This window comes from Rattus norvegicus, chromosome 7 (genome assembly GCF_036323735.1).
Source record: "Rattus norvegicus strain BN/NHsdMcwi chromosome 7, GRCr8, whole genome shotgun sequence".
Taxonomy (NCBI): Eukaryota; Metazoa; Chordata; class Mammalia; order Rodentia; family Muridae; genus Rattus; species Rattus norvegicus.
The window spans coordinates 111,844,403-111,948,319 of NC_086025.1; the positions used below are offsets into that span (position 1 = coordinate 111,844,403).

At 51.8% G+C, this 103,917-nt stretch overlaps 3 protein-coding genes and 2 long non-coding RNA genes across 27 annotated transcripts; 3 read left to right on the forward strand and 2 right to left on the reverse strand.

Moving 5' to 3' along the window:
• Positions 1–7,564: 7,564 nt before the first annotated feature.
• Positions 7,565–13,603, forward strand: LOC120093822 (uncharacterized). 5 transcript variants are annotated; one of them, XR_005487551.2, is made up of 4 exons: positions 7,565–7,623; positions 7,797–7,882; positions 8,506–8,916; positions 10,484–13,603. It is a non-coding gene; the product is annotated as an uncharacterized LOC120093822 (long non-coding RNA). The 5 variants fall into 5 exon arrangements; XR_005487549.2 differs by having other exon boundaries at positions 7,797–8,916; XR_005487552.2 differs by lacking the exon at positions 7,797–7,882.
• Positions 13,604–15,153: 1,550 nt separating this feature from the next.
• On the forward strand, positions 15,154–47,467 carry Kctd17 (potassium channel tetramerization domain containing 17). 17 transcript variants are annotated; one of them, NM_001395732.1, is made up of 9 exons: positions 15,154–15,411; positions 16,508–16,616; positions 19,686–19,777; positions 20,608–20,703; positions 22,236–22,361; positions 23,540–23,633; positions 23,797–23,871; positions 24,223–24,310; positions 25,126–25,927. In NM_001395732.1, exons 1-9 carry the CDS (start codon positions 15,202–15,204, stop codon positions 25,193–25,195), a joined length of 960 nt encoding a protein of 319 aa, NP_001382661.1. In that variant the 5' UTR covers positions 15,154–15,201; the 3' UTR covers positions 25,196–25,927. The 17 variants fall into 17 exon arrangements, with proteins under 17 accessions (NP_001382661.1, NP_001128001.1, XP_038934879.1 ...); NM_001134529.1 differs by lacking the exon at positions 23,797–23,871 and having other exon boundaries at positions 23,540–23,602; XM_039078951.1 differs by lacking the exon at positions 23,797–23,871 and having other exon boundaries at positions 15,159–15,411; positions 25,126–25,917.
• Tmprss6 (transmembrane serine protease 6) lies at positions 27,102–57,725 on the reverse strand. 3 transcript variants are annotated; one of them, NM_001130556.1, is made up of 19 exons: positions 57,513–57,714; positions 53,240–53,474; positions 48,393–48,526; positions 47,634–47,701; positions 46,935–47,113; positions 46,647–46,688; positions 41,736–41,940; positions 40,995–41,131; positions 39,714–39,826; positions 39,404–39,513; positions 33,699–33,844; positions 33,280–33,378; positions 32,293–32,406; positions 31,450–31,566; positions 31,032–31,200; positions 29,663–29,934; positions 27,994–28,130; positions 27,752–27,788; positions 27,103–27,585 (listed from the first exon to the last, which is right to left on the reverse strand). In NM_001130556.1, the coding sequence occupies exons 2-19, from the start codon at positions 53,472–53,474 to the stop codon at positions 27,581–27,583; spliced, it is 2,319 nt and encodes a 772-aa protein (NP_001124028.1). In that variant the 5' UTR covers positions 57,513–57,714; the 3' UTR covers positions 27,103–27,580. The 3 variants fall into 3 exon arrangements, with proteins under 3 accessions (XP_006242058.1, XP_006242057.1, NP_001124028.1); XM_006241996.5 differs by having other exon boundaries at positions 27,102–27,788; positions 53,240–53,439; positions 57,513–57,725; XM_006241995.5 differs by having other exon boundaries at positions 27,102–27,788; positions 57,513–57,723.
• LOC120093823 (uncharacterized) lies at positions 55,733–80,864 on the forward strand. The gene is made up of 7 exons (XR_005487558.2): positions 55,733–57,926; positions 63,800–64,255; positions 64,437–69,066; positions 70,781–71,053; positions 77,117–77,282; positions 77,517–77,634; positions 80,437–80,864. It is a non-coding gene; the product is annotated as an uncharacterized LOC120093823 (long non-coding RNA).
• Positions 69,426–84,135, reverse strand: Il2rb (interleukin 2 receptor subunit beta). Its single transcript, NM_013195.2, has 10 exons — positions 84,058–84,135; positions 80,858–80,978; positions 80,046–80,160; positions 79,464–79,545; positions 77,458–77,563; positions 75,372–75,520; positions 74,671–74,836; positions 73,853–73,970; positions 72,880–72,964; positions 69,426–71,034 (listed from the first exon to the last, which is right to left on the reverse strand). Exons 2-10 carry the CDS (start codon positions 80,943–80,945, stop codon positions 70,327–70,329), a joined length of 1,617 nt encoding a protein of 538 aa, NP_037327.2. The 5' UTR covers positions 80,946–80,978; positions 84,058–84,135; the 3' UTR covers positions 69,426–70,326.
• Positions 84,136–103,917: the final 19,782 nt, after the last annotated feature.

Below are 103,917 nucleotides of genomic sequence, written 5' to 3' on the forward strand. Positions count from 1 at the left end.
ACTCGTGCTAGAAAATTAGAGAAAAAAAAAAATTTTTTTTAATGGAGTCAGTGGGATGACTCAGACGGTGAAGGTTTGCCACACAACCTGATGACTCCTGACTTTAATCCCTGGGACTCAGGAGGTGAAAAGAGAGCAAAACCTCCAGTAGTCCTCTGACCTCCGCACAGATGCTGTGGCACACACAGACGCAGACACAGGCACATGCACACGCACACGTGCGCGCACACACACACACACACACACACACACACAGAGCAATATAGAATAATAAAAATATGATAATGAACTCACTGTCTGGGTGAGCTCAGGGCTTTCAGTCTTTCTGCTCCAGAGAATCAGCCTACCTATTGTCCTAGAATAGGGGCTCCATGCACTGCTGTCTGTATTTAACCTGCAGGGGTGAACACAGGAATCTAGAAAGTTCTTGATCTGCCAGGACCTGGGTCACCCTTCCCTGACTTTTTTTTTTTTGTCCCATTCTAGAAGTGCATGGAATTGAACCCAGGGCCTCATACTTATACCATATCACCATCTTTTCCCCAAATGCCCTCCCAGAGGCATGGGATAGCACCACGTCGGTTGTTACTGGGGCCTTGGAAGTGGCATTGCTTATTTTTATCTTCTGGGAATAAACCGGAACAAGACAGTACCTAACCATGGTGTGCTTCCAGCAAAGCAAGGATCCAGGCCCAGTGTCCTACTCTGAGCTTCCTCTCCCTCTTACAACCATGGGAGAGGGAGGAGCCAACAGCATGGCTTCTAGCCACCACCACCAAGAGCTCTGTTAAAAGCCCCTGTCTCCTGGAGGCCCTGTCTTCATGCTGTATAAAGGGGAAAGCCAGGTTGCTTCAGAAGAGAGGAGGTAAACAGGAACCTAGGTCAGAGCCATGGCAGATGCTCCCTCCTTGGTCTAGGACTTCTTAGTCTTGCACCGCCAGCTTTAAGCTGGACAACTCTGCTCTGAGGACATCCTGTATCCATGGGACACTCAGCAGTGCTTTAGGATCTGCCCACTGGATGTCAACTGACTAAAACACTCCAAGGAGGAAATGCTGCCCCACAAGCAAAAGACATTTGACATCAGCAGGCAGGAACAGCATAGCTGGAGACACCGTCAGTCCCTCAGCTGATGTGAAGTCTCCAAGTTTCACATCGAGTTCCTGACTGAGTTCCCTTCTTTCCGGGCTCAGGAAAGCCTTGTTTTGTCTCCCTGGAGGTGTCTGTTCTGGGAGAGACATGACCCTTATGCTTGTCCTCCTGACAGGGGCTGCCTGGCCAACTACTGGCCTGAAGCAGAGACTCCCCAGGCTTTGGTTTCTGCTTTTAAGTTGGCCTCATTCCTTAAGCACTAGGAGACGAAAACTGACATAATCTACAGAGACACTTCAGATTGATGCTAGACACGGTGAACATCAACTACTAGTGTCTGGGTTGTTGTTTTCACTTTTTATTTACTTGCTTTGTATTTTTTTTTACATTTTTACACAATCCCCGTGTGTGTGTTTGTGTGTGTGTGTGTGTGTGTGTGTGTGTGTGTGTGTGTGTGTGTCCTCAGAAATGCTCATGTAATATTAGAAGGCAACTTTTGGGACTCAGTGCTCGCTTTCCCAGTCCTGGGGATTGAACTCATGTCACCCAACTTGGCCGCAAGCTCTTTTTTTCCACAGAGCCATCTTGCCAGCCCCAACAGTGTTAATTTTAGGATATTTTTAGTAGTTAGGCATGTTAAGTTTTCTCTGGCATTGGGAGAGAGAAAATAATGAATACAAGAATTATGTCCTGGCTTCAAGAGTTTCCAAACCAAGGGAAGAACCCAAAACTTTCTGTTGCTTTCCAGACAGTAAAGAGCGCCGTGAAACGATCTGCTGTGTTTATGAGAGGAAGAAACCAAAACAAGCTCAGAGAGGCGGAGAGATTTGCCTAAGTGCGTACAGCTAACCTGAAGGGAGCCTAATTGGAGACTAAACCTGCAGTGCAGGGGTCTCTCGGGGCCTGAGTCTCTTCAGAGCACCATGCCTGCAGTGTTTCTGTTTTTGTTTTTCATGTCTAGAGATCAAGAGAACAGAAACGTGTGCACTACATGCACGGAATATGGCAGAGAGCTTCTGCGGCTCCCAGGAAGGCTTGAGTGGTGGGTTTTCAACCAGAAACTCTGGACCCCGGCCCAAACTCCAGCAAGGAAACCGTGGCTGGCCCAGCTGAGGTTTTCTGTCCTAGGAACGTCTGTGGCAATTGAAGCAGATACTGAGAAAAACCTGAACTTAGCTGGTGTTTTCCAGGGCCACCTCTGAGCTCTGCCCTGCCTATGACGGAGGGCCACCCTCAGCTCTGCCATGCTTGAGACTGAACCCCTAGAATAATTGACTGCCTACCTCAGGGCCCTCCTCAGGCTACATGCTCCCTTCCCGCCCCCACTCTGTGGGAGCCAGGGAGGAACTTGCAACACCAGCACTGACCAGAGTTTTGTCTACTTGACAAATATTTGCCGAGCACCCCCACCACACTGAATCCTTTCCCAGCCCGCTCTAACCAGCTGCATCAGAATGTTCCAATTCTCTGGACCATTGCCACTAAGGGTCATGGTCCAAAGCACCCGCTGACCAGAGAGCTGACCCATGGATCACTGCCTTGGGCCAGGCACTGTTGGCCTTGCCCAGAAGCTGCCTTCCTGGACCTCAGCCTTTCTTCTGAGAAATGGAAGCAAGAAGGCACAGAGGAGCCTTGGCACCTCTGGAAGCAGCTTAGCCAGTGAGTACAGGGGAGGGTGGAGTCACCAAGGGAAAGGATCAAGCTGTCCAGGTAACTAGAAGCTTTGTTCTTTTAAGCATCAAAATTTTCAGCCAGCAAGTGGTTTAATCCTAGAACTCAGGAGGCAGAGGCATTTTAGACCAGTCTGGTCTATAGAGTAAGATCCAGAACAATCAGGGCCACACAGAAACCCTGTCGATAGATAGGTAGATAGGTAGATAGATAGGTAGATAGGTAGGTAGATAGATAGATAGATAGATAGATAGATAGATAGATAGATAGATAGACGGACGGATAGATGGATGGATGATGGATAGATGATAGACAGACAGACAATAAAATAAGCAGTTTCTAAAATATTAATTACTGGTCAAGCTTGGTGATACATGCCTGTCATTTCCAGTGGCTGAAGCAGGAGAATGGTGATTTTCAGGCCAGCCAAGGACAAACAAATTAAAATCTGAAAGACAGAAGAAAAGCTATTCCTTTCTTTTCTTTTCAGGTAATAGCACTTGGAGTTCTACAGTATACTAAGAATGAGAGTTACCTGAACAATAAATCAGTCCTCTATAAAATTGACCTATGCAAATCAATATTCTATAGACATTCAAATGATAGAGAACAGCAGGGAGAGAAAACCTGAGTTTTAATGATGATTAACTTATTAACTGGTACTAGGGTATGGTGGTGTGCTGGGTGTGGTGGGTGTGGTGGGTGTGGAGGACTTGGTAAACTGCAGTCCCAGTACTTAGGAAGCTGAGGCAGGAAGACAGAGTTTGAAGCCAGCGTGGGCTACATAGCAAGACCTTGTTTTACTTATATTTTTATGATTGAAAATTTAATTTTTGTGTACGTATGCCACATATATGCAGGAGCTCCTCTGAGGACAGAAGGGGTTGTTGGATCCCATGAGCTGGGGCTAGAAAGTGAACTGGGGTCCTCTGGAAGAGTAGTGAGTACTCCTAAGTTCTAAGCTGTCTCTAGCCCCAGACAGACAGACAGTCGGAAAGATGCCAGTTAGATCGCTCATCAAGTTAAAAAATACTTTCTGTATAAGCCTGACCCCCCTACAATATTAATTAATTAATAATAATAATAATAATAATAAATATAAATAATAATAAACATGTTTAAAAGGAAAGGAAGATCAGAACAGGAAGTAAACAAAGCCTATCAAAACTTCAACATGAAGTCTAAGACAAAGCGTTAAGTGAAAAACAGAAAGTGGTAAAGACCTTGCACACTGCAGTCGCCTACTGTACAAGAAAACCAGTACAGAAAGGACTTACTCATTCCTGTAAAATGTCACGCCAAAGAATAACTCAGAAAGGAACAAGGTTGACCACCAGTGGGGATACGAGGAGACATCAGGACTGACGGCGTGCAGGGGGAGGCACTTCCCTATTTTGCTGCTTGTAATTTTTTTTTTACATGCAAACCAAAGCAAACCAAAAATAATCAATCAATCAATAAACCATGATAAAGAGAACAGAACACAGCACTATCAACAGCAAGCTAATACAGCTGTAATTCAGATAGAGACCACCAATGGGACCCAAGGAGAAGGAGCCTTCTGTTCTCTTAGCACTTCAGCCCATCTAGGCAATATTTGATGTGCTATGTGGCTGTTAGGACTGTATGTCTTCTGACGAAAGGCAAAACAAGCCAGGAACCAATATTTTCTTTGCTAGAGAGAGGAAACAAGGTGTGGGGAGGGAAGGGAGAATGAGCTCACCATGTTGGGTCAGAGTTAGAAGTGTCAAGGTTCTGAGGGGAAGGAGAGAGAAATGTATACAAGCACATATGTGTGCATGCATGCATCCAAGTGTGGGTGTGTGCGTGGGTCTATGTGCAACCACATGTGAGACCAGCTACACGTATCTCCCTAACTCTCGCACTGTTCACTAAGAGCCCACGGCGGGCAATGACCTCAGTGTGGTGAACCTGCCCAGGCATGCGCTTAAACTGTGTTATCCGTGCAAAGACCCTGGTTGCTGCCTGGTTCCTGCTGAGCAGGAAGAAAGGATAGTGAACACTTATGCACTTACCATTTTGGTGGTGCTGGTGCTGGTGCGTCTACTTGGTGTGCTGAGGATGGAACTTTGAGCCCAGAGGAGGAGAGGGCTGTTATGTGAGGATACCAAGCTCTAGTTTTAGAAAGGGAAAAAGTTCTGGGATGGGCAGTGCTAATAGTGTTAAAGATAAGAAGGATGGGGATAGTGGGGATGGTGGGGATGGGGAGGACTGTGGTAATGGTGGAGATGGTAGTGGTGATGATGAAAGTAGGGTTTGTGGGGCTGGAGAGATGGCTCAGCGGTTAAGAGCACCCGACTGCTCTTCCAGAGGTCATGAATTCAATTCCCAGCAACCACATGGTGGCTCACAACCATCTGTAAAGAGATCCGATGCCCTCTTCTGGTGTATCTGAAGACAGCTACAGTGTACTCATATATAATAAATAAATAAATAAATCTTTAAAAAAAAAAAAAAAGAAAGGGTTTGTGAGGATGGTAGGGATATGGGGATGGAGGGGGTCTGGGGATGTGGAGATGGTGGTGATGTGGGAATGGTGGGAATGTGGGGATGTGGGGATGGTGGGGGTGTGAAGATAGTGAGGATGTGGGGGTGGTGGGGGTGTGGGGAATGTGGGGGTGTGGGGGTGGTGAGGGTGTGGGGATGGTGGGGGTGTGGGGAATGTGGGGGTGTAGGGGTGGTGGGGGTGTGGGGGTGGTGGGGGTGTGGGGGTGTGAGGATGGTGAGGGTGTGGGGATGGTGGGGGTGGTGGGGGTGTGGGGGTGGTGGGGGTGTGGGGGTGTGAGGATGGTGAGGGTGTGAGGATGGTGGGGGTGTGGGGGTGGTGGGGGTGTGGGGAATGTGGGGGTGTGGGGGTGGTGGGGGTGTGGGGGTGGTGGGGGTGTGGGGGTCGTGGGGGTGTAGGGATGTGGGGGTGTGGGGGTCGTGGGGATGGTGGGGGTGTGGGGTGGAGATGATTGTGATGGGGATCTTGGCAGAGATAGCAATGGTGGTGATGGTAGAATAATGACGTCATTAGGTAGGGATGATGTCAGAGATATGACTTGAGGCCACTGAACATTGGTCTAAAAAAATCTCTTATCATTTAGTTTCATGTTTTGTGTATTTTATAATCTTAAAAAGATTAAGTGTTAATTCATTTAATTTCCTCTTTTCCTTTCTTTCTTTTGGTGTGTTTGTTTGTTCTTTAGAGAGGGTCTCACCCAGCTGGGCTGATACATGACTTTTAGTTTCTGGTTCTACTGCCTCAACCTTCCAAGTGCTGCCTGATGCTGGCTAGAGACGGACTCTGGGGCTTCGTGTGCGATAGGCAAGCACTCTACCAACTGATTCACATGTCCATGTCCAGACTTATTAAAGACAAAAAGACACAGAAACCGTGAAGATGTCTCCATTAATCAAATCTTAGTTTGAGCATAAACGTAACAATAGTGACGTATTACAACCCAAAGAGTAAAGACCCTAATAGTCTGTATCGATACTACTTAATGTCTGTATTAATTAATAACCTGTATTCTATTAGTATTAATAGTCTGTGCTGATATTAATTAGTTTTAATTCAGAAAGCCAAGGGCAGCAATCCAATAGACGACAGACACCCAGTGAATACAGAAGCAGTGATGGAGTTACAAAATCAGAGCTTGGCCGTTGACACAGTTGATTATTTCACATGGGATTAATCAATGAATACTGAGATTCATGATGAGATAAATTAGCTGGAGGAGATGAGAACCAACATGTCCTCTCCTGTCTCCTCAACAGACGATTCATTCTGAAAGGAGCAGAGAGTGCATTGCTCAGAAACCTACGTTCACCACCTCGACAAGGATGGGGTGCCCAGAAGAACCGAGCCAACAACCCACGGCAAACCTCACTGTGAGGGAGAAGATCAGGCAGAGCCGCTGGGAAGGGGATGCTATACAGATCACCTTCAGGCTTCAAAACCACAAGACAGAGGAGCCACGGCAGAGAGGCTGAACGTGGTGGAAGACCTGTGCTTCGAGCATGCACAAGGCCGAGGCAAGAGGATCTTGAGTTCCAGGCTGGGCTGGGCTACATAGTAGAGGTGAAGACAGGCACAGAGCAGGGCGCTGACAGACCAAGTACAAGGTGTCTTGGCTGCAAAATTTTTTGGTTTGTTTTTTTTTTTTTTTATTTGTTTCAGTTTTACATGTTTTTTCTTTAGTCAGGACATTAGATGGAAGTTTGAGGAAATCTTTAGAGAGACTATAGTAGTATATCAGGCTCAGCCCCACCCCCTCCCAGGATCCTACACTGATCCCATACTGTGGTTACGGGGGCAAAACCCTGGTATTAGAGACCTTTGCTGGGTTTAGGATGGAGAAGCCATTAACTACAGCTTGTAAAACAAAACAAAACAAAAAACAAACAAACAAAAAAAAACTGTTTAGAGGGGCTGGAGAGACGGCTCAGTGGTTAGAGCACTGACTGCTCTTCCAGAGGTCCTGAGTTCAGTTCCCAGCAACCACATGGTGGCTCACAACCATCTGTAATGAGATCTGATGCCCTCTTCTGAAGACAGCTACAGTGTATTTATATATAATAGATGAATAAATATTTAAAAAAACTGTTTAGAAAGCAAGAAAAAGCAGAAATGAGGGTAGGGAGATAAACAGAGGTAATGACGCATCAGCATTTAGTGATGGGGGGGTATAATTTTTGTGACGTTTCTTTCAGCCTGAGGATAAAATGCTTTGATTTTTTTTTTTGATTTTGGTTTTTGTTGTTGTTTTGTTCTTGTTGTTGTTGTTGTTCACACAGCTCTTTTGATTCCATCTCCACTGAGGCTGCTAACTGGATCCACATCCTGAAAACAAGGTACAGAGACCATCTAAAGCTGTTCTCACAATACAAGTGGCTAAGGATTCAACTTGGGAGCCCAGCCCAGAAACAGACAGACAGAGGCCCAGAACATCTGGAGGACAGACAGTCTTTACAGGCTGTGGCTGTGGTCTGGGTGCACTTGAGTATGTTTCCCTCTCTCATCAAAGGGGCTTCCTGCAGACCTGGGCTGAGTACTGTGTCCTGGATACGACAGGCTCACAGAATGGGGGTTGGAGGAAGGTTGGAAAAGCCGGTAAGCCAAACAGGTCAGAAGAGATGCTTGGGGAGGGGGAAGGCGGGTGCAGACTGTCCACAGGCATTCCCGGAGCTAGCTAAGGAGGTGGTTGGAGGGATGGGTTCTCCAGAAGAGCTTTGTAAAACGAGGGCTCCGCTTTGGGTGATGCTCAATGGTTCTCAGCCTCCCAAATGCTGTGACCCTTTAATACAGTTCTTCATGTTGTGGTGACCCCCAACCATAAAATTATCTTTGTGGCTACTCCATGACTGTAATTTTGTTACTATAGGAATCGTAATGTAAATATCTGTGTTTTCCAATGGGCTTGGGCGACCCATGAGAAAGGGTTGTTAGACACCCCCTTGAGGGGTCACGACCCACAGGTTAAGAACCGCTGCTCTCCAGCGTTGTTCCTTGAGCAGTATCCAAGGACCAATCAGCTGGTGCCAGCTGCACTGTAAACCACTCCCAGTAGTGAGGGCTCTAAAGGACACCCCTCCACCACTACCCACACCTACTCACCAGAAAGCAAAACTAGCCGGCTTGAGTCACATGTTCTGGTCACAAGAAAGTCCTACCAGAAGAGGCTCTGGGCAAAGGAGGCCTTCTCTGCCCTTCCTTTCTTCTGCTTGAATCCTTAGCGGACAGCAGGAACTGACTCGGTAGAGGGAGGTCACAAGTGAGTCCAGGCCCAGGACAGAGCATGGCCTTCCCTCTGCACCCTTCCTTGACAACCACCAGCTGCTGCTACCTGCTGGACTGGGATGAAAGTGATCACCCACCATGTGTCTGGAGGGGGCGGCCAGAGCTGGGATTCAGAGGGATACACGCTGTGACATTGAGACAAACAAGCTGCCGGTCATAGATTAGGTCCATGAGTCCTGCTTCTGAAAAACCCCAACAACCTAGAACACAGCGGAACTGGAACAGGTGGAGTGTGCCTTCCTTATCCTCAGGACGGAGGAGGCTGATGAGCGCCCCCTGCTGGCTGAAGGGAGCAGCTCCCAGGCCTGGGCTGTCCCATTGGAGCCCAGCTGCTTCAGCTTTACCAGGTAGGTCTCTGAGAAGTGTGAGCAGACTTGTTTGCCTTCTTCCCTTCCTCCCTCCTTTCCATTCTTCCCTTTCTCTCCCTCCTCTTCCTCTCTCCCTTCTTCTTTCCTCCCTTCTTCCTTACCTCCTCCCCTGCCTCCTTTCTTTCTGTTTTGAAACAGGGTCTCTTTTCCTGGCTGTCCTGGAACTAGCTATATATAAACCAGGGTGGCCTTGAACTCATAGAGATCCTCTCACCTTTGCCTCCCGAGTGAGTGCTGGGATTAAAAGCATATGGCACCATACCTGACCTTAGACTGCCCTCTCACAACATAAGTGGAGTTATACAGGCTTGTCTTAGATTCAGGGACAGTAATGGACCCTTCATGTGAGCTCAGGGGAGGGTGGAGGACTCACCTAATTAATCAATCACCTATCTATCTATCTATCTATCTATCTATCTATCTATCTATCTATCTATCTATCTACCAAACTACTTAACAACCCAACCCAGTCTGACCTCAAACTTCTTATGCAGTCAGATTAACCATTAACTCCTGATCTTCCTGCCCTCACCTCCCAAGTTGTAGGATTACAGGTTTGTACCCCGACCCTGGTGTAGGCTTAGAGTTTTCAAAGCCTACTTTTCCTAAGGGTTCTCAAACATTTCAACCCTCCTTCTAGCTCACAGTCCAAAGGTAGGGGAGAAAAGATAGCAAATAGGGCAAGGGCATGTGGACCTGTTTAGAAGTAGTCCTTTGGGGCAATTCCGATCTCTGTCAGGGTATCAGCATAATATATCAGTATCAGTTCAGTAGTAACAGGGTAGCAAATACAAATCAGAAGCCATGGCGCAATCCAGCAGAAACTGCCAGGCTTCTGGCAGTCACAAGTCAGCTGGAGCAACCAGAACCAGCCAGGACACCAGGAGAAGTTCTCTGCCATGCCTCCCTCGACAAAGAGCAGGGAAGACTCAAGACCAACAAAGAGCTGCACAGCTATCTATGCAAGTTCCCCATCGCTGTCCTGCTCACACTCTCTCCAGACATCATGTGTCCTCCCTACAGGTCTAGCTTCAGCAAAGCCCATGAGTCTGCATCACATGACACAACCAGAAACTTCCACTTTACTCTGGACTTCCTCTGAAACCAAATCCCTGTTCCTGAGACAGGCTTGGTGAACATCTGCTAAAATTCTAGAACATTCTAGATTTAAAACAAAACAAAACATGGTGACAGAGTTGTTAGGAACATTCAGGCCTCTGAGTCTGTTCTCCCCACCCTCCCAGGATGTTGCTTTTACCCAGCCAGGCTCAGTACACTGTAGGGGTTCAGTGATGGGAGTCAACGTTCTCTACCTGTAAGGACACTGGGAAGTTGGAAACTGTAATAACACCATGGCTTATTGCCAAAAGTGTCAAGTGAGGTCTGACGAGTCTACAGACCTAGCGAACCAGGTATTATGGGTAGAGAATCATCGGGCAGGTTTGGACCCTGGACTTCTGAAGCTTGTTGCTCAGTAAGAACAGTTCTTGCGGCCAGGCGGCCACGCATGCGCTCTCTGACCCTCTCTATCCCATTCTCTCCTCAGGTAACATGAGGATAAGCAGCAGAGCCCGCCCCCAAGCGGGGGTGGAACTGAATGTGACATGAGGAGCCAAACAAGGACTTGAAGCTAACTGGGATGTTCTGACATTCTGAACTCGGAGGTGGGGAGAACGGAATGATTGACAGCTTCGTCACAGAGCTTCGAGCAGAGATGAAGCAGGACACTCAGAGGCTGGGTGCTGCTGAACGGAGAAGGCTCAAAACGGGACAGCCCACGAACAATGTGCTCAGATGAGAACCCAGGGTATTCTGAGTCCCTCTGATACAGTGACTTGAGGGTCACTGTAAGCAGTGTCAGCCACTCTGTCCTGGGGTGTTTAGAGGTGGCCTCTCTCCCTGCCTTCCCTTCTAACCCCAGCAGGGAGTGTGAGTCGGAAGATGGTTCACCTATGGTAGTGAAGCAAGCCTTAGGCTCAAGCACCAATCTTGATAGAATAGCCGGCTGGCTTCATGAAAGCCGGTAGTCCCTGGCCTCTGTGTAGGTGGCACAGTGAGCGCCCATCTCCAGTCCTTGCATTTTGACTCACTGCTTCCTCATAGCCACTGTCAGTCTCATCTTATAGATGGGGGAATAAGGTTCAGAGAGGGTAAATAACTTTTCCAAGGCCAGCCAGCGGGAAAGCTACAACACTGGACTGCTGGTTGGCATCCTTGTCTGGGAGACTCCACGCCCGCACTTCTCTCTGACCGCTCACTTTCAACTGAATCAAGACCTACGCCAAAGTATCCGACGGGCCTGCAGGGGGCAGTGGAGCCAGCTAGCATTTGAGAGTTGACAGTTTTTAGGCTTAGCCACGATCCTGGAAAATGTTGAAGAACATTGGGTGTTTCCCAATCATCTTCTGAAAAAGTACCCAAAATCCCAAGCAAATAAACAAACCACAAAGACATGCCAATGGGTGGTTACAGTTAGGCTGCCTGGATTCTGGGTTTTATCTAACCCTCTCAAAATCTACCTTCCCTAAGGCAAGCAAGCCCTCCTGGAAGACAAGGGCCACCTCTGACATCTTCCTCTCCAGGTTTGAGTCTTGGCATATAGTAAGTGAACCCAGTAACACATGAAAGTGTTTTGGAGAGGACTAAGGGCTTTTCCACAGTTGGGCAAATCTCCTAATAGGTCCTACTTTCCCACCCAAAAGGGGCCAGACCCAAGCCCAGACAGACATGGAAGGAATATTGTGGCAGCTGTCGGCTGTTTGGAGGCCTTGGATCTTGGTACTGGCTCTGGCTGTGACTGTCATTGGTGAGGAGGGTTCAAATGGCTTGTGGTTTGGATGTGACATGTTCCCTCCCCGGCTCATATGAAATAACTTGGTCCTCAGCTGTTGGCATTAATAGGGATGATTGGCATATAGGGCCACTAATTTTATCAATGGGTTAGCTCTCTAGTGAGTTCCAACCTGAGTGGGCTACTCAGAGGAAGGGCCTAGATGGAGGAAGTGGGTCACTGTGGGGTATGCCTCCAAACTGTAGAACTTGTTCCTGGTTTCTGTGTCGTCTCTGTTTCTGTCTCTGTCTCTGTGTCTCTGTCTCTGTCTCCTGTCTGTGTCTGTCTCCTCTCTCTCTGTGTCTCTCTCTGTCTCCTCTCTCTGTCTCTGTCTCTCTCTCTGTCTCCTTTCTCTCTGTCTCCTCTCTCTGTCTCTGTCTCACTCTGTCTCTCTCTGTCTCCTCTCTCTATCTTCTCTCTCTGTCTCTGCCATGCTTTGTCTCCTCTCTCTGTCTTCTTTCTCGGTCTCTGTCTTCTCTCTCTGTCTTTCTCTATCTCTGTCTTCTCTCTGTCTGTCTCCTCTCTCTCTTTCCCTCTCTCTCTGTCTTTGTCTTTCTCTGTCTCCTGTTTCTGTCTCTCTTCTCCCCTCTCTCCTCTCTTCCTCCTTTACTGCCAAGGCAAGCAGACCCTAGGTTTAATCCTCAATACTGCACTCCACTATATCCCTAAAAAGGGAAACTAAAAATCAACAGTCAATAAACCATGGGAACTGAGCCACACATGATAACTCGTTCTTATGCTTATATAGTACTTGTGCTCAGGTTATTTATCTCAGTAATGAAACAGTAACACAGAGGGAGAACTTTTAGGTGTCTGCCCAGGAGCTTTTCTGTCTGAGGTAGGGGTTCTGAAAAAGGAGAAAAATTTGAGGCAAGCCTTCCTCCTTATTCAACCACAAGGTCCTGGGCCAGCCTCCATCCGACACAGCCAGGACTGGAGCCAAACAATGCCCAGACCTGTGCTGAGCTCCGATTGGCCTGCTCTGCTTGGATCAGCTGGATTGTGTGGACTGTGGTCTCCTCACCTGTGGTGGGGCCTTAAGAAACCCCAGGATTGCCTTAGGAGTTGGGGACACCTTCCGAGTCAGTGAGACAAAGCTTTGAAGCTGGCTCCACTCTCTACTGTAGCCTCCCTCGTCCAGCTGCAGCACAGTCCCTGAGCCTCATTTTATTTACTGTGAGAAAGGCATGGAGATGTCCGATCCATATCCTAGAGTCCCAGAATGATGGCAGCCCATGTGAACCAGGAAAAGCTCTCAGAGAACTGTACCTGCTGCTCTGGTGACTGCCACCATCACCCTTGTCATGACGGAATACCAAGAGCATGGTCTTGAGAACACGGTGGTTAATGAACTTGTCTCTCTGATGGATGCTTTTGGTGTCTATGGCCAGGTACTTATAATAGGGCCCTGGCTGGAGGACACCATAGAAAATAAGTGTGGCCCAAAGGAAGAAGACCTGATCTCCATCCTTGCAAAGGATTTGATCCACTCACCTCTCCAGTGGTGGGTCAGCTTGACACAGTTTAGAATCGCCTGTGAAGAGAGCTAATGAAGAATTGTCTGAATTGGGTTGGCCTGTGGGCATGTCTGTAGGAGATTGTCTTGATTACATTAATTGATGTGGGAAGACCCAGCCCACTGTGGGAGGCACCATCCCCTAGGCTTGGGTCCAGGACTGTGTAAGAGTGGAGACAGTGAGCTGACTGCAAATGTACATTCATTCTCTCTCTGCTCTTGATTGTGGATGTGGCTAGCTGCCTCAAGGTCCTGCAACCTAGACTTTCCTGTAACAAAGGGCTATGGAATTATGAGCCAAATAAACCGTTTTCTTCCTACATTAGCTTTTGGCAGGATGTTAACATTACATCAACAGAAAGTGAAACTAGGCCATCCCTAAGGCAGGTCTTTTTGTACCTGCTGTGTTGTCCTAAAAGGAACAACTGTCCTCAGGAGTTCACTGAACAGTGAGGCGAGAACAGCAGTGACCATGTTCCCTCCAACAGGCTCCCCCCATTTTCCTTTCCCACTCATTCTCCCATCCCAGTAATCACCTTAAATGCCAACGCTAGAGTGACCATCTCCAAACCCCACCCCAAGCCCCCATTTCTCCTTTGCTGAGAGCCTTGGTGCCTCCCCAGTCCTACCACAAACCCCACACTCCCCACTCCCCACAAGGAGAGGCAACTGGGGGGTTCTCAAAAACCTGGGGGAGGGGGCTATTCTAAAACTCCCCTTCTCCCATCTTGCAGAGCAGACCCGTGCCAGCCAGTTGTCTCACCCCCAAACTTCAGTTCTAGCATATATGGGAGCCAAGTGGCACCAGGGCAACCAGTACCTAAACTTAACCTTCTGGATGTTCACGCCTTAAGCGGACTCCTCATCACCAAGACTGGTGTCCACAGCACTCTGGCTTCTGCCCCTCTGGACTTTGTTCTTGTCTTGATCTACCCCTCCCCTCTGTCCGTCCTTGCAGACCAGGGACCATCGGGACCTGCCCAACAAGCCCTATAAGCCAGGGTTGTCTTTACAATCCCTCATCCCCCTAAGCCTTGCCGTCCAGACTGACTCCAGCATTGGGAAGGAGTTGATATGTCTGCGTCTGCTTGCTCTTGGGTGTGGGCAACTGGAAGGTGCAGGGGGCTGGGTGGAGGAGGACTGAGCTTACTGTGGGAGCTCTGGCCTGATCCTTAACAACCCTGGGAAACGCACAGGAAACGGACTGGACTCTAGTATGGAATCCACCACACAGTCCCTTTACTTCTGTGACCACATCTGTGCCATTGTGTTTGTGATACCAATCCAGCAGGGCTTCGGGAAGCTTAAAGGGGTAATATGTATGTTCACACAGCTTCTGCCACACAGCCAGCAACCAACTACATGTCCTCAGAGAATTTAGGAGGAGGTAAAGACTTCATCCCTGTGATCTTTACCACACACAGGACAAAAAGAAACACTGCTGCTTTGGCTCAGTAGTTTAGCATACCAGAGGCCCAGGTTTCCAACTCCAGTAAAACACACGCACATGCGCATGCATGGGTATGCACACACGCACATGCTCATTCACACACAGGCACGTGTGCCTATTTTTAAAAGTAGGTTCAGGTAAATATAGGAATCTCTGGAGGAAGAAAGTTCTTCTCAGGACAGGTATTCCTCAGCTGCCCCACCACCACCACCACCACCACGGAGAACAATTGGGGGGAATAGCCAATTGAGGGAATCACTGTTTTTCCAGGGCCCCAGACTTCTGCAAACCAAGCAGTTTGGCCACAAGGAGATACCAAGTGATAGATCGCCAAGAAAGGTAATGTGGGGCGGGACATGCTGTCGGAGCAGCACCAGGACAAGCGCAGAGCATCCCAGCCCTGGCTCCAGACTACAGCTCCCGGCATGCCCCACACCTGGTACCCGCCCGCTGCGTGCGGAGGGAAGGATGCAGACACCGCGGCCGGCGATGAGGATGGAGGCCGGGGAGGCAGCGCCACCGGTGGGGGCGGGCGGCCGCTCTGGGGGCGGCTGGGGCAAGTGGGTGCGGCTGAATGTGGGGGGCACGGTGTTCCTGACCACCCGCCAGACGCTGTGCCGGGAGCAGAAGTCCTTCCTCAGCCGCCTGTGCCAAGGCGAAGAGCTGCAATCGGACAGGGTGAGCCTTGAGCCCGCTGACGGGAGGTGACCTGGCCCCGCTCTCCCTTCTGTCCCGCTTGCGCGTCCCTCGGCCTCTGGCTTTCCTAGGATTCTGAGGCGGGGAGCCGAGGCAGGAGGAGGGGGAGGAAACGGAGCCTAGAGGAATAGCTATGCCCATTGCCGTGGCAACGGGACAGCACAGGCCGCAGCCATTTGGAGCTGTGGAGCGCTGCCCTGGATCCCGGACGCTTCCTTACTAAGGAGCGCTGGGGAGGGACCGACAAAGCGGGCCTGCCTTACTGCCCTGGCTGACTCTTAAAGAAGTTGATGCGGCTGCTTCTCCCCGCCCTTGGGGTGTGGGCAGCTGAAGAGTGCAAGGAACTGGGTGGAGAAGGCCTAGGTGTCTTGGAGCTGAGCTTAATGTGGGGAAGAGCACTGGCTTTGAGATTCCACTTGTGGGCTCACCCTGCTGGGAGGAGGAGTGACCTGGGAAGAGAAGGGAACTTCCCTGCTCTGACTTTGGCCTCCTCATGTGCAAGGCCTCTGGAGTTAGCTTGTCAAAGTTCCCTGTCCCCCATTCTGTGGCCCTCTTACACTGTGTCCTTGGGTGAGTCCCCTGCTTCTTGATGTCTCAGTCTTCTGTGCTAGGTTGTACAGATGCCAGTCCCTGCAGGCTGCAAGTGTCCAATCAGAGTGTAGCTTTTTTGGACACTTGCAAACATCTAGTGGATAGTAGGGTTGCCTGGGGGGAACAGCCTCCAAGAGGGAAACTTTCCTAAGAGGGAAATTCACTGGGTCCTGTGCTGAGTGAGGTGGGGGTCACTCAGAAATCTGGTCACCCTCTATGCTCACATCTAATCCTCTGATAACAGGGTGGGGGGGCGGGATAAGGGAGGGTAGATGCTCCAGAGACCAGATGATTGGCTCAAGGTCACACAGCCCAGAAAAGGCAGAGGTAGAGTTTGCACCCAGATCCTTACTGCTCTATCTCTCTCCGCTTCCTCTCTTCTATAGTCATTTTCCAATCTGTAGTGACTTGAGCTTATATGGGGGAGGGGGCGCTGATTTGGGGAAGCTTGCACACCTCTCAGTGCCTGTGGTCCTCTCCTCCACAGGATGAGACCGGGGCCTACCTCATTGACCGTGACCCCACCTACTTCGGGCCCATATTGAACTTCCTCAGGCATGGCAAATTGGTGCTGGACAAGGACATGGCTGAGGAGGGTGAGTTGGTCCATTGCACTGGTCTGGGTCTCTCTACAGCCTACCAGAGCCTTCAGGGGAGGCCTAAAACTCCACTTGTAGCCAGGACAGCATCTATGTTTCTCCATTATTTTCTGCCTGTCCTAGAGTGGAGTCCCATTCTCCAGGTCTCTGCCACACTGACAGATCCCAGTGGTCACTGGGAAAATGATGTGGAAACAGGAAGTGGTCAAAAGGAACCAGCAAGGTCCCAAAACATCTGATGCCTTTGGGAATGAATGACCCCTCTCCTTGGCCTTCTGGCAAGCCAGGTGTGGCCTGTGACGCCACAGGAAGAGTTATGTCTCCTTTCTCTGCCTTATTCTGTGTCTCCCAAGCAGGGGCTTGCCATCAGCCAGTAGGTGAAATTTGTGATTCTAGAAGCTGGCAGCCTCTACGGCCCAGTGGCTTGTTGGGGAGGTGGGGTGCTATTCCTAGTAAAAGTTTGGCTTTTCCCAGACCTCTGAAGACTCATAGCCGGGCCCAGCTGTTGTGGAAGCAGAGTGGCGAATGGGTCAGAGCAGGGACTGCATTCATCCCCAAACCACCAGCTCTCCTCAGACTTGACTGAGCTCTGGATCAAGTCAGGCTGGCTCAGATATGTCAGTTTTCTTTGAGTCTCTTGGTGTCTACAAAAAAACAAAACAAAACAAAAAAAAACACATCATGACCCACATTCAGAAGAGATGGGTCCTGTGTACCTGTAGGTGTTTACACAGCCCTTGCTCTAGGCAATGGTCTTCTCTGGCTGACCCCAGTGGAGTACGGTGATCCGAAGGCTCCCCAAAGGACATCATGCTCAGAGCTTACTGTAGCCTACTGATAGCTGCCTTGCAGTCCAAGGGGAGCAGATCACGAGGGCGGGGCCTGTCAGGAGCAGGTCCCTCTGGGAGGTTCATACTCCAACTGCAGCATAGCCAATACCTGCCTACCGGTTCCAGCTCCTCAGAGCTCTGGTACTCTCATAGCCTCAGATGGGGTGGGGGAGTATCTGGAGAGACGGAGCTCAGGAAGAAGTGGTGTGGCAGTGTGTCTTAGTTCCGGTTTACTGCTGTGAACAGACACCATAACCAAGGCAATCTTACAAGGACATTTAATTGGAGCTGGCTTACAGGTTCAGAGGTTCAGTTCATTATCATCAAGGAGGGAGCATGGCAGAGTCCAGGCAGGCCTGGGGCAGGAGGAGCTGAGAGTTCTAGCTCTTTATCTGAAAGCTGCTAACAGAATACTGGCTTCCCAGGCAGCTAGGACAAGGGTATTAAAGCCCATGCCCACAAGGCCACACCTTTTCCAACAAGGCCACCTTTCCCAACAGTGCCACTCTGGGCCAAGCATATACAAACTATCACACAGTGGAAATGTTAGTTAACCTCTCTGGCTCTGTGAGGTGTAGAAAAAGTTGTGCCCAACTCAGTACACAGTGGGGAGGTAGAAGGAAGTTTCTCACAGCACAGAGCTGCCCAGCCTGGGGTGCACAACTTGCTGTTCTTCTCTGCCAGAGAGATTTCTACCACTCAGGCAGGGGTCCTTGCTGACTGTCCCTTGAGACAGGTATTAGTAGAGCTCTGATAGAGATCAGAATGCACCACCCCTCCTCCCCCAACCCTGTTTCAGCTGCTGCAAGGAAGTACCAGAGTCCAGGGGACTCTAACAATGGCCACCAATCCTGCCCCACTCTGTGGGCTGTGATTCAAGGTCAGTGTGCTAGCATGGGGGCTTCTGGCCTGACCCTTCCCACAGCTGCCAACTGTCCACTTATGTGCTCCACACAGGCCGGGAGTCATTGGTTGTCACTCTCTTCCGTCAGACCTCTCATTCTCTGGGCTTCCGTCCTCATGACCCTTCACTTCCCACAGGGCTGAGCCCCTCCATCATGCGGTAGTTAGGTTTCCAAGGCCAAGTTTTGAAAGGACATACATAGTCTGCGATGGTCCCTGACCCCAGAGAGCCCAGTATCCCCCTGCTCTGCAGAGATTTCCTGCAGTCTGGACTCCTCGGAGCTCTTCCCAGGTCATCATGGGAGGAGGGGTGGCTGGCTTGATCTCTCAGATCAGTCTATGACACACAGACAGTGACACCCACTTCCCTGTGTCCCAGGACCTCTGATGGAGCTTTACCCAGGATTCCCGACTGGTAGCTGGAGACGCACAAAAGCTTATTTACTTCTACTGAGGTCCCAGGCTCTGAAGGTGGATGTAGGTCTGGGGACAAGAATAGGGCCTGGAGACAGTAAAAATGTCAGGACTGCTCTGTGCCCCAGGGGTCCGGGAGGAAGCTGAGTTCCACCACAGGGAGAGGTCCTCTGATTCTCATCATCAAAGCTTTATTTCTGTGGCTTACAGACCATGTGACCTTGGACAGGCTGTTTCCTCTCTCATAGCCTCAGTTTCCCCAGTTGTTCAGTGGACATGAGGTAGTCACTTCTAGTTCTAACAAGTGTCATAAAGGACATGAGGCTCCTGGCACAGACCTGGCACTTAGCATGTGTTCAGTAAATGAGGGCACACAGTGGGTAGCCCCGGCCCTCCCTGTAGTATCCTAGGGCACAGACCCAGTGAGCTTTCTCTCTTGATGCCCCAAACGGCTCCAGGTTGTGAACTAGTGGGTATAACAAGTAGTCTGGGTCACATGCTCATCACAGCCAGGAAAACAGGCTTGGCTGAGGAGTCACATCTCAGTCTCTTACATGGGGACCAAAGGCAAAAAATGTACCTTTTGTTTGTTTGGGTCTCATGTAGCCCAGGCCGGCCTCAAACTCCTTGTGTAGCCAAGGGTGTCCTTCAACTTCTGATCCTCCTGCTTCTACCTCCCAAGTGCTAGGATTACAAGTGTTCAGCACACTCATGGATTGTGCAGGGCTGGGGATCAAACCCTGGGCTTTGTGAATGCTAGTCAGCCCCTCTGTCCACTGAGCAAGTCCCGGGACCTCTTTCTTCACCCTTGGACTCATGGACCCTATGTGCTCATGTGACCAGAGCAGGAAGTAGGTCTGGGAACAAGGAGAACAGGGCCTGGAGACAGTAAAGCTGACAGGACTGATCTGTGCCTCAGGGGTCCTGGAGGAAGCTGAGTTCTACAACATCGGTCCTCTGATTCGAATCATCAAAGACAGGATGGAGGAAAAAGACTACACAGTGACCCAGGTTTGGAGGGAGGAAGGCGGGCAGGTGGAGGGAGATGGGGGATGAAGGGAGGGGGAGGGGGAGGGACTAGAGGGAGGGGGAGAGAGATGAGGGGAGGAGCTAAAGGGAGAGGGAGAGGCTGATCAGCCTGACAAGAGGGGCCTTCCAGACTGCTCAGCACAGCCCCGGCTTGGATATACACTGCTAGGGTTCTACCGCTGCCTGGCTTCTGCTGTGTGTGACCCAGGGTTATTATGCCCTTGTTTTTCTCTATAGAAAGCAGAGATGATCAGAGTTGCCTAGCTACCTACCTTGCTGCTCACAGAGGGTATCAGCAGCACAGCTCCTTCCCCTATCCCCAGCCGCTCAGGATGAATAAATGTTGGCTTCATGGAGTTAGGCATCCCCCCCCCCAGTAGATATGCACAAATGGCTAGCATTTCAAAGCTCAGACCCCAGGCCTTTGGGGGACAGGGTGAGACATCACCTCCTAGCCACAGGGGCTAAAGAGTTGAGAGCCTGACTGTGCTGGTAACCCAGAACATCTCCCGTCTTCCATCTCAAATCACCCATATTCCACACATGGCTTTGCCGCCCTTGAACTGGTGACCCTAGGCAAGTCACTGAACCTCTGAGAGTCTCAGTATAAAATTGCATAGTTCGTGTGAAGGGTCTCTGAAGGAGCGAGTCCTGCACAGAAGCATCTGACACATAGTAGGTGTTCAGAGCATGGTTCCCTCCTTCCTATCTAATACTCCTTCCTGCCCTCCGTCTATGGTTATGTTGGGGAAGGAGCAGCTGAATGCCTGGTGCCCTTAGAAGTGCCCTCCATGTAAGCGTTTTACCCACAGGTGCCACCCAAGCACGTGTACCGAGTGCTGCAGTGCCAGGAGGAGGAACTCACACAGATGGTCTCCACTATGTCCGATGGCTGGCGCTTCGAGCAGGTGGGCTGAGTACAAGGGACACCCTAAGCCTGTCCTTCCTATAGCCTCCCCAAGCCCCATCATCTTCTGGAATGGGACCAAGCAAGACTATGAAAGTGCCTCCTGGGCATGGGTGATGGGTGGGCTGGGAAGGAGTGAGGCAGGGGACCCTTGCCACTGGGGATCTGCATAGCAGCCAGTCTTCAGGGACAGCTCAGGTGTTGGAGACCAGAACCACAGAGCTGAGGAGAACCCCTGTCATGCCCCAGGCCTGACTCCAGGGTGTCATGACACAGATGCACAGAGATAAGCATCTTTCTCTCCTGGAAGCCCCAGGTGGTGGCTGGTCCCATGTGTGACCAGCCGTGCCTCCAGGCCATATGTAGGTCACTGCGGGAGAGTCCTGTTATGAACCACACAGCCACTTTGCCTCTTGGGATTCTAGGAGTGCAGAACCCCAAAATGAACCCAAGTTCTAAACTGCCTTGAGAGTGAAGTTGAGCTAGCCCCTCATGTAGCTAGCCTACCGACTTCTTCCTGCATGGAAACAGGAGAAGGCTGGCCTTCCAGGAGAGCTATGAGGAGGGCCAACCAGCCAGCTGGGACCAGAGGACTCCCTCTCTTCCAGCCCTGCCCTCTGGTCAGTCCTGATACTTGAGCAATCCAGCTCCTCTCTCAGCCTCTGTAGCCTGGGATGTGAGCTCACAGTGCCACCTTTACAAGGGCCTTTGTGACTGTGAGAAGAGCCATCGGGAGAGTTTCTAGTTTGGGGCAAGACTCCATCAGTACCAGTGTCACACACAATATTGGAAGAGTCACGTCCACAGTCCAGACACGGAGTCAGGAAGGCGAGGTCACCCTCAGCTGCATAATGTGTTTGAGGCCCTGTCTCAAAAAACCTAGAAACGATGTACATGAATCTGTGGACTCCAGGGAGGAAGTGGAGGCTCCCAGGAGCCTGACCATGCCTCTTGCCAGCTCGGGTCCTCTGATGTTTTTTCTTTGCCTGCTGAGTTGTTCCCAAGAGCTCAGGACCCTTCACCTATTTTTGTCCGAAGGGCCATACAGGTATGGCTCTCAGGACTCCAGAACAAAGGAGGCCTTTGATCTGAGAACAGAGGGGTTGGGGGCGGCCCTGAGCAGTTGCTCTCTGAGGCTAGGCCAGCAGGTCAGGGGTCACCAGTCAGGGTCCTATAGCCTCAGGAGTTGGCTGCCACTTCTGGGGATGAAACTAATATTCCATAGGTTCTACTCTGCCAACCCGAGCCTGCAAACCTAGTCTTAAAGCTGCTGCAGCAACGTCAGAGCAAGGTGGACCTCACATGCTTCCAGAAGTGGCACCAGGTTGTAGAGTATAATAGGGGTGATGCTACTCTCTGTTTCCAGGTCAGGTCCAGCCATGCCTAGAGGGGCACTGGTGGGGACCAACGACCCTGCCTTCCTATGCTCTGTGCCTCTGGGAGACCAGGAACTTCCTGCACAGGCAGTGCCTGTGTCTCTCCTGCCCCCGACTCCACCCCTTATCTCTGTCCTCTGGGTGTGTCTCACTCTAGCTGGTGAACATCGGTTCCTCCTACAACTATGGGAGTGAGGACCAGGCCGAGTTCCTGTGTGTGGTGTCTAAGGAACTCCACAGCTCCCCCCACGGCCTGAGTTCGGAGTCCACTCGCAAGACCAAGGTGAGTCCCTGCCCCAAGTGAAGAAGGCACCCCTCCCCCATTCTGCTGCTTCCTCCTCCCTCCTGCCGCACCCACATAACACTCATGGTCATGGTCACAGCCAACGCCATCCATCCCATGCCACGACAGTCCAGTCAGCTCACACACACCCTTGGCCCAGGCTGGGGAGCAGTCAGGTAGGACCGTTGCAAGGCCCCAGACAGAGTGGGCTCAATGCCTCTTATTCATGAAGGAGGTATCATGAAGGGGCCACATGACTGTTGAGGCACGAGGTCGAGCACACTGAAGTAGGGGCCCAGGTGTGGCGTGCTGCTGTCTATGACTTCCAGCCAGTCTCTCTTTTCACATCTTTGCCGGATTCTCTGTGACGGGAGCAGTGGTCATGAGCTCTGGTGATTCCAGGCTGGAACGCCTGGGTTCCCATCTGCTGCTTTTATTTCCCAGGCACCGATGACCATCTGGTCATCTATCAGCCTAGGTCAGGATAGCTTACCCTTCCAGGCCTTTTGAGTAGCCTTCCTGAAGGGTGTCCGGAGAGCCCTGTGGGCTCTGGCCTAGACAGCAAATTTCCAAGAGCACAGTTGACAGGCAGCCTATGGGGAGGAATTGAGTAGGGTCCTGTCCTCTTGGGCCCTCTCAGTAGGCGTGATCCAGGTTGGGAAGGCAGAAGCTGTGCCCATGTGCTGAAGTCCTAAGACCTCTGGCTTCCTGTGTATTCATTACCCTTGCCACAACCCCCATGCCAGTGGCTGGCTTTACCCTGCAAGAGTGCAGGGTGCCCTGCTGCACTGACCCCCTGTGTCACCAACCTGGCCCAGGCTGCCAGACACTGTTGCTGGCATCTAGATCTGGCTGGTGACGGCCCTGGGACAACCTTGGCTTCCTGCTCTGGATCCATCCTTCCAAAGTAAGGCCTTCCCAGGAGCCCACGGGCTCCTCTTCTAGCCCTCCCCATAGCCGGGCTTTATAACGGCAGCCTGGCTGGGCTCTGAGCATCCCCTCTGGGCTAGGGAAGACCCACCAGCTGCTTTGGCTGTAGCCCTCTCTCTCCCAGAGGTCCCTTTCATCCTGCCTACCCCTCAGTCCTGAGGTCGGGGTCCCTGCGGACAGCCGCCCGCAGCCCCGCCCCCTCGTCAGTGTCTCCACTCTCTCTTCCCTGGTCGGCGGCGGGTGCACAGAGCACGGACGAGCAGCTGGAGGAGCAGCGGCGGCAGGAGGTGGAGGAGGTGGAGGTGGCCCAGGTGCAGGTGGAGGCGGATGCCCAGGAGAAAGGTGCAGCCCGCCCCCAAGAGGACGATTGCTAATGACAGCCCGGGCCTCCCGCCCTCTCCCTGCTGGAGCAGCTGCCGCCGGGAACTGCGGGGGCGGGCCACCAGGGTTAGCTCAGCGCCTGGCGCCTCGCCCATAACCATCCCTCTCTCACTTTCTCTTGCAGCCCTGTCATCTCAGGATCCCGCTAACCTTTTCTCCCTCCCACCACCGCCTCCTCCTCCTCCGCTTCCTGCTGGAGGTCCTGCTTCATCTTCATCCACCTCCTCTTCCTCCTGGATCTCATCTGCACCCTGCCTCTTCCCTCTCTGCCCCTGCCCAGGTTTCCTCTCCGCCTGCTCCCGTCTCCACCCTGGGGCTACCCTAGTCCCAGTCTCCCGTGCCCTCTCCCCAGGCCCCCTAGCCCTGCATCCCCAAGCATCCTGCCTGCCGCCTCCTTCTCCCCTTCCGGCCCCTCCTGCCTCCTGGCCTGGGGAGGAGGGGCGTGGCCGCATCTGCTCTATGTCCTCCAACCCAGCAGAGCACCTCTGAGGCTGGCCTTGGCCACAGGCCCTATTCTTCCCACTTGCCTCCTCACGTTTCCTCCTTGCAGGTCCCTGTCCGCACCCTCCCAGACCCAAGCCTGAGCTTGCTGTGAGAGCTCCTCGGCCCCGCGCCCGCCCCCAGAGCTGCCGCCCCTGGTTTGTAGCCTGGCAGAGCTGGAGGGAGGGGCGGAAGCAAGGAGGGTGCTCATATTTTGTCTTTGGACTTGAGCCGATCTTTTGGCTGATTCTCTCCACCCACTAAAGTCTCTCAACTTATCTGGTCCTTGGGGTGAGGCCCTGAGAACTGAAAGAGTCCAGAAGTGGAGACTCTCACACTCAGTCAGCACTGGAGCCAGGCTGGGGAGGGGAGGACTAGCCATGCGCCTCTGCCCCACCCCGCATGTCTAGAAGCTCGTGCAGCACTGCATGTGGGTACTGTGTCCCCCTAGTTCTGTGGAGTGGGTGGACAGGCCCTATGTGGTGTCCCTTGGCTGAGGAGTTGGCAAGAGCCTGCCAAGGAGTATAGTGTAGCAGAAAAAAAATCTGCTCTCTGGCTGATGGTAGCCTTCAGTCAGCCTTTCTCCTTGTGTGACCTTGGGCAAGTCACGGCCTCTCTCAGGGTCATAGTTGGATTCTAAGATGGGAGCAGACAGCTGCTTCCAGTGGCCTCTTTATGCCTGGGACAGCGGCGATCTGCCTCTCCCATCCCTGCCATCAGGCTGCCACCAGCAGCCTAAGACCTCAGCTTCTCCCCTCCTCGGTTCTGACTCCACCTCCTTTGGGCCTCAGCCCCACCCCTCCTCCAGAGCCAGCCTGGGACTCACTTGCCTTTTTCTCTCCCTCTCTCCCTCCCTCCCCCACTCTCCTCAACTTTACTGTCCTGGCATTACCCCATCCTCACCCCCCTCCCCCAACCCTGGATTTCTGACCCCTTTTCCTCTTCCTCTGTCCCTCCCCCTCTTATTTTCTAGCTATTACAAGCCAGAGGCACCCGGATGTGAGCCCCCAGATCACCTCCAGGGACTTGGGGTTCCGATCTGAAATCCTTTATTTTTGTACCACGGGGTGGGCCCCTGGCCCGAGGAGGAAGACTTGTCCTCCGCCTTGTCAATGCTGCCTGCATCTGCCGGGCTGAGACTCACTCCTGCCTCGGGGCCCGGGCCTGGGGCCCTCTGGGACCTTGGAAGGCCTGAGGTGGGCCCTGGGGTCTCCAGGCAGAGTCACCATGGCCAAACTGTGGCACTGCCCACCCATATCTCCCAGGCCCTTCTGTCCCCTCACCTGGGCCCCCTTGCTGCATGGCGGATACACTCCCTCCCAGCTCAGTCATAGCACCTCCTAGAGCCTCAGTCTCCATGGCACCACAGGGTCACCTCCTCCTCCCACCTACCTCACAGGGTTGTTGTGAGAATCAGAGAGGACCATGGGGTTCCTGGAAGCCCTAAGTGTGCTGGGGCTGCAATCATTACCTGCTGAGGGGAGGTACTCTCTAGCCCAGCCCCTGTATGGGACACTATGGCCTCAGATACTGGTGGGGGACAATGTGAGGACTTAGCCAGGCAGGAAGGAAAGTACAGACTTGACAGCACCTTGGCCACCCCTCCCCTCTGCCACTGTGTGTTTGCCAGCAGAGTATGGTGTCCAGGAACTTGGGATGGGGAAGGGGACAGGTGTAAAGGGCTGAGCTGCCCCACCCGGGATGGGGACATGTCTATCAGTTGTGTCCTGCCCACCATGAAATAAACCTGAATGAACAGGCTTGACCTGGCTGCCTCCCTTTTTCTCTTGACCACCTCTGGGAACAGGGCTTAAACTCTGGCAAGGTAGACCCACTCAAAGGAATGGGGTTCTCTCCTGAAGACCTCCCCTTTCCATTGTCTATTTCTTCCAGAGGAGGTCAGGATATGATTAGGTCCTGGGTCCAGGAATAAGAGTCGAGGGTACTTGCTCTGCCAATAGCCCTGCTGTGTCCTACACCCAGGGACACCCCTCCACTTCTTGCTCGAACACCTGGCCACCACACCCTCTTGCCCCATGCCTCCCCTTCTCTGTGAAGGTGGACTGTCAGCTTCTGACTGTTCCTACACTCAGCAGTGATACAGTAAGGTCAGGAGCCACTAGGGCACCCTCCTGCCAGCCCAAAGTGTGCAAACATCACCACGACCCTGAGGACATGACCACACAGCCCCTAAAGGCGAGCTCACTCTTCCAGGCAGTTTTTCAGGAACCACCTGGAGGCTCTTTAAGAGATGTGGTCCTCCCTCCTCACCTGTTTTAAGACTAATAAAGTCTAGGTAGTACCCTCAATTTTAGCAGAGCCCCCCGTGGCTAGGAATTCAGGGAGAGACTGCCATATGACCTTTTCATGACTTACCCACAGGTCCAGAATTTCCACTGCCTTCCGGATCCCTCTCCTTCCTAGCAGGATTCAGTGCCTACCACTACTTCCTGTCCAGCCTTTTCCCCAACCCCTAGTCCTTTCTGGTTCTAGAGCTCAGCGCACTTAACAGCGCTGCCTCCAAGGGGTGCCCACGTGTCCCAAATCTTCCAGCTCATCCCATTCCTTGCTCCAGCTGTGTCTCTGCCCCTCCTTGGACTTCAGATACCCCAACATGGTGCAGGTGCTGGTTGTAAAATGTGAGGCCCCTCTGCTCCCATAACCCCAATCAAATCCTCTGCTCATCCTTGGGTCTCACCTCTCTGCAGCCCCCCTGGGTTGCTCTTCCTTTTCCTGTGTTCTGGCTTTACTCAGCTCCCTGGTTCCTAGTGTGCCCTGATCTCTGGGGCTATATGCCCTCTGCCCTTTCCTCTCCTCCAGAAAGCCCTTATCTGCCCTTGAGTCCCAGCTCCTACTGCTCTCCACAATGGCCTCTGCGTGCATCACAAGGGGCTGAGCCAGCAACAGGTCTGTTCAGTGACAGGTATAAGATGTGTAGAGCCACTCAGATGCTTGGCCAACTGCTTTATTTCCGGAACAGACAGTGGGCCTCCAGTGAATGGCAGGGAGGGCCCTGTAGCAGGCAGAGCACAGCAGGCACCCGCAGCTGAGGCTGCCCCATGATTTGGCTTACGGTATGGCCCTACTTGGCAGTCTCAAGGGCTCTGACAGAGCCTTGATAGAGGCACCTTCTTTCTCGGATCCAGTTCCCCCTAGAGGCTTTTGCAAGGGGAAGGAATCTTACTTTCCCACAGACCTTGGAACCAGCATCATTGCCACCAGACCCCACCCCAAAACAGCAGTAGGAGGGGAGAGGGGAAAGGACTAGAATAAGAAAGGGTTGGAAGTGAAGCCGAGCTGAGGCTAGCCCCTGGAGGCATCCTAACCACCAGCTGACATCCTTCTCTGTACTGTCCCTGGGGTAGGCATGAGGGGACAGGCCTTAGCAGGGTCGCTCGCCCCAGAATACTTGTGCCCTGGCTGGGTGGTCACCCTGAACTTGGGCTGGAGGCAGGTCTAGCTCTATAGAACAGCGCCTCAGGTCAGCACCTGCTGGATCCAGTTGACCACACGTGTGACACGAGTGTAGACACCAAAGAAATTGGGTCGGCCACAACCCAGGCCCCAGCTAACCAACCCTGCCAGGAACCAGCGGCCACTGGGCTCCTTGCAAACCAGTGGGCCTCCAGAGTCGCCCTAAAACAGGAGAGAGATGATCGCCTCAGGGTGAGGGTCTCCTTGTGTGACCCCAGCCCCAAGGTCTCAGCATAGGAGCAGAGACAAAGACCTTCCACCCCAAGGGTCTGCTCTGTGCCTCTGTAATCTCTGAAGGCCTCAGGCTCCTCATCTGTAAAATGGGGGCAGTCATCCTCCCTCCAACCCACACCCCATAGGTAGTTACCTGGCAGGCATCTTTCTTGCCCTTGCGATAACCAGCACAGAGCATGCGTGGGGTCACCTGGTAACGGTAGGCCTCATTGCACAGGTCCTGAGGGATCAGTTGCACATCCACCTTCTGAAGGGTGCTGCTACCAGGACCTGCAGAAGCAAAACTGAGGGGATAGGAATCTGCCCACCACGTGGCTGTCCTGACCTCTCAGAAGACCTTCCCACTCTGCCCTGTCACTGCTGGCTGCTCTGTAGGGCTCATGGTGACACACCCACTGCCAACCCCCCAAAAAACCTGTTAGAGCATTCCCCTCCCTCATTCTCTCAAGGGTTTCCAGACTCAGCCATTCTCCCTCTGTTCTGTTGTGGCCCCTTGGGGATGCTCTCAAACACATGTGCAAGCTTCCCCCACCTCTTACCTCTCTAGTGGCCCCTCCGTCCAGCCCAGACCTTGTCCTGGGTCTTGTGGGATAGTATCTACCAGTCTAGCGCAGGGCCAGACATTGGGGTTTTGAAGCTTGAAGCCCCTTTGGTTCTGAGGTGCAGGTGGGGAAGACTCGTCACCCATGATTCCTGTGGTGGCCCTCAAGCCCCACCTGTCCTCAAGGCCTTCCCTAGCCACACCTGCCCAGGCTCCCCTTCTGCCTTTCCCACCATCGCCTGGTTCCCAGGCACCCCTTTGTCACCATTCCAGCCTCGCTGTAGACCCCTCCTCCTGACGCCTTCCTGGCTATGCTGGGTAGGTGCCTTCCCTAGGCTGTTTCCTGTTCCATGTCTGTGGTAGCTCACACCATGGTCTGTCTTTCCCAAGTGTTCTCCCCGTCCTCCTCCTTGTCTGCTTCAATGCTTGACACACAGTAGGTGCTTGTATGTGTGTTGCTGACTGAGCGACCAAGCGAGCATCTCTTTGCTTTGCCAACCCTCATCTTGGCCAGGTCACCTTTCTGAGCCCCAGAGTCTCCATCTTTAGGCTATCTCTTTTGAGGTCAGGGTGTGGCTAGGTAGTGGAACATTCATCTTGGCCCACAGGAGGTCCTCGTCCAAGCTCCAGCACCACAACACACCTGCCCTCCACTTCCAAGTGGTCAATCACCACATGCCAAAATTACCATCAAAACTGCAGATGCGCCTGCCTCTGCAGAACTGAGGGGTGGCCCCCAGAAAGGGCAGTGCCTGTCAGCTAAGGCCAGGAGTGGAGACTACCCTTTTCTAGCAGAAGCAGGAAACCCTGGACCCTATAGGGAGGCCAGTTCTAGATCTGAGTCCCTGTCCAGCTCTCTTGACTGGGCGGCTTCCAGTAACTAAGGGACTCACCCTCAGTTTTCTCATCAACAAAATGGGGCCACAGTACCCACCCCTAAGCTGAGTGGCTTATGTGATATATCTTCCCTTCAGTGCAGTCTGCTGTAATGGAGAGCCCTGTCAAACCCACCCTCAGGGTTCATGTCACCAAGCTGTGGCATCCCTGCCTGTTCTTGAGTCATATTTATGCTTCCTGCTTAAGTTCTTCAGAGCTGTCTAAGGCAAAGGAGTGCGGGACCTACAGTCCCTGTCACAGACTTCTCTCTCTTAAAGTCCACTTCCGTTGATCCTGAAGGTGGGGCCCCTGGTGGTGGGACCCTGACAGCCCTCTTCCAGGCCTGCACCCGAGATCCCAGATCCCACCACCTGCCCCAGCTCACCACCCTCTCGCTGGGCTCCCCAGCCTGTGATCCAGCAGTGCTGGCCTGGCTCAAAGAAGTGAGAGCGTGCGGGCAGGCAGACGGGGCGCACGGTGGCCGAGTACACCACAGGGTGGTCCAGCTGCAGCAGGGCCACGTCGTAGTCATGGCTGTCCTCCTCATGATACGGGTGCAGGAACAGGCGGCTCACCTTGAAGGACACCTCGCCCGGCCAGCGTGAATTCTGCCGCATCTTTCCCAGAAACACGGTCCACAGCCTCGGGGAGGCCATGCTGGGTGGGAGGCAGGGGAAGGGCATCATGGCTCAGCTGCTTAGTCTCCCATCCAGGGGCCCAGTTCCCATCTCCCTCTGCACTATCTCTCCCTTCTTCTCCCACACCCCCACCCCCTGGCTGACATACAGTGATGACTGAGCACCTGTCTGTGTTTTCGTGCCTGAGCTCTAGCCCCAGCCTCATCTCTCCCTAGCTAAGCCTGACCTTCTCTTCTAACTAGGGGACACATCCTCAGTTTTCTCATCAACAAGATGGGACCATAGTACCCACTCTGAGCTGAGTGGCTTATATGACATCATTCCCTTAGGGCAGTCTGAAGTAATGAAGAGCATCATCTGACCCCTCCTCCCCCTCAAGATTCATCTATGAGATGGGATCATTCTTTACGTCCATGTTCTGAGAAGACACCAGTGAGACACAAGAAGATCCCAGTGCCAGGCCTGAGACAGTGTTTCCCTGTAGCCCATTTTGCAAACTCAGAAGGTGGGGCTTGGGAGGGGCTTAGTGAAGAAATTATCAGAGAGCTAAGAAGAGTAGGTGGACAGAGTGTTCCTGGCCATGACAACAGGTCCCAGAAGCCAGTAGAGGGTGCAGAAGGTTGCAGGCTTCTGTGGGAGGGACCTGAGGGATTTGGGGCTCAGATCCGGATAGGACTGGAAAGGGATTCATATCACCAGGGAAAGAGGTTTGAGGGCCAGTGAGATGGCCCCTGAGAGCTTCCCTCTCCCCTCCCCATTATGGTTCAAATTATAGTAGGGGTAATGGCTTGTGACCAGCTTGGGCATTTGTCTCCTCCATTACCTCCCCGATGTCCAGCACAGCCCTTGGCATGTAGGAGGAGCACAGTCATCGGGTTAGTGGAGCAAATCAACAATAGTGCTCCCAAAGTAAAGCAAGGGGAGAACACAGAAGGCAGAACAGCCAGCGTAGCAACATACAGCATGTTCACGGCAGAACCAGACCAGATCCCATCTGTCTTGGCAGCCACTTGGGGACTCTCTCTACCCTTTCCTCTGTCTGAGTAGTTTGCACACGCTGTACCTCCCATGGCCTTCCCTATGCCCACCCCCAGGCCCTGTGGTGTCCCCTCTCACCTGTCCTCCTGGAAGCAGTGAGCGGCTGTTATGACCCAGCGGTCAGCGATGAGAGCCCCCCCACAGATGTGTCGACCCCGAATCTGGAGACTGGCCTGCCAGGGCCACTCACCCTCCGAGGACATGGCCCCGCCCACAATGCGGCTGGAGGGGCCCTGGAGGCCACAGTCTGGGGGTGGGAGGGGGTGGGGCAGGGCAGAGAAGGAGAGGGGAGGAAGAAAGGCTCGTAAGAAATGGAGAAGGAAAACACAGGAAAGTAGTGGAGAGGCAGGGTGGGGGAGATAGGCCCAGGAAAAGGTGATGGGACAGCTAAGCACAGAACAGACACATGGTGACATCCCACTCCTGCCTCCCTTGAGGGTTCCTGCCCCGCCCCCCAGGCCTGGCCTTCATGCAAGGCCCTGCCTACTAGGCTCACCACAGTGCTCCTCATCCGAGCCATCCCTGCAGTCTGCCTGCCCGTCACACTCGGGGTTGGGCTTCTTCACACAGCTCCGGTCCTCACACTGGAAAGTGAATGTCCCACAGGGCACTCCTGGGATGGAGGGGACCGGGCAGGCCACTGAAGGTGGGTCTCTGAGCAACCAGGGAGCCTTCCAAAGTGAGACCCAGAAAAAATGGCACCAGGAGAGGCCAGGAGACTAGGGAGGGCATCTGAGTCACACCAAAGGGTTTCCCAAGTCTCCCCTAGGGTCTCCTGACACCCCACATTCAGCCTGGCCTACTGATAGCAAGGTTGTGCTCCTTCTCTCAGACTAGAGCTGCTGCCTGGTCTAATGGAAGCACAGTTTTGGTTGCCAGGTCAGTGGATCAGTGTATGAGCAACTGATTGTGTGAAATAGAGGATGGGAAGGGTATGTCAGGAGCAAAGATGGAAGGGTGGATGATTAGTGAGTGGGTGGACGGACGGACGGATGTTAGGTAGCTGGGAAATAAATGGTTGGGTGGACGGACGGACGGATGTTAGATAACTAGGGAAATAAATGGTTGGGTGGATAGATAGATGAGTAGATGGTTGGTTGGCTGGATAGGTGGATGGATGGGTGGGTGGATGGGTGGGTGGGTGGATGGATGGATGGATGGATGGATGGATGGATGGATGGATGGATGGATGGACAGCCCTCCGAGCAGATAGCTGAGCATGCTGATGTATGCACAGTAGGCTGGTAGTATTTGGATAAGAAGACAGGGATCTTTGTAGCAGTAGGTGTTGCTGTGACCCCCTTTGATCTCCTTGGAGACCTCGGCAGGGTCTCTCTACCTTCTTGGCACTGCTCTTCGTCGCTACCATTGAGACAGTCGGGCTGCCGGTCACAGACTCTCGGCAGTGAGATGCACGTGCTGTCCTCTTGGCACTGGAACATGGCTCTGCAGACTGTGGGAGTAGAGGACAATGGTTGGAGGAGGGAACCAGGCTGGGCTTTACAGTGGCAGCAGTGCCCCCTGCATTACACGTGTCCACCATCACCCATCACAGTTCTATACACCGGTCTCACAGCAATCCTTGAAAGGCCCATTTCATTGATGGGTACAGCAGTGACTGATGGGCCTGAGGTCCCCAGAGATTCAGGGTCAAATATGAAATCTCTTCCCCTGATTCTCTCCTCAGACTGAGAATGGACAAGGCAGGTGGGGGGCATCACTGCCCAGATACCTTGATTCTCTGATCCTAGGTAATGACTCTAGGGGTCAGAAACCAGCATTTCCTGAGAGCCCTAGTCTGGGGACCAGTTTCTGCCTCAGGCTGGAGGGATGAGGCCCTCACCCAATTCAAGGAGAGTGATACAGGATTCCTACCCTGGACCCCAGTCCCCAAAAGCCTTAGCCCAGCAGTCATCCCTGCCTGGTCTGCGCTTGCGCTTGCTCTCTCTCTCTCTCTCTCTCTCTCTCTCTCTCTCTCTCTCTCTCTCTCTCTCGTTCTCTCCCCCTCCCACCCTCCCCCTCCCTCCTTCCCCCCCCCTTCTCGGTTATTTCCCAGAAGATAAATCAAGACAGACAGCTGGCACATTTGCTTATGAAGAAGGGTGAAATCTGGGCTGGGGGGGGGGGGTCACAGTGTGTCCCAGACACTTCCTCAGCGTGTGTGGCATGGGGGTTGGTTGGCTCTGGGGAGGCAACTTTTTCCCATTGCCATCCTGAGACAGTGCAGGAACCCTGGGTTCCTGGGTGCTCTCACAGGGAGGAACCACACGTGGGGTAGAATTAGTTCTGTGCAGAGAGAGAGGAGGGAAGGCATCAGGCTGCTTACCACAGTTCCTCTCATCCAGGCCGTTGGGGCAGTCCTTGATTCCGTCACAAGCAGGGACACACAATCCATTCACAGAGCAGAGGAACTCTCCAGGGCAGGCTGGGAGCCACAGGAGGCGGTGGACGAAGAAGGGTACAGTTAGGACACGTAGTATGAAATACTTGAGTTGTATCCTTACATGCACATGATTAGGTGCCCGTACAACAGCCCCTGGTGTCCATGACCCATGCACAGCTACATCCAGACAACACGCACACAAAGGGTACATGTAACTGCCTTCCCAGCACATAGAACTATATGCCATGTGCACACACGTGTACGAACACACACAGCACCCTCACTGTGGCCTAGCCTCATAAATATTTGTGCACATCTGGGGACTGCCAAGGGGCAGGGCACCCGCCCTCCACTGTACTCACGGTCTGATTGGTTGTACAAGCTGTAGTACACTTGCACACCCGGGCCTGTGAGGGAGATCTGGGAGGTGAAGTTGATGGTGATACCATCCGAGGCCACCACGGGGATCCTCTCAGCATATGGCTGCAGGGTACGGAAGCCACATAGCCTAGGAGTGACCAGGGATGGCTTAGACACATGGACTGGTTTCCCAGTCAAAAGAAGAAACAGCCTAGGTCCCTATGCACAGACAGGGTAAGGACCAGGCAGCCAGAAGCACCCACACTCTTATCTTTGCTTCTCTTTTGGGTGGCTGCTTAGCCCCAGAGTCATCTTCTGGAAAGGAGCTTGTTTATGTCACTTCCCTGTTCAAAAGCCTGCAGTGGCTCCCCATTGCCTGTGGGATAAAATTCAGTCCAGATTCTAACCCCAGTCAACCATAGGCTTTGAGAATCTGGCTAATTAAGAGCTTCCTCTGAGGAGGTCTCACTCTCCCTCCTTGTTCCATGAGGAAAAAGATCACTTCTGCCAACCTTCAATCTACAAAAAGCATCCATGTGTCTGCAGAGACGAGGACCTCAGCTGGCCAAATGTCTGGTAGACTCACCCTACACGAAACACAGTGGCCACCAAACAATATGGCAGGCACACTCAGCCCATGGGCGGAGATGACTGGGAAACTGCAAAGTGGAGCAAAAGTCTGGCCCCTCCAACCCAGTTCAGGGCAGGAGGAGCTCTGGAGATGTAGGCTTGCATCTGTAACCTACACCCATGAGTAGTTCTTAAAGCACAGTCCAGAGACCCCTGAGAGACTAAAAGTCGGCTCTGTGGTGACACTCTAATCCCGTTTGACCCTCCCTCCCCCCTCTCTCACAACTTTCCAGCTAGGTAACTGGTTGGTGCCCCATAACTGAGGGCAGATGGGTGTGTGAAGGTACCAGGCCTGCTCTATTAAGCCAGTTATTAAAGAATCTGCAAACGATTTGAAGGGTCCATATTTGTGTCACTAGACGTTGGGATGTCCCATTGTTTCAAGGCAAATTAAGGGGTCCTGAAAAGGAATTGTTTTTCTGAGCCCCAGAATCCCAACAGCCAAGCTGCTCGTCAAAGAAAGGATCGCCACCAGGGGGCGCACGGAGCAAACCTAGGTCTTTGTCCTCTTCATCTTTGTCCCCCACCCCCACCCCGCGCCCTTTTTCAAGCCAAGGAAACGTGGGCTCCCAGTGAATAAAAAGATAGAATCCTGTATTGTTATCCTCAGAGAACAGCCGCAGGAAGTGGGCAGGACATTTGGGAAATGTGATTTTTTTTAAATGTTATTTACATTAAAGCATGCATTTTAAAGAAATCACAGTAGTTTCCTCTTATGCGTGGGAGACATTCCCAGATCCCCGTGGACACCAGAAATCCCAGGCCGCGGCAAACACTATCTATACTACGCTCTGCTCATACACATCTGTTGACGTTAAGTCTCTCTTTTGTAAATTGGCTTCTAAAAGAAAGCGGTAGCTAATGAAACCGATTCACTTCTGGAATTTTCCACTTAACTATTTTCCGATCACAGATTACCATGAGAAACTGAGAGGGAACTGATGAAGTACACATTTCTGAACTAATCAGGTTTAACTCCTGACACAGGAATTTAACCCGCAAGTGCTGGTCTGTGTAAAAAGAAAAAAAAAGCCTTGGAGAGGAGAATGGAGGGGAGGGAGAGTCAGAGCCTAACCGCCCTTGACAGATGAGATTGCCACTAGGGGGCGCCCTGGAGCAAGCCCAGCCCCTTTCAAGCTAAGAGGAACCCTATTGATCCATGAGGGTGTTATTATAAATATATAAACTCGGGTTATGGTTACGATAAACTTATGGTTATCATGCATTGCCTTCCTAGGGAAGGGCCCCAAGAAGCATCCCAGAACAAAAGTAAGATTCGGGCATACAGCATATGTTCCCAGGTGTGGCCCTCCAAGTTTCTGACCCCTCCATTCCTCCTGTCCTCACCTCAGCAGCTAAGTGCTGGAGTCAGAAGGTGCTGGGGCACCATGTGGCCTGCCTTGCTCCCCCACTCCACCCTGAAAGTTTGGGGTGGGGGGGCGGAGTGGTCTCGGGCCTCATCCAGATGCACAGTGAGTACCTGTCAATCTGGCACATCAGGAGCTTCCCACAGAGGAGTTGGAGAGATGCTGGGTGGATGGGTGGATGGGCGGAAGCATGGGCGGGAGAAAAGGAGCAGGGAGGGGCCAGGCCTCAATTCAGACGTGGCTTTTTCTAAAGACAAGCTGAGGACAGAGGGCCTGCTCTGTAGTGGCTAGAATATTTGACGAGCACTGCAGAGCTGGGCTCCACTTAACTTTGCCACCAGACAAGTTCTGTGACTTCAGCAAACTTCAGGCCTCAGTAAGTGGTGGCCGCACTGTAGTCAGGAGAGAGCCATCCTCTGCCCCTACCTCCTTGCAGATATTTCAGAGGATCTGGAAAAATGGTTTGGGGCACAGCACCTGACACTGGGTGACTGCAGGTGGCACTAGTCTTCAGGGCCTTGGAGAAACAAAGACCATTTAGAGCCAGGCCAAGCTACAGGGGCGGCCATGGGCCTCTGGAGCCTGTAGCTCTGCCTTATCTCATGACTGGGAGTTAGCAGAAAGGGTCAGGCAGGTCACAGGAGAGTGACATCACGGGAGAGGAAATGTGGGCAGGTTCCTGGAAGGGGGGAAGCCAGCACTGCGGTAGCGCCCAGCAATGAGGTTCTGCGAAACCCAGCAGCAAGCAGCTAGATCTTAAAAGGACAAGAGCCCTCACCACCTGCAGGCCACTGGAGGGCAAGAGGACACCGCCAGGACAGCAAGACAGCAGGCAGATCTGGGAGAAAAGAAAATGGACAGACAGGGTGGGGACCAAGGGTGCCCAGCCAGGGGAAGAGCCTCTTGTCACTAGACTGGCACTGGGAGCAGGGTTTAAGCCATCTCTCCCCTGTCCCCATCAATTGCTGGACCAAAGGACCTGGTCTCCCTCTCCCCTCCTTCATCTCTCAGGCCCCTGCTACCCACACAGCAGATTTTCCAGGACACACTCTTCAGAGAATTTCCCAACAATGACGTTATCTCTATCAGCCCACAGTAACCGGAGGAGACCAGGCCCCAGGCCTCTGTCGTATACTTCCCATCAAGCCCTACCTTCCACCAGGCACTGTATGGGGCAAGGAATTGGTTCTCTACTAGGGGACCTCTCACTGCCAGGCAGGTGCCCAGGCTGGTAATAGCTCTACTGAGAAATGACAGCCTTCACAGGCTGCCTGGAGTCTTCATGAGGAAACACCACACAGCTGAGCACTCTCCCCCCCACCCTCTCTCTCCCTCTCCCTTTCCCTCTCAACACACACATACACACACACACACACACAGAAACAGAGAGAGAGAGAGAGAGAGAGAGAACACACACAGAGAGAGAACACACAGAGAGAGAGAGAACACAGAGAGAGAGACAGAGAGAGAAAGAGAGAGAACGTGCTGGCCGGTCATGCTTGGGGTGGGGGTGGAGGGGCTGCCTGAGCTCAGTGATGATGTCACAAGCCACAGGGGCTTTTAGCAAATGACTCAGCCTCTGAGCCTCAGGCTTCCCACAAGCTGTGAGGTTTGTCCAACAAGTCCCTGAAATCCATACTTGAAACCAAAATCCATGCTTGGATCTCCAAATGCTAATGGTATTTAGAGGAAGGACATTTGAGGAAGTGATCGGGTCAGGGGCTGCACCTGCTGAATGCATTAATTAGTCTAGCAGACAAAGGAATAGAAGCCATGACGGGTGGCCTCAAGCCCGTTTGTCCCTGCCTCATCTCAAGACACCCTCTGCCACGTTATGACTCAGCAGAAAGCCAGATTCTTAGATCTTGCTCTTAGATTTCCAGCCTTCACAACAAGGAGCTAAGCAAACCTCTATTCTTTATAAACCACTCTGCCTTGGCGATTTTGTTACAGCCACAGAAGCAGGTAGGGACAGGGTCTAGTATACCTCCCTTGCTAGACGGTGGGGAGCACATAGTCCATTTTCCTTGCCTGTGTGGCACAGAGTATGAGTCAGTTAGCAATTGTTGGTACCTTCTTCACCCACCATCTTATTTAGTCCTCTGCAGAAGTGGTCTGTTTTGTGCCCTTTGCTTTGTTTGTTTCTATGTGATAGAAAAGCACTCTTATTTGGGACAACAGCTCTGTGGAGGTCAAGGAATGACTTCCTGGAGTCAGTTCCTCCCTTCCACCCTGTTGGTCCCAGGGACTGAACTCAGATCCTCAAACTTGGCAGCAAGCCTCTTTACCCATTCAGCCATCTTGCATGCCCATTGCTTTTTTTTTTTTTTTTTTAATGACTGCTACTGGGGGCTACGGGGTGGAGGCCAGGAATTGTAAAATGTTAGGTGAGCACTTCATCCTCAGAGCCCATCCGAGCCTCAGCATAAGCAGAAAAGTTCCTGAGGCTGGGTGAGGTAAGTTTTGCCTAAGAAGGAAACAGGGGAGTCAGGATTTGAACCCCAGTCTTCCTGCCTGTAGCTGACCACCGTTGGGAGGGGCTCTACTGTGACCCGTCTGAGTTACCCCAGTGAACTTGGTGCTCGTGTTGAGCACTGAGCTCTGCGACCCACAGCGTTTGGCACAGAGCCAGCCTAGACTAATGGGATAGCCTTGGGCACAGGCTGTTCTCTCTCCCTCTGGCCTCTCAGAGATAGTGATGACACCCAGAGAGGGGTCATGCCTGAAAACGCAGCACCTTCATTCATGTCTGGTCATTGGCCAATGCCAGCATTCCCTGGGCTCTGATGTGGAAATGAGAGGCCAGCACTCCTGGCGTGGTGACCTGTGAAGAAGGTCACCCATGACAACACCTGTCCCCATGAGGACCTTCTGATCCCTAGGTGTCTCAGGTTTATGTCACAGAGTGGCCACTTACTACAACAGCACTGACCCACATCACACCATGGATATTTTACCTCCTTTTTGTCACTGTCCCCAACAAATAGGAAAAAGAAGCTTTGTCACTCCCTGCCACCCTCTATCTAGGATAAGATCAACCAACAAGCAAATGGGGCTAAGCAGTATCGTCAGTTGCTGGCCATAGGGGACTGTCCATCTTCATCCTCCTGGCTAGTCTCTCCCCCCGTCCCCCGACACACACACACACACACACACACACACACACACACACACACACACACACACACCTCACTTCACAGCTCCCTCTGTCCCCTGCATGTTCTTAGCCACGAGACCAAGCAAACAGGTGGATGCTGCAGGGAGCAGAAATGCACAGGGTGACCCAAGGGCTGCTGTCCCTGTGGAAGCCAGTGGCAGCAAAGACAATGGTGTCCTCTGGCTGTAGGGGAGTGGGAGAAAGGTCAACAGTGCCTCCATGTGCTCTCAAGTGTCCTGCGGACTGTTCCCACAGTTGGTGGAGCCGTGTTAGGGTGCCCTGTGCCCCATCCCCACAGTTAGTGGAGCCATATGGTTCCAGACGCCAAGGCAGCTCCACCATTTACCCTAACTGGGATGGACAGGATGAGAGGAGGCCCGCTGAGGCCTGCTGGACATCGGGAGAAGCAGGGGCTGGATTAGGGGTGGGCAGAACAGGAGGCACAGTCAGGAGAGGCTTTGCCGGCTTCAGCCTCCACTCACTCTCCTTGGCTACCTCCCAGGGCCAGCTTGGGTTGGGGCTTGGTCCTCATGATGGGGAAGGGGAAGGCTACCTCCTGTTCTGGATCATCCACTGGCCCTGAGTACATAGTAGGTTGTACTTCTGCCTCCTCAGTGCATAGGCGTCAAACCAGAGTGCCAAGCCATAGTCCAGAGAGGGAACCTGGGAAAGAGTGGGCAAGCCTGTGTCACACAGCAGGTATGGGTGAGCTGGGGCACCTGCCTGCTCAGATATGCAAGCCCCCACCTCCCACTTTGCACTTAGCCTATGAGGACTTGGGGTGTTGCCCCTCCTGCCCCAGGTGCTGAAGCCCTACGGATTGCTCTGGGCAGAGGGCAGGCTGCAGGTGGAATGAACCTCACCGTGAGATGCCAGGAGCAGTGGGTACTGGGCGAGTAGTAACTGGGGTAGTAGGGTGTACGGAGGAAGCCCTGTGGATCCAGCCGGCCTTCCAGGGTCAGGTTCACCTGGCAGTCTGAATCCAAGAACAGGTATCAGGCTGGGTCCCTTGGCCCTCCCCATAGTGCCTCACTGCACCTACCAACAGCAAGCTCGGAGCCCAACATGACTATGTAAGTGTGCCTCAGTTTCCACATCCACAAAATGGGGAAAAGAGTACAGATGCAGTGAACACAGCATGTTCCATCCACTGAGTGACAAGCATACTGGAGGGAGGACTGCTGCCTTAGCAAAGAGGGAGGGTCGGAGGGCATAACTCCATGCTAGAGCATTGCTTAACACATGTGAAGGCCCTGAGGTCCATCCCAGCAACACACACATATACAGGCACACACACACATGCACACAGACACACATGCACACACAGATACATATGCATACAAACATGTACACACAACCACCACCCACCCACACCACACTATACAGATACTACATACACATAAAACACAACACATACACACATGTACACGTGCACACACACACACACACACACACACACACACACACACACTGATGAGAGTTACAGGAGAGGAGGGAGGCTTGGCCAAGTCACTCAGGAAGAGGCTCAGGAGTAGTGACCTTGAATTCTCAGGTCATCTCCCTAGGGTCCAGAACCCCTAACCCTTCCTTGGTTCTTCCTGGAGACCGTGATGCCTGAGAACCCAAGAGAACACTGGTTGTCACACCGTGCAGGGCCAGCTGCAGTTCTGTGGAGAGCCCAGGGCTGACCCAGGAGAGTAAGAGGAAAGCATCAGACACCTTCAGGGGAAATGCAGCCATAAAGAGAAGCAGCTCTAAGGAGGCCCCAAACCCTACCCCAGGCAGGGTCCTCAAGTTAATTCTGCTAACCCGGAGGACAGCGAGGGGGCAGGGAGGGCTGCGATGGGAAGTGAGAGGCAGGAAGAATGACTGAGTCTGGGGATGAGCCAAGACCTCCTGAGGGTCTGCCAGGACACCTTTGCTGGGGGGGGCTGCCAGGACACCTTTGCTGGGGGGCTGCCAGGACCCTGAGGGGAGGGAGGGTATGGAGAACGGGGAAGAGGGGTAGGAAAGGAAGGGACTGCTGCACATTGAAGACTTTCAGAGTCATTCTATCACTGCCAATAGGGCAGAGAAGGCATAGGGCATGCCACCAGAGCCCAGGGCTCCTGTCTGTGTCCCCCTCTATCCTTGGGGACCCTCACCCTGGAAGGCCACAGACTTCACTGAGAGCAGAAAAGGGTCATAGAAGCTATGCAAGCCCTTCTTCCACACCACGGCCATGACAGAGCCCGACGCCAGCACCTCCATCACGGGTTCCTGGCGGCTGCACCCATAGACCCTGGTGGAACAGAAAAGAGTAGAAGACACCATGATCCAAGAGACACAGAAATGACACCACCTTGTCCCCCAGGCATCAAAGGCCTAACTCAGCACTGCTTGTCCCATTCCTGCAGAGCCTTCCAGGTTCAGCACTCCTATGTCCATCTAGGAGGAGATGGTCAGCATCCTAGATGGCTGTCTATCTTCAATATTGTCTATATCACAAAACGGTGAGCAAGAGTATATACCCATTTTACAGATGTGAAAAACTGAGGTTCAGAAGGGCAAACACTTCATTTTAAGGCACACAGCTAGGATGCAGCAGAGTGCTGGTTGAAATACCAGACTGCTGCCAGATTCTAGAATGTTCTAACAAGCCATGTGCCCTCCCTGAGTTGACCTTAGAGGCCACCCACAGCTGGTTAGTTACATTCAGATGGGGAAACTGAGGCTCTGAAAGGGAATGGAGACCACTGCTTGGCACACAACCTTGTAGCCTCCCCTTCCACTGCCCTCCACAGTAGCCTTATGGGGCTGAGGGCTGAGGCTGCTACTCCTGGTCTCAACTTGTAAAGTGAGGCCTTTGACCCTGGGTCTCCCTCAGCCCTTCAGGGAGGACTCACGAGGTGATAAGTCTCTTCTCCAGGGGCCCAGCTGCGTCGTACATCGCCACCCTGTCTCTGCAATCAACCCGAGTCCACTCTAGCTGCACTTTGAGCATGAGGTCCTCGGGCCCCTGCAGGTGCCACAGGCAGCTAGTGGTCTGCTGGTCGGGCCCCCTCAACCGGAGGACCTGGCCCGGGTTCACGTAGCTGTAGCGGTAACAGCCTGCAGGTGGAAAGGGACAGAGCCCTTAGCTAGGAAGAGAGACTGGGAATGGCCACAAAGCCTTCTCCAGCCATGGTAGAGGCAGGGAGGAGAGGGGCTGGTCCAGATTGGGCACCCACCTTCCTTCCCCCTGTAGCTTCCCTGCCCAGCTTCTGACTCATGCACTCATTCAACCACTTAACAAACTCACAGAGCCCAGGGGGCCAGGATGAGTGTCCCACAGATAGTGCAGAAGATGAAGGTCTTGGACCCAGCCCAAGGAGTATGGGTGGCAAGGAGGATCACATCTTGAGCAGAGAGGCTGGGGGGGGGGAGCTTTGCAGAATCTTATCACAGAGCAGGCATTACAGGAGGACAAGGTAGGGATAAGAAGGCAGGTCCAGATCACATTGGGACCAGCACTGCCCTGTGGCAGTAGGGAGCCGAAGAAGGTTAGGCCGAGTGAGGCTATATAGTCTGGCACAGGTCCCCCTGAGTGACACTGAGCAGATGGAAAAACCAGCCAGTTGGCTGCCTCATCCACCCAGAAGAATTAAAGGGCCGGTGCCAAACACGCAGGGCTTCCCTGCCTTAGCATCTCTCTGGACACTTTCTACACTGGAAGACTGGCTTTCCCATCTGTATACTAAGGACAGTGGCCCACACTCACGGGGCTGCCACAGGCTGGGAACAGTACATGCTGGGACACAGCATAGAGCCAGAAATGCCATAAGCATTGAATAAAAGCAATGTGTCAGGGTTGGAGAGATGGCTCAGTGGTTGAGGGCACTGACTGCTCTTCCAGGGGTTCTGAGTTCAAATCCCGGCAACCACATGGTGGCTTACAACCATCTGTAATGGGATCTGATGCCCTCTTCTGGTGTGTCTGGGGACAGCTACAGTGTACTCATAAATAAAATGAATAAATCTTTTTTTTTCTTTTTTTCGGAGCTGGGGACTGAACCCAGGGCCTTGTGCTTGCTAGGCAAGCGCTTTACCACTGAGTTAAATCCCCAACCCTGAATAAATCTTAAAAAAAAAAAAAAGCAATGTGTCTTCCCATGACTCTAAGGAAAGAGGAATAGTTGAGGGGAAAGCTTGGTGGCTTGTCACCCCACGGCTGTCCCTTGTGGCTGGCAACAGCTACCCTCATTTCATTTCACAACTCCTTTTGCGTCTCACCAGACCCCACACCCCAGGACACCCTTCCATTAAACTCAACTTAATTTAATACATTTAGTTTCCTTATTAAGCATAATACATTGAGTGCGCTTATAAAATTTAATTTACTTAAAGCTCGTTTAATCTGTGAGCTTGGATGTCATGCCAGAGCCAGCATAGCTCCAGAATACCCATTAAGCCTGGCCTTCAGCTTCCTGAAGCAGGAAGGCCAGGCACTCTGCCAGCAGGCTCGGGGAATCTAGGACTGAACCACAGATCAGCAGAGTGTGGGGACAGAGGCTGTTAGTACCATCCTGGCACCAACCTGCATCAGCTGTGTGACCCTGGCCAGTAGCTTATCCACCCTGAGTTCTGGCAAGCATAAACATAACCCTCGCCCTATCCTCTGCTTGGTGCTGAGGGCCAGGAGAGGTCTGCTCCCTCTCCTGCCCTGCCAGCCAGACTCCAGTGGGACACGTACGTCCTGGGCACGGAGGCTGCCCAGGCATCTGTCTGGGAAAGAGAGAGACCTGTCTTTCCTATCTGGCATCTGGGAGATGTCTCTGTCCCTTGAACCTTGCTTTAAGCCCATACCTTACGCTAGCTGTTTTAATAAGTTTTGTTTTGTTTTGTTTTTTTGAAAAGCAACAAAGTGGAGATATGTGCCCCTTGTCTAGTACTGAGGGCAAACAGGACTGCTAGTCCTGCCCCGGCACTGGGTGGAGGGTAAGCATGCCTGCCCGAACTAGGCTTTGCTCACGGTATGTGGAGCCATTGTCTCATCTGGCCAAGGTACCCTTCCTCTCTGGACTCACGGAACTCCCAGCTCCCCAGGCTTGGGCCTGACACCTGGCCTGGGCTTGAGGCCCTGACTGGGCCTGGCATCCTGGCCTCCAGGAAGGCTTTGGGTGCTGAATCAAGAGCTGTTCCTCCCTGGATTCCCTCACCTGGCTGCTTGCTCTACCTTGCAGCTATGTCTGCCTCCATCCCCTGTGCAGAACCGGTCTTTCCCTCACAGCCTATCTGCTCTGACTCTGGTACCTGGCCTATGATACTCTGTGTGTCTGTCTCCCAGTAGGGATCAGAACACACAGCGTGTGTGGCATGCATGATCCCTGGGTTCAATCCCAGCACTGCAAAAAGAGAGAGTTTGCCTTGTCCTCCACCCTTTGACCTCCATGGGTGCCCACATAAGCAAACAGCACAGCTCCACCACAAGAAACACAAGGCTTTGCATCAGAGCAGATATGGCATAGACCACAGCCTGCATACAGACAGTACACGGATAATTGGCACAGGACTGACACTGAGGCTGGCCGTGACTAGCAGTTGCTGACGAGGCCCAGCATTGTCTATCCTGAGGCACCGAGGGTGACCAAGCTGACACTGACACCTTGCTGACCATGACCTTTCAAGGGAGCCCCATAAAGCAGAAGGGAGGAGGACGGTGGCTTATTTGAGGTGTTATTTTCGTTTGTGACAGGGTCTTGCTATGCAGCTCAGACTAATCTCAAAGCCCTATGGTTCCGCCTCGGCCTCTCAAGTTCTGGGAACGACACATGTGCCACCACACACGGGTGTGTGATGCTACAAGAGCCATCTCCTGAGATGAAACGTGAAACCACCACAGAAGGAATAAAACAACAAGAGGGTGATAGCAAGAGCCTTCCCCACCGCACAGAGTCCTCAGTGTGGCGCCCCTGGGTCCCGAGGGGTCAAGATCAGACTCTTCATATTAACACTAAGACCCTGTTTCTTTTGTCTCCTGGAGAACACAGCAGAGTGTTCTAGGGCTCTGTGGCCTGTGATGTCAAAGCAGACCAAATATAGACAGACACCCACAAGGTGGCCATCACTGACACCAGTAGACAGACATCACAATACCTTTCTTCAAGGCATATTGGTTTTAGGGAAAGCGACTTATAAAAATATTTTATTGATAAGAGTGAACTTGTTATTCTAAGAATAAAGTTCAGTGTGGGTGGTGGCCCACACCTGCAGTCCCAGCACTCAAAGACTAGAACAGGAGGATTGAGAGCGTGGGGCCAGCCTGAGCTACATAGGGAATCATTTTCGTAAAAATAAAATTTAAGGTTGGGCACTTGTGGTGCATGCCTTTAATCCCAGCACTCAGGAGGCAAAGGCAGGTCGATCTCTGTAAATTCAAGCCCAGTCTGGTCTACAATGAGAATTCTAGGATAGCTGGGGGCTACACAGAGAAACCCTGTCTCAAAAAAAAAAAATAAAAAAAAAGTCAGAGGCTTTTTAACTAAGAGGCAAAATTGGAGCCGCTATGGGGAAGCTTCTAGAAGAAAGAAAACACATTTGCACAAAGCATTTCCCCATCAAAGAAAGATAGATAGATAGACAGACAGACAGACAGACAGACAGACAGACAGACAGACAGACGGATAGATGATGTATAGATGATGTAGATAGGCAGATAGATGATAGGTAGGTAGATAGATGGATGGATAGATGGATGGATAGATAGATGATGGATGGATGATGTAGATAGGCAGATAGATATAGATAGATAGATAGATAGATAGATAGATAGATAGATAGATAGATAGATAGATAGATAAATGATGGATGGATGATAGATAGGCAGGCAGACGGACAGATGGACAGACGCACAAACAAACAGATGATGGAAACAGGTCTGTGTTGTTGACTTCCACATCACCCCTCATCAAGGCAGGTGTACCTGGCCCAGCTCAGAATAACTCTGAGAATCTTGGCTTTAACTTTGAGGTCAGTGCTTATATCCACCCAGGGCAGGAGGAAAGGGAATCAGAACAGGCACACCTAGGAAACCATCTTCCTCCCTGAGAGGGGTTGAGGTGCTCACCCCTATGTCTGCTCTAAGTGGAAACCCTAGCCGGTATAGCAGGAATCTGAACACTAGGGCTTCTTGCAGTCATAGGGTACAGTAGCCTAGACAGCACATTGTGTGTACCAGTCACCAGTCCATAGACTACAACGCGCATGGTACCCCTAACCTTGTACAACAGAGTGGGGTGCCTGGCACCTGGCTACTCAGGCCTCAGCAGCAAACCAGTAGGGTCTTTGGGAGAAAAGCAAAGTGATTCTAACAGCGTGGTATCCAGCAGAGAGAGGAGGGTGGGTTAGCTCAGCTGAGGAGGGAAGGGTAAAGAGAGAGTTCTTGAATATGCCGGAACCTGTGTAAATGCTGCAAGGGACCAGGCATGGATTGGCAAGATTGTTTCTACCTTCAGTAGGAAAGAGGGTACGCGGGCCGGTTGATTTGAGTGACAGGCAGCAGGAGTAGATTTCCACATGAATAACCTCCAGCTCCCTACAGGAGCCCACTCAAACTCACATCTAAGACACAGGTATGCAAGCACACGTCTACCTGAGTGCCCCCACCCAGGCTCAGAGCCCTCACCCAGGTCCCCCCTGGAAGGTCCCCCCATGTTTCTAGGTTGGGGCTCCCTGTCCCCACAGTGGAAGCCTCGGGACCCCCACCCCCCACGATGGACCAGACAAGAAGACCTCGGATTCTAAAGGAAAGAGGCCAAGGTAAGGACACAGCTGCGTACCCAGCGTGGAATTCAGTACGACTATGTCGTTCACGCTGGCTTCTGTCAAAAGGAAACGAACAAACAAATAAACAAGGGCAAGGCCAAATAAATAGATCACCGAAAATAAGAACAAGGAAGAGCAGCCGAGCCAGGCTTGGCTAAGGGAAGCCCTCCATGCTGTCCTCCCCCGCCCTCTGTCCTGGCTCCAGAGTCACCTGAGCATCCCCACCACACCCCACCGGAAGGGGGCAACCTCTGCCTGGCCTTGCTGCTCGAACCCCCGCCAGGATTCCCCGCAGTACTGACCTAGTATCACCAGGCCTTCCGGGTCCACCTCATATTCGGTCCTATAGGAAGCCAAGGCTGAGCTGTTGGACAGTAGCTCACCCACCAGGAGCTCGCGCACCACCTCAGGGCTCAGGGTCAGTCGCTGGTACTCGGGGATGTCAAGGATGAACCAGAAGAAGCAGATAAGGGGTCCCTCCCTATGCAGACAGAAGCGAAAGGGGCCTGAAGGCCTATCCTCGCCCAGCCCCTCCCCCAAGGAACCAACTGAGACTCAGACCCGCCAGGCACCCGCTATACTTTCTCCCCATTCCCACCCATAGGAGGAGAGATAGAGTCACAGGAGGTCATAGGCCACTTGGCAACTGGCAGAACCAGATACAACCAGGCAAGCCAAGTCCTGGACTGCGTCCTGGGCCACGTGCCTTCAAGCACACTCTGAACCTTGACCCACTCACACCAGGCATCTCCAGTCACAACCTGTCACAACAACACCGCCATCTGTAGATGACAAGACCAAACTCAATAAAGGGGAATCACATGTCGGAGGCTAAGTTCCTGCTCCATGCCTCAGTTTCTCCCGTGTTCTTTGTGTTCTTTATAATGGAGTTTTGAGATAAGAGTACAGTTAGGGCATTACGTCAGTTGCCTATAGGGCCAAGCCCTCGTGCCTTTAGATCTGTGGCTTTCACAGGGGCCCTTTGGACTGGGACAACTCACCCAAAGGCGTAGATGGAACTGGAGTTGTAGTAAGTACCCAAGCGGGTGCTGGCAACCAGCTCTTGGAACTGTGAGAAGAAACAAAATCCTGGTTACCCTCCGTGGCGGCAGAGGTGCAGGCTTCCCAAGTCCCTTCTGGTCATCAAACCTGTGTGTGCCACCCTCACAAGCATGAGGTTAAGCCAGGCACAGCCCTCATACCTTGTCCCCTACCCCCTCCCACCCCACCCCACAACCTCTGGTATAGCTTCAGCTTGCCTGATGTCAACGAGCAAGGTACAGCTGAGGGCAATGGAGGTTCTGTTGACAGAGCACACTTGGACACAGTATGAAGAGCCCTGTGGGTGTCCACTCTGAGGATATCTTAGTTCTGGGGTGCATACTATTCCGATCTCTGGGCTCTCATGGCTGGGGATGCCTCTGGCATTTCTACTTGTGCCCTGAAATAATAGCCCTGTGCCTGGCTGAGACTGGAAGGGGCTAGCAGCCCCCTGTCCCTAGTGCAATGGTCATCGCTCTATACGAGGGGAGGCAGGGCCCTGACAATGTCACCTGCAAGTTTCCTCCTGCAAGAGGAAAAAAATCAAGGTCTCTTTCTAGTCAGTTAGAGCCTGTGCAGCACAGTCCTTTCCCATGATACCCCAGGACAGGTTCTCCCCCAGGGAGCATTTCCAGCAAAGTGAGGACAAACCTGCCAGATACCCAAACATGATTTTGCCCTCTTGCATTTCCCCCTCCTGCCCTCCCATCCCTCCCTACCATCTTCTGGGCTTTGGCAGTTTCAGTGCGGAAAGCAATAGACTCCCGTCGGGCCAAGTCCTGTGAAAAATGGCGGTTGAGCACCCGGAGGCTGCCAGAGTACACCTGGCTTATGGTCACTTCCGCCTTGTACCCTGGTGAGAAAGAAAGGGTTATGAAGGGAGCATGTCCAAAAGTCCCTCACCTCTCTCAAGTCCTGTTACTCCAACCCTCCAAGCGTCTCGTGCCTCCAAGGCAGCACTGGTCTCCCTACTTCTCCTCATCCCCACCTAAGTTAAACAGGAATCCCCAAAGTGGCATTCTGACCATCCGCTGTGTTGGGTAGATTGGAAAGCAGGGCAGTAGGTAGAGAAGCAGCTGCATAGCCAAAATGGATGCCTGCAGCCATACAGGCTTGGGGAACGGGAGATTGTAGGGACTGGTGAGATCTGTGTTCTGCACTCATTGGGTTTGCGGGGGTCCTTGGACATTCAGGGGTGAGGCAGCCACAGCAGTGGAGGGGCAGCCCATGGACAGACCTGAGCTGGACAGACAAAATTGGGAGTGGCCATAGATAAAGGACACTGACCACTAAGGATGCCAAAGAAAAGTGGGTAGAGACAAAATGGAAGAATCTTCCTTGGCAGAGGATGCTGAAGAAATGAGAGTTGAGGTTCATCGTGGCAAGGAAGACTGTGTGCTCCTGGCACACAGTACAACGAGGGACACCTGGCTCCAGGATTCAACAGTGGCCATCACAGGGCCTAAAAGAGCTGGGGCTGGGAGTGCAGCAGAGCCTGGTCCCACAGGGTGTGAGAGAGTAGATGTTCACAAGGGGTCTCAGCATGTCACAACACTCTCTAGGGTGCTGCAGTGAGAGAAGAGGCAAAGGGGGGCCCTCAAGGGTCCACAGAGGGTGGAAAGGGTTCCACTGTGAGAGGAAGGTGGGTGGCTTTAGATGGCTCTTCAGAGGGTGGGATAGGAGGCAGAGTCTTTGTAGTGGGAGGGCTAGTGTCTGGTGTCCCAAGGTCCGTTTTCTGAGAGGCTTTTGCTCGAGGAGTGGGAGGGGATAGGACCAATCTGGAACTGGGGGGTGACTAGGAGAGTGAAGGGCTCAGCTATTGAATCCCACAGAGCAGCAATGAAGCCAGACACACCTTCCAGACAGAGTCATCTTTGCCTAGCTATCATCCCCACTTTGGGCTGCCCATTATCCTTCTAAAATGGATGTGTGGTTTGTCCTGGAGTTATCTGTATTTTGATGCTAATTAATTCCACTGCCCCAAGGACTGCTGCCTAGTCACATGCTCAGGACTCAGGTGATTTCACCATAACCTTCTCCCCATTGAATTTGTAAAATACAGGTGAGGGGCAGGATAGAAGGAGGCCTGTGATTGGATGAGAAGGAAGGATGGGCAGGAGAAAAGTTTGAATGAAGAGGAGGAGACTGGAACGGAAAGGAGGAAGAGACAGGAGGGAGAGGGAGAGAAGCAGTGGCAGGACAATATGGCAGGTGACATTAAGATTCCACACTGTACCTTTACAGGTTGTTATAAATGTTTTTAAGGGATGGATGTGTACTGGGCTTTGTATGGTTAGGTGGGCAATTATATCTTATCAATTGGGCCAAAGTTTATTGTGTTGTGTGTTCTTTCATGTAGCAATTTAAGTGTAATGGAGTGTGGGGCAGCTGGTCTGGGCCACCACAGAGTTGGGATGTGTGTTTCTGGCATGGAAACCTGCCTTGGGAACTAGATAGGTAGAGCGATTGCTGCTAGGCTCAGAGAGTAGCCATTGGCAGTGTGATAGGCAGAGCGGGTGAAACGCTTTGCTGACTGAGAATTAAGATATCCAGCAGATATCTTGGGGCAGTGCGGTGCCGGACCTAGTGGGGGAATAAAAGACAACCTTACTGTTTTTATTTTTTACATTTTTACAACAACATGGGTGGTCCATGCTTCCCAGCTATTGCTCATCTATCTATCATCTATATATCTATATATCCATTTATCTATCTATCTATCTATCTATCTATCTATCTATCTACCTTTCTATTTGTCCGTCTGCCTTCCTTCCTATCTATCTATCTATCTATCTATCTATCTATCTATCTATCTATCTATCTACCTATCTATCTATCTACGTATATCTACCTTTCTTTCTATTCATCTATCTATCCATTCTTCCACCCATCTGTCTGTCTGTCTTCTGTCTATCTATCTACCTACCTACCTACCTACCTATATCTACCTTTCTTTCTATTCATCTATCTATCCATTCTTCCACCCATCTGTCTGTCTGTCTTCTGTCTGTCTGTCTGTCTGTCTGTCTATCTATCTATCTATCTATCTATCTATCTATCTACCTATCTATCTATCTACGTATATCTACCTTTCTTTCTATTCATCTATCTATCCATTCTTCCACCCATCTGTCTGTCTGTCTTCTGTCTATCTATCTATCTATCTATCTATCTATCTATCTACCTACCTACCTATATCTACCTTTCTTTCTATTCATCTATCTATCCATTCTTCCACCCATCTGTCTGTCTGTCTTCTGTCTGTCTGTCTATCTATCTATCTGTCTATCTATCTATCTATCTATCTATCTATCTATCTATCTATCTATCTATCTATCTATCTTACCTGTATCTTATCTGTCACAGGACTGTCCCTCATGGTGGCCTGAGTAGGAAGAGTCATCCTAACAGCATCCACTCGTGTCCTCTTCCACCCTAAGTCCTTTTAGGGGTTGACATTTTCTAGTAGCACTCACTCCAGGCCCCAGGTCTTCAGCCCCAGGTAGAACCCCATTGAGGAACAGGACAAAGGGTTATAAAGATGATTGCCAGCTAAGTGGCTCTTCAACCCTGAAGACTAATTACCCAGCAGCTTTAATGAGACTGCCCTCCAGCCTGCAGTATTTTGGGTAGTAGCTTCCTGCTTGGTGGTGAAGGGCTGCTCTCAGCCTACATCACTCAGCTCTGAGAAGGGCTATGAGTCACCATAAGCTGCTGTTGTTGTATGAGGCCTGTGATGGTTGCTTTTACGTCAACTTGACACAAGCTAGAGTCATTGAGGAGAGGAAGCCTCAGTGGAGAAAATGTTTTTTCTCACCAGATTGGCCTGTGGGTAAGTTGATGAGACATTTTCTTGATTGAAAGTTGATGTGGGAGGGCCCAGCTTACTGTGGGCAGGGCCACCCCTGTGCTGCTGGTCCAGGGTGCTATAAGAAAGCAGGCTGACCGAGCCATAGGAAGCAAGCCAGTAAGCAGCATTCCTCTCTGACCTCTGCCTCAGCTCCTGCTTCCCTTTCCTATCCTGACATTCCCAGTAGCAGTCTGTTTCCTCCCAAGCTGCTTTTAGTCATGGCGTTTTATCACAGCAACAGAAACCCTAAGATAGAGATCTTTAACGTGTCACCTTTCTCGAATCTGAGCTGGATTAGGTGAATCTGTCTGCCTAGTGCTGCTCCAAGTGTGTATAGCCTCCCACGTCCTGCCAATGGACCTGAAATTGTTCTGGTGGATATGTTCAGAAAGAACTCTATGCAAATGTTCTATGGAAAGCCTCTGATCATGTATGTGAGCTGAGATTCCCCTTCTGTGGTTTCCAAAGCCCCTTAGCCTCCCTGGTCATGACAGGCATGTTATTATTGTATTTGATATCACACTGGAATTGTGAGGACTAGAGCCATCACCAAAGCCTAGCACAACTCCCTGTGCCTGGCACTGGATGGATGGATGAGTGGATTTATGGATGGATGACTGACAGATGAATAACATGAATAGTTGAATGGTTGGATGGTTGAGTTGTTGATAGATAGATGGATTCATAGATGATGGATAAATGAATTGGTAGATGGATGGTTGATGAATGGATGACAGAGAGATAGATGGTTGGAAGGTGAATGGACAAGGGATGAGTAATGGATGGATGATGGGTGGATAAATGAATGAGTGGATGGTCAATGGAGAGAGATGGATATATGATAATAATGAAATGGCTGGCAGAGGGATAAATGATTAAATGGATGTTGAATGGATGGATGAATGGATGGATGGATGATAGATGTTGGATGAATGAACAGACAGATAAATAAGTCTTCTATTCATTATAGGAAACATTTTCACAGGCACAGACTAATCTTGTTGATCCACATTCTTCCATGATGAGGGGTTAGAGGTGAACTATCCCCATTCAACACTTGGGAACATCAAGCTTTGAATGTGTGAGTGGAAGGGTGCCTCTGGGCTCAGAGCATGGCCAACTGCTCCTGGGGCTCCATGGGACTGCTGGAGGGACATGATTTCAGAGTCAAAGGGCCAAAGTCAGATATGAGGAAGAGGCTCACAAGCCTGGGTGCTCTCTAGTGGTCCTTTTGACTCTCCATGCCAAGCCCTGGGGATTCAGAGGTGACAAAGCTATGGTCCTCTCTCTAGAGGAGCACATGGGGCTAAATGAGCAGAGACACTAATTGGCATCAGGTCCCATCGGTACCTATGGGTCTTCCACAGCAGAGCAGGTTGGCTTTGAGCCCAAGGGAAAGCCCAGGAGGGCTGTAGGCAAAGAATGGTGTGCTCCCACACCCTGGCTTGTTCAGACCCAAGAACTGGGTGCTAAAGAGTCTTCCATCCCCGGCTGAAAGAAGCAGGGAGCACCTAAGCCATGGGACTCAACAGAGGTCCAACAGCATACTCACATTGAGGGATATGGGGATGGTTACTCAGGTAGAATACAAGGAGTGAAAAAACAGCACAGAACATGGACTCCTGGGCCATCCTATGTGTCCCTCACAGCCAAGACAATCCTCCTTATATCCACCCTGAACCCTGGATCCTCAACTGGATCCTCATATTCCATTACCTAGGAAATACCAGAGCATGACTCCTGCCGAAGCCAACGCAGCCAAGACCAGCAACAGTGGTGTGAAGCGGACGTAGTCCCTGTCTTTTCTCTTGGCGTTTCTGGGGGCCTTGAACACCCCCTCTGGCTCTGCAGCTTCCTCTCCATCACCTCCATCACCCTGACCACCAGCTGCTTGGGGAACCTCAGCGGTGGGCATCCTGGTAGAACAGGGGAGCTGGAAACATCTTGGCATCTGCAAGGGAGCTTTTGCTGAGACCCAGTGACGCTCAGAAGCAAGGCAGCACCTCTGCCCATTGCATGGAAGGGCAGGGACCTTCGTGGTGACTGAGGGTAACTGCTTAGCAGCTCACAGGGAGTAGAAGTGGCCTCAAGAGGATATCCCAGAAGGCAGGCAGCCGGGCTGGAAGGTTTGGCTCTTGGTGGGTCCTGAGGTAGTGTCCACAAGCAGTTGGGAACTCCCTCTGTGAGGGTGCTTCATGTAAGCCCCTCAGAACTTTGCACCCATTGGACAGATGAAGAAGGTGAGACCCAGAGTGTCCTGGGAACAGCTCAGTCCAGGATTTGCCTCATTATCCTGGCATTTGGATGCCATTTACACAGATGAAAAATTGAGGCCCAGAGAGGCTAAGCACCCTAGTTAAGATCACACAGCAGCAGCTGAATGTCTCTTTGACTTTTCCTCTACTCTGTCTATCTCCTACAATTAACTAGTCATGGTCAAATGACAAAGGGATGTCACCTCTTCTTATTCCTTCTGTCACTTTACCTTAGTACTCCCAAGCAAAACTCTGGATACAGAAGGACACCAACCCACCCACCCACACACACCACAGCAAGAATTCCAGTTCACTGGGATCTCTCTCTCTCTCTCTCTCTCTCTCTCTCTCTCTCTCTCGCTCTCGCCCTCGCTCTCTCTCCCCTCTGACACCTATAGATGTCACTGTGACTCCAAAGCATACCCCCCAGAAAGTGTTGGTGGGAGAATTCACCTGGACTCTTGGAGCAGCTTCCTAGATGGCCTTTCTGCCTCCTGTCCCCTCCTCTGTCCTATCCTTCATATTGTCACGGGAAAGATCTCCTGTCCCCTGCCCTCATCCATCATATTGTCACGGGAAAGATCTCCTGTCCCCTGCCCTCATCCATCCTTCCATGGCTCCCAACTACCATGCCATGGCATCCAAACCTGCTTACCCTCTCTTGTCACACACAACACCCTTTATTCAAGCCCGTGCGACCTTAGCCTTGTGCCACCACACTGGGGCTGGGTAGAATGTGGGAATCTTTCCTATGGGTTCAGGGTCCTTGGTTAGTTAAGTCACTCGTCTTCTTAAACCCTGGGCCACCCTTGGTTAAAACTGACATGCCTGACTTTGGGCGTTGTTTCTCTCCACCTCCCTTGATAAAAAGAAGAGCTGGTGCCGGGGAGTTGACTTGCAGAGTGAAATATCTTTCTGGGCAGCTATGAGGACCTGAGTTCAAATCCCCAGAAATCCCTCACATACAAACTGGATGTACTATTGGGCATCTAATGTCAGTGCTCCTACAGCAAGATGGGACATGGAGACAGGAGAACCCTCAGAAGCTCGGGAGCCAGAACACAGACGAGATCCTGTTGCAAACTAGGTAGGAGGTGAGGACCTTTCCTTTAGCTGTCACATGTGTGTTGTGTCATATGTGTACTTTATTCATATACAAAGAACACACGCACACACACACTCACGCACGCACGCACTAAAATACAAACAAACAAACCCAGAGCCAAGCAAAACCAGGCAGTCTTTGGCCTTGTGCACCTCCCAGCCCTCTTTGGGAGCCCAGCTCAGGGTGTTTCCCTCAAATGAAGTGGTTGCTAGTGGGAAGCAATGGGACAACCATGTCTCCAGGCACAGTGCCTCTTCCTTGTCTCCTTGCCTGACCCAGAAAGGATACTGAGTCTGCCTCCAACCCCTCAACATTTCGTTAGAGCTCTCGTTTAGCATCAAAATCTACGCTGGATATGGGGGTGGGGGTCACAGTGAATACAGAGCTCCTGGCTCCATCTTCTGTACCCATAAAGATGACCACACCATGACTTTTACTATTAGACAATGGCTTGCATTGTTTGATATCCAATCCATCATAAAAATGTGTAGCTCTACCTTCCAGCTGCCCTGAGAACCCACAGCCTTCCTGTGCAGCCCAGACCAGCCTTGAACTTAAAAGTGCCCCCCTCCTGCCTTATCTCCTAAGTGCTGGATTGCAGGAGTGTGGCCTCCGTCCAGCTGTTCCCATCCTTCCTGACATCTCATTGGCTCATCCAAGTCACTCTCCCCACCCTACTGTCTAGGCCACTTCATCTGCCTCTCCCAGACCCACTGTCACTACAGTGGCCCATCATGACACGACCACTCCCATCAGTGAATTCCCACACAACTGCCAGGGTGATGTCATCACCATGTGCCCAGTTTGCAAGCCACACATAGCGCCAGTCACCTAGAGCACAGTCCCAATGGGCCCCAGTGTCTTCCTCTCTTTTCCCTCCTTTGACCACAAATACACTTACTCTTTTCTGAATTACTAACCCCCAACCCAGGGCCTTTGCACTTGCCACCTCTTCTGCCAGGAACATTTCCCCTTCAGTTTGCCTCATGGCCCAAATATCCTTCAGGTCTTTCCTGCTCCCTTCCCTACTGACATTCTTTATGGTGTTCCTGGAGACCTACTCCCATCCTATCCTATGAGTCTCCCATCTTCCTTACTGCTGCACAGACACAAGGCTCTCTCCATTACCACTGTCTGACCCGCTCCCATGCAGAACCTGTTACAGTGGTTGAATAAAAAGATCCCATGCCCTTCCCTCCTACCAAAGATGCCACCCTCACAAGTGGCTGACCCATCTCCCCCCACCGTCTTTCTTGCTTCTTAACATTATTTTTGTTTGTTTGTTTTGGGTATTTTTGTTGTTGTTTTGTTTTTCTTGACTATAACCTTGAACAACAGGGATAGTTATAAATGTTGTGGACCAAATGCCAGTCACTAGCCCTGGACATGGTGTTGGTTGTACTGTAAGACCTGTGAGTCCTCATTCACTCATAAGCAACTGTCCTCTTCCCCAGTGTTCCTCTTCTGCTGAGCTCCCTCCTGACCCACAAGCCCTGATGTGACTTCTACATTCAGTGGAGTCAGCAACCTCCTCCTCCTCCTCCGAGCTCTCCCAGAGTGCCCCTGGAAGGGTAGTGTTCCCATCAGTGCAGCAGACCAGGTAGGTGTGCTCTCTGATCCATGATATGGAGCCCCTTGAAGGGTGCAGTCTTCTCCCCTGGTGCAGCATCTGGCAGACTGGGCACCTGCCCACCTTCTCCCACCCTCTTGACAGTGGAGAACCCTTGTCCACCCTCTGCAGGCTGAGTGCACAGGGACAGGGCCACTAGGTAGCATAGTGTAGATCTGGATTTGGCCACAGTGTGAGAGTTCCACTCCGGCCGTGGACTGGATGGCGACACACAAGCCCCATTCCACCTCCAGGAGCCTCGGCTGTTTGCTTTACTGTCTCCTTTTAGTGGTTGGTGAATCAAAAGAACTGGGAGATGAACTCCCTAAGACTGAGCAGTCGGGACTCTGACCCAGGGACATAGGAGGTACATGTTGGCACTTAGCGGAAGCCCTGCTGTGAACCCCTGAAGCTAGGGACCTGAATGTGAGCCATGGAAAAGGGACTGTTGGGAACTCCTGCCACACACATAAACCCATGTACACCCATCCCCAGATTGTGGAGACGGACAGACACACACACACACACACACACACACACACACACACACACACAAGCACTCACGCATGCACGCACGAATGCACACACACAAACATACACACCAGCTCCAGCCTACAAGCCAAGAGTCCTGGTGTAGATCACACATAGTTGCAGATTAGGGCTTTGGCTCTGTCTTGCTCTCCAGAAAGCCCAGGATGTGAAGCTATATGCCGAATGAAAAATTAGGCAACCAGGCCCATAAACTGGGCCTCTCCTGTCCCTGTGCGCCTGAATCATGGACCACTTGGTCCCTGGAAGCCCTCCGGCACCCTGTACCCTAGGCCAAGTTAGGTTCGCTCCACCCACCCTTCCCCAATGGCAGCTCCGTGCACCCTGTGGCCTCTGTGCCTGGTCACTCTGGCCGAGGAGGCCCTGCAAGCCACCTCTAAGCTCCAGTAAGCCAGGTCTGACTCTTGGAGGAGATGCTGTCACCAGGCCATCCATGGAGCCTGGTCCCCTGTCCCAGAGGCCCCTGCTTACCTTCAAGAGTGGAAGGTAGGTGCTGGGCCTGAACACAGGCCTGGAGGCCTCTGTTTATCCAGGCCAAGGTCTCTCCACCCACAACTGGCCAGCTTAGGTTGGATCAATAGCCTGGAACCATGACTGGGGTGTCTGGCCCTTGTCCCTCGTGGCCTGTGGCCCCAAGTTCCATGGGCCTCCTGTCAGGTCCAGGACGGACAATGTAACTGAACACAGGTAAACAGGCAGGAGGCAGGAGGCAAGTAATGCCCGCCTCTCTAACCCCGCCCTACCCCATGGGTGCCCAGGGGGCTGGACTTGCAGGAGCGAGAGACCTGAGCTCTCCCCTGGGGCCTGTTGCTTGGTGATATTCCTGCCTGGTTACAGACCCTGGTCCCCTAAGAACGTGAGCGGGAAACTGCAGAGCGGATTCAGGTGAGAACAGGGGTTCACACTGCTAACACTGGCCAGAAAGAGCTGGGCCCCGTGCCTTCTGGAGACAGGAGAGAAGTGGGTTGGGGGAGGGGGGCACTTGATCCACTCTTCCATTAATCTAGGAATTATTGGTGTTTATAAAGCCCTGTGGTCCACTGGCCACATGTGTCCCTTGGACATGAAATAGAGTCAGAATGAACTGAGCTGGGCTCATAGGTAAGACACATTCCAGATCCTGAGCAAGCCTCAGGATAAAAAGTCATTTATCTCATTGCTCATTTGGATACTGGTTGCAGATTGGAGCATTAAGTGGCTGCTCTCTTGGGTTAGATGGACTGTGCAAAGATGACTCCCACCTGCTTTTCTGTGTCTTGATGGTCCATCCAGGAAACTGAGGCTGCAAGCCAGGCTCATATTAGAATTCTATGGGACAGTGCTACTGCAGAGGGGCTGGGTCTCAGCCAGACATGTGATTGCCCTGTGATTGCCTGAGACAGGGAAGAGTGTAAGCAGAGTATGCCAAGCTGGCACAGACTGTCTAGGAAAGAATGGACCCTCATAGGTCAAGGATCAGGCCTCCATGTTTGGGCAAGGACCCAGACAGAGCTGTCAGGGGACAACAATAAGAAGAGATACCAGTCAGGTTATGATGTGAGGCAGGGGCTCCTGTAGGGAATTGTGTGTGTATCTGGGGCTCAGTGTGCTATGAACATGTGATTCTCAGTGTGTATATATGTGGTGTGCGTGCATGAGTGTGTGTGTATGTGTGTATGTGTGTGTGTGTATGTGTGTGTGGTGTGCATGTGTGTATGTGTATGTGTGCATGTGCATACCAAGCATGTAGGGAATATGCATGCAGTGTAGAATGTATGCATGGACAGATGACATATGTATAGTTAGGAATGTATGTGAGGGGGAGTGTGTAAAACAAATGGATGACAGACGTGCCTGTAGGGTGGAGTGGGTATGTGCAGGCCATGGAGCATGGAGATCTGTGTGTAAATGGGTATGTGCCTGTTCACAGTGAGGATGGACACGGGTGGTGAGGCAGGAGGTGTGTATGGAGCTGTAAGGCACAGGCGGAGTAAGGGATGGACACGGGTGGTGTGGGAAGCTATGGAGCGTGAACTGAGTGTGGACAGAGTGTGAACACACACCTGCTCTGAGATGCTGGCTGCATGTTCACTGGACATGGGCCATTTTGTGCTAGAGGAACTAGGACAGGTCCCTGGCCTTGAGTCGTGTTCCCTGGGTGATTTCATAGCAGCTATTAGCCCCTTCTGGGACAACAAAAAAACACTGTGTGAGAGCCCCGTGTTGTGAGGATGGCAAGGTGTAGTTGGGTACGTCCCCTGACAGCTCCGTCTGGGTCCTTGCCCAAACGTGGGGCCTGGCCCCTGACCTATCAGGATCCATTCTTTCCTTTACAATCTCCTTACTCTCTCCAAGTCTCCGTCTTCCACACTGCAAACCTTCCTGAGGACAGAACCTCAGGGTGGGAACAAGGTCCATATACCACTAGGACACAGACACCCTGAGCCCCTCTTCTGTGCTCTGTCCTGGTCTCTGGACTGCCAAGTGGCCTGGGACCTGGCCCAGGCAGGATGTTAGCTGAGTAATCTCAGAAAGATCTTGCACAATTGGTGGCCTCTGCACCTGGTGACCACAGCCATTGATCTACTCAGCTTGGGGGAGGGGCTGACCCCAGGAGGGCAAGGATCTAAGATCCCCAAGATCTCAGAGCCTGGAGCCATGGCTGGGGTGTCTGGCCCTCCCTTGTCTTCTGCTTCTCTCTGCTTGTCCCTACAGCAGAGACAATAGGGACATACTTCCACATAAAAGCCTCAAAGGTCTCAGTGCTCCTGGGATTCTGTATGGTACAGCACTACTGGTCATCACGCTGCTGGGCCTCTAGACTCACAGGCCTGGCTGCTATAGGTAGGGGTGTGAAGAATGGCAGATACAGGCCCTGAGGCTCAACATAATCAGGTGACAAAAGTGAGTACGGAGATTGGTGAGTCAGGATGGTTCAAAGCCAAGTCTTCCTGCCTGCTGTCAAGATGTGTCACCCCTTCAGACTGCCATCTCAGGCCTGACAAGAGCTGGAGTTGTTGAGGGCAGAAAGTTGTGAGAAGTACTCTAATACTCTAATGTTATATGACTGGAGTCCTTATAAAAAGGACGACTTGGAGATAGACACACACACACACACACACACACACACACACACACACACTGCGAGTGAAGGCAAAGACAAGATCAACTATACGTAGAGGTAAGGACAGCACACAAGTCAACAACCACTGGATTCAGGGGCGAGGCCTTGAATAGGTTCTCCTCCTCCTCCAGGAGGCAGTGACTCACGGACCCCTTGATTTTGAACTTGCAGCCTGGGTCATTCGCCAGGCACTCTTTTCCCAGGCTGAGAACCTGTGCTTTGTCTCAACAGCCTCAGTAAACTCACCCAGGCCTAACAAACCAGGGCTGGGCATACGCTGTGCACTGGACCCAATGGGTTCAGCCTCTCCCCGGTGCACACCGGCAGCAGGCTGCCCCTCCCAGGCCTGTGTGCAGCACAGTGTCTCCAGGGGCCACACATGTCAGGCCACATGGCAGCAGGGTGCAGTCACTGCCCATGAACGAAGCTGAAGGGCTGAGATAGCCTTTTTCTTCTTCTTCTTCTTCTTCTTCTTCTTCTTCTTCTTCTTCTTCTTCTTCTTCTTCTTCTTCTTCTTCTTCTTCTTCCTCTTCCTCTTCCTCTTCCTCTTCCTCTTCCTCTTCCTCTTCTCCCTCTCCCTCTCCCTCTCTCCCTCTCCCCCTCCCCCTCCCCCTCCCCTTCCCCCTCCCCCTCTCCCTCTCCCTCTCCTTCTTCTTCTTCTTCTTCTTCTTATTATTATTATTATTATTATTATTATTATTATTATTATTAGGGACCTTTCTGCAATGGGATGATGTACACTGGGACTGTGCAGGAAGCAGGAGAGTTGGTCTTGTTGCGATGCATCAGTGGGGTCCACTTTTCCTTGGGGCATGATGGAGGAGGGAGAAGACGGTATTACTGTTAAGTCACTGTTGATAAGACTCTTTTTTAATGCTTTTATTTTTTTTTAACTTGAGTATTTCTTATTTATATTTCGAACGTTATTCCCTTTCCCGGTTCCCGGGCCAACATCCCCCTAACCCCTCCAGAACACATGAAACTCAAGACGGATGATCAAAATGTGAATGCTTCACTCCTTCTTTAAAAAGGGAACAAGAATACCCTTGGCAGGGAATAGAGAGGCAAAGATTAAAACAGACACAGAAGGAACACCCATTCAGAGCCTGCCCCACATGTGGCCCATACATATACAGCCATCCAATTAGACAAGATGGATGAAGCAAAGAAGTGCAGGCCGACAGGAGCCGGATGTAGATCTCTCCTGAGAGACACAGCCAGAATACAGCAAATACATAGGCGAATGCCAGCAGCAAACCACTGAACTGAGAACAGGACCCCCGTTGAAGGAATCAGAGAAAGGACTGGAAGAGCTTGAAGGGGCTTGAGACCCCATATGTACAACAATGCCAAGCAACCAGAGCTTCCAGGGACTAAGCCACTACCTAAAGACTATACATGGACTGACCCTGGACTCTGACCTCAAAGGTAGCAATGAATATCCTAGTAAGAGCACCAGTGGAAGGGGAAGCCCTTGGTCCTGCCAAGACTGAACCCCCAGTGAACGTGATTGTTGGGGGGAGGACGGTAATGGGGGGAGGATGGAGAGGGGAACACCCAATGCTTTTATGTTTAAAAGCAAGCTTAGATTTGGGACCAGGGTAATTTAATTCCCACAGCGACTGATGTTGAATGCTTCTATGATGTCACAACCCTCTTGAGCAAAGGATGACCACTTAAACAGTTAGATGGACAGTCCTCGTGCCAGCAATTTAAACACTCCCTGGACACCTTGAGGAAGCTACCTGGAAATGACAGCAGCTTGCTAACAGAGTAACGCCAGCTCCAGAAGGCACTGGAAGCCTTGTTTCAGCTTCGCCTGTTTCAGTTTGTGCTGGACTTGGCGAACTCTAGATAACCCTGCAGACATCTCCACCCAGGCCAGAGGACTGTCACCTCCCCAAGTGGCACAGCAGAAGGCCTGTGATCAGTCCGCCGTTTGCATAAAAGTCTGCCACAATTGGCGCACACCCACTTCTCGTCTATGTAAGTAGGTTACTCAGCTCACTTTCCCAGCCACCCTGGAGACTCTTTCCTGGGTGGCCCCCGGGTTTGTAACATTGAGTCCAATAAGATTTCTCTTTTTCCTATTTCTGATCCTTATCATTACTAGAATGGGCTGGTGACACCAAGATCATGGGACGGCAGCAGCTTTTAGTCAGCTGCCGGGAACTGCAGCAGCAAGGAACAACCGTGACAAGAGCAGCCAGGGGACAGCTGAGGAGTTTCAGAGAGTGGCTGGAGGAGCAGTGACAGGCAATTAGGGTGACAGAGTCCATGAAGGATGTAAAGACCTGGAGGAGAAACTGCAAGGCCGGATCATTGGTCATGTTCAAGGGAGCTGCCCAGGACAGGGACCAAGTGTCTTATTCACCGTAGTTCAGTTGTCATGTCTGAGGAGCCGCACGCTCTGGACGCTTACAGGGTGAGGCTCCGAGCATCTGAGGCTTGTAGAAGAGCAGTAACAGAAGGCAGTGCCACCTGGTGCTTTTTCTTGCTATGTTTCTTGCTTTTTCTTGTTGCTGAAAGCAAAAGGTCATTACAATAGCTGACAAGTGTCAGGGTGGTTCAAACCCAGAGCAATAAACCTCAAGTCCAAGTATCTAGTTTCCAAAGGTTAAAGCCACGGTTCCTCACACTCACAGCTCGGAACTGTAAGCCTCTAGGTTCACGAGTCTGGTGAACACTCCAGGGCCCAGAATGGCCAGCACCAAAAGAACTTTTCCTCATTCCCCCGCCCTCCCCCCATGATTCCTATCTGGGTAGAAAAGGAAGCACAGCCAGCTGACAGGTAACATGTCCGCTTACACATACTTACATTTCCTAATAGGGTCTTATCCATGTGTTCTACATAGCACACTCTTAGCAGATATCTCCGTACTCCAGGCTGGTGGATGCCCCTATACCCTGAAGTGGGCAGGGAGAAGACTCCCTAGTGATGTGAGCCTCTCTTGAACCCTCTGTGGTAAAGGTAGGAGAGGGATCTAGGGCCCCTGTCAGACACTATCTAGATATGTGTCTGGGAAGATAGAACTGAGACAGAGGGCAGCAGAAGAATGGTTTTAGAAGAATAGTAGTATGTTTCATCTCGGTCCTAAAGTCCAGAAGTCTCCAGTGGTGCCATAGCAGGCCCAGGATGAGGGTGTGCACCCCTCCTGCTTCCCCTTGCCTCTGGTGGCTGCTGGCAGAGCTCGGCACATGGCCTCGGGCAGATGGTTCCAAATGTCCAAGAGATCAGGTTCAATGGCCAGCATTTTCTCCTTGTCCATCTTCACAATCTGCAGCCAGAGCTCCACTAGAGATGTTCAGCTCCAGGCTGGGCTCCTTCGCTAGGTGTCATCCACACTCCCAGTCTCCAAGGAGGCTTCACCTTCTATTAGCCACATGCCCTCATTTCGGTTCCCGCAACTGTTTCTCATGTGGAATAGGCTCAATAATCGGAAGTCTAGCGGTGGTGGGAGGACCTGGGAACGGAGCCAGAACCTTTTGCATGGCCACTGCTCATCACTGCCATCCGTCTGAGCCCCAGTGATGCTGGCTCCTCTCCCCAGTCTCCATTGGCATCCAGGTGTGGAATCCCAGCTGCACGAGCGAGCGAGCGTCATTATCACAGTGAGAGAATTTGCTCACCTGCCAGCTTGCTCTGCCCCTGCAGGCTCACTCCGCCCCATGCTGGAGGAAGTGTCAGGATCCATCGAGCAGGGACACCTACCCAATGGCCAGAGTTGACCGACACCAGGAGCATCTCAAGGCATCCCCGCTCCTCCGAATCTCAGCATCCAGGATGAAGGTCAAGTGCTTACAGCAGGAGTTCACTGATAAATAATTGCAAGACAGGCTGACTGCAGGTGGGCTCCCAAACACAGCATCGTCTCTAGGCCCCCTGGACATTGGATGTTAGAACGGAGGAGGTACGGGGGTAGAAAAGGGAAGAATGTTCTGATGATGGGGGACCTCCACCTCTTACTGAGGCTGTAGACCAGGCTTCTGGTCCACCGGAAAAATAGAAGTCAGAATTTTTCTTTTGCTTCCCTCATTCTTCCACATCATAGACGAGAAAGGTTCCAAGGGGCTCAATGGGAGAGACCTGGCAGGGACACAATGACCCCAAGTAAGGCTGGTGGCAGCTAAAATGGCATACATGAGGAGGAGGAGGGGGAGGGAGAGGAGAAGGAGGAGGAGGGGGGAGGGGGAAGGGGAGGAGGGGGAGGGGGAAGAGGAGGAGGAGGCCCCTAGCTTATTTTGGGTATATGTCATACCTCCTTGAAAGAACCCTTGTGATTCTTCTTCAGGATGCTTGGGGCAGATGTACAAGGAAGGAGAGCCTAGGAAGGGTGACGAGGGGCAACAGAGGCTGTGTGCCCGCCCCCAAGGGCTGCAAGGCAGACAAGAGCACCAACAGCAAACAGCAAGCTTGGGGTACCCGCCACCATCCCTGGGCCACCTGGTCCCAGTTCTGTCCCCACCTGCCGCAGCTCCAACCACCAGCACGTCTTCATCACATGCCCTTAATTATTCTATCCTCATGACAGCCCTGGTGTCGTCAGAATAAGGAAACTGAGGCACAGAGACGCTTCGGCATCCAGTAAGGTCACAGCACACAAGCTGCCCGGCTCCCCAGGCTGGGGCCGCTGTCCCGCTCTGTCCCGGCCATCGAGGGCTGCAAGGGTAGATGACATCTGCTTCCCTTCCCTTGCTCACCCTCCGTCTGCCTGCACATCACCCTCCTCCTTCACAAACGAGCGTCGAATGAACAAATGGATGGATTTGTTATCGCTCTCTGTCAAGTACTTCCGTGCCTCATTGAATCTGAGCCGAGCACCCTTGAAGGCCCTTCCAGCATCTTCTCTCCCAGCAGAGCAGTCTGCTTGTGCCTTCTAAGGAGGTCTCGTGCCAGGTATGGACAGGCTGGTGAATGATGGAGGTCTACTTGTCTGTATACTCCACAAAGACTTTTTTTTTTTACAATGAGGCTGAGGTCTCTGTGGATAATTCCAGCCCCAGGGCCAGCACCTATGGCGTACCTACAGCTGTGTGCCTGTCTACCTGCCCACTCGAGGCCAGGTGCACGGAGGGGCGGAGAAGCTGGCCTCTCCACCAGCTGCTCCCGCCCCTCAGTGCTCTGGTTTCCTGGAATCGAGGGTACCTCCTGGCATCCTGCACCTCAGGTCTCAAGCGGCTTCCTGCTTTGTTTCTAAAGGTCCCCAGTGGGTGTGTCACATCCCTGGTATCACAAAATGTCAGCAGAGGGGCTGTCCCAGGGCTGACACAGGGGTCAGGGTCAGAGCTTCTAGTGAGCTTGGGTTTCAACACTACTCCATCTCTCTACAATAAACTCCCCGTGGCAGGGGATGTGGCAGCAATCGTCTCAGAAGCTGCCACTCTTGTCTCAGTAGGTTCTTGGCACATGGTCTGAGATACTTGTCAGCACAGGCTTTAAAGAGCTGTTTTAAGTAAAACCATGTTATGAAAGCGCTCTCTCTCTCTCTCTCTCTCTCTCTCTCTCTCTCTCTCTCACACACACACACACACACACACACACACACACACACACACACACCTCAATTATGTGGCTCTTAAGTGTGGATTTTGTAGATGGTATCATGAGAAGACGAAGCCCCTGCTGCTGCCACTGCTGGTGCCTGACCTGTGGGATGCTGGGTGTAGGAGGCTGTGGACAGAGGGAAGCTCCAGTCATGGAGTCCAAGGCTGCCTCACCTTATGACAGCCGTGCCCTGGCCAGTGGAGAACTGAGAAGGGGTTCTCTTCTTCCTGCAGTGCTGTGAGCATTCCACCTTTTTCTTTCTTCGAGGCTGGCTACCCGGAGGCTGAGACAGAACTTTCTGGTTTTTGCCTTTGGTAGAAGTGTCTCCAAGGGGCAGCCCCGTGCAGCCCAGATAGAAAGTGAATGAATAAATTGATGGAAGAAAAGGAGGAGGAGGAGAAGTAGTAGAGGAAGAGAGGGAAGGGGTGGGGGAAGAAGAAGAGGGGGAGGAGGAGGAAGAAGAAGGAGAGGAAGAAAAAAAGAGGAGGAACAGGAAGAGCTTTCTCTAGACAAGTTTGCTCTCAGAAAGGTCCAGGGACTGAGGAGCTTGGAGCATACAGTCTATCCACTAGCAGCTACACTTCTCAACTGCCCTCAGCCTCAGTTTCCTCATCTGAAAAGTGGGGCGAAAGCTCCTGCCTCTCACGGACATGGCAGCTTTCTTGGTGGAGGCAGAGAGAGGTGGCTTTCTTTGCAGGTTTTTTTTTTTTTTGGCAGGGTGGGGTAGGATGAGCTTTTTGTTTGTTTGTTTTTGGGACATGAGCTTGTCAAGTAGTCTAGACTGGCCTGGAGCTCACTATGTGGACCAGGTCACCTTCAAACCTGAGACACCCCCCACCCCAGCCCACTCCCCCATCTTAGCTCTCTGCTGTGGGGAGGGGGGTTAGGAATGAGCCACCATCTCTGCCTCCAATGTGCTTTGTTGTTTGGTTTACTTCTGCTTCCCTGGGGTTTCCTCCGTTGGCCGTGGCATCACAATGAATAAGGCCTGGCTGGACTTTTGTCTCAGACAAAATTCAGAACAAACCAAATTTGCCTGAAAACTCTAGCAGTTGCTGGGAGTGAGGAGAGCAGACCTGGGGAAGTGGGGCACAGGTCAGCCTTAGCAGAAAGGACATGAGAGGCCTGAAACCTTCTTCCCTGCTCCCCCATCCATTTCTTGCACCCCTAGATGTCCCTGACTTGCTTCCTGCTCCCTATTTGCTACCTGAGAATCTCCAGAGCCCAGGCTGTACCTGCTCTCCAGCTGCTGCCTTTTCTCTGAAATCTGATCCTGAGGGTTCTGGCACCCCTTTCCTACACTACCCTGCAAGCTGCTCTCTCCTGGCTCTGCTCCCACAATCTCTGTTGGACATGCTGTGTCTCTGGCATATGGTGGCCCCTTTCCCCAGGCATCGCCAGCTCAGGTCTCTCAGCAGACACAGGGAACAGCTGGGTCCCTGGGTTTGGGGGAACCTTGCTCATCGCTCTCTCAGCTCTCAGGTGGCTCCCTCTCAGCCTCTGGCCTCGCTGTCTAGAGAAGAGTGAGGAGCTCCTTTTGTAGAAGGAAACTGAGAGGCGGCGTGACTCAGACATGTCGATAGGTACCCGTTCCCATCAGTTGGGGCTTCCCTAGACACAGTATCACAGAATCTAATGCTGCATCCAGCCTCTGGTGGAAGGAAGGCTGTGATTAAGTATCGATGTCTGCCAGGCATGGGTGCAACTGATTAGCAGTGTCTACCATGCATAGGTGCAATTGATTAGCAGAGTCTACCATGCATAGGTGCAATTGATTAGCAGAGTCTACCATGCATAGGTGCAATTGATTAGCAGAGTCTACCATGCATAGGTGCAATTGATTAGCAGTGTCTACCATGCATAGGTGCAATTGATTAGCAGAGTCTACCATGCATAGGTGCAATTGATTAGCAGAGTCTACCATGCATAGGTGCAATTGATTAGTAGTGTCTACCATGCATAATATAATCAATTAGCAATGTCTGCCAAATGTGCAACTTCATGAATGCCAGAGATTGTTGACTACTGTTTCTCAATACTCTGCAAATATTCTGCTAATTGTTAAGTGACCGTTAGATGACGAGAGAGAGACAGACGGACAGACAGACAGACAGACAGACAGACAGACAGAGACAGAGAGAGAAACAGAGAGGCAGATAGATGAGTGCTAGATCGACCTGTGATCGGCTGGAATGCTTGCCCAAGCTTGGATGTGGATCTGAGAGAGGTTAGAGCATACCTGTGTGCAGAAACCTGATTGCTGTACATGACCAAGATGTTCTCAACAGCCTGGCTTTCCTCACAGAGGAAGCTTCCCTCAGTTTCTAGCAGCACTGTCCTTCTAGCCTGAGATGACAGAGCTCCAACAGCAATGACATAGACACAATACTGCTGAATTCTCTTTCTCGTAGAGCCGAGTTGGAATGAGCTAGGCAGCTACTAGGCTCCACCCCCAGATGAGAGTCTCACGTTACATAGTGTTATTGTACCCACTGCTTACAATCACCTTCTATTTATAGGAAGATTGGGTTTTCAAGCCACAGAAGTGATGTGAAGAAGAATCCTTAAATAAGTGTATTTAAACAAACAAACAAAAAAAGGTGAATGTATTTTAAAACTTTCCTGGAAATAATTGCAAAACTACCATGCATAGATCATTAAAAGAGAGAGCACCAAATCCTTCCCAGACCTTGTCAGCAGTGGAAATAAGTTGTATTTCTGTATGGGAGCTGAAGCAAGAGAATCCCACAGGTTTGCCCATTTGCCCAGGATACACAGTCAAGAACGTGGATGCAGGGCTCAGGTCTGACCCATTTCTAAGATAGAGGAGGCTGGTGACAGACAAGATCCTGTGGCAGGAAGGGACAGGCAGGAAAACTCTTACATAGGTTCTGAATCCTCTCTGCACTGGCTCATTTCTTCTTGCAAACAGGGGCCTTGCCCAAGCACCTGTTCCCAGGACATCTGGTTGAGAGAGATACCCACTTGGCTAGATCTGGCCTAGCCTCTGGGACAGACCTTCTGCACCAAGGCACCTCATAAGCTACTAGTCAGCTTGTGGTCCTGTGGTCTGATCAGCCAGCCAGTGAGCTGTGAGCAGGAACCACGAAGGCAGGCACTGTGGGTAGGGCATCCATTAGTTAGGTCTGGGTCTCTGCTTCCCTGAGGAGATAGGATCTGATCACCCTGGAACAGTGACAACACTGAGGCTCTGCTAGAGGAGCAGTCTATAGAGAGCAGTTCTCTTCTCTGAGGGTGAGGTGGTACACTTAACATGTCATGGCTGCCAGGGCTGCTGGGCCTCGGGTCTCACATTCCAGTGGGCTCCTTCATGAGTTGGTGAGGTAGGCATGAAAAGATCCAACAGCCACTGCCAGGTAGGTATTTGTGTCCAAACTGAGCCTATCGTTGGGAGGCCCAGAGACAGCCCGAAAGAAAGAAAATGGGTTAAGTGAATCCCCTTCATCTTCTTGAATGGGATGTGGAAGTCTGAGGGTTTAAGGAAGAAAAACCCCTCCCTCTAGATAGGCAGGACATACAGGTGAAGATGAAGGACGTTTGATACCTCGGTGAAGCACAGTGAACAGTGCCTGCAAAGGTGTGAGCCCAAGGAGTGGGGTCTGGGGGTGGGGATGGGAGGGAGGTGTGGGGGGGATGGGGACTGACATGCCATGACTTCAGGAGACCCCAGGGGACCCTCCTGAGGTCTCCACAAAGAACAGTACTGACACAATGCTTGTCCTGTAAGCTTTTCTTGGCTTTGAGGATACATTAACAAGTAAGTACTTCTCCCAGATACGACATCAAAGGCACAAGTACACTCAAGTCCAGCTTGGTGAACCTCTGAGTCTGTCAGGCTTACTGACAGGCGAATAAATCCCAAAGAAGCTGCTTCACAGAAAACCCCGCCCCAGAGTAGACGACAAGGTCCCCAAAGCAACATAGATGGAACCCTCACTTCAATTCATCCCCTCTACATATACCAGCATCTTCCAAGAACACATAAAATAATGCATGCACCAGGGGCAGAGTTACACATAGTTGGGGGTGGGTGCAGGAAAGTGGCTAAGATCTCAGGTGGTGGATTTATGATCCTTCCCATCCCCTCCTTCTATGAGGGACCCTCAACCGTCAACAGGTTGCACCCAGTCTTATCAGGATCTCTTCGTTTGGCTTGTCAAAGCCGCCCTGATTAAGACAGTGTACAGCCAGATCACATCCTGAGGACAGCTGACCCACAGCAGTGCTGACGGGGCAAGAGTTGGGACCAGAAATGGGGCAGAGAGTGGTAGGGAGCCACAGCAAGCTCAGGAATAGAAGAGAGCAAGGTTGCATTTGTATTTGGGAAGCAAGTTCTGGCTGCCCTGTGAAGGTCAGCACGAGAGAGTGAGGCAGGTACAGGAAGCTATAGACCTCATGACTAAATAGAGCGGTGGAACTGACCACTGCTCCCCACCCCAAACCCTGGTTAGACCAGGAAGCATCAAGTGGAGGTCAGAAGTGGATGACTAAGTTTGCGGGTGGGGATAACCAGAGACATCCCTTAATAGTGGACTGTCCTCAAGAGACTCCTTAAGCAATCTCCCTCAAGCCTGACCTGACCTCAGGTAGCTAGATCCCAGTCCTGGTCACCCGTCCTATATTAGGTGGGCTGAATCTTGGGCCTGTAGTTCTTGAAGAGACAGATAGGCATCAGTGTTTAGAGTCAGGACAGGGCCCTGGCCTCTGTCCTGGTCGTGCCCATGAGAGCTGCCTTCCGGGACACTGGCCTGTTGCCCAGAGCTATTGGTAGACATCCCTTCTCCGTCATCTCCCAGCACCAGCTCCAGAGGGTGCTGTAAGCCCATCAGGTCAGGGGATGTTAGGGAGGGCAGCCCCTCCTGCAGGGAGAGGGGAGGCCTTTCTTCCGGGGTTATGCTGTTCCCATAGGCAGTGTTGGGGGTGCTCAGGCTTGGGGAGAAGAGCAGCAGGTCATCCCTGGGCGGGAAGGCACAGTAGTCATCCTGTTCTCCAGTGAAAGGCAGCAGAGGTGGGAGGGGAGATTCCTCGGGCAGCCTTGGCCCATCTTCCTCCACATCCTCCTCCATGCAGGGGTCATAGGTGAAGTACACCTGGCAGGACTCGATCTCCAAGGCATTGGACAAATGGAAGAAGAAGTAACCTTGGTTGGTGAAGCAGCTGGCCTGTGAGTGGCCACTGGGCGAGGGTGAAGAGGCCTTCTCCTTCTGAAACAGGAGCATCTGCATGGTCTTGGAATCTCTGTCAAGCACTTCCAGTGGGGAGATCTCAGGTGCAGAGCCAGTGGGGCTGAAGAAGGATTGGGGGACAGGCGAGGAGAGCCATTTCTGCCAGAGAAAGCGGAGAGTAAGTGGGCCACTCTACGTCCTCCCCACCACTGAACTCGACTCCTCCTCTCCCTTCCCTTCCTCCTCTTCTCCATCCTTCAGGTTGGCCCAGGAGCACTTCCCCACCACCCCCAACCTGGAATCATCCTGTAACCTTGCTGTCTTGATGGAGTCTCTGAACTTGTCTGCCTAGGCCAAGTGCTAGATGAACACAGCCTCAGTTCTGGTTCGCATAGGTCTGGGGGATGTTGCCTGTCTAGGGGCGAGCGTGGCTGGCTACTAAGCACCTGCTGTATACCTGGCCTGAGTTAGGAATGAGGACACAGAAGGGCAATCCCCACTGTCTTGAATGGTGTCAACAAGCTGGCCAATGTCCCCTATGGCCCAGCCTGCTCACATCACAGGTACAGCGAGGATACAGGAGACAGTGATGGAGAACTGGTGGATCCCCAACTCCCCTCTCCCTATCATGGCCTGCTAGATCCCCAACTCTTCTCTCCCTGTCATGGCCTGCAGTCCTCAGTCTAGCCTACATGTAGGAGGAGTGAGATTCATGACCAAGAGCCATCAACATGGACTCTGGCCACAGCACAAAGGGGCTAAGACATGAATCATTGCTGACCCCATAGCTAGCCAAGGTCTACACGCATTTGTCTGTTAATCAGGACCTTACCACAGTCAAGGGCAGAAGGGATTTCAGGAAAGACAGAGGTTTGTTTTTAATTGTTTCTTTTCATTTGGTTTGGACTTTTGGGATTTGTTTGTTTGTTTGTTTGTTTGTTTGTTTGTTTCTGAGACAGGGTTTCTTGGTATAGCCTTGGCTATCCTGGAACTAGCTCTGTAGACAAGGCTGGCCTTGAACTCACAGAGATCCACTTGCCTTTGCCTCCTGAGTGGAAGAATTCAAGGCTTGTGCCACCATGACAGGGTTTGGAAAAGCAGTTTTTATGGAGCTATTCACCCCACTACATGTACACTCAAGCATGCAGGAATTCGTGCATGCAACACACACACACACACACACACACACACACACAAAGTATCATAAGACATCCTCAGTTCTGGGAATCTCTCAGATATGCTCGAAGGGCCCTGCTCACCCCTGATGGGCACAACAGCCCGGTCCAGCAGGATTAGAGCCCAGCCTGGGCCTCCCACCCTCAGCACAGTTCCACAGGTTCTTCCAATCATGGGAAGCCAGTGGGATTGGAGGTAGTTACAGTAGACTCCCACTACCCCGTATGCCTCTAAAAGCTTCTAGCCTGAAGCAGGTAGACTAGTGGGGGAGATGTTATGACTATATGGGCCACACTTTGAAAACAAGTCCAGGTTTTGTGATTCCCAGTGCCCTGAGGACTTGTGTTCTGGGGATGAGTCATTGGATCTGCCAGGAATCACTCTGCCCTCTGGATCTGCCAGGAATTGCTCTGCTCATAGGGCCGGGAGAAACAGACATGAATCCTCGCAGCTTCCTAACTCCCAGACACTGCCCTACTCCTGGACTGTGCCCCGCAACATTCCCAAGGCTGTACACACAGTAACGGTGCTCCCTCCCTCCTCCCCCCGTTGTGCAAGTGTGGAAACCGAGGCACTGGGAAAATCTATAAGGTATCCAAGTTTACAGAGCCAGGCAGCTGCAGAATCTGGTTTAGAGCCAAGGCCATATGCCTTCGATAGAAGGCTCCTATGCAAAGCAGAGACAGCTGTGCCTATGGGGGGAGCCGCTCTCTTCAGCGTCCTGTGTCCTCTTACAGAGGGTAAAGCCATTGTCACCTGGTCACATCTCTACCCTGCAGCCTGCTCTTGGGCTGTCCATCAACCACCCCTCTGTTTTCTGGCTCCTACCTGAAGGTCTCCCCCATGCTGGGAGCTCAGTTGGGAGAAGAACTCAGACGGATCTGGGATGTGGCACTTGAGAAGTGTCTTCAGCCTGGACAGGGAAGAGGGGGAGGGGTGGAGAGTGAGACCAGGTCGGGGGGGGGCGGGGGGGGGGTATGGTGTCTCACCAGCAGCCCCACCACCCTGAGAGTAGGGGATGGGACTGTCTAGTGTCCACTCGTTTATATTCAACGATGTGGACTGAGCAGCCACCAGGAGGAACACTGCATGGGGTGGTAGGGACACAAGAGTGGACACAAGGAAGGCCTCTGCTCCCCTGGAGCTGACACCCTGACATGAAGACAGACCTGAACCAAACATGTAACGGGATTGCTCAGTCTGTGGACACAGACCTGAGTGCTAGTCAAAATGATTCTAGAGTGGGAGAGACCACCCAGGCTAGAGAGGGAGGCAGGAGAGAGACCTCCTGGTGGTGCCTCCCATGGGTAGTGGTATCCGTCAAGCATTGCACAGCGGCAGCTTGGAAGCTGAATTCCTATGGCACATTCTACTCGTTAAGCCACCCAGAACCTGGACATATCTAATGGAGAGAAAGGGGGAGGCACTTTTTGATTGGCACACGGTTTCCAGTGGAGACCTTCAAGGGCCAGGGAGCATTGCTGGTGTGGTGGGGGATCTCGAAGGAGTTAGACAAGAGCATGACATGGTTGGAACGGACAGAAAGGGACCAAGAGCAACAGGGAAGACAGGGAGGAACTCCAGTGGGCTTCAGCGAGGCCTGGGGAGACTCTTCCAGCCAAACCCTTTCCCATACCAGCTTCTACCTATGGGGATGAGGCATGGGGACAAGTTAGCTGCTGAGAAAGGGGACAGAGGGAAGGGCAGGTATGAGGGAACAGGGTGCAGCCCAGCCCAACTTGGAAAGGTGTGCATGATGGAGACTGGGTGGGAAGGGAAGATGGGCCAAGAGTTTCCTTACCATGGCCCAAGGTAGCGGCACTTGACCAAAACGCAGACGCAGGACAAGAAGCCAAAGAAGCAGCCGAGGACCAGTAGAAGGCATCTGAGCCATGGCAGGGGGAAGATCTCCTTAGGATCTGTCCAGGGTTCGAGAAGTGGAAATTGACATGTGGCCCCTCAGAAGGTCACACGCACCTTAGACAACAGTCACACCCTGCCAGATACCAGTGTCTAACCAGGCTTGCTTTTTGCTGGGGACTCCGTCCTCAGTCCTGCCTAAGCCCACCTTTCCAGAAAGGTGGGCGGTTCTTCGAAGCCATGCCCCTATGGCATTCCCAGCAGAGTCCAGAGTTGTCTTGTCTGACCCCTACCCCAGTCACTGAGACCTTTTCTCCACCTGCCTTTCAGTGTCACACCACAACTAGAGCTTCCGTGTCCCTTGAACTTGGCAAGGGACACGATGAGGGACGGAGCCTTCAAGGGTCCCCACCAGCATGGCAGCTTAACAGTATCCAGGCTGAGAGGCTACGCCTACCTTGTTTGTGTCTGGTAGAGCTACCTTGTCCCACGGCTTGTCCCCTGTCCTGCAGGGAAGGCTGGGGAAAAGCACCCCCCCACACACACACACACATTCCTGAGTTCTAGGAATTTAGAGCGAATGCAAGGAAAAAATCTTCCTACCACTCCTGGCCATGGCTGACCCTGTCAGCAGCAGCCCTGTCTCTAGTAAGTGAGCCTATGGGAGGTGCTGGTAGATGAGGGGAAGAACTGAGCCACCTCTGAAACTCCCAAAGTACCTCAGCCCTTGCCCAGCTCCCCCCATGCCACCCACTGTACCTGCTGGCCTTGTCCGAAAGGCCACGGGCTGGCTCCAGGGGCTCCAGGTCCTGGTTTTGCCTCGTTGAGCTATGACCCTCACCTGGAGCTCATATGAGGTGTCAGGGGTCAGCGTCTCCAAGAAGATCCACTGCTGCCTCTGCTTGAGGCTGAATACGGATGCATCCTGGGCAGAGATGGGTGCCAACTCAGCTCCACTGTCCACCTCACGTCGCACAACTAGGTCAAGAGGCTAAGTGAACAGCCTTCCCCCCCCCCCCGGCTTCCTCAAAAGCTTCCTGACTCCCTGGCTCCTGGGGTCCTGAGTCGCAGGGTCACCCTTCTTTCCTCTCCCTACGGTCCACAGGTAAGTTAAGGGACAAGCATGTGGATGGCAAGCCTCAGTCACTGTCATCCCTCCTGCCACCCCGTCCCCTGCATCCAGGGAACATGCTGCAAGTGGAAAGGTGGCTGCCAAGTCTTACAGGTCATAGGGCCACCTTACCCTAGGGACCACACAGATATGGAGCCAGATGTAACCCCAAGCAATAAAAACACAGGCAAAGCAGGCACTGTCAAGCCATATAGGAGAACCAGGCTGAATCAGTTGCACACCAGCATGTAGAACCAGGATGAATCAGTTGCACACCAGCATGTAGAAACAGACAAAGATATACCCCAGAACAGGAAGGTGCAAAGGCAGAAACTTGGCCATTCCTCACCTCCCAGCTACGGTCCAGAAGACGTCTACGGGCCTCAAATTCCAAGTATGGATTAACGTAGTGAGAGACCTGGGACACCTCCCAGCTTATGTTACATCTCCGGGTTTCAATGTGCAGGACTTGTAGGGAATGAGGGGCAATCAGGCGAACTGCACAGAAGAGATGAGGGAACAGATATGGACCAATCAATATGATACCAAGAACTTTCCACCCACTTTCCACCACACGCATCCCCAACACCAATTCCTCCTCTTCACCTGGTGTCCCTCCTTTGCATCTGCTGTCCTTTCTCTGCACCTGCTGTCCCTCCTCCTCTGCACCTGCTGTCCACCCTCCTCTGCACCTGTTTTCCTCCTCTGCATCTACTGTCCCTCCTTTGCACCTGTTGTACACCCTCCTCTGCACCTAGTGTCCACCCTCCTTTGCACCTGTTTTCCCTCCTTTGCACCTGCTGTCCCTCCTCCTTTGCACCTGCTGTCTCTCCTCCTCTGCACCTGCTCTCCCCCCTCCTCTGCACCTGCTCTCCCTCCTCTGCATCTGCTCTCCCCCTCCTCTGCAACTGCTCTCCCACCCCTGCACCTGCTCTCCCCCTCCTCTGCACCTGCTCTTCCCCCTCCTCTGCAACAGCTGTTGCCCCTCCTCTGCAACAGCTGTTGCCCCTCCTCTGCAACAGCTGTTGCCCCTCCTCTGCAACAGCTGTTGCCCCTCTTCTGCATGTGCCTCCCTTTCTCCCTTTCTCACTCTGAAACTGTTCCATTACCTCCTCCATTCCTACCTAATTCTCCCCTTCCTCTAAACCATCTCTACCACAATTTGAACCTTCTTCCCTCCCTCCTGGTCCCTATTCCTCTTCCTTTTCACCCACTCCTCCTCATTCCTGTGCACAAACAGAACAGCCTTCCCCAGCCATGCTTCACCACCCTGCACCCTTTGCCCTTGTTGTTCTGCCTACACCTGAAAAAGTGAATCTATAGGGGATCTTCTTCCTTTTGTGCCCATCGCTCCTCCTGGGATGCCTGAGTCTGGGACTGTGCCAGCTGAGCCTTTGGTACCTGAGGCTCTCTTCAGGAGTGACTAATCAACTACCGAGTGATTGACAGGCAGCCTTGTCCTTGAATACTGATCTGAGATCTGTGCAGGCACCGGCTCATGTATCTTATTCTATCCATGTATCTGTATTATTGGTATATTTGTATTTATATGAATACATTTAAATAAGGCATACATTTAAATAATTAGATCATGTAACTATAATTGCATAGCCTTTCATATAAATTTATACCGTGTATCCCACTGGTATACATATTCAATGTAAATATAAATTATAATAAACAGCGAGGGTTCATTTCTCAATTACACTATTTGCACACTCATTCAGTAAATTTCTTGATTAGTATTTGTGAGAGTGTGTTGGCACAAGCTTGGCAAGTGCTCTACCACTAGCGGCGTGCCTGACCTGAGTAGATTTTAAGTGTGACGTTTATTTCATTTTTCCCGAGCTAAACTGCATTAAGCCTGTAACCTTGAAATTCTGTCCACCCACAGAACACTAGTCTTTTCCTGTGTCTTGAATGCTGAGCAGTTTATGCATCTGAACATTCCTTCCTGTCACAGGGACCTCAAGTATCCCCATTCTACAGAGAAGAAAACAAAGGCCCAGATTTAACCTGCCAGCCAGATGTGCCAAGGCAGGGCTGCGATTTGAATTCTGCCTGGATCTCACTTCTGCCCCTTCTCTTCTCTAGAGATAGCCTCTGAGGAGGTCAGAAAACACTCAGCAACTCAACCAGAGCTGCCTGCCTGTTCAGAACTGGAGTGGAGCGCTTTTGAGAGGAGCGGCAGAACCAGCAGAAACCTCAGGGAGCGCCCAGCCCAGCAGGGAGACCAGCAGGGAGACAGACCCACAATTAGGTGAGAACTGAAGTGGGAATCTTCCAGGCAGGGGAGGAGTGGGAAGGTCAGAGCAGGGTGAGGGGGTTGGGGGATGTAGGGGGGACAGCTATTCAGGTAGGCACCGGGACAGGCTTGGGAAAGTCTTGGAGGTTGATAAGCGAGTCAGGACCCACACACTCAGCTCCATACTTACGGTTGTCAAAGGGATGGAAGTTGCAGGTCTTCACCCTACGCCACCCCTTCTCTTCCCAGCACACCACACTTAGGCTGAGGAGGTCTACGGAGGTCAGTGACTGGGACTACAAGGGAAGAGACGCAGAGGTTTAGCTGCCAGAAGCCACTGAGAAAGAGGGACCATTAAAATGTCAAGGTAAGGACACGCTCTGCCTCTACCCAGCTAAGGCAAGGGGCAGCCAATGTCTGTAACCAGCCAGGTTGTATTTTTAGCTGCACAGGCCACATGGTCTCTGTTACAACTCAAGGGCCAGGTTCCAATAAAACTTTATTTATAAACACCAGCAGCAGCTAGGTTTGCCACAGAGAGCAGTAATCCCTGATTCAAACCGAAGTAGACCATGGAGATTGGGAATAAGTTCCCCATCACAAGAAAAATGCAAGTAGCCGAGCCCCCAAGAAGGACAGCCACAGTGAAGGCAGAATTAGATCTATTTAATAGCCTTATCCCCTGACTCTTCTGGAAGGAGACAGCTTAGGTGCCGAGTGTGTCACAGGCAGCCACTGCTCACAGATTGCTGGTGAGCACAGTAGTTCCTCCCCATGCTGCTCCCTGAGACCACTCAGCTTGACAGCAGGATGTGGGTTCACATAAAGCCATGGCAGCCACAGCTCCCCAGAATGACCAAAGCTCAGAAGATGAATGGCTGTCCCCCTGAGTAGGCGGCCGGAGACTCAAAGGCAGATCATCATGGGACCCATGCTCTGGGGCTGGGTGGTGGTTTGCAGTCTGAGCCTTGAAGCCTGGCCCTTCCACCCTGCACCAGCCTTGAGCCTGACCATTAGAGTTCCCTGACCAATCAGTCAGCCGGCATCACCCTCCCACCTCGTGGGGGACACTGCCTGCATCTCTCGCATCTGCTACCAGCTCAGGTTCACCCCCTTAATAATAGCACAACTTGGTTATATTGTTATGGTTGATCTGAAGGCATTGCCAGCACCAGGCTTCTAGGAGCTTCTGTCCCCTCTTCTTGGCATAAATCACCTCGTTGAACTCTCACCACCTTCTGAGACAGACATACTATTGTCATGCCCATCAGTTAGCCCAGGGGACTGAGTCACAGAGAGGGTTAGGGGTTTGCCTAAGGCCACACAGCTAAGAAATAATCAGACCAGGATGGAAGCCAGTTTCCTGCAAAGCTCCCAGATTGGTATAGCCGGAGGCTTACCATCTGTGTTGTACATCTCCCCTCCTCTTTGAGAAAATGTGAACCTGCCAGAGGCTGGATGACACAGCCTGGGCTCCCCAGAGCAAGCCCTGGCACTACCCCGCCATTGCCCTGCCCCTGCCCAGAGGATTTGAAGAAAACGTTAAGTTACATTCACATGGTCTGAACCTGGGGGCCTGCAAGAGGCAGCTGAGCAATATGGAAAATCCACCAGGAGCCCAGAGACCTGGGGTCAATACCAGCTCAGCTGTTAAGGACTGGGTGACCTTGGCAGTTACCACATCTCTCTGAGACTTGGATGCTTCCTTGGTAAAGACTCTCAGTCTAAGAATCTTCTCTGTCTAAGAATGACCCTTTGAAAGAGCTTCCATTTTCTTTCCTATTTTATGGGAGGGGAAACTGAGGCACTGAAGCCGCACGGAGTCTTTGAGATGTTGTGAGGTAGCACCCGGGCCGGGATGCTCAACTCTAGCATGCCACTGTCCCCTACGCCCTAGATGCTGAGGCCTCAGCCGGAGTCTGGCATGATTGTCATTGTCTGGGATGCAAAAGGGTGGCCAGACCCACAGGGAGAGTTGGGGCGACAGTCCGTGAAGGTGCAGCACAGATAAGACCCAACACCTCTAAACCCCACCTCCTGTTCCTTCCTCGCAGCCCAGATGGCCTGGTCTGCATTACCAAGTTGATGCTAGCAGAGGCCTCAACCCACAGCTGGAAAGACTTGACCACATGCCCGCGCGTGCGTGCGCGCGCGTGCACACACACACACACACACATCGCTGTTCACACTACTTACATCTGGGAGGGGCCCGAGAATCAGGTTGCAGGCCCAGGATGCCTGCCTCACAGGGGTTAGCTCACAGGTTTTATTCCAGTGTCTTACAGAAGAGAAAAGTCACATTAGAAAGCAGGGCAGGACTACAAAGCTATTTAAGGACCCTTCTGAGGCCCCATTGTCCCAGAGATGGCAGCACAGCAGGCAAGTGGCCAGCTCCTAGGGCTCTTTCCTTCCAGATTTCTTTTTCATGCCCTTACCTCCCTGCCCCAGCCCGGCTTCCCAGCAGCCAGAATGACCAAGAAACACAAGTCAATTCAACCCCAGTCCTGCCTGACAGCCCCCAATCTCCAGGCAGCTAAAGTCAGCCTGAAGAAACCTGATTACCTCTTCTATGAAGTCTAACCTTGCATGAAAGGCTGACAGTCACTGTCCCCAAACAACCTGGTCCAGGACCTTGCCAGCTCTCAACCCCTCATTCAGGGGCCCAAGTGATGGAGTGTCTGAACCTGGTGCTAACAGCTGTGAATCTCGAGCCCAGGATTCCATAGCTTGAAGGTCCCACAGCCCTGAGGTTCTGCTCTGAGAGCAGGTCACACTCACCGCATGTCCGACTTGGCATGGATGTGACAGGATGTGACGTTCAGGGCCTCTTCAGGGCTCCACATGCAGGAGACATTGGCTCTTGAGTTGTAGAAGCACTTAAGATGGGAACAGTCTGTGGGCAAAGTGAGGCGTGAGTGGCACCCTGTAGCTGGCACCCTGGGCCTGCCCCAGGAAGAGGTAGGGAACTCAGCTGGGCAGAAAATAAATCCAAGTTCATTTCATTGTCCTGTGTGTGTGTGTGTGTGTGTGTGTGTGTGTGTGTGTGTGTGTGTGTGTGTGTCCATGTGTATGCATGTAGATGAACGTATCACAGATACCATGCTATGTGTGTAGAGGCCAGAGGACATCTTTTGGATATCAACTCTCTCCCTCTCTCCTTCCACTGCAGGATCTGGGAAGTTGAACTCAGGTTGTCAAGCATGTAGGGCAAACACTTTGCCCAGTGAGCCACCTTGCCAGCCCATTCCTGACTTGTTTTTATGTGAGTGTTGGGACTCTGGACTCCAGTTCTCATGCCTGCATGACAAGTACTCTGCCCACTGAGCCACCTGTCACAACCCCAATTCAGACCCATCTCAAAGGGAAGAAACAGCTCCTGTGCGTGGCCAGGCAGACCCCATCAACAGCGTCTGCATGTGTCTGGGAGAAGCCTGTGCAGGTTCTGGAAGATGGATACCTGCCCTTGGGTCCCATCTCCTTGTCCCTCTTCCCCTGCCTTCTGAGGTAGATGGACCTCGTCTCTGAAGCAGGAATCTGGGATGTGACCTCCCACCAGGGAGAGTATGGACATCACAATGCTGGGTCCTCACCGTTCACTGCTGCAGACACCCAAGTTGTAGCCAGGAGCAAGAGGAGGATGTAGAGGGGCAGACGCCACGAAAGGTCTACGGTGGCCATCACATCCGAGAGGCAGAGCTGAGGACACAAGCCCTAAGTGGAGAAAGAGAGCGAAGTGAGAACAAGTGTGATCCCCTACCCCACTAGGCTCTCTGCCCCGCCAGAGCCAGAGCAGTGCAGCCCTGGACCCTCTGTCCCACATGAGCTCACCCCCTTCTCCATCCTGATCAGCTGCCCTCTCCTTAACATAAATCTCTCCCTCAGAGTCTGTTCTAAAACATCTAAGGATTAAACCAAACATCAGACCAAACCAGTCTTTACACATACTGTTTTCTCTATAAATTACCAACCTATCACAAGAAATTGAAGGCAGTAAGTGGTAACACAGGAAGTTCCTAAGGACAGCCACCGGCTGTCCCGAGCACAGTGTGAATGAGCACAGTGTGAATGAGGTCTCTCCCCGCTGAAGTATCTTCTGGCAGATGCCCACCCCATGAGAGGAGGGGAGGTGCTCAGAACTGTGAGCACCACACAGGTGATTGGACAGCCAAGTCCCCTGGGTGACCAATAGGTGGGCCGTATGCACATTTCTGTTGCTCTGGGTACAGGAATTGCTCAGGCCCCATACAGGAGAGAGAAGGACGGCTCAAGACTTTAGCACATGACTTAGAACAGTGTTCATTCTGAAAACACACGCGCACACGTGCACACGTGCACGCACACACATGTGCCTGTGTGTATGAGTCATAGACAGTCCATAAGGACAGGGACATTTGGATTCCACTCATCCCTGGGTCTCTGATTTCCAAATGGATACCGATCACAAGACAACCAACAGCAGCAACTCCAGCCCTGAGGTGCCCTGTCCTAGGTGGTTCTTGCTGTCTACACAAGCTGGTGACTCTGGTCTGGTTCTTTAAAAGCCTCTCTGGAGTTGTTCTTCCCACATTGTCCCCAAGGCTCCAGGTATCCTTTAAGGCTCATTTCCCGTTCCCCTTTCTGCTAGTTCTGTGGCACTCCCCCTGGGTCCCCAATGAAGGAAGGGCAACCTGTTTGGGGTGCTGGCCATGCTCTGGTACGACACCTGCCAGGCTGTCAAAGCGGAGTGCCCACTCCAAATTGCTGAACTTGTAACACAGGGGAAATGTCATGCACTGGAGGACTGTGTTCAGGGGTCTGAAGGGCAGCGAGTGATGTGGGGCGGCCTGGCGACAGTGCTTGCCAGGAATGCTCATTGAACACTGCTCAGGCCTTGTGCCAAGGCCTTGTGTTTCTAGTTACTCTGCTCTTGCCAGCAGCTCAGCAACTGTTTGGTCTTTGCTACACAGACAAGGAGAGCAAGGCTCCCAGGGCCAAGTCTACAGAGCTGAGGCTCCACCCAGGACCTCCCTGCCCTGGAGGATCAGCTCCCCTGCAGGTGCTTGGGTAGAAAGGGAGCCCTAATAGATCCCTGCAGAGCCCAGGCAAGGGGCTTCCACAGCCCCTCATGAGCCCAACAGGATCTGAAGCACTGTAGGTCTTCATTGAGGCAGCAAATTGGATTAGACCCAGACATCTGAGCAGCCTCAAAATAGGAGAGACACGACAGGAATATATAACCCTGGAAGAGGAAGAGGAAGGAAAGGGGCAAGATTATGGCCAGACCACAAGCCCCAGCCAAAAGCACAGAATGTCTAGGAAAAGGCACTCAACCCCTGGCTGAAGAGCCACCGGATCATCTACCCATCATGAACAGTGTTGGAAGAACATATGGAAGGTTCTGGAAGGGTCAGGCTCGGGGCCGGGTAGCTCCAACCAGTCAGGGTGGTTGCAGCCTCCTTCAGCAAGAGGGAAATGGAATCTCTGGGAGACTAAGAAAACCACTCAAAACCACACAGCATGAGGCCAGCCTTGGGCAGAGCAAGCACAGCCCAAGACCTCAGAGTCCACTGAGGCTCACCCACGCATGTCCTTCACAACTACCAGACGTTCCCACCCCTGACTCATATGTCTCCACTGAGGCCCTGACAAGGCTGCTCTAACTGGGTCACCTGATTTCCAGTACAATGATGATGTTGATGGAGGAGGGTCAGCCATGAGTGACAGTCATGTCATGCTCCCTGAGTCAAACTGAACCACACATGTCACAGAGTGGTCTCACAGCACAAGAGCAGGCTCTGTGACTGCTCTTTCCATATGGGAAGATCAAGATATAAACCAACCGGTTTCCCAGTGCTGGGGCAGTCTGAGGTCCCATAAGTCAGGGCAGTCCAGGGTCGTCTGAGGGCGGATGACAAGCAGGAGCTTGTCTATTAGACCTGGTGACCTTTGACCTCAGAGATCCTTTCTCTGGCCACCTCCCCAAAGACACACACATTCACAAAGACACACACACACACACACACACACACACACACACACACACACACACACACATGATCACCTCTTGCTGTTCAGCTGAGGAGTGTGTGAAAGAAAGGGGACCCTCCAAGATAGCTCAGCCACCCACCTTGGCCCTGAAGTGCTACAAACACAGTTAAAGGTGGGAAGTTCCTACCTCAGGCAGCCTCGGAGATGAAGTCCAGTGCCTGGAGATGCTCTTGACTTCTCTAGCCACTCAGTAATGTAAGAGACAAATCTAAGCTAGAACCCTACCTCTGACCTCCAGCCTAGGGCCCTTAGAAACCTGTCAATCAACATAGCTGACTACACAGCCAGGGTCCAGGGGAGATTCCTTCTCTCTTCCTTACTAAGGAGCTTTCCCTAGGCTGAGACATGCCACAGGAGTCAGGGCTGGGTCCCACCTGTCCCATACACAACATACAGCCTCTGAGCATTGACTCTAGCTACTTAACCTTTTCCTCCACCCTTCTGGGCTAAGACATTATCACACAGGGCCCAGCGGAAGGCCCTCAGAGCCAAAATGGCTCACAGCCTCCCTCAGTATATACTGGGAAGAAGCCACTGTGTCCAGACATTGGAAAGGGCTTACTCTTAAAGGAGAAACCATGGCAACCAGGCTACCCCCATCCCCAGAGGATCCTAAGACAAGGTTAAGCATCAAAGCCCAGACAGAAACTACAAAGGGAACCAAGTCAGAGATGAGTACCTCCCCAGCTCCCTGTCCCCTGGGATGACCAGCAAGAGGTAGTGGGGTGCCCTGGGCTCCCAGGGGACCACACAGGGGCATCACCTGGCTGCAACATGGAGTTGTGACGATATGTTCCCTGCAGTCCTACTGGAGACTGGGTCCACGGCCATCTCCTGTTCCACAGCTTAGGCAGCAGACAACAGCTAGGCCAGCAACAGACTGAAACCCAGGGCGAGCCCACTTCCTGTATAGGGGATGAGGGGCAAGGCCCAATGGGAGGTGGAGAGATGAGGGTGATGAGGTAGCCTGAAACTCCACACACACCTAGCACTGATAAGATCTCCTCCTACGCCCAGGGGCAGCCACCAAATGTGGTGGCACACTCACACAGTCACTGTGGTACAGAACCTGAGGGGGCAGGCCCTTCTTTGCCTACACCACCCCCACTGCATCTCACGCATGCTACCCTAACACCATCGTCTTCTGGTCACACACACGCACACACGCACGTCCTAACACCGAAGCCACCCACAGACGCACCATCCCTCTAGGACCTAGAGTCTGGGTATCCTTTTTGCTGATTCCCATTCTAGCCATCCTCCAGCCCCCACTACATGCCTCCCTTTACCTCAGTTTTCTGAAATGCCCTTCACTCAAGCTACCATTTAAAGGTGACCGGTTCTGAGGCGTGACAAGCGGTTTGATGGACACTGATTGGCCCTTCTATCACCTTCTTCTTCTCAGAGTTGTAGGTTCCTCTCTTGGTGAGATTTGGGGGGCTTCAGTTCATGGCTTTTATTTTTAACAACAAAGCCATGAATTTCTCTGGAAAGAATGATTGTTTATTTACATGTAGTATCACAGGGCAGGAGGAGTTCACTGCCCAGGGGACTCCCTGTTTCTGTCTCCCCTTCATCTTGGTTTTAATGCCAGGCTTAGGGCATTAAATATGTCGAGCTTCTGCTTTTTGTAAAAAGAAGGGAAGCATCGCAAGAACTCTGTTCTCTGGACATGACAGCCATTACCATCTTCCTCAGGGCAGCTGTAGCTGCCACAAGAGAACCTCACAGTTGGCCCTGCTGAAGTTCATCCCCTCACAAGGAGAGGAAAGTAGCACCAGACCCTCGCCTGGAGTCCAGCCTCAGCTATAGGTAACTGGACTCAGGGGTACCTCAGGTTAGCCAAAGAAGTGACTCCATCTACGTAGCTTTGGGGATGCCATCGTCCATGCTAGGCTGGGACTTCGCAGTGATACAATTGTTTGAGGGTCACCTGTTCTCATGTAAGCGACCCTTCCCTCCATAAATGTGTACAATAAACTCATAGCTCACCACGCTGCACTCTAGTGGAGCTGTTTCTTTGGTCTGTCATTGGTGCCCTGTCTGGGATATGGGGAAACATAGGCACACACACACACACACACACACACACACACACACACACAATGACCAGAAATCTGGGAATGCTAGAAAGTGGAATCAAAGACCCTAAAAAGGCCCTAAAAAGAGGATTGAGATGAGCCAGGGAAGGAGACACATGGGCTGCCATTGGTAGGGAGGTCACCCCTGCTGTGTGACCTAAACTCGCTGAGCTTCCGTTCACAAATCTGTAAAATGAGATGCTAATTTAGTCTCATAGCAGTGACAAAATCAACTTAAAGGAGGGAAGATTTCTTGTGGCTTTTGGGTCTGGTCTCTGGTCGCCCAGCTCCTGGGGTTTTAGATCTGCCACAGTGAAACACCATCATGGGGGGAGTAGAGGAAAGTGGCTCCAACTGGTCAACCAGGAGGCAGGGAAGGAGGGGAGAAGGCGGAGCAGGCTCCGTCTGTCCAAGGCATGTTCCCGGGGACCTGACTCCAATAACCTCCTCCCACCTCCTAACAGCCCATCAAGCTACAAACTCATCCTTGGACCCTGTGGTACCCTCATGGTTGCATCCCTCTTCTAATAGCAATATCACACAGGAGCTGTCTGAGGGGTGCCTCAGACAGACTGGAATGGGGTTTTATCAGTTCCTGCCTGGACAAGTGGCGAGGACTGACACACAGGAAGGTATCCATGGAGACGGGATAAAAGCCAGTTCTCCTTGACGGGGTGTGAATGTGCTCCCCAAATGCTCATGCATTAGAAATCCAACCCACCAAATTCATATATTGATTATCTGTGAGAACAGAAACCTCAGAGGCCATTACCATGGAGTAAGGTCATGAAGGTGGCTCCCTACAGGGGCACTGATATAGAAGAGAGACAGGAGCCAGCATGGCCCTCCATCCAGCGATGTGATGCCTTCCACCTGCCCTGATGTGGAAGGAAGGCCTTACCCACTGCCACTGTCCATAGCTGTGGGCCCAACGAGCTTTAGTTCTCTGATACACTGAGTTACAACCACACTGAGTTACAACCACAGGAAATGGCTAACAACTCTCTCCTGTCCCACCTCCCTCCTCCTCTAAAAGATTCTTCTATAACAGAAGAAGGTAAAAAAAAACCCACAGTGACAGGGAAATTGACATGCCAGGTTTCCTAAGAATTGAATACTTCTAGAAGCTTCTTAGGAAGCCATGATGGCTGGCTCTTGGCTTTGCGTGCAGACTTTGGACTTAGCTCCTCCCTCCAGATAAGTAGAATCTGTTTTTAAAAAACTAAAGCACATATAAAGTCAAAGGGAATAATTGTCCCTAGGCAAAGTTAGAAACCACAGATCCAGTTTGGAATGATCCAGTGTCCTCATAGCTTAGTCTGTGGGGATGACCCTGACTGGCCTGGCTGGTACAGTTCAGGCCTCTCCCTCCTCCTTCATTTTCTCCTCGCCCCTTCCTTCAGCCAGTAAGAACTGACTAAGTGGCCAGGCCAGGGGCTGAGAGAAGCACAGTCTTTACCCTTTACTCAGAGTCTCTGACCTTTGAAATATGGTAGGGGCACACAGAGGCATGAGGGGAGGGGTGGGCTCGTGTTCCCCACACCCTGCCTGACCTCCTCCCTAGATTCCATTTCAGCCATCCTTGTGGGGAGGTAGAACACAAGACCCAGTATAGCCAGAGTTGTGGGAGATGAATGGCTCAGTCTACATCCAGGTCTGTCTCTCTATTTGTTCACATTCATATTCTCATTCTCTCTCTCTCTCTCTCTCTCTCTCTCTCTCTCTCTCTCTCTCTCTCTTTCCATCTGTCTGTCTGTCTGTCTGTCTATCTATCTATCTATCTATCTATCTATCTATCTATCTATCTATCTATCTTCTGTCCCCCTCTTCCTTGCTGGGATTTCTGGTCTGAAGCCAAGCCAGGCACAAACTTCACATTCACCCTCTTCTGTGCAGGATCCCAGGCCACTGGGCATAGCAGGGTCCATGCACCTAGGCACCATCCAAGCAGAGGGGAATGTACCAACTTCCTTCCCATCCCTGGCACCACAAGAACTTCCTACCCAGCAGCCAGAATGGGTAGACATGATGACCTTGTTTCAACCCCAATCAGTCCATTTCACCCCCTTCTCCCGGGAGTTTCCAGGATACTCATCCCACAGCCTGAGCTTGGAAGCTTATTCTGAAAGCCCACGGGAGCCACCAGGCTTTTGGGTCTCGTGGAACCTCTCATTCCAGCATCTTCCAGCCTGGGTATTATGAGTGATTATCAACCGGCCATCATTTCATGTTCAGGCTTTGGGACTTTCATGTGCAGGGCCCCCCTGCCATGCTGTGTCACAGGCAGGACTCAAGCATTCAAAGAGCATCCTAGCAGAAGACAGTAGAGTCCCCTTAGAGCCTTGTCCCAAGAAACCAGCATTTCTCCTAGGAAGAATCTTATAGAAGCTTCTCAGATGTCAGAGGCCTTGGGATTGCTGTGTTTGGAGAAAGCCCTCTTACAAGGCTATCTTTCCTCACAGCATCCATGTCGTGGTCCCCACAGTTGCTGCTCCTGGGCCCTTTGTACTCCTCTCTCCTGCATCCTCACCAGGTCCCACTGTGAACAAACTTCCCTGCGCCCTCCACTTTCACAGACACAGTTCCCAGATAACCCACTACTGCAGCCAGTCCCACCCAAGGACCCCAATTCCACAGAAGCCGTGTGATGTCTGCATTCGGGATTCCTGTCCCCAATGTCCCTTCTTAGCTGTGACTTTCCCCTTGTCCACTACATCATTGCCACTGTTGGAGACCAAGCCATACTGTACCCTCTCAGCTTCCCATCCCCTCTGCACCCTGGAATCTAGGTTTGTGGCTCTGTACTGGCTAGCTTTATATCAACTGGACAGGAGCTAAAGTCATCTGAGAGAAGGGAATCTCCATTAAGAATATGCTTCTAGGGGTTGCGGATTTAGCTCAGTGGTAGAGCGCTTGCCTAGCAAGCACAAGGCCCTGGGTTCGGTCCCCAGCTCCGAAAAAAAAAAAAAAAAGAAAGAAAAGAAAAGAACATGCTTCTATAAGATAAGGCTGTAGGCAAGACAATGGGATAGTTTCTTAATTTGTGATTGACAAGGGAAGGGCCGAGGCCATTGTGGGAGGTGCCACCCCTGAGCAGGTGGTCCTGGGTTCTACAAAAATGCAAGCTGAGCAAGCCACAGGGAGCAAGCCAGTAAGCAGCACCCCTCCACAGCCTACACATCAGCTCCTGCAGCCAGGTTCCTGCCCTGTTTGGGTTCCTGCCCTGATTTCCTTCAGTGATGGACAGCAATGGGGTAGTGCAAGCTGAATAAATCCTTTCCTCCCTAACTTGCTTTTTGGTCATGGTATTTTTGTCACAGCATTAAAAACCCTAACTAAGACAGGCGGCAACACCCCCTCATCACTCAAGCTTTTGAGAGCCACTAGGATCCATTCTGCAGTCCCCAAATTTCTGTACCAGCTCCTTCCACAAGCTCCTGTCCCTCTGCATCAGAATGGCTCCCCCGCTGCTCCATCTCATCATCACTGACCTGTTCCATCACAGACCCCACAAGCTGCCTCCCACCCCTTTCTACCAGCGGCAGTGTCCCAGTTCCGCTGCGTACTTCAACAGGAAAGAAGACAAGAGAAGCTCAAGATGAGAGAGGATTTATTTCTCTCACAAACGTAAGAAGAGGTTCAGAGGTGACAGTCCAGGCTGGCAGAGGGCTTTGCAGGGTCAGAATCCACAGCCAACTGTCTTCCTCCTCAGACATCCTCAACAGCCACTCCACTGCCTCCTCGAAGACCAAAAGAGCTGTTTGGGTACCATCCATCCCACCCTCATTCCTCCGACTAGAAAGCAGAGAAAGAACCAAAGGACATGGCTCTATCTATTTAGGACCCCTCCCTAAAGTCTCCTGGCTATTTCTTTTTTCTTCTAGTATGTGCACATGTGTGGTATATACACGTGTACGCATGTGATGGAGGCACACTGTGCAAGCATGCAGAAGCCAGAGAAAGATGCCAGGTTCCCTACTCTATCACTCCGATTTGTTCCCTTGAGGCAGGGTCTCTCAGTGGACCTGGAGTCAAATCAGCATGCAGCAAGTGATTTCCATACTGGGGATTACAGTAGTGTGTGAGAGCACTTCCAACCCTTACGTTGTTTGAGGGAATTGGAACTCAGTCCTCCCTGTGTGTGCAGTAAGCCACCTTAATTGCTTAGCCACCTCCCCAGCTGCTCTGCCTTACGTTTACAGAAGAGTCGCACTGAATCCGGAGCTCACACGTTTACTAGACTGGCTAACAGTGAGCCCGTGGGATCCTCCTGTCTTTGCCGGGTCTGGGATTGAGCTCAGGGCCTCGGGCTTGCAGAGCAAGCACGCTACCCAGTCTGCCCTAGCTACTTTAGCCATTGGTGAGTGGCATGCAATAGAGACAGTCCAGCAGCAACTGAGGGAGTTCATAGCTACAGAAAGAGGGCACCATTCCTGCCTCAGCCACAATCTCCACCAACCTTTGAAAAGATCCCAGCATCTGCTGAGCTATCCTCCCCACTGGCCTCACCCTCCCTGCTCAGCCTGGATGGCATCACTCATCCAGGTGACACCGTGACCCACCTAGAGACCACTCCCTCACTAATGCTAAGACCTGCCTTCTGCTATTCAGCCAGAGACCTGAAGAAACTGAACACACACACACACCATACACAGACACACACACACACACACACACACACACACACACACACACACACGGTGTCAGCCTCACTGATGTTCTAGATTCTAGTCTTGTCATTGGCCAAGAGCTTAACAGGTATCTGACTCCAAGTCCAGTCCCTACAGGACTGAAAGCTTTCCCTCCCAACTGATAAAGGACACAGGGTAAGAAGGAACCTCAGAGGGACCCAACTGAGATAAGGACAAGGAACAGTGTCTTAGGTAGGGTTTTACTGCTGTGAGCAGACTCCATGACGGAGGCAATTCTTATAATGACAACTTTTAATTGGTGTTGGCTTATAGGTTCAAAGGTTCAGTCCATTATCATCAAGGTGGGAGCATGGCAGCATTCAGGCATGGTATAGGAGAAGCTGAGAGCTCAACATTTTCATCTAAAGGCTGCTGGGAAAAGATTGGCTTTCAGTTAGGAGGAGGGTCTCACTGCCCACTCCCACAGTGACACACTTCCACACCTCCTAATAGTACCATTCACTGGGCCAAGTGTATTCAAACCACCACAAACAGTCTTGAGGCTGGTTACTGGAGGCTCAATCAATACCTACTCTTCGTTAGGAACACTCCATCTACCAGTGCTAAAGCTAGAAGGTGCCATCCTCTATAACTCCTTTCTCAGCCCCACTTCCACACCATCCCCGCTCATAGTCCTCATCTCCTCCCTGAGCCCCTGATCTACAACGCATTCTCCCATGATGTATTGGAAGCCACCTGCTCCCCTGGCTATTCCAGCACCACTGACGACATCAGCAGCAGCCCACACAGTTCCACACGGGTCCTGTCAGATCCCTTCTGCAACCATCTCTGCTGACAGGGTCACCAGCACCTGGAATCTCTCATGGCTAAGACAAAGACAAAGCTGGTCACCTTATCCCCACCCTGCTCTTCCCCAGAGCAACTCAGCTTCTGGGCTGAAGCCAGTTGAGATCTATGCTAGGGCCAGTGTTCCAGATCATAGCTTTGCTACGTGGGCTGTGGGATTCATTCAGACTGGCAGAGCCTGAAAATGGCCTGGCCCTCACAAGAGAGCTTCTATGGGAGGGAGGAGGAAGGGAAAGAGAAGAAGTAGCCATTTCAGATACAGTTGCCGCGCAGTAGACCTAATGACATTTCCATTGACGATAGACGGCCAATCCACAGCAATTGTATGAGATGCCACAGCTGGCTGACCTTGAAGCTGCCTCATCTTGTGTAAGCACCTCTTACGGTGATCGTGCAATGAGGAGACTTCCTAACTCAAGATGAATTTCTCAGAATGAAGGATTCCCCTCCTTAAGGAGCACCTGAGAGGGAGGCAAAGTGCAAATGATGCTGGTAAGAATCCATCCTTGAAGGCTCAAGAAGTTTGCTACAAGGAGGTTCTAAATGTAAGCCACATCCTCGTGTGTGTCTAAAGTAGTCCCGCTTTTCTGGTAGACAATCTGACATCTATTGACATCTCTAGATGTGGCCCAGAAATCACACCTAACATGCCTCAAACAGAGATGTACACAGGAAATGTGTGGAGATCGATAGTGTGGTCATGATGCCATGAGACCAGAGACAGTAAAACAGGCATCCATAGGAGTCAATGGGAAAGACAAGGGTGGCTGGAAGGAATAGCAAGTTACCCCTGTTCCCTGACCTAGGACAATCCCAAGATGTATGTGCATATGTGCACATGCACAGGAGTGCACATGTATATGCATGCATGCACATGCCATGAGCTAGAAGGTGCTTGCACTGAACAACTCCAAGTGGATAGGCTTGAACTATATATCCACTGTGGTTTCCTGGGAAGACAGCTAGGAGCCTGGAGCCTGTTTCGTAGGAACACACCATCTCCTTCTGAAAATAAATTAACACTAAAACTCCAATTTAAAGTGATGTCCCCTTCGTGCGGCCTCCTATCAACCACGATCTCTGTAACCTTGTCATACAGTCTTAAGCGCACCTCAAGTCCTGTGGTCCATTGAAGCTCCGGGCCACAAAGCCCAGGGAGCAAAGCGTTTTATCCATAATTACAACGTGATCAGTGACAAGATGACCTAATGCAGGTCTCCTTACTGCCTTGCCAGAACATGCCCTTAGGGACAGGCAGGAGAGCTGTGCAAAGCCCATGACAATGTACAATGCCCACTCCTCCCACCCCGCCCCCGTGGGAAATGTGTAGGGCAAGATTCTGTTTGTTCTTTTCTCGAGTGTTCTGTTTGCTCGTTTCTCAAATGGGTTTCACCAAGATCTCTGATCTTTCTCAGAAGACAGGCTAGGTGTCACCTCGAGGAAAGGACGTGTGGTGTTTGCAGAGCACCTGTTTCTAGAAGTCTCGCTTCCCTTCTGTTCTGCGTTAGTGTTTTTATTAAAGAACTGAAAATCTAAATGCCCATTGGAGAAGCCTTTGCCTAGCCATCTTTGTGGCCTGTATGTCTGCTTTGGGGAAGCAGAAATCGGAGTAAGAAATCCCCGCCACTTTGCCACCTTGGAATGGCGGTTGGTCCCTCCCCAACCTTGTGAAGTGTGGCTCCAGGACCTGGTGACTAGAGACTCCAAGGAACAGGGGACCTTTTGTGCGGTGAACAGCAAAGCTGCTATGTGGGGCAATGGGCAGAGACAAAGCAGGGTCTGGAGCTTTAATGTATACAGACAGCCGGGTAATCCTCCTCTGGCCCTGCCTGTGACACCCAGCCATGTCTTGTCTGGGCACTACTTCAAGAGTCTAAATCAGCTCCGACTGACTGGAGAAAGGTAGTGTCTTCCCAGTTCTGGTCACGAGTACAACTGGGTACCATCTGTCAACAGAGCATCCAGATATCAATGGGGTATCAGATATCCATGGGGTGTTTAGATATACTTCCCAGAATTACAGGGCTAAGCTGGGCCTGTGGGGGACAGGAGCTCTGGGGTGATACAAAGTCCCCAGCAGGCACTGGGCCACTGGTGAGGATTCACAGACACTACGGGGTATGGGACCTCCTGCCCTGGCTGAGCTTTGGCCACCGGAAGCCTCCAAGTACTGTTTTTACACTGGGACCACGTAGCAACCAGACAAGAGGCTCTCTCTTGCCATTACTCCATGTGTGAAGGAACACAGCAAGGGTCACCTCGGCTGCAGTATAAACACAAGATAAATCCACAGACATCTGGGGGACAAACAGAAATTAGCTACACTGTGACCCCAGTCTCTTGGCCTCCCAATATTAAGGTCTCTTCAGATGCACAGCCAGAAAAGTGTGGCTCCCTTACTGTTGAGAGTAGAACTACGAGTCCAGGTACCCTTGTTCCTGAATGGTGGCAATGTCAGGTTTCCCTGAGGAGGAATTAAAGGAATGACGGCTCGGGACTGAGGAATCCCACTGGAGATGTAAGATTCTTGTTCTGAACAGGTGCGGGGGGGCACATGGGCACACCAGGAGAGGGGGGCAGCCTGGTATCCCTCTTAGAAGGCGTGGACAGGGTCCCCAACTGCAGTTGGAGGGGGTAGGACTGACTTTATTTCACATGGACGAGGGCAGGTAGAGAATATGCTGGTAAGGAATGCTGTCTCCATGCTGCCAGCAAACTCAGAATTTGCAACAGCAGCTGGACATGAGATGTTTTTTAAATATTTAACTGGGGGTAGGGTGGTTGAGGCAGTGTCTCACTCTGTAGCTTAGGCTCATCTTGAACTTGGAGCAATCCTCCTGTCTCAGACTCCCATGTGATGGGATTGCAGGTTGACCCACGGCCCCAGCTTGAAGATTGGGATTCAAAGGAGTTTGAAATCCTCCCACCTTAAAAGATTAGCCACTGACTCTAACTTAAATACGCAATCAACCACTGTCAGTTCTCCAAACGCAGAGAGCACACAGCTGGATGTCACTGCCCTGTAAGAGGAAGTGCATTCTGAGGGAAGGAGATGGAGTAGAAACTTCTGGTTTCTTTGGAAAGTCAGTTATGTCGAATGGTATTTTGCTGGGGCACACAGGTGCTAAAGCAAACTTGAAACATGAAAGACTGTTTTCCCGAAGCCGACGTAGGTGAAAGGATGTTTGGATGTAGCAAACATGGGAAAGGACCTGGGAGGAAGGAGTCTAAATCTGACCCTACAGACAGTGAGAGAGAAGCACTTATTGGTTTGCCTTGCTCCACCTCGCTATTCTTCACTGACAACACACATGTATTGGTTCACCTTACACAGCCTCATCGTTGAGCTCAACTTGTGGCGATGCCACCGTTGAGAGGAACTCACCAAGAACTGCTTGTGAGGTTCCTGTAGAAGCTTGCTGCTTCCGAGGCCTCAGGCTGCTTGGTGAGCTGGGCAGTTTCTTCAGGATGGAGCTACAGTGGCTGGTTTATGTTTGGTGTTTGCTACTGGACTAGACTTCCACCAAAGGAGATCGAGCCCACCTCCAAAGAACTACTGTTGAACAGGTCCACTGCTGGGTGGTGGGCTAGAAGAAAGGTTGAACTCTATTGAATGTAGTTTGCAAAAAAATTATGACTAGAGGGAGATGACATGGGACCCTCTTGAGGGGGCCTTTCTTCTCAGCTGCTGTCCCCAGCATTTATCTTAGGTCATCCTCCCTGCTCTTCCCATGACAGCTTTGCAAACCTTGCCTGAAGGTGTCTCCTGGCTTGGGGGTGTTTCATGAGTTGAAGGAGTCTCTTTAGGAGTCTTGGTCCCTATGCTGGTTAGACTTTAGTGTCAACTTGACACACCCTGGAAGAGTGAACCTCAGCTGCCCAGATCGGTGGCCACGTCTGAGAGGAATTAGCTTAACTGACGATCGATATGGGAAGACGCAGCCCACTGTTGGCAGCACCATCCTTAGTCTCGTGGCTCTGGGCTATCTCAGGAAAGAAGCTTTCTCAGCACGAGCTTGGGAGTGAATGGGTAAGCAGCCCTCCTCTATGGTGTCTGCCTCGACTTCTTGCCCTGACTTCCCTCAGCGATGGATTGTGACCTGGAAGTAAAAGCCAAATAAAGCAACTTTCTTTCCAAGCTGCTTTTAGTCAGAACATTCTATTATAGCAACAGAAAGCAAACCAGGACAACAAACCCCCAAGCCACAATCCCAGCCTCTCTTTCACTTCTCAGTCTTTCTTGCAGCTAGGTAGAGACCAGGCTTCTCAATCAGAAAACACTCCCTCCTTGCCCCCTTCAGAGCCAGAATGCCTGAGGCTCCCCTCCCGAGTGATTATTACCTCACCCGTTGGGTAGTTGGTACTCAGTAATGACATGTAAGAGCTGTTTGTACGGACCTCTCCCCATATCACTCTCAGTGGGGACAGCTTCTAAGTGTGAACCCTCAGAGCTTCCGGTTTCCCTGTGGCTTGCCAACTACCCCAGATCTCCCTCCCTAAACAACATCCCCTCCCCTTCTTTCTTTCATTTTTTTAAAAAATAAGACTCTGTATAGCTTGAGCTGGCCTTAAACTCAGGATACCCTTTGTCTCCACCTCTTGAGCGCTGGGATTAAAGGCTTTCACCATCACACTCGGCCTGTGCAGTGAAAGGGAACCCAAGACTTTGTGTGTTTTAGGCATGTACTTTCCCAACTGAGATACATCCCCAGTTTGTTTGTTTTGCAAGGCATGGAGAGAGGGGAACACAAAATCTCACATACCCCAGATTGGCCTTAAACTTGATTTCTTAATAGTTTGAATTCTTGCCTCAGCCTACCCAACACTAGGATCACAGGTGTGGGCTGCCACACCTAGCATTGCCTGCTCCTCTTAATGGTGTCCATGCCATGAGTGTAAGACACATCCATGGCCTGTCAGTCCCCCGACAAGAGATATTCTCAAGCAGGGGGAGTATGGCATGGAGAAGAGGTCATAAGACAGTCACTGTACCATGTGAAAGGACTCACGTCTCTCCCCGCAGCCCTCCTCAAATGCCTTCTGTCTCTTCAGTCTCTTATCCAAACCCAACCCAGAGGCTGCGGCAGACCTAACTGTACTGGTCTTGGAGAGACCAGTCCTCCGAGTATGATTACCTGAGAATGTACTGGCAATGCAGATTCACTGGGGCTTGAGAGGTGGCTTAGTGATTAAGAATGCTTGCCGAGCAATCCTTAGGAACTGAGTTTGTGCCCTAGTACCTGCTTAGTGAGCTCAGCATCCTGAAGACACCTGGAAGTCCAGCACAGCGGAATCTGATGCCCTACTCTGACCTCTGCATGTGCGCGCGCGCACACATACACACACACACACACACACACACACACACACACACACGCTCACTCCAATGCACACTCACACAGCCATACACAGAGAGAGAGAGAGAGAGAGAGAGAGAGGGAGAGAGAGAGAGAGAGAGAGAGAGAGAGAGAGAGAGAGAGGCGTGACAGACAGACAGACAGACAGACGGGTGGATACATAAGTAATCAAATATTTAAAAAGAGAAATGCAAGTTCACAGACCCACTGCAGTTTGGGTGACTGGTAGTCTTGTCTTGGGTCAGTAACATCTATTTTAACCAGCCCTCCAACTGATTCTGGTACCCACTCATGTTTTTAAGTCTTTTCTCTAGAAAGCAGCTCCTACTGCTCCCAGTCCGGCTGTGATCCCCTCAGTCCCACTCTCCAGCTTCTTATCCACATGCATGGTGCTACCCCCTGAACCTCTCCTGTCTCACCTCTCTCCTGCCCCTTCAAGAGCAGCATCTAGAGTCCATCCCGTCAGTATTTCCAACTTGAATTATTATGGCTTTGCAATAGCTCTCCATGAACTCTGGACTCAGGCCTGTCCCTTCTTGGCCACTAGACTAACCCATTTAAAGTACAAGTGGGTGGCACCCTCTCCTGCTGCCTTGTTTTGGGCTGAGAATGTCCCTCCAAAGCTCATGGAGAAGAGATTTGGTCTCCATCTTGGCACTATGCCCTTGGTGGTACTAAGAAGATCCCTGGACCATTCATCATTCTCTACCATGCTTGCTTCCTGGTCATGAGGTGAGGTGTCTGGCTTAGCTGCACCTGGGCCTAAAACAACAGGGCCAGGCTCCACGGACTAGCACCTTTAAACCATGAAGTCATAGAGAAACCTTTCCTCTTTATTACTTGACTACCTTGGTATGTGTTCCAGTAACAAATGGCTGGTTGATATAGCTGCTTCCGGAAAAGCCTAGAATGTATCTATCCCAAGTCAGGGCTTCAGGGTCTTGGGAGCCTTAAACAAACAAGGGGTAAGGAACAAGGGACCATTTAAAGGTGTACAGAATCCTGAAAGAGATGGGGACTGACAGCTCCCCCATTGCAGCAGCAAGGAGAGTGACAGTCTAGAATACAGTTTTCTCTTGTCACCTGCCTGCCTCAGGCCACCTGGCCCCCAGGCCCCTCTGCCTCTCCCACCCCTGGAAGCCTAATGTTTCTATCACATAGAGGCAGCTGAGACAAGCAAGATCTGTTGGTAATTAAAATGATTCCTCCAGCTGGTCCTTAGCACTGATTGTTTTCAGCCAACCCTAATCTAAGGGCTTAGTGCATGTCACATTATTTAATCTTCTCAACACCCCGGGTATTCAGTGAGGAATGTCCTAATTCCTTGCTCTTGCCCCATCTCACGATTCCAAGCTAAGATTCCAACTCAGTCGTGTCACAAGAGAGCGCCGCTCATTTTGCGTCTATGTACAGTTATTTAATCTGAGAGTGGAGCATGCCGTGTGTATGGTGTGTCACAGAACACATGTGAAATCAGAGGACAACTCGTGAGAGTCTGTTCCTTCCTTTCAACACGTGGATCTCTGAAATAAACTCAGGTTGTCTAGCTTGGTGGCAAGCCTTCTTCCCCACTGAGCCATCTTGACATCCGAAGCCCGACACAGTCTCTCTCCCTCCCTCCCTCTCCCTCTCTTCCCCCTCTCTCCCTCCCTCTTTCTGTTAACAGTGTCTCTCTGTGTAAACCCGGGTGGCATGCTGCAACTCATTGCATAGGCCAGGCTGCCGCTAAACTCAGAGATCCACCTGCTTCTGCCTCCTGAGTGCTGGGATTTAACGCATGCGCTACCAAGCCAGTTTGTCAAGCCAGACTCTCAACCCCTGCGTGATGTTTGCTTCACATGCTTGGTTATGGCTGTGGTTGATGGAACCAAGTCACAACGATTTAGTTTAAGGATCTGGTTAGCCTCATTTTTGTTTTTTGTTTTTTGTTTTTTTTTTAATTACTTTCATAAAATGGGAGTAAGTGTTCCAGAAAGTTCATTCCGAAGCCTAGCTTGTGGAGTGACATGTGACCAGGCTTCTCCAATCACAGGCCTTGACTCCAGATCCCTGAGTGGCCATGTGACCAGGCCCCTCCAATCACAGACCTTGACTCCCTATCTCTATTTTGAAGCGAGGTAGAAAAGGGAGGGGAAGCCTTAAGGTTGGTGAGGATGGTTGCTACGGTCCCTCCTCTGTGGTTCTTTCTCTGAGCCCTCAAGCCTAAACCCCAGTGCCTTTTAGAGGTCCCAGAGACTACCTGGCTCTCTTTTGCCGATGACAAAAGCTGTGTTGGCTTCCTCACTTTGCTGCTGAAATTCCTGATGGTGTAGGTGCCTGAGCCAAGCTGAGGGACAACTCACTAAGTAGAGATTGAAGGACTGTGGTGTGGTGAGAGAAAAACCAGCATCCTGTGATGGGGCAGGCAAGAGCATGCCCACTTCCAGCTTTCTCTCTCCCGGGGTCCTAGAATCGGGTTGACATCATCACGTGGCAAGCCCTGGTGCTCAAGGGTGCCTAAGTCACCAACTTCCGTGCTGTAGGGCTGGTGTTGGGAAGAGAAGGGGTGGGCCCCTGTGCTCAAGGCAAGTGTCTTCTTGGCAGATTGCCTGAGACCCCTGCACACCCAGGGGGCTAACTCGCCAAACACTTGCTGCTTTGGGCAGCTGGCTAATAAAGCGCAGGCCACAAACCTCACTGAGGAGCAGGGCCTACATTTGGTAGCTGGCTGGTTTCGCTTTCAGGGTGACTAGCAGGCATCCTGAGAGGCCCATCTTGCATAGAAGGTCAGGATCCTTTCCTCACAGCCTGTTTACTCAACTTTGCTTCCCAGAGTTGGGGGGACACACACTCACCCCATAGTACGCCTCTACTTTAGGACACAAGCCAGGGTGCTGAGAGGCGCCAGGAGCCATGAGGGCCAAAGCTGTCTCAGTGGCTGACTCCACATCTCCACATGTCTTATTTCCTCCCTACTCTGCCCAGCATTCAAACCACAAACATGCTCAACCCGACACAGGCAGGCTAGATAAGTGGGCTCCTTCCCAGGATCCCCTCTGCCTCTTCAGCCCCACCCCTGGCACATGTCAGAGCTGGGTCCTAGCAAGGCCACCAACTCACCAGACCCAGGTCCGTCATCTTACTAGGCCCATGTTAGTCTCACTAGGCAATGTTCCTCAATTCACTAGGCCCAGGTCTCTCAGTAGGCCCGGGTCAAGCTCACCAGGCCCTGGTCCCTCATATCACTAGGCCCGGGTCAAGCTCACCAGGCCCTGGTCCCTCATATCACTAGGCCCAGGTCAAGCTCACCAGGCCCTGGTCCCTCATATCACTAGGCCCAGGTCTCTCAGTAGGCCCGGGTCAAGCTCACCAGGCCCTGGTCCCTCATATCACTAGGCCCAGGTCAAGCTCACCAGGCCCTGGTCCCTCATATCACTAGGCCCAGGTCAAGCTCACCAGGCCCTGGTCCCTCATATCACTAGGCCCGGGTCAAGCTCACCAGGCCCTGGTCCCTCATATCACTAGGCCCAGGTCAAGCTCACCAGGCCCTGGTCCCTCATATCACTAGGCCCGGGTCCCTCATATCACTAGGCCCGGGTCAAGCTCACCAGGCCCTGGTCCCTCATATCACTAGGCCCGGGTCAAGCTCACCAGGCCCTGGTCCCTCATATCACTAGGCCCAGGTCAAGCTCACCAGGCCCTGGTCCCTCATATCACTAGGCCCGGGTCAAGCTCACCAGGCCCTGGTCCCTCATATCACTAGGCCCGGGTCAAGCTCACCAGGCCCTAGTCCCTTCCCTGGAACAAACACAGTTGTGAAGCCACAGACCACAGGAACAGGTGGTGGTTGATCTGAGTGAAACAGAACAAACCAGAAGGATGTGAGTGGCACACAAACTCTGGAGGACAGAGCCCCAAACCTCAGAAGACAGACTCTTGGACAGCTGTCGAAGCCCTAAGAGATCCACACACACTGAGATCCGTTTCCTGGCCTAGACCCTAGCGTCACACTGGTTAAGTGTGAATCAGGAATCACCTCCTGGATAGAGCAGAACTTCCTCTCTCCCATAAATCACAAACTGCAGGGAAGACACTCAAAGAGAAATGGCCACTGGTGGAGACCAGAGGCCCGTGAGCTATGAGCTGTGCCCACAAAGCCTGAACCCAAGATGTTCTTCCTGCTCCCCTTACCCTTACTCTGCAGGCCAGTTCAAGCTGGTCAATCCCCAGTCGCTTTCCTGTAAAGGGACCTTCTGATTGTCAGAGTTCACCCTGGGCTTCGCGCAACCCTCAAGGGAGGTGGGGGCTCTTCTCAGATACCAAGGGGGACTCTGTGTGCTTCACGCCCCACTCCTTGAAACCCCCACCACCACTTAGGAAAGAGCCAAGCAGGATCAGGACTGTGCAGAGGCTCACCTGCACTGATATGTGGGCTAGAACCCACGAACCCAAGATCTTGATCCCAGAGACCTTCCAGAGCTCAGGTTGAACAGAAGGTGCTAGCTAAGCCCCGGGCTACTTGTGATCCTCTTGTTGGCCGAGTTTGCTGCAGGCAGCTCACTCATGAGCTGGGTTTGATCCTGGAGAAATGACTCCCACTGAGCTCAGGTACTGTGAAAGCAGCATAAACCCGGGAGCCTCAGACCTCTAGACTCGAGTTTTTCCCCCAGGGATATCTGCCACAAGCCTGGACTGTCACCCATGTTACACACAAGCCTGTGAAAGGTGACATAACTGATGTAGGTAGAGCTGAAATGCATTCGTCCACACGCACTCTAGTACGGGGGCTCTTTCTGCAACCCTAGCCCTTCTATCTTATAAAAATAAGGGGTCAGAGAACATGGGCCTGGCCCATACACCCAAAGGCCAGAGGAGGGGCTGAGGTAAACTGGCCTTCGGCTCTCTGTTGGGGAGGATGTGGCCGAGGTTTGAGCCTGTGGTCTGAGCCTGGCAGCCTGGCTGAAGCCACCTGCACCTTTCATGCAGGAAGCAGGGGGCGGCAGGTGTAAAGGGGCAAAGGAGTGGGAGGGGGTGGAGGGGCTGGGAGGTCTGTGGTTTGCACTGTGAGGCTCACCCAGCTAGCATGGTCACTTGAGGAGGCGCTCAATGAGCCCTCACCACCAGGCCCTTTTCCTGGGTCTCAGCTCACTTCTCTCCAACACCTATCCCTCCTCAAGGCCTACAATGTAGACTCACCCAAGGTCTCAGAACAGTCGCCCCAAAGACACAAGAGAGGCAGTATTACTGACCCAACCAGAGCACTGAGACAGATGTAAGGGCAGAATGCCCCTACCAGAATGTTCTAGAAGCTGCAACCTCCCCCAGGTAACAATTAACATCACCTCCATCCTTGATATTAGTTCCTGACAGAGTCTTAGGCCACACCCATACCTACTGGGTCAGAGCCCGTTACCTAGCGAGACCCTGGGTTGATTCATACAGATACAGAAATTCAATCCTTTAGTTCTGACAGCAACCTCTGAGGATAGCACTTCTCGTGCTGCTCCTTGGATGAGAAACCTGAGGTGGAGAGAGGCTAAATCACTAGCATAAAGCCCCATAGGTGAGAAGTGTCAGGACTGGAGTTAGAACCAGTGCTTTCTGGCTTCAAAACACATAATCTTCTCTTCTGGGCCACTGCACCTTGGAACAAGAAAGCCAATGTATGGAGTTGGGGATTTAGCTCAGTGGTAGAGCGCTTGCCTAGCAAGCACAAGGCCCTGGGTTTGGTCCCCAGCTCAGAAAAAAAAAGAAAAAAAAAGCCAATGTATTTTCGAGGTACCACTGGCCATGTTGGGTCTGGCCAGGCTGCATAGCCCTGACTTTGCAAAGCTATCTGTGACTTTCCCACTGTTTCTCTGGTCCCTAATAGGACATCTGGGCATCTGATAGGACAAATTATATGCATTAGTGATGAACTAAATTACCAACAATGCACCATCACATTAAAGAAAGAAAGAAAGAAAGAAAGAAAGAAAGAAAGAAAGAAAGAAAGAAAGGAAGACAAAAACATGCACTTCTCCTTGGAGTCATTGAACAGAGAGAGAATCCAGATTCGAACCCTCTGCTTCAGACTTCCTGTGTCTTCCATGCCGTCTGTCTCCTGTTGGCTGAGTCTGAATCTATGCCTGCCCTAAGGCTGTCTTGGGAATCTGTTTGTTCCTGTGTGTCTATTTATTGAACAGTACAGAAAGCGTCACATGAGAAGGAACTGAATACTTTACAGAAATTGTTAGCAGTACGACAAGGGATTAAGTCATACCCCAACTGACCCCAACTGATCTGGTCAACAAACAGTGCTACAAATGTCACCGTTTACCAACTAACACCCATAAACAAATGCTTTCAACCTCTGTGGTAGATCTTAGAAGGCTCCTTTGATGCCTGTATTTACCACCATGAGCAAATGATACCATGCACTGTTCTGGGTCGGGGGCATGGAAGAGTGCATAACGTAAGGCCACAGTAATACATTAGCTTAGGTTACAGACGTTAATTACATGAGAAATCCAAGACAGTTAAGGTTGGTTGCTTCTTAGTTCTCTTGGAGGCGGGTTAAACAAGCAGGCCGAGTGCACACACGCAGTGGCCTAGCAGTCTTTAAGTCTTAAGTGATCTCAAGGTGTATGGTGAACCCTGCCGTTGAGGTCCAGCAAAAGTTCCAGTCTCTTAGTGCGTAAGAGATATTTTTACAATACTGCATTGCCATTTGAATTTTACTTTTCATGGGCCCTAAAGGAAAACTGGCCTTCAGTCAAGCGAACCATTCATTAAGCTCCTGATATGGGAGTGAAGGGTCACAGGAGGCCACCCCACCATCTAGGAGTCCTGAATCCACTTGTGGGGAGAGACAACGGATATATCATCAAATGGCTACCCTTGGAGTTTTATGTCCCGGAAAGAGGAGGCCTGGCTCATAGGGAGTCGGGGACACCAGCCTCGGCTGGAAAACAGGCAGGATGAGGCAGAGCAACACAGCAGACAAGCCTGGCTAGCTCAAGCTGATGCCTAGAGCTTCCTTCTTTCCCAAGTTCAGCCCTGATCCAGCCCCACCTTCCCCAGAGGACTATGCTGCTGTGAGGAGTTCACGGTGTGTGTGTGTGTGTGTGTGTGTGTGTGTGTGTGTGTGTGTGTGTGTGTGTGTGCTTTGCAACATCTGTGTACAGAAGGCCGAGGGACTCTTTCCAGTACAAATGAGTCACATACATACATCCATCCTGCAGAGCACCTCTTTGGACAGCACAGGGTCCCCACACGCTCAGATTTCTGGAATTCCGGTTTCTTGGAATGCAGCCATTGCCTTCTCTACACTGACCTGGAAGGGTCTCTTGACTCCTGACTACTCCTGCTAGGAAGAAGGCTACAGTTACCACACATGCATGCACAGCAGTGTGTCCCCAGCACATGCAGGGTTATAACAGAACCTGAACTTCCTGCCTGGGCAGTGAGGCTAGCACATGCCCTCTCCAATCTTCTGTCCCTTCTTACCCCAAATGCCCACCTGTGACGCTTCTCCCTGAGGACTTTGTACACTAAAGGCACTCTTCCCCCTTTAGGAGAAACTGAGATAAAACACAGATAGGCTGATACCAACAGTCGCCACCAGAGAGCAGTGTGGGCCTCCACCCTGGCTTCCAAACAATCCGAATCAGCAAGAAGTGGCCAGAACACAAAAAGCCAGCCTGTTCAGCCTGGGAACCTAGATAAT

Coding starts and splice junctions, on each gene's coding strand:
- Il2rb (NM_013195.2), bottom strand. CDS start 80,945: ATGGCCACCGTAGACCTTTCGTGGCGTCTGCCCCTCTACATCCTCCTC. Junction 77,564..79,463: donor TTCTCGGGCCCCTCCCAGAT/GTAAGTAGTGTG, acceptor CTTCCCTTGTAG/TCCCAGTCACTGACCTCCGT. Junction 72,965..73,852: donor TGCCGCTACCTTGGGCCATG/GTAAGGAAACTC, acceptor TTCCCTGTCCAG/GCTGAAGACACTTCTCAAGT.
- Kctd17 (XM_006241976.5), top strand. CDS start 15,202: ATGCAGACACCGCGGCCGGCGATGAGGATGGAGGCCGGGGAGGCAGCG. Junction 16,617..19,685: donor CAAGGACATGGCTGAGGAGG/GTGAGTTGGTCC, acceptor TCTGTGCCTCAG/GGGTCCTGGAGGAAGCTGAG. Junction 22,362..23,539: donor AGTCCACTCGCAAGACCAAG/GTGAGTCCCTGC, acceptor GCGGGTGCACAG/AGCACGGACGAGCAGCTGGA.
- Tmprss6 (XM_006241995.5), bottom strand. CDS start 53,474: ATGCCAAGATGTTTCCAGCTCCCCTGTTCTACCAGGATGCCCACCGCT. Junction 39,827..40,994: donor GAAGTCTGTGGCCTTCCAGG/GTGAGGGTCCCC, acceptor TCTTGGATTCAG/ACTGCCAGGTGAACCTGACC. Junction 29,935..31,031: donor CACTGCTTCCAGGAGGACAG/GTGAGAGGGGAC, acceptor CCTCCCACCCAG/CATGGCCTCCCCGAGGCTGT.